Consider the following 135,536-nt stretch of genomic DNA (forward strand, 5'->3'; position numbering starts at 1 on the left):
TGTTTTTAACAAGCGTAGTGAGAAGACCCCTACTGGGAACTCGGTGGAAGAAGAAAATGTAATGGGTAACACATACAAAAATACTAACCATTATGTGGTATCCACACATGTCTAACTCGTAATACTGTAAGTTTTGTGTAAGAGTGCGTGTATTTTGGAAATTCATTCACCCTCTTTTTCACAGTACAGTCATTCCGAGAATTGTGCCTTCATCTGCTTCTCGTCTTGACGTTTTTTTGTAAAATGAACCAAAAGGTTTTATTTAAGGAAATTAAAAATAATCAAATTTGCAGGGACAGGAGCTGCGGGGGAGTAGAGAATATTAAGGGCCAAATGAAAATTACTGAAACCAATAAAGGATTCAAAATAATTATTTATTACATGCTTAGCTTAAAAGGCCTTTCTAAAAACTCTAAAGGTAGAGGTAAACTACACTGAGGAGTGCCCAGGGGTGCTACCGGTAACTCACCTCAGGTGCAACACAGCAATCCTGAACAGAAATGGTGCAGTCGACACTCATATCCCAGAGTTTGTTTATGCATGCATAAGATGTAGGGACCTCACCACGGGTGCTTAGCCTCCCAACAATGGCACTCTACTTCAGCTAAAGAAAAAGGGAACTAATACCAAAAAGAATCAAGGCAAATAAACAAACCCAGTTGGTTTAACAATGTAAATTAAACAAAGAGTCAAAGCAAAACAAAGGGAAAACAGCAGCAGGTGAACCACCTCATAAATGGGGTATTAACATATGCAGTCACTCATCGAAGGCAGGATAACAATGGAGTTGAGACAGAGGACAGGGACTAAAAAACAATAAACTATGCCAACAGGTGCGTTTTATAAGATGGCCCTGATTAGGGACTTGGTTGTGGGAGGATCCAGCCTCAGGGCTGCATTCACTACTTGGGGATCATTCCCCCCCACCACACTAATAAGGCCTGGGACCAACCTCGTGCTGCTGTGTGCTCTGCTCAATATCGAACACACTCAGATTCAACTCAGGCAATGAGCTCAGCAGGAATGAGTGGACTGATCTCTGTTTAATAACATTATCTTTTTACCAGGAAGAACGAAGTGATAACAATATTAAAGTGCTTTCAGCTGCGTCTTGAATATTCATTGTGTTATTCTTTCCTAATTACACCCGGTGCAATTCTTACATAAGGCTGTAAATCGAATGAAATGCCCTCTGAGGAATTCTAAAGCCTGAGCACTAGATGCTGGGGAAAAAGTCAATTTTGGCCATGTTTTTGTTTTGTGTTCAGTCAAGTAAATCATGGGTGGTCTTGATTGATCAATACGGAACAGGCTGCAACTGCCATGTCTTGTTATACACTGATGAAGACACACACAAGCAACACGCAAATGATTAATGACAAAGTGCAGAGCACATTTCTGGTAATAGTTATTGGACATTTTATTAAAACCTGATTGTAATGGTGGGCTTCATTACCCATATGAGGGCATTCTTGACACAGAAGTTGTCCTTCCATTATACTGTAAGTGTGTGTACATGTGTGAGGGTCATCTAAAATGTATTAATTTAATATAACTGCTCACACATCCACACACATACCGGGGCTAGTGTAACAGGGTTAGTGGTTGTAAAGTGCAGCAATGGCAAACATGTGGACACACTTCGTCCGTGTTATTACCATTAGTGTAACAGTTAGAACATCAGGGGTTGCCACATCAACCCCTGATGTTCTTCTGCTCGATCTTGGTGAGGAATTGCCGAGATGAAACCTTTTAGACTGGAGCTCTGCTAAAAAGGGGATGGGTGAGAACAAAAAGATGAGATGAAAGCCAAATAGAGGCAGCCAAAGATGCATCAAAAAAAAGAAAGGGAGAAAGCAGAGAAAGACAAATAGGCCTTTAAAGGACATGATCCCGCTGTCTGGTTGAAAGCAAAAACAAGATATGATTGTAGAATCACACACCTGTGTCCATGCTGCCGTGATAGGCAGAGTGACATGTCAAACACTAATGAGGGACATATAAGCTTTTCTGTCCCGTAAGGACAGGCGTGTAGTGATGTGCACCGAGCTGTACAATGTGCGTGCTTACATGTGGATGTACATGTATGTGGAGGTTGCACAGTTGTTTCCAAGTGTGTGGTTCGTGCTCACATGGAGTCTGACATGCGAGGCCTGTCATACCACATACCCTCTGCTGCTCTGACTCTTCTCTCGAGGCAAACATTGACATGCTTGTTATATATTTTTTGAACACACACTCACACACATCTATAGTTGTTTATCTTATCACCTGTCAAAGTCGATTCATCATCACTTGATCGCTTTGAGCAGATATCAGGATTTGTATCGGGGTGATGCTGATAAAGACAATGTTGTTGATTTACAACTGTCGCTGTGCTGCATCTGTACGACAGGGACAAGGACACACCGACACACCTAACCACTTGACTGACAACAGAAAAAGCACTCTGCAAAAGCAGTCTGTGAAATATTTACATAACATACATTTACAATTAGTCTTGGCTTTCTGTAATGGAGGCGCATCAAAAGCCAAACTAGTCATGGCAGCTTGTCACACAGAACATAACCTTGCTATAGACGGCTTTTCTTTACCCTTTTCTTTTTTCCCTGTATTTGGACTGAGCACAGGCTTAATATGATAGGATGGCTAAAGAGACGAGTGTCAGTAAAAAAAAAGATTTTCTTAGAATAACCTTGACGCCGAGAACCTCTGAAACGCTTCCCCTCTGAGCTGATAAAAAGAGACTCTATTCCATTTGATTCATTTTTGAGTCTAAACACAACACTTGTGGAGAAGCACACAGACACACTCACACACAGACTGGCACAAGCTCTTTGATTTAAGGTGCTGAAGATAAAGTGTGATGTTTGTGCGTACCTGTATGTGTTAATGGGTGTGCATTCAAATGTACAACAAATCGTGCAATTGTCAACAATTCTTTAGTTTTTTGTTGCATAATAGCATTCCTACACCATTCTTCAGAGGGAGTTTTTAGATCAAACTACAAGATTCTAATTCATTAAATATTCATCATTTCAGTTTTGATTCGTCATGTCCGAGCGGCCAGTCGTCTGGACCACTTGTGACACTCAATAGCACTATGAGAAGCCTTTAAGAAGTTTAAGCAACAAAACCACTTGGGCTTAGGAAAAGAGTCAGCGATTCACATAAACCACATAAAAGAATAATGACAAAATGTCAACAATTGCTTTTATTTTGGAAGGGGACACAAACAGCAGCCTCCTGGATGAAAGTCCTGTGTTTGTTACTAATATAATATAATTAATATAATCACAGTTACATCGACTGATCGGCTAGTGACAGTTTCACTACAAACAATGAGGATGAATGATACAACTCAACAAACATGACACCGGATGTTCCATCATCTTTGCAGGACATGAAAGTACGGATAGTTTTGGATTGCAGCTTTAAACAGATGAAAAATATGGAGGGGTGAAATGTGTGACTGCAGAAATTATGGAATAGTATTTGAAAATATTAATAATTACTGCCACTGAAATGTCAAAGTAACCAGAACACAGTGCCAAGTTTCAGTGATTCAAAGTAGCACCTTGTGCTGAGAGATCAGTGGGGGTGTCGCTGAGTCTGGCTGAAATGTTGCATTGTACTTCAATGCTTTCCTTTTATCTCTGATATTTTGTTACCTCCACCTACCGAGCAGATATTCAGAATGCGTGCTATGAATTTGTTTTGCAGAGAGGTTGCCCTGTCAGCATGCCTTCAAATGCTATCTGACTTCTGGGACAGCCCTTAAAAATGAGTCACACAACACATTATCACACAGCCTGTTGGCACATACCAACATGCACCCACATGCACACACACACACACACACACACACACACACACACACACACACACACACAGGCATATAGTTGTGAAGCTGTGAGGTTGAGAGGTACTCTCAATCTGCCTCTGCACACCTGTTTTCCACGTAGTTCTCAGGTACACTATTTTTTCTCTATTCTTTTTTTCCTTTCTGTTCCCATCGTTTCTCACCTCTTTCCTCATCATCTTTTCCTCTCTCCCTTTATCCTCTCCTTTTTTCTCATATCCTCCCTTATCCCCTTCTACTCTCTGTTAGCTTCAAGATTTGTACTTACTCAGTATTCTGCAGGCATGGTTGTTTTAAGTCGTCTGAGTTTTAAGGGCGAGAAACAATCACCAGTGATGAATTCATATCTTCACATCTAAAATACATACAGTTTGCAGAAATTCTTTATGAAGACAGCGAGCCTTCAAGCCTTCAGGGAATTAATATCAAAAAGGGAAGAGCATCATTTTAAATGTTTACGATTTGGCCAGACTTTTAGTTAAAACATTCAAAAATATTAACTAACATTATCAACAGAATGTGAAGAGCTTACATGTTGACATTATATCAAAGATGTCTATGTATTATGTTGCAGAGATATCTCCTGAAATGAGCATGTATTTTTTTTTTTACTGTAAATTTAGATCGTATGGACCCTCTGGCAGATTTTACACATTGCACCTTTAGGTTTCAGGTGAAGTTAAACCCATCCTGACTAGAGGAAAAGTTTGCAAAAAAGTTGATCCATGTGTACAGACTTAGAGATACACTCACACATTTTGTAACAGTGCACAGTGGGACCGATTTTTAGAGACGGCAAAAGACTAAAAACTGTGAATAACCACAGTGTTCAAATAAAGTAAGCATCTCAAAAGGTTTTGGCAAGTTTATCTGCTGATATTTATTACTTGGCCGTTGTTATAATATTTCAATGGGGACTCTCTGCTCCCACAGGGATGGTGCGCTCCATTCACATCAAGCCAGCATCACCTTCGCCGTCCTGGACCTTGTCATTGGAATGTTGTTATGCTGCTTACATAATCTTCTGGCGCAACTAGGCCTTTTCAATCCACTGCTAAATTCCCCTCGGTCTCACTGGGGCATTACGCTCATGCACACAAGGGGCGCACATATGGACACACATGTACACACATGCACACTTCTGCTCAAACTCATATCTGCACGTGACATATCAGCATCAACCTTTGCACTTTGCTCAGACACATACCCTCATGCATGCACTCAAATACGCACAAATAGTGTATCACAGCGCTCTGGATTAGGGGTACAGATTAGAGATTAGGGCCAGCACTGGGATTATGCAGTATACTCTCCAGCCCCGCCTCTACCATAGATCAGAAGAACCTCTGCCCCTATCATCTACGATGGTGATGCTACAGAGAGAGAGAGAGAGAGAGAGAGAGAGAGAGAGAGAGAGAGAGAGAGAGAGAGAGATTCAAAGAGAGTGAGGATTTTACAGCACTGATTCTAATTCCTTAATCCTAAATTAGCACCTGCAAAATTACATTACCTCTGAGGATTTCTTTTGTCGCTCTGTTCTTCGTCATCGCTTCATATTTTCTATTTTTCTCAAATCCTTTCTTTCTCCGTCTCTCTCTCTCTCCGTTACACACATGGCATAATCCTGAAGTCCTCTTCTTTATAGCTGCTCTCACACTAACCACAGATACTATTACCGCTTATCACATATTGCCTGACTTGGTCAATTCCATGGATTTGCCTTGATATAAATTAGACAGATATCAGATAGACTGGAGGAAGAGATCCCCACTGAGGGAAAGTCAAGAGAACCAATATAAATGAATTATCCTACATGTGGGGTTTGTCAGCTGTTTAGAAGGACATTGAGGATAGATGGCTGAAGCTTCCAGGGAATCTGTGTCCTACAGTAGATGAAGTGTTAAAGGATGTGGGTGAGGATAGCCTGAGGACTGTGGTGAGATGGTATATCGATTGCTGATTCACTATCTAGATCCTTGATTTTCTACCTGGGCGTTTGGGCCCTCCTGTGGGGTCACAAGCTAAGGGTGGACATGATACAAATAAAGTGACTATATATATATATATATACTGTATAAATATATATATATATATATATATATATATATATATAGAGAGAGAGAGAGAGAGAGAGAGAGAGAGAGAGAGAGAGAGAGAGATTTTCTTTCCTCCAGACAGATTTTTTAAGTGCATTTATGGATGAATTAAAATTCATTCACATTCACAGCAAGTTTAGCACGTTTAAAAGGTCATGAATTCTGATCTACATCAAAAAACAAATCCAAACATACACAGACACACACACACACAAACAAACAAACTACAAACAAAAAAATAATTTTCCCTGTCATTGATACCCAGTGTCAGTGTTACTCAGGCCTCCAGTGATTGCTGAGGAAGCCAGCTGCTTTAGGGACGCAGGGACACTGCCCTTTATAAATAAAGTTTAACTTGAGATTGACAGACGTTGCACAGAATCTGTAGACTTTAGCAGAGTAGAGAGAAGCTCAGTGGGTAGCTTAGTATCTGTTGACAGGGCTGGCACGCAACCAGGCTGCCAGAAGCGTTAGTATCCAGATTTGTTCAGAAATGGACTTGGCTGTATCTGTGGTTCTCCAATATACTGTATATTTTCAAGGCTAATAGCATCTCCCTTGGTGTCTCTGACTTCAACCACTGGAGACTTTCATAATGTTTCATCAGTACTTCTTTTCCTCTTTAACATGCTTGTCCATGCTGCTCTGTATTCCCTTTATCTGTCTGTTAGCTTAAGGTGTCATCAAAATAATTCATGCTTTACTTTCCCCCTTTGATGATGTGATTGAAATGTATTTGTCTTTATTTCTTAGGTGAATGCCGTCATGCCATTTGGGTGCCTTGCCCTGCGAGATGGGCGGAATTACAATAGCATGTCTGATGTCACGGACAAATACGAGATTGGACAGGTCCTCCGAGCGTAAGTACCATAACGCTTAAAGCATTGCTCTCTGTTGCCTTTTTTCGCCCTCCTCTCTCATGTAGAATTCATGGACACATTCCAGTATTCCCAAATTGTCTTTATTCCTTTCAAGAATTATTTCAAATTGGATCATTTTCCCTGCAGATTTGGTTTGGCATATCAAACGCTTTCACTGAAGAAATGACAGAAGGTAATAGCATGAGGCTAGTGTCCAACAGACTTAGGAGACACATTTTTCAAATTTTAGCTGACCAATTGTCTGTACATTTTTGATCATGACAGTTCATGAAACACACTGTTGGAAGTCTATCATTTATCCAGTTTAAATATTCTGTGTCATGCCTAAAATAATCTTTTGGACATATTCTCAGAGAGTTTGTAGAATCACTGCTGCTTGAATGGCCAAATACTGAAAGTTGTCTTCTCATAAACACCTCTCTTTGACACATTGAAGGCACACACACACACACACACTTTCACTCATACCAATCAGCGTAAGAGGCCATATGGCATCAGCATCCAGATCAGCATCTGGCCTCAGAGATTTCTGTTCATCTTTTATATAACACACACACACACACACACACACACACACACACACACACACACACACACACACACACACATAAACAAACACACACAAACATTAACTCAGTATTAAGTGCACACATTTGCTGTACATATGCTCTTAATTTGAGGAAAACATGGAAGATGAAGGTGATAAGGCTGTGGTTAAGATTAGAATGTCAGCTCTATCCACATGAATGTGTTAGAATGACTTTAAGGTAAGAAAGAAATTGTGCATTTTTACATATTTGAAAGATTATGACATATGTCATTAATAGTCAACATTATAAAGAAAGAGAGCCATTGAATTACTCTGATGGTATCTATTGGGGCATGTAACATTTAATATGAAGTATATAGTTTAATTTTGCATCACACAGCTTCTCACAATCCATTTGGCTGAAGCACATGCCCCAAAGGCTCAAAACCAAATGATGCCCGGCTCATGGCAGCGACGGACCAATTTCGGATTTGTTATTCATGACTATTTAACCTACTCAATGACTACTCACCCAATTAAAGTCTTTCACTGTATTTCACTAAAATATCCAGTGTACTTTGTCTCCGTATGCTGTGTCTCTCTTGGGCCTTGTTTTTTGAGATGTGATCAAAAACATCTACACTTATTTTGTGCTGTAACATTATATTTACCTTCTCTGCCTTTCTCTGTCTGTCTGTCTTTCTATTTTTCGTCTTCTTGCGTAGGAAGGAGTTCTGCGAGCTGTGCCTGGCTAAGGACAGACAGACAGACAAGGTGTTTGTCTGCAAGAAATTCCTCAAGAAAGACGGCAGGAAAGTCCGCAAGGCTGCCAAGAACGAAATCATGATCCTGAAATTGTACGCAGTTGGTCTGTGGACAGATGGATGTATGATTTAGGGATGGAGAGAGGCGGAGAGAGGGAGGATGAGAGAATGATTTGTTATTTGAACATATATGATATGAACATTTACAATCTCACAATCCATGCAATAACCTTTAATAATGTAAGCTCAGATGTTTGAACCTTCTACTTTGCAATGTTTTTGACAAAAGAGATTTACGCCCACACAGTCTTTTTTGTATATAAGGCTATTAAAAGGCCAGAGAATGGTTATCACCCTTCAGTTGCATGTGTGACTCTTCACTGTTGTAAGGTTACAGTCTGTGACTCTCTTTTGCTGCTCCAGGGTCAACCATCCAAACATCCTGCAGCTGATAGACACATTCGAGACCCGGAAAGAATACTTAATCATCCAGGAACTGTAAGGGTTTCCTTTACTGTTTCTCTTTCTTGAACAATATGTACTTAAGTGTGCATGTCTTAATTGTGTATGTGCCCTCATGTGCCTTAACACACACAAATCAATCAGCTAGAGGGTCGGGGTTGAGTCTACCCTCTTATTACTGTGTGCTCTGTTTCTCCCCTCAGGAACAGAGGAAGTTGTTAGATTTTATGAGGTATTTGCTCGAGTAACACTCAACATTACTCAGTGCTCCTGAAGCACTGCTTCGCCATAATATGGTCTCTACAGAGACCTCGGGATCAATACGTCAGAGTGGGCCCAATCCGCGTCACTTGTGACGAGTGCATTTTTCACATTTGCATTGGAAAGCAATAACATTGATTGGAGCTGAGTGGCAAAATTATTTCCCTTCTGTTACTGAGATAAGTGATGCAGTCCTCTTTGTGTGGATCAGTTTGTTTATGAGTTGGTGTCTGTTCATCGCTCACACGTTTGCCCAGCCAATAGTCCTCCTGCTGAGGGCAATACGTGATGATCACACTCATCTTATGCACTCCCTAGAGTTAACCAAGTCTTTTAGAGTAATGACCAACACACTGATTTGTAATTGCTCAGCAGTGCAAGCTTTAGGCTAGTAGAAGCAGATTGTCTTACTAATGGAAAACAAAACAAGAGCACAAGGCTTTTGATAACTGTGTTACGGAAAGATTAAAGTGAAATTATTTACTTGCAACATGTGGTTAACAGTCCCACCAGCTTTTGATTTGTATATATATTGCAATGTGTGTGCTGATGTTTTCGTGTGTTTGACTGCATGCAGTGCCACCGGAGGAGATGTATTTGACTGGATTCTAGACCAAGGGAATTACACAGAAAGAGACGCTTCCAATGTCATCAGGCAGGTCCTCGAGGCTGTGGCATACTTACACTCCCTCAACATAGTTCACAGGAACCTGAAGGTACATGCTCACTCCCTTTCCCCACATTATGGCATGTGCAGGTGTAGTGACTTTCATTACCAAACCTGTAAAAAGACTGGTGACTTGCCTCTAGAAACACAGGAAGAAATGTACTAAATGATTAAACTTTTCATCACATCCCCGAAAGTTATTTCAGTGTATAGTCTGATGAATCTCTTTGGAGACACATAAAAGCATTGCACTGCCATCTCAGTTAATGACTCAACATTTGATAACCTTTTTAGCAAGGGAGTAAACACGGTTTTCATTGCTTTCATCTCACGTGATACAGGCACACAGACACAGATTCATATCTTTAGCCCCCATTATTAACCCATTAGGATGGGATTACTTCATGTCTTAGGCTCCAGACTCCCCCTACTGGTAGAAGCTGGATTTTGTTCCGTCTATATTGTATATACATTATATGGTCTGGACTCAAATATCCTGTGAACTCATAAAATTGAATGAAGATTACATTTTCAGATCAGAAATAGAAAGCCAAGATCCCTCCCTTAATCAAGGAGATATGTTTCTGGTTATTCTTTTGCCTTATCTGCCTTGTCAAGATCCATTTCTTCTTGCTAGCAGTTTGTACTTGTGTCATCTTAATTTTAATAAGCTTGACATGTAAAACCAAATATATATATACTGTTGGAACCATGTCTACTCAGTGATTAGATTGAATAGGTTCAAACTGTGATTTGTCAGTCTGTATTATATTCAGCTGATATTCTGTGATTCAATTCCAATATGGTTTAAGAATAGCTTTAAGCAACACACCTGTTAGAATGCCAGCTTATTATAGGCACTGAAACATGAACTTGTTCCTATTTAGATCTGCACAAATTTTGATGCTCAGCTTCCAGTTTCTATTACCAATGACATGGTGATTTCTTCTATTCTTATTCAACTGTTGGTCAGAGGGATCTTTGTCTCTTTTTGCCATTTGTCTTGTGAGTCTGGTTGAACCATTGTACGGGTTTAAATGTACAAAACGTAACTTTTTTCAATCCCTTTATACAAAATAACATCTATTTGTAAAGACAACTTTCCAAAACCTAAAAGTCTGAAATAAAGCATTAACAGTTTTGTGGTAATGATTGATCTGTTCTTGTCACCTGTTGTGAAATTGCAACGTAATAATAGAAAAGGTAATTGTTGACTCATCACACCTTGAGCTTAAGAAGGGTGTGCCATTGTTGATTTTCTACAGGTTGCAATGATATTATCATTTGCTGTCTGCTGATTATCAATTCCCATATATGTGCAGCACTGAACCTCTTCAGTAGTGTGTAGGGTTTCAGTCTGCATGTATTTTGATGAGAATACTGAATTAAGTTAATTCTGTCCCTCGTTTATTTAGCTGGAAAACCTGATGTACTACACAGAAAACAACCACAACAAAGTAGTTCTGCGAGATTTCTACCTGTCCCGGTTTGAGAACGGAGCCATGACAGAGCCTTGTGGAACACCAGAATACCTGGGTATGATACTCTCCACTATTTGTAGATCTGTTTTTATGTACAGTATAACTTTACTTCTTTGGGTTTCTCCATCTCTCCATCTCTCATCCACTCACACGTCCTTCTATTAGCTTTGCCTCCTGCCTGCAGGGCTGTTTGTGAATAAAGCCCTGCGGGCATACTTTACCTATTTGATGTCTTTACTTCCATGTGCTTTTGAAGATCAAAATCTGTCAGAGATAAACAGTTATAGTGAAAAACAGTCACGGAACCCAGTGAAACAGAATTGAAGGCATCTAACTCTCGCCCTCCTCCAACTCCTCTCTTTTCATGTCTTCTGATCTCACTCCCCTCTCGTCTTTCAGCTCCTGAAGTGGTGGCTCGTCATCGTTATGGTCGTCCTGTGGACTGCTGGGCTGTGGGTGTCATTATGTTCATACTGTGAGTCTTCATCATTAAAGTTACCAAAGCAAGCCAGCCAATACAAACTGAGCTGCAATTTCAACTGAATAATTGCTTTGTTGTTTATGAAGGATATATCCAGTAGTTATTTGCATGGTTTCAATATAACTTATTTTGCTCTGTCTTTTTATGTATGTTTCCCTTTTTGCAGGTTGTCAGGTAACCCTCCTTTTTATGATGAAACAGAGGAGGAGAACACAGATCTACATAATCGCATCATCTTCTGTCGCATTGTTGGCGGTGAATTTGAGTTTGATTCTCCATACTGGGATGACATTTCCCCTGCAGGTACATAGCTCTACCACAAGATGGCAATACATACAAAGTTACATTTTCAATTACATGAGGCATTGGCATTGGCAGTGAGAAAATTAGATGTCACATAGCTCAAAATGACTATCTTATATCTCACTCTTCACAACCAAACCAAATCATACTTCATGATTTATGAAAATGTACATATTTTTCGTCTTAAATTGACCTTTTGTCTTCATTGTTTCTTTCTCAGCTAAGGAGCTTGTCTGTCGACTCATGGAAGTGGACCAGATGCTGAGAATCACCGCGCAGGATGCACTTTGGCATGAATGGTAAATGTGTGCACATAATTACAAGAGCAAGCATATTTTGGCTCATATCCACAGGGTTTGTACTCACTTGTATGCTGTCTGTCACCTGTGCCAGGATTGCAGGGAATGGCGCATCAGAGAAGAACCTCAAGGATGGTGTGTGTGCCCAGTTTGAGAAGAACTTTGCAAAGGCCAAATGGCGGGTATGAATTCACTCTCACTCTCTTCCTGTAGCAGTAAATAGAGTTGGTGATACTATAGCCTAGTAAGCAGCATAGAATGGCACTATATGTAATGATGATTGCACATGAGGTGCTTTTACTGTAGCTCAGCATACAAGCATGGAGAGGTATGTTTTAAATTTGAGAAATGATTTGGTGGTGGTCAAAGGGATGTCCTAGGGGAATGAATGCTGAAGACCAAGAAGTAGTAAGTCGAGATGGCACTGCTGACCTGACAGCATAAGTAATAGTTATAACCCTCTTCTCTCTTTCCCCATATGGTTCGCAGGAGTTGAAGGTATTGTAGTTCATTAAGAGGGAGAGTGGAAGGACAGAGCATGGGCAGAAACTTACCTTCAGTCCGGCATGAATCAATAACAAAACATCTTTCTAATGGCTGATCAACCCCTTGAATTAAGGTTTCTATTGGAAAAATTGTCTAAAGTAATCGACCAATCGGCAAACACTTCAGTTAAACCTCAGTCAGCCTTAAGATGTGTTGACCATGTTTGGACCGGTGAAACTCTCCTCAGAGGCTCTGTTCCTGCCCACTGTCACTCCTGTCCTGTCCCAGAAGATATCCATCCACTCTGCCCCACTTTTCTTCATTGGATTAAGGCCCAGATGTTCAAAGTGGCCCGCTCTGCTCCTTTCTTACTCCTCATCTGCACTAGTCTATGAAACCAGATTGGTAAAAACAACATTGTGAACAGCAACGGGGAAAAGGGTTTGCTCATTGCTTGTGTAGTTTTTGTATCTGTGTAGATAAGGAGAGGGAGAAATGGAAAGGATATAACGGATATAGGCCACTGTGGACTGTTGAACAGCAGTGATTTGAACTATAAGGCCCTCTGTCATTCCTCTTCCGTGAATCCTGGCTCATTGCCCCATACTGTACCTCAGTGTTACATTCAAGTCATACTTGAAGCTGTACAGAAGCTTCTCAGTTAAGCCATGTTGTATTCAGTGACATGTCTGTGTCCCAATGGCTTTTCACTTCCAGAGAATCAATTTCCTGGTTTAGAAACAACTTCTAAGGTCACACATTTTCCCTAACTCCTTAAGTGTTTGTAGATCGAAAGGAGTCAGATGTGTTCATTTACCTTTTCTAGACAACAAGCACTCAAGGAGTGGCTTGGAAAGAGTGAGTCTTGAGATTGATTTAAACCAAGGTACAAAGTGTCACAGCATCCTGGAAGTAAACAACTGGCACCAATCTTACTGCTCTGTCACTTCACACTAATCACATCTCAGCGCTTAGTATGATGATGCTAAATCATGGTGCTGTGGTTGTCTTCAAAGCTTATTTTCTATGCTTTGCCATAACCAACTATAGTATCAAAGTTTTTTAGGGAAACAAGTCAATATGGGTGTTTATGAAAAAAGCGACATGATGTAAATCTAATTCTCTTTACATCGCTATCCTTCTCTCCTTTTTTCTTTGCCTTTGTCTGTTTTGCAGAAAGCGATCCGTGTCACCACCTTCATGCAACGATTAAAGAATTCAGAAGCACTGAATGACAGTTCAGCCGAGGCTCAGGGCAGTGAGGAGGCCGGAGATGGTGAAGGCGGTGTGTCCCAGGGGACAAGTGATGAGGGAGACAAAGGGACAAGTGATGGAGGGGTTACTTCAAGTTGTGTGTCTTTAGAAGTTACTGTTGAAAATACACCGGTGGGTATGGACCAGGATGAGGGAAGGAGTAAGGTCAGAGAAAAACAGGATGAGGTAAAGATGAGTATAGGCCCATCGGTAGGAACTTCCCCATCAGATATTCCTGAGCCTTCCAGTCAACAAAGCCAAACAAATGCCACCCCCAAACTCGCACAGGATGAGCCTGATCAGGCCAGTGCAAAGAAAGCAGTAGGTGATGGAACTAGGAAAATGGCTGCCAATTTGGGTCAAAATAAAGTTGTTCCAGAATCCAAACCGACTCCCGTTATGATACCTGACCCCTCCAAGCTGTCGGACGGTTCTTCAGGCATTATACTTGACAAAAAACACACATCCGCCTCCCCTGATCCCAGCAGCAAACGTAAGATGGCTGCAACGCTCCATGGCCTTCCACCCACAGCCCCTGCAGCTGGAACCGGCTCAACAGAGAAGAGGCCAGCCACACAGAGGGAGCAGAGGTATGAGCCTGACGGAAGCTGGTGTCAGACACAAGTACCTGAGGCAGTGGCAGAGCGGTCAGTGGCAGTCACTTCAGCAATGGGGCTTGGAACTGGGGTGGATGTAGGACCAGGAGTTAGGTTAAGGGGTGATGCTAGCCCAGTGGGTAGGAGGGACAGGGATGCCAGGACAACAGACAGATACAGCTCTGAGTTTAGCATACCGAGGCCAGATCCTGCGACAGGACCGGGTTGTTATACCGTAGGCAGCTCTGCTAGTTTGGGCCGTCATGCCACACCATACAATCCAGAAATTGCTAATGTAGGGATGGGGATGGCAGGGAGCTATGGGAGTCCATACAGTTCCTTGTATACGAGCGCAGGAGGAGTAGGGATGTATGGGACTGGGCTACCACATGGAGGAGGCGGGAGCAGCGCTACAAGCGACTGGCAAATGGACAGTGTGATCGAGCAGATAGAAAAGCAAATGGCTGCAGTGCTGGAGAAGATTGAGGGAGACATGCCCTCGCTGCTTGAGCAAATCAGTGACTGCTCCGCTGAACCATCACGTGCCAGGAGCACACACGCCTCGCCTGCCACCTCCCGCGCACGCTCCTCACAGCACTCCACGACTGCAACCTCAGCCACTCCTCCACCTCTTCCAACCTCTCCCAGGCCTGTGCTGCCATCTATCCCTCACCTTACTATCCCTCCGCCCTCCTATCCCCCGCCCTCCCCACCCACACAATCCTCACCCCAGGCTGCAGGAGAGCAGGAAGATACAGATGGACAGAGGGATGCTGCTCGTTCCAGCCAGTCCCCCAGAGCTGGGATGGGTAGGGGGCTATGAAGCAGGTGTCCATGAAGCAATACACGACACCATTGAGGTTTTAAAAATGTTCTCCCAGAGGTATCATCCACTTACTCCCCAGAAGAAAAGTAATCATGCAATGTTGTTTGGTTTGGCTGTGTGTTCATATTGAGAATACATAGCGAGAAAACTCCCTAAGGCATTCAAATACTCTCATGACTGGAGTGTAGGGGGAGTATCATAGGGCACTGAATCTCTCTGTAGGACAGCTGCAAAGAGAAAGAGAGTTTGCATCTCAAATCCAGATTGTGCGCATGAATGCTTACCACACAACCTCCTCATGCTGGAATCCAAGCACTCAGCGCAGGTAACAAATTATGGAACTACACAAGTAGGAATAGCTTGGTAAAATGATCAACTGATTGTGAGAGTTACAGCAAGGAAGTGATTTGCATTATTCCCTACAAACTGTAAATACCTACAAAGAAGGGGGTTCCTAACTCTTGCTCTCCCGTGTTGTAAGCTTCCTCATATCCAAATTGACATTTACTTTTTTCAAATCGGCTCATCCCATTTCGTTATTTTACTCTTCCTTTTTTTATATAGCTATTCATTCTATAGTGAGGCTGCTAAATCGTACGCTTACAGTCACAGAGTTGTACAGACATTAGTGAAACTGCACTCATTAAGCCCTCCCATTGGCTGCTGGATATAGGGATTTGTTTAACGGTATACTGTATTTAAACTTGAACTGTCGCTCAAAGTCTTGTGAGTTGCTCCACACCTGTTGAAGAGTTGACGAAGATTTTAAGACACAAGATATTGTGTAAAGGCTTTGCAATAACACAAACACACACACATGAAAATTTCAAAGTTCTCCAAAAGTTTTGCCCAGAAAGTTTGTTTTCATTTGTTTCCAGTTGTGTCCACAACTTATGGTAGGCCTACTGTCAATTGGACTGGTACTGTCTATCTTTGCTCCTTTTTATCATGTAAAAAAATATTTTCGACGTTCATTCTGCTTTTGGATCTATGTAATACCGAGTTATGTGCTTTTCTCCTGAACAAGTCTAGACTTCCACTATTCTGTCCCTATGTAAACTGTGCTCTGTTTGCAAGTCTTTCAATAAAAGTAAAAAAAAAAAAAAAAAACGCTGAAAGAACCGTTATCTAATGATTTCACACAGAGGCATTACATTATCAAGCCACGACTACAAGTCCCATCTGGCTCTGCGTGCATTTCGGATTAGTCTATACTCGCAGAAGCACGGGGGTGAAAAAAATATTGGTTTCACAGTTAACATGCGATCACACAATTTAGTAGTGTATAATTCAATACACTTTACATTTTCTGTGTTGTGGTTAAATATTCAAGAAGAATACTAACAAATACTTCCAATAAATCAATTATAATCACTTTTCGGTGAACCCTCTGTGCGGGGACGGTGGTTGTGACTGTAACGTGCACATGTTGCTGCTTTTATTCAACTGAAATAGAGTCAGGGGAAACGGTTCTGGAACAGCCGGTCAGGCAACCGTCCAGCGGAAAAACTCACACAGAGCCCGCCACCCTGACACTTTTCAGTTTGCAATCAGCAGCAGTGTTGAATTGTCACATTGTTTTTTTAGGTTTCTTCCTTAAATACAAGCCGATTTTAATACTACAGATCAGGCCGAGTAATATCGGATGTGGTAAGTTCTGCACACTTGTATAAGCTCTCGTCTTGGTAGTGTTAGCCTCAGCTAGTTGGCTAACATTAGCTAGTTAGCTAACATAGCGGCACAAGTAGGAAAAAGTCGTTGGGTGGCTAGATAGCTCGAAAGCTAACTGCACACAAGCTAACAACTACGCAGTCGTTTGATCTGCGTTATTGGTAGTCATTAACGTTAGTTGCTGTCGGCTAGCTGAACCTTTTCGGCTAACTGAAGCTAAGAAGCCACTGGCACGTAACTGTTAACTCTAAATTGGAATTTGCACATTTCACGTGTACGAGAGTGCTGTTTTAAGTAGTGCTCTGTGATGAATACCGTTAACGGTAACGGTGGCTGGGAAGCTAGTTGGCTACAAACATTAACTTGGATGGACGCGATGGCCAAAGGAAGACACTAGCTAACTTGCATCACGCAACGTTTGCTTGAACCTACTGACGGCATTTCATCCCGATAGATGTGTTTTGGTCAACGTTTCAATGGGACGACTATTGATGATAACGACGTTACCACAGTAACGTCATATTGGCTAGTATCTCCTATTGGCTTGCCAAGTTGAGAAGTCTGTTAACGTGTCATTAATAATATCAATACGTGTCGGCTCCGACAGAATAATGGTAATTAGTGGGGTTTTTTTTTCATTTCGCAGCAAAGCGATGAGAATGGGGATCCCCTCGACATGTGTACCCGAGAATATGCGGCCCACTCTTTCCCTGGGCCTTTGTCATTTGCCAGGCACCCCCTCCCCCAATACTCCTCCTTTGCAAGGAATGCTCACCCCTAACCTCAGTGTAACTGAGGGCCTAGACGCTCAGCATCACTCTAACTAGCAAGTAGCCTAGTGTTGTACCTGTCTGTTATCATTGGGGCACCATCAGACTTATGATGTGTTTTTGCTGGACCAGGGAAAGTAAAATATCTTGAATACACGAATTGGCATTGCAGTGAGAATACGTTCAACTTGGATACCCCCTAAGATGTTAGTCTAGGGGTGATGCATTGTGTCACGTATGTAAGTTTTGTGTTGCTGGCTGGTTCTACAACGAGATTTCATTCAGCACCGATAAGATGGATCTTTACGTTGAAAATGTGTTTGGATCTCTGCGCTCGTGCACTTGCATCAGACATGCTTTGTGCATTTTTTAGAATAATTCTAACAAAAATAATAGCACGATGTTTGTTACACGGTAATTCTTGTGGTCATGCAGTTCATTGTACAGTAATATACATGGCATGCATCTTCTGGTTGCGAGGGCGGGTATAAAGCGCGTTGGCTTATGTTTAGCAGCCAATGAGAGGAGCTTCTGGCAGAGCAGCGTGCTCGCATCACCCCTTTCCTGCTGAATATTTCAGCCCATGCGTCACAGATTCTCCGCCCCTTTCTCCCCATCTGCCATTTTGGTTTTGTTCCCGTCTGCAGTCGCAAAGCCAGCAACGCAATTACATAGAAGAGACTCTCAGCACAACGACATAGTGACTCGACATTATAGCGCAGACCAGCCTAATACCGCATCGCGTTTCTTTTCTTTGTACCAATCGTCGAATTTACATTCATCGATACTATTGACATCTAGATACTGCGGGAGAGGAGCGGGTTCGCATCGGGTAGGAACCGAGAAGGATTATTGGTAAGAAAAGAGAAATCAGTGGAGCACGAGTGTAATGGCTAACGTTAGTCTTTCATTCGCAAATTTTTTTTTTTTTTACATTGAGTGATAAAGTTTGATGGTTTATTTTGTTTAGGCATTGAAACATTAAACTATTTAAAAAAGGAGCTTTGCTAGCTAGCTGTCAAAATAACCCCGCTGCTGTCTTTTTCGAGCAGGTTGAACACAGCTAACGTTAGGTTTGCTAGCTTGTAAAGTTGTGTTCCGCACTGGGGGAGATGCAGGCCTAAGCCGAGCTGGTAACGTTAATGGAAAGACTAGCAGGGTGGTGGTTTTTTGCTTCTTAAGTTATTAATGTCCCGACTCTTTCCACTTAGCCAATCACTTAACATTAACCGATTAGTGGCACGCAACCTAACGTACTTAATCAGTTTCCGCTTGGTCTCGTTCACTAATATTTGACGCAACCTTATCCTAAACGTTAAAATATGGAAATGGTTCGTAACGGCTATGTAATCTTTTTTTTTTTTAATTTTGTGTAAATGACTAGAGCAACCGCACCAACGTCAACGCGTTGCTGTATCATTGTCGGTACCTTCATTGTCGTTTTTGACAAACTGCGAACAGTTCCCGTTTCAGTAAAATGTGACTTTACATAATTCTAGCCGGTTGCAACGTTATTGTGTAAGACTTATTCCAACTTCGTCTATCAGTTGTAGGAAGGTTTATAAATGGTTAAGTTTGACTTTTTGGGGCGCAAGTTGAGCTGCATTGGATGCGGAAATTGTAGGCGATCGTGTTCACCGTGCAGTGTGAATGTACGAGACACTGCGGCCTGTTTCACTTCCCGAAGTGACTGGATTTGACCGGATTATTTCGTTAATCACAATGTTACTTTACCATGATCTTATTTTTATAAAATACCATATTTGCTAACGTCCAGTTATATCTGCCAACCGAGGATAGTTCCAACGGCTTTCTACGGTCCTTGTGTCCACACCTGCAGGCCACCATGTTGTTCACTTTACCGCAGTGAAGTTTCAATGATTCAGCTGTTTTTGTTTGAAACGATGTTTGCGGCCCTTAAATACCGGTACAATGAACAATGGCACTGAACAGCCAAGCCTGTCTCTGAGCATGACACGTGATAATGCTGCTATTCATCGCTCTTCCCAGGCTCTGTTCGTTTTCTAGCAGATTTGTGTTTGGCCTGCAGCCAGCCCAGCTGCTCCCTGGACTAGAAATCCTCTCTTCAACATTAAGGGGATTGGGTAGCATTTAGCTAGGCTAGGATACTCTTAATAATGGAAACGTAGCATTTAGCTAGGATACTCTTAATAATGGATATGTGGCATTAAGTCAAATGTTTTTCACTTATTTGCAAATTAATTTGAAATTATTTTCTTTTGAAAACGTCCATGATATGGACACTGGTTGCCCCTGTCTGCTTAAATTATTTAATCATCGTCATCGGGGTAGCCATATTATCCGTTATCCATGAATTAGTATAAACTTGTAAAGGTTGAGAGTTTAGTGAAGATATGGGGCAGCTTGTTGTGCCTGATGGGCCAGTCGTAACAGGGTGTGTTGATGCACAGATGTCCAGCTCGCCGCTGTCCAAGAAGCGTCGCTTGTCAGGAACAGAGACGAAGACGGGATCCCACTGCTCCTCCTCTAACTCTGTCAGAACTGATCTGTCCCACACACCTGCCAACGTAAGCACAAAAGCATACGCTGTACAAGTTTGGTAAAAATCTGTTACATGAACTAATTGCAACCCCTCTTTGTGGTTTCCCCAGGGCATGGCTAAGAATGGCAATGATGCTGAGATCGATGAAGGCCTGTACTCCAGACAACTGTAAGTCTTGTGAATTTTTGTCCTGATGAAGGAAAACTGACAAATTTTGATTATTTATTTTTCGGCTGAATGTTAAACAATGCATAGTTGTTCTAATGGTACGTTCTCTCTTTCTGTAGTTATGTGTTGGGCCATGATGCTATGAAGCGAATGCAGAACTCCAATGTCCTTATCTCTGGTATGAGAGGTCTTGGAGTGGAGATTGCAAAGAACGTCATCCTGGGAGGAGTTAAAAGTGTCGCTGTGCACGACCAAGGAGTGGCAGAATGGAGAGACCTCTCCTCTCAGGTGTGTGGAGGCATGCACACGTATTCCAATTTTTTTTTTCATTGTACAATGTTTTTTTCTTCCTTTTATTCAGTCCGGCAGACAATGGTTCACTCAGCCATTTCCTCTTTATTGTAGCTGCATCTGGTGTGCTATTGTGTTTGAGCCTGATTCCAAAGTGCAGTGTGACTCGTATCTGTTATGAGTCAGTTGTTGCCATCCAAAAAGGCAGCCACCCCCACCCTTGCTAACCATGGGCTGACCCAGATTTATCAGTGGGTGGCCTCCCTCTCTGGGTCATAATCATAGAAGAGCTAAAGCCTGTTTTAGGGAATCATTACAGCGGACAGATTGTTTATGTCTGCCAGCCTGTGACTCTGAATTCTGATGTGTCTATTTAGGGCCAGACAGACATGTGTGAATAGACTGCTCAGGCGAGATCTCTGTGACCTTACAGAAGTGTATGAGTGCATCCGTGATCACCCAGTCTTAGTCTAACCTTGTGCTCTTAAATATTTTTATTTCAGCCACTTGCATTTGCCCTAGTTTCCTTTGTTATTTAAGCTAAATTGAGTAATCTATGTATATTTCTATATGTCACTTATTTGATGTGCCATTTATATTTAATAGGAAAGCTGTGGAAATTTGCTGGGGAATTTTTTTTTGTAGCTGGATCACATTTTTCTAAATATTTATAAATTCCTGCACAGACTATATTAACACACTAAATAAATCATTGTGTAGATTAAGACGTGACAAACGCTGTTTAAACTGCTGAGACCAAGTGGAGTGACTACATTGAGTTTGTCCCTTACCTGACTAAATGATATCTGTGATTTTTATTATTTTTTTTCCTATTTGTCATCCAAGAGAGAGCAGATAGAAAAGATTTAGCATATTTTTTTTGTATTTTGATATTTCGGTGTGAATCGAGAACCTTTCTTTGTGTAAACATGATGGCTATTTTCCTTTATTACCATATCTGGCACATAAGCTTGATTGACGCAGTATCGGTTGTTCCCTGACATTTTATATATTTTGTGGTCAGTTTTACCTTCGGGAGGAGGACCTGGGAAAGAACAGAGCCGAGGTGAGTCAGCACCGTCTGGCTGAGCTCAACAACTACGTGTCTGTGACCGCCTACACCGAAACACTCACTGAAGACTTCATGACCAAGTTCCAGGTATAATTTAGGTAGAAACTAGTGCCCCACTCAGTTCAGCAGTCGGAAAGAAAAGTTGGTGTTTAAATGTGTCTTCTTGTGACCTAGGTGGTAGTGCTGACTAACTCCACTCTGGAAGAGCAGCACCAACTGGGAGAAATCTGCCACAACACAGGAGTCAAGCTGATTGTCGCAGACACGCGTGGGCTGTTTGGGTAAGAGTCTGACACCTCTTGTTGTTTTTTACCTTTCACATAGAATGTATACCCGTCTGTCAGTGTCTAATGTGCATGTTCACTTGTTGTGTTTTGTAGCCAGATATTCTGTGACTTTGGTGTGGACATGGTAGTGTATGACCCCAATGGAGAACAGCCATTGACTGCCATGATTTCCATGATAACCAAGGTTAGTCCTTACGTCTGACTAAGAAACATTCTTCTTCTTCCAACCACTTGCTGCTGTTAGGAATGACAAGCTTCAAGGCAGATTTTATTTTGATACCAAGCGTTGTTCATTTTTGTTTTCTCCAGGACAATTCAGGGGTTGTGACATGTCTTGATGAGACTCGTCATGGCTTTGAGAGCGGAGACTATGTCACCTTCACAGAGGTTCAGGGTATGATCGAGCTCAATGGCTGCCAGCCAGTGGAAATTAAAGTTTTGGGTAAGACCTGTTTCTATTTAAGAAAAAGACAAGTTTTGGCTAGTGTGTTTTGTAACGGTTTAAAATTGACATGATTTCTTCTCTGTCCAGGTCCCTACACCTTCAGCATCTGTGAAACAGCTGGTTTTACAGATTATATCAGAGGAGGAATTGTCTCCCAGGTCAAGATGCCCAAGAAGATCTCTTTTGTAAGTGGCTGCCATTTCCACACATTATGTCACTTTCCCATGTAAAATGTTTGAGACAGTAACATTATAGACCTTTGAAGCGTGACATGGTCCCCCATTATTGCCACTGGTCAGCAAAACTGCATCTAATCTCATCACAATACTGGTGACACAACATTATGTGATTATGCTGTCACCAGTGTAATATTTGAACGAGTCCAACCTCACTATCTTGCTTGTCTTTCACGTGCAGAAATCCATCTCTTCCTCCATCGCTGAGCCAGAGTTCTTGCTGACAGACTTTGCCAAGTTCGAGCGTCCAGGACAGCTGCATGTGGGCTTCCAGGCTATCCATGCCTTCCAGAAGAAACACAACCACCTTCCTGCACCTTGGAGCCAGGTAAATCTTAATCATTTTAATATTCTAAATACCACCAGTGCTATTTGATCAATGTTTTGATAGAATAATGGTCATACTCAATAGAGAAACTAAAATCATTGTAGGATTACTTATGAATAATTGTGCAGAACATTTACACTCATCAGTATTTATTAGTGAGTTTTCTTAAGTATGTTGTAACATGCTGAGCTGTGTGTATTCCAGGCTGACGGTGATGAGTTTTTGGCGCTAGCCAAAGAGGTGAACTCTGCCCAGACGGGGTCAGCTAAAGTGGAGCAGTTGGATGATGCTCTTATCAAAAAGCTGTCGTTTGTTGCTGCTGGTGACCTGGCCCCTATCAATGCCTTCATTGGAGGTCTGGCTGCACAGGAAGTGTTGAAGGTGAGTGGTGCACTGTGTGCAAATTGAGGTAGTTGCGGTCCTACAGTATCTGCTGTAGTCATGTTTTCAGTCCTTTTTTGGTATACTGCCATGTGAGGTAAGTAAATGGGTTATCAGTGTCATTGTAGATTGCTGTTTCTAATGACATGCAATTAGACATGTTTAGACATGTACGGCACTAACTTGTTTAAAGCGATTCAATGTTCTTAAGACCAGGATGTACACGCACGCACATGACATGTTGGTGCAGAATATACTTTGTTTGTTGCATTTTTTTTTTTCAATTCTATAGTTGTACAATATAGCCTTCAAATTACAATCATTTTGTATCATTTATAATAATTTTAGATATTTATTTTTACTACATGTATTTTACAAAGCATGAATAAACACTACCCTAATAGGGTCTGATGCTCTACCCTCTTTACACTTTCATTCATCCCCTCTTAATGGGTTTGGCAAGACCTCTGCTAATTAGGATGAACAGGTCAAACTTTTCTTATAGAGATTATTAAGAACAGATTTGTTTTAATCCATAAAAATACAATCTTATTAAACCTTATTGAAAAAAATGTGACCCGGGATCTCGTAAAGTTATATTTGCTCCTTTCTCTTTTGTGCTTATCTGATCTGTGATAGCATCTGAACCGTGACTTCTATGATCCGTTGCACCACTAGTCAATGGAATGTAGGAGTAAGAAGAAGGTCTCTTTCCTTAAAAATGTATCTCTTAGTTACTGGTTAATGGGTGCCGTGCTATCGTAAGCTAAATGAACCGAAGCTGATAATTCGACATCTTTTTTTTGTCATAAATGCTTCTTTACATTTTTCTCATGTGCTAATTGTTCTTTTAGGCCTGCACTGGAAAATTTATGCCGATAAGGCAGTGGCTGTACTTTGATGCCCTGGAGTGCCTGGCTGAAGAGGAAGGAGTCGAGCTCACAGAGGAAGAGTGCGCCCCAGTAGGTGTTCACGGCACATCACACACCTTTACTGAGGACAGAGGCACATGATGGTGGAACGTGGTGTTAAACCCATTTTTCTGTCTATCTTTTTCTCCCAGAGGAACTGTCGATACGATGGGCAGGTTGCCGTGTTTGGCACCAAGCTGCAGGAATTGCTGGCCAAACAGCGCTACTTCCTGGTGAGTCAGCCAATGGAAAACTTTCCAACACAACTCCTCTGTTGTCTTGTTGCTAAGGGAGCTTTAAAATGATAAGTCTGGTGATAATCTAATATCTCGGGCATCTAGATCTGCAGCGCTCGCTGGACCACGGTGGCTTTAACCTCTCGGTAACAGCACAGACTCATCATTCAACTCACTTAGACAAAATGTGTCATGATGAGTCCACGAGTGCTGTTTTTACACTCTGTGTGGACGGTTCACACCCGTGTCTGCGCTGAGCGTCTCCTTTCCTCGTCCTTCTGTATTTGCGAGTGTAGACGTACCTCAAAGACACATTTTCAAGTAGTCCTGTAACGAACCATTGTTGATCCGTGATCTGTACGGATCCCCCCTCGCGGTTTGCCACACATTTGAACCGCAGATTAATTACACAATTTAACGGTAACATCACAATGTGAAATAAAGTTTTACTGGTGATCGCTAACCACCAATGTTAAGTAAAATATGCAATGACATCAGCATTCATACTTTTCTAGTCGCCAATCTCTGATGATGATTTGTAAACAACCAATCTGTGTTTGTAATGATGGCAGCACCGCTAATGGCCAATGTAAGTAGGTTCTGCTCAGTAATATTATGATGCGTTCAGGCTCTGGTCAGTGAAAATGAGTGTTTGGCGTTATCATGATGTGTTCACGTGTGATCTCGTAAAATGTAGTTCTGGGTAAAAAAAAATCTGTAGTTTGAATTAGATATTTTCACAACAGTTAGTTGTTTAGTGGCAAAAATATTGCCTGGAGCTTTGTAGACCAGCTGCTATAATCAAACAGCAAATTGATTTTTATCTGCCAATATGGATCATCAATGACCGGCAATTAGTATCAGCAGCAAAATAACATGAACAGGGATCTCTAAAAGTTATAATTTCTCCCCTTTTTGTTTTGTGCTGATACGATCCGAACCGTGAGTTTAATGATCCGTTGCACCATTATCTTCCCCCTTAACGGCAGAGTTTTGAGGCTGCCGTCTCCAGACATTACGCCTCTTTGGCAGTTTCCCGGCTGCTAGCCCGCAGTCTTCGGCCCGAGCCGTCCTGGGCTACGTTCCGACACAAGCAACAATCCTACAATATTTAGAGATGTAATACACTGTTGATTTTGTAATTTTGGGGGTTTCGACAAAAACTTTTGTAATGGCAAACCATATTGTTTAACGGGCGCACTTCTCTTACTTTGCCACATTTGAATATTTTAAATATTTTTGACATGGTGTTCCGCAAGCATGCTCTGTCTTTATGGTTTAAGACTAAATCTCTACTTAGCAATTTAAATGGATGTCGTTTGATAAATAGTGTTTTCCAATGCCGCATACAGTGCAACCTAGCTTTACTCACTGAGAGGGGTTTCTTCATTCCAGGTTGGAGCTGGGGCCATCGGCTGCGAGCTGTTGAAAAACTTTGCCATGATTGGACTGGCAGGCGGGAAGGGCGAGGTCATTGTGACCGACATGGACACCATAGAGAAGTCCAACCTCAACAGACAGTTCCTCTTCAGACCCTCCGACGTTACGGTCAGTATCATATTTGCTCGACCCTGTCTGATGGTAGATGTAGAGTATATAGCTCATATTAGTTGGCCATTTATCGATTTGAATTTCATATTTCCGAGCAGTGCTGAGTTCACTTGCTTCAACTGCTGTTGCTGGATGATGTCGTGATAGAACATTAAATCCAGGAAACTGAAAGCCTGCGGTCATAATGGCTCATTATCGTTGTATTAGCGTCTTGGTTATTGCAAGTGGTGCTAAATGAAATGCAGTGACCTTATGTTACAAGGAAATTGTGATTTGAGGAACCCATAACCGCTACACACGTGCCGTAGGCCGCAGTTCTTGTTTTAATGTCCTTATTGATGGTAGGACTTAAACTCATGCACAGAAACTACAGTTACGAGTATTTTTGTGTGCCACAAATCAGTAAACCAAGAGTGACCACTGTACTGGTTTTACGCTGGTCAGTGGCGATACAGATGTTTGTATGTGATCAGAAAGTGTAATTGTTCACTATTTATATAATTTGTATGTATGTGGTAACAGAAAATGAAGAGTGACACAGCAGCTGCTGCAGTGAAGCAGATGAACCCCTCCATCAGGATCACAGGTCATCAGAACAGGGTGGGCCCTGACACAGAGAGGGTCTATGACGACGACTTCTTTGAAAGCCTTGATGGCGTGACTAATGCACTGGACAACGTCGACGCACGTAAGAGACACGGAAGTTAAAATTATGTCAAATCTTTTAAACATTTTTTTAGAAAATCAAATTTTTGATCTTGACTCTTTAAAGCATACATCCCACTCTTTTATTGTCTGTGCCCGTTGAACAGGTATGTACATGGATCGGAGGTGTGTGTACTACCGTAAGCCCTTACTGGAGTCTGGTACTCTGGGTACCAAAGGCAACGTCCAGGTTGTGATCCCCTTCCTCACAGAGTCGTACAGCTCCAGCCAAGACCCACCTGAGAAGTCCATCCCCATCTGTACCCTCAAGAACTTCCCGAATGCCATTGAACACACACTGCAGGTCAGTAGTTGTACAGACAATATGTGGAGCATAAAATAATGTATTGTGTATAGATTTATTAAATATGTCATGTAACAGATTTTGGTAAGAATGTATTTAAAGCCAATTTAAAGCTTTTGTCAATGGAGTCTTGTGTATTTAGCGAGAGATATTGCAGCTGTTTCTGGTTAAACAAAAAATACTTTACTCTTAAAGGTCCGTCTGTTGGGACGCTTTACCTTATTCACTGTTAAAGTTAAAAAGCAAAAGCAGGATGTTTTAACGTCTGTCACTAGCGTGGCATAGAAGTGATGCTATGATTGGCCAGTCTGCGTTCGAGGGGCAGAGACCGAGCAAACTGTCAGTAGTGACACAATATGATTAAATGGAGTAATTCATTTTATTGCCCAGCCCTAGATAATGTCGACTCAATCTGAAACTGTTTTTAGTGTAACACGTACTGTACTTCTGATGTAGTGCATTGAGTGTGTCATTGATCTTTTGTTCAGTGGGCCCGCGATGAGTTTGAGGGACTATTCAAACAGCCACCAGAGAACGCCATACAGTACTTGTCGTGAGTTGCCTCCTTGTCATACCAAAGTGATGATGTGATATCATTGTAGTTACTTATATGATATGCTTTTTTTCATCATGAAAGTTGTTCAGATTGGCAAAATGACTTCTCTTTGCATTACTAGTTGAAGCTGGTAAAAGCTTGCTTCATGTCTGTCCTCAATCTGTAAGAGGGCTAATCTAGGTCCGCCTAAGGTTTGATATTAAGAAGCTGTTGCTTTTGCAGTACTACAGACTATATTTAAACCTCGATTAAAAACCTAAATCCTATGCCTAAACTGGCATAGGATTTAGGTGAACGGCAAACAAAAAGCGACGGCTCTTCCCGTGTTTGTAACCAGCTGATGTTTACGATCACTATCCTTACAGAGATCCTAAATTCATGGAGCGTACTCTGAAGCTCCCCGGAGCTCAGCCTGTGGAGGTGCTGGAGGCTGTTTACAAGAGTCTTGTCACAGACTGCCCCCACAGCTGGGCTGACTGTGTAGCCTGGGCACGCAACCACTGGCAGTGCCAATACAGCAACAACATCCGCCAGCTACTGCACAACTTCCCCCCAGAGCAGGTACATATGAGCTCACTACATGATGAAAATCAGTTGACTTGGGATGCTTGCCTCTATTTATGGCAATCTAATAAAGGTGTACAATTTCATCAATGACATTCTTCTAAGTACTGAGTATTTCTATGGAGCGATCATTATGAAATATTCATTCCCAACCCCAGCTTTATTTTAAGGTTTTGCATTTTAATGATTCAGTTGATGATGAATTTATTATGCGTGTCTTTTTAAGCTAACCAGCTCTGGTGCCCCCTTCTGGTCTGGCCCAAAAAGATGTCCTCACGGTTTAGATTTCAGCACTAGCAATGTAAGTATGGGTCAATTGTGTTTCTTGCGTACTCTTACTCGACCATTATCTGCTCGGAGCTTTGTCTATCCAATCACTAAATGCTAACAGAGGTGCTCTCTTTTGTAGGAGCTGCACATGGACTATGTAGTGGCCGGAGCAAACCTGTTTGCCCAGACATACGGCCTGAAAGGCAGCACTGACCGTGCAGGTGTGGTGAAGATCTTGCAGGAGGTGAAAGTGCCCCCCTTCAGCCCTCGTTCAGGGGTTAAAATCCATGTCTCTGACCAGGAGCTGCAGAATAGCAATTCCTCTGTTGGTAAGATGTGTAAATCTGTGTATGCACAACAAAGCATTTACAGTCATAGATATTCTGCTAAAACGTTTTTTATCTTAATGATTTTTTTGTTGGTAATGGCTTACAAATTGAAGTCGGGGTTCACTACAGATGCTGTGAGACACGTGTACTGAACTGAACTCTTTTTATATAGATGACTGCAGACTGGACGAGCTGAAGGTCCAGATACCTTCCCCCGAGTCTTCCAACTTCAAACTGTGCGCCATTGACTTTGAGAAGGTACACAGTCTTTCTTCCTATATCTACATTTCTCTGTAATCACCTCAACTGTGTCGTTAGTCCTCAGTGCAACCTCAACCTGCGCTAAATGTAGTCCTGTTTTTGTTAACAGGATGATGACGCCAACTTCCACATGGACTTCATTGTAGCATCATCCAACCTGAGAGCAGAGAACTACGACATTCCCCCCACAGACAGACACAAGGTGGGTGCACACATTTTTATGGCATTAACATTTTACTGATGTTGTCTTTAATAACATTTTTATGTAGATGTGTGATTATGTAGTTTTTTTTAAAACAATACCTCCACAGAACTTTTAGAAAGGTGCTGAATAAATGTTTTGCTGCACAGTGACCAAAATCTGTATCAGTGACAAATGTATAGTTACTTGTTGCAAAGTGACTTATTACTCTTATCATTAAAGATGCAACACTCGACTTGTCTGTCGAGTTTGTATGTCTGTATAAAATATACAGGTTGTGTAACAAACTTGTCAAGTAATGAGCTGCATTCTGTTTACCTCATTTATTAAGTAATTCAGCAGAACATGGGCTGACATTTTTACTGGTTCCCCGAATCACCGCCAATCCTGTCAAACCCCAGACGCACAACATAGCTGTACTATAAGTAAAGACTCATGCATGCATCCTTGACAGAACTGGCAAACGGTTGTTGTGAAGTGAATGCAACAGATCGGGGGAGGGAAAGTGCGACATCTAGTGGCTGAATGTTATCAATGGCACCTCTATCGTTCCCTTGTTGAGGCAACCCTCAGCTGCTCATCTAATGACTAAATATTGTCATGAGATGTCTTGAGCTCCGATGATGATCCAGCCATGCTAATACCGATACACCAGGCAGATGAAGTTTGTCTGCCTGGGTGTAAGTGAGTGTAACTCAGCTTCTCATGCTGATGTTATCAGTGTGTGCTGAGGAGAAATCTAAATATTCTTATACCCTGCTCCTAATGTGTTTTAGCAAAGAGCAGCAATAACTGGCAACCCTCAGTTGCCTCAACAAGGCTGCGGCTGAGCTGGTAGCTAGCAGTTAATGGGAAGAGGCAAGGGGGCTAACTGTTAACCTGGGGGGACCAGAGGGCGGACGCTGTTATCAGTGGTAACCGCCGTCTGAGTGCGGTGCAGTGTGACAATTAGCTAGCCAGGGAATTTGGAATTAAGCACCTTTTTTAACTCTTTAAACAATAATGAACTCTGTTGTCTTTTTTTAATTTTTTTATTATTATGCTTGTTCTCATCACCATCCAATACAGAGCAAGCTGATCGCTGGCAAGATCATTCCTGCCATCGCCACTACCACGTCCGCAGTGGTGGGTCTGGTGTGCCTGGAGCTCATCAAGATTATCCAAGGACACAAGAAGCTGGAATCCTTCAAGAATGGCTTCATGAACCTGGCCCTGCCTTTCTTTGCCTTCTCTGAGCCCATCGCTGCTCCCAAACACAAGGTGGGCAGCTGCATGTGTCAGTCTGAGCTGCTTAGATGTCTATGTGATGATGATGCATCATGTGTCCACACTGTAGGAAAATATTTCCCCTTTTATACTCAAGATGTTCGGCTCTGAAACGCTACCTAAATATTGTCATTAGATGTCTTGAGCTCCGATGATGATCCAGCCATGCTAATACCGATACACCAGGCTGATGAAGTTTGTCTGCCTGGGTGTAAGTGAGTGTAACTCAGCTTCTCATGCTGATGTTATCAGTGTGTGCTGAGGAGAAATCTAAATATTCTTATACCCTGCTCCTAATGTGTTTTAGCAAAGAGCAGCAATAACTGGGTGCTGTTTGTGAGGTGGCATCAATCCTAATACTTTTTATTGTTTTTGCAGTACTATGAAATTGATTGGACGTTGTGGGAGCGCTTCGAGGTCACCGGGTTGCAGCCCAATGGGGAGGAGATGACACTCCGACAGTTCCTGGATTACTTTAAAGTACGTTCTCATCAACTCTTCTACACTTAACCGCTGCGTGGGTTCTGGCGCACAATTAACCAAACTCTATTGTTTTTCTGCTCTTCCTCAGAATGAGCATAAGTTGGAGATCACCATGCTTTCTCAGGGAGTGTCCATGCTCTATTCCTTCTTCATGCCTGGTGCCAAACTCAAAGAGAGACTGGACTTGCCGTGAGTACATTTTCTTGATGCACCTCTTCAAAAATCTAATTTGAGTGTGTCATTCATTGTCCTAAGTGTATTCTTCTGTGTCCTGTAGGATGACTGAGATTGTCACCAAGGTGTCCAAAAAGAAGCTGGGCAAGCATGTGAAAGCCTTGGTGTTTGAGCTGTGCTGTAACGACCAGACAGAGGAAGACGTGGAGGTGCCCTATGTCAGATACACCATCCGCTGAGCTCCACGCTGAACCCGCCCACAGGAGGGTGGGACTTGCAGGAGGGAGACTGGGGGAAGTGGGGGTGGGCATTCTAAGTGAGGAGTTGAGGTGGGGATCGGGGTGGGTGGGTTTATCCAGGTCAGGTCTGTTGGATCAATCAGTTTTGTTTTTTTAGGCCTGTGGTTTGATTAAGCCTGTGCCTGAGTGTACATAGCCCCAGGAAACGGATTTAAGGATACTTGTATGTGTGTTAGGGAACCAGTTGTTGCTTGGCTGTGGGAACAGGGGTGTCATTGGAGGACGGGGGCATGTATACAGGACCTCCTGATGTTCCGCAGAAGCTCTCTGCTCAGTTTAATGCTAAGCCTTAGTGTTCTCTTGGTACTCCTAAACCCAGCTAGTGTCCCTCTGAAACATCCTCGAACTCTATACTAGCCTTCAGCTCTAAAGGAGGGATCTTTTAATCCAGCCAACTATCTCCCCTCCACTCTATTTGCTCTCTTCCCTCCCCATACCTGTCTAGTAGACCTGGTCCCACATTACTGTTTTGTTTTTCAAAGATGCACCTCCCTTAAATAAAAGACGTTCAGCTATGAATCCCAAAAATAGTGACATGTATTGAGATTCCATTTTGACCCCAGGCCACTGCCCCTAATTATACCCGAGACCCTAAATTTGAAACTACAAGCACCTGAAGACCCGGCCAAACCTGAGTCAACAGCCTCTCCTGACTGGAAAATAGCCCGAGTATCTCACGTCGGCAGAATAGGAACCCCTTTTGGTTTGAGGCGCCCCTACACCCACCTCATCTAGCACTCTGGCTTTGGAGGGGCTCTTGCACATGACATCAGTTTTCTCATTATTCTCTTTATATTTCATGTATTTTGTTTATTATTATTATTATTATTTTTTAGTGGGGGGGGGGGGGGGGAGGCTGACAAAGTTTTGGCACACACGCCTTGTAGATCATAAACGGTCTTCTTTCTACTTTGTTAACTCCAAATGATGTAAAAGTGTAAGAGCAAGGCCAAGAGATGAATCTTGAAATGGGAGCACTTAGTGTGATAGTGAATAAACATGTAAAAACACAGCTGGACTTGTGTGGTTATTTTACTGTTTTGGTCAACATGCATTAATGTCTCTTGGTGTGTATCACTTGTGGTGTTTTTCCTGTGTGACTCGCTTCTGGCTCTTTCATAAGAAGTTTCATTATCAAATGTATCCGGGAAGCACAGCCTGAATCTGAAACGCCTACTCGTGAACCTGCAGTGAAAAGGCCTCGTCAGATTGTAAGAAATGATCTGTCAAATTATTTTGCAAATGTATCTATAGTTGATTATGCTGATTCAAAAGACAACTTTATGACTAGTTAACTGTTAATATATTTATATTTTATTTAGAGCATATCAGTTATTCCAGTAGGGTCCTTTTGGGTTGCAAAGTGGTGTTAAAATTCGATCCATTTGAACAAGTTCATTTTTTAAACGTCCTCTGAGAGAGGAGCGGATACTCGAATATGTGCAACACTAAAGGATGTGGTCGGGTGTGAGATGAGGAAGAAAGTGAGGAGGAAGGAGTGCACTGAACTCTGACGAGCTCCCTGCAAACACTCTGTATGTTACAGAAACGGAGGAGACCGGCGTAAATGTGGATTATTTATACCCGTCTCAGTTCGAGAACCTGTAATGTTTCTGTGACGATGCATTGAAGACAAAAGGACGATGGAAGTAGAAGAGACTGGTAAAACAAGGACTTCCTGGTATGATACCTTTTACATTCACCGTTATGTTTCTACCTTGTTGTGCCACAAACTATATTCCTACTGTGATCAGACGGGCAGGGATTAACATGCATACTACAGGGTCATGTGAGTGGTACTTTAAGTTGGTATATATCTGGTGTCATGGTAGCAAAGCTTAACACTTTATTACCGTTTAGTACTCGGTCTTAACCTTTCTATCAATAATGTACTTTTGTATACCTTTAGGACAAATCTGCTGAATTAGACCAGTAGGAACATGCTACTGGGATCCATCCAGCTGCTTTGGATGTTTGTGATTTATAACTAGTCGTATAACATAACTGTTCATGGCTGCTTTTTTTTATTTTTATTTTTTAAGCACTGCAGTGTTAGGAGAGACGCACTCCATTCCCTGTGACCATGCCGGGGTAAGTCTCTTCATTGACCTTATTTATTTTATTGTGTGGAGGGCGCTTGTTAAAAAGAAGAAAAAAAAGAAACTCAATCTCATTTACATTTCTGCTTCTTTAGAAGAAGAGAAAACAAGACCCTGAACCTGTGGTGAGAATCATAGAGGTGAGTGATATCTGACGTGCACCATCTTGTTCCACTGCCTCTTCACGTCTCTCCGTTTTCTCTCCAACTAGCGGAAGTTAGTCAACCTTACCTTTGTGACCACAATGCTGAGTGCAGCGTTAACAAGAGATGTGAACGTTGTGTTCAGCTGTGCAGCCACAGAAGCTCCCTGAATGCTCAAATCTCTAAATGTTTATATGACATCTTGTCACATTTAATTCAATTTTCTACTTTTCAAGCTTCCCTGCTTTGCGTTCATCTTTATCATGTGTATCATAAACATATAAACGGATACATTTTTAATACAGCTCACTCTGATTCTGCGCTGAATATACAGCTGATGTGGTTAGTGTGGCAAAAAACAGGCAGACATCTTGTGTTTTTACTACAGCAGCAAAGTTTAAACCTCCTTCCTCTTTGAAAGAGTCACACAGGAAATGAGAGATCTGCACCATGCAACATCTCTCGACATCGCTCTTTCCTGTACACTCTTGTGTCTTTCTCACCTAATGCTTGTTCTGTTGTGTGACCTGTTATGTTTTATCAGGATGAAGAGGAAGATGATGAGGGTGAGATGATGTCCGACCACATGAGGGATTCGGAGGTGAGTTGTTCCTCTTTTGCAGGTGCCAGATGTGTGTTCAGTTGTTTTAAATCTTTCAATGTACAGCCCGTAATAGTTTGATGAATGACCCACCCTGATGAGCTTGGGAACCATTTTGTTCAAAGTTTGTCATTTCATTTCAGGAGCCCAGTAACAAAAGGGTCAAACCTGTGGTAAAGTCCAATAGCGTAACAGGTGTCATAACCCCGGTGAAGACCCCTGCTCTGAAACGCATTGGACAGTCTATTTCGGTAACAATGCACGCAAACACTCACATACCTGTTGTTTTTACAAAATGAATAGCCAGTGACTTTCAACTACTCTGCTCTTCACACAGCGGTCTATTAGTTTCCGCACGGAGGCTCGACCTTTGCCCCCGGCTCCCCTGCGCTCTCGCGCAAAGGCCTCGTCGTATCCACGCCGGCGCAACAGCCAGTGCTGGAGTGACACTGTGGAGAGTCATGACCTCACTGCGAAGGAGATCAAGCGACAAGAGGTGCGAGGGGCCGCCTGCTGAAGTGTAGTTCAGCTGCAGAGACTTAACTTTCACATTTTTGTAATATAATGCAATAGTTTTTAGGGGGTTTGTGGGTCAAGCTGTGGGTCTGTGGTTGCAGTGTGGGCGGGGTGACTAATGCCTTCTCATTATATCTGAGAAGCCGCTCTACGCTACACGGGCATTATGAAAGAGGATGTGAGCTGGCACTCAAGCCTCAACTTCCTTTATTGAACAATCAGCTGTGAGAGTGCATGCTGTCCTTCTGTGTTTTCCACATCGTATGCAAGCGTGCGTTTTGCATGTGTGCATCGCATGTTCTTGCATCCAAGTGTTGGTGTTCGTTCCGCAGGTGATCTATGAGCTGACTCAGGGTGAGAGACAACTCATTGAAGACCTCAGTCTGGTCAAGAAGGTACGTGTCCACTAAAAAACCAATTCTGCTGATTTAAGTTTCCCACACTTTCATACGCCTCTTTTGGTACTGCTGTTATTCTTTCCTCACCTTTGCCTCCTGGTCTCTGTGTGCTACCAGGTGTACTATGAGCCCATGCTGACGTTGGACATCATGACAGAGAGTGAGCTCGGACAGATCTTTGGTACACTGGACTCGCTCATTCCTCTCCATAAAGGTAAACGACCTCTCTGCTTCGCACACTCCCATTATCAACCTTCTCATGTCGTAATCATGTGTAAGGCAAGTAGGGCTGAGTGAAAAACAAATGCATGTATTATCATTGGATGACTTTCAACGTTTCACACCGTTATGTCCAAACTAATGAGTTCAATAAATCCAAATGTAATACCGTCGTATCACAGGTTTTGCTCGACATATATGATGGGTTTTCTTTGATAAAAAGTGGACCACTTCTACACTGAACATTAATTATAACAGATTGTGCATACGTTTGCCATGTGGTGATATACAGTACATGTCAAGATGTGTGAGTGAGTTGCTTTTTATCTCAAAATAAAGGAGGTTGAATCAGTTAAATGTGATGTTGTTCTGTCTCTGATCTGTAGTAACGCTGGTGTTCATGAGGCAAACATCAATAAGAATTCAACAGTTTAAGTGTTCTATCTTTATTTCATACCAGATCTTCTGAGTCGTCTTGAGCGGCTGAAGGGATCAGAGAAGACGATCGGACAGGTCGGGCCTACTCTGATGAACTGGGTGAGTATTTCCATGGAAACCAAGGCTCGAGAGAGAAGAGGAGAAAAGAGCACAAACCACATTCACTCTCTATAGTTCCTGTATTTACTCTATTATCTTCCTCTCTCAACCAGAGTCATAGAGTTCAGTCTGTGTGCATCTCTGCTTTTAACTGACTTTTTTCACATCATTGCCTCATTGCTCCTCCCGTCCTTCTCGCTGCAGTTCCCGTGCCTGGAGGCCTATGTTACGTACTGCTGTAACCAGGTGGGGGCTAAAGCCCTGCTTGACCTGAAAAAGCATGAGAAAAAAGTGGAGCACTTCCTGCGTCTGTGTCAGGAGTCCTCGTTCAGCAGGAAACTGGACCTGTGGAACTTCCTGGATCTCCCTCGAAGCCGTTTGGTCAAATACCCCCTGCTGTTGAAAGAGATACAGAAGTGCACGCCTCCAGACCACCCGGATGAGGACACACTGCCTGATGCTGTGAGTTGGTGTCTTACACGTTCGTGTTATTCTAAAAGGCTCTGAATGAGCTCCACATTGGCAGTTTATACAAGATGTGTGCCGCTTTAGATAGACCCCAGTTACCTTTTAAATGTGCTCATCTAATGTTTCAAATACACTGTGTACACACACAGTGCACAGTAAAACCTCTACTTGTTTCTTGATACTCATTTCATTATTTTAACAATCTTAAAGGTGGTCAGATTGTTTTCTTAGTTGCATGAAAATCAACATTTGTCTGGCCAATTTCCAAATTATTAAGGCTTATGACTGTTCGAATACCCATGAATACCAAATAAATGTTGGACATTTCGTCCTTATAGGTTTTATAAGTTTATTCCCATCATTCTTAAATTCATCAGACTGCAAGTGTTTAAAGTCCAAACACTTGTTTCCTTTTTAAATCTAAAAAACTTTGCACGTTGGTTGGCGCCTCCAAATGGCAGCAAGAGAAAATAGTTTTATGAAACGTGAACCTCAGTAGCCAGTGATCCTGTGGCTGGTATGTATTATACCAATAAAGACTTGAGGAATAATAAATGAAAGTTATGTTCAGGAGGCAGTTTTGCATTTCATATGAAACGGCATGCTATCATAGTAAACATACTACATATTTTTAATTGTTTTACTTAAATATGTGAGTTGTATCCTATTCATAACCCAACCAAGTTGTCAGTTCTGAGGAGGTGGCACACTTTCTTCATCACAAAAATCCCACATGAAATACATTCATTTTGTGTGAGACTACTTTGTTCTGTTCAGTTGGAGCTGGTCCAGAGCATCGTGGCGGAGGTGAACAAGAAGACTGGCGAGGCGGAGTGTCAGTTCTACAGGCGGGGCCTTGCATACCTCGAAGAGAGTCAGAGACTACAAGAGATCCAGCTGTCCCGCTTCCTGTACTGCCACGGAGAGCTCAAGAACAACAAAGGCCAGGTAGCGGCTCTCTGTTGTTAGGTTTAACTACTCTAAAGATCCTTAGATTGATCTTTGGTTGTCGATTTGTTTGTATCTTAACTGAAAAGGTTAAAGACGGGATGGATCCATACTTACAGACCTTTGTTCCTTTCTGCCCTCTCCTCTGATTTTGATTTTTAGGCCTTTTTAAATGAGCCCTGTATTATCCTCTACTTTGAAAGGGCACTTTGTATCATCTTCTTGTATTGTAACCCTGCCAAAGATTGTACCGTAATATTTGAACAACTTTCTTAATGCCTGTGTGCGTGTGTTTCTCTCTCTCTTTCTCTTTCTCTCTCTTTTTTTTTTTTTTTTTTTCCTTCCCCCCCCTCTGTCAGCGGCTGCATGTATTCCTGTTTGAGCTGGCCTTGGTGCTGACTAGGCCGGGGGAGGACAGAGAGGGAGGTCAGGTGTTCCATGTGTACAGACAGCCTCTTCCCAACGCCTTGATAAATCTGGAGGAGATCCCAGATGGGGAGGCTGCTGGAGGGGGCACCTTCAGGGGAGCCTTCACTGGAGGAAATGATAAAGGTAACATATACATACGACAAATATAATGTATTTTCATTCACGGATCATTCTATTGATGGCATCAAATGGTCTAAATTGGAAGCTTTAACCAGCAAATAGTTGGTATCTTTGATGAATGACTTGAACAATTACCTAATTTGCAAAATTGTTGACAATTAATATTCTGTCCATCAATTGTTTCAGCACCACAGTGATGTATTCATACTTCATCTATGCATGCTTTAATTCAGGTTTATTGATACCTTGTGTTTCATGCAGGTGAAGGGAGGGTTAAAGGAGGTTACATTTAGGCTACAACTAAGTCCTCAGATTGAGAGAAGGCAACACCCCTCCACCCCATTAGTTGAAGTGAAACCTACTACCTTGCTTCCACTCAATTTCCTTCCTTCCTCTTTGTCATTCCATCCCAGTGAAAAACTGTTTCCGTGTGAGCAGCAGAGGGCGCTCCAAAGCTCACCCTTACAGCCTGCAGGCCAACGACTCCTTCAGCAAGCAGCAGTGGATCACCTGTCTGCGCCAAGCGATTGTCCGGTCGCGAGATAGCACCGCTCAGTCGCAGCTCTCCCTTCACCCTGATCCCGCCCTGTACCACATAGCTGATCTCAGCCTCAGCTCGGACACAGAAATGGCAGATCATACCTGTCGCTGACTGTGTCAGACTGATGATCGGGAGGCATGGGAAGTGAACTGCACATTGACATCGGAGAGAATAAAATATAGACTGTGAAAGATGATTGTGCCTTTGACACAGAATTTCCTACATGGGTTTTGTCTGTTCATGCATTTGCTAATATATTCTGTGCTTGTGGTGATGTTTGATGTACAGCTTGAGGACAGTATTACTGAATGTGAATTTACACTGTAAAATGTTTTCATTCTTTTTTTTGTTTTTTTTTAAATAAACTGACATATAGAAGTTCTTTAGGTACTCATTGCCAATCCACAAAAGTCTAAGTACAGCCAACAAGAGCTACAAAGAAAAGATTAGTCATGATTATCCTCCCTCCCTCTTCCCCCTTGCTCTCTCCCTCTGACACTGGTGATAGGGCAGGGGAGAGAGGTAGACTTTCAGTTCTAGCCTACAGACACACAGTGAAACAGTAGACGTCCCCTTATGCATTTTTAACAGCTCAGCAGGGGATGGGAACAGTTTGGTTGGGACAGTTTGTTCACAGATACAGTGACCCAAGTGATCAGGTGAGTCCAAAACGCTCTGTTTGTTTTGCTAATGCTGGAATATTTATCAGGAATTACTTGCAAACTAACTTTGTTTGCAAGATTTAACTCTTCACCTGCGGAAAGCAGCAGTGAGAGTGTAGATTTGGCTTTAATAACAACTCAAAACGGTTGTGAGAGTTTTCATGCATGTTACAAGTTATTTACTTGACTGTTTAATCAGTGAACACTTTAGGTGAGGCCTCCAGTAATGGTCTCTTTTTTTGGTAAAGATGTACCCTGAAGCTGATATGTTTACAATCTAGATTCATTGAGCTCTCTGACAGACCTTGACTTTGCGAGCTGTCCCGCGTGCTGTAATTATGAGAGGAAATTGTCAACTCGACCTATTTAATATAGGGATTTAGCTTAAGGGGAGGCTCATTCACAAATGAATACTGTTATCCCCCTCAGCTGTGAATGACACACCTCACTCTTTCTCTCTTGTGAACTACCATCTCGTTTGTGCATGTGCAAAAAGCAGAGGTGGTGCAACCTTCACCTCCCAGTTTGAGGTGCAAACTGCCTGGCTTTCATTTCTTCGGGAAGCCCTTCTAACTGTCCCAGTGTAAGTGGAAGACACTGCTGAGGTGAACCAGTAATATAGGATGCCAGGAGCCAGTGGCGTCAACGTTGAGGGCTCTTGTGATGCCCTCTGTCGGACCCTGGTCTCCCAGAACGGCCTCCAGAGAGAGACGGCCGACATCTCCCAGTCTGTTCTCTACACCTCACTGATGGGCTTGCTTCTGGTCGCCGACAACGAGGTGTGCAAAACGTGTATAATCCTTCAATTTATGGTCAAACCTCAGTCTGGTGGTCTGAAAAGTTTGTTCTTGACGTGGAATTTATGGGACACATATGAGACGAACCTAAACACAGACCGAGAGATTGTGTAAAGTAATTGAGTACACACCAGCACACACGTGTTTAAGCACCTGTCAGCACTCCTTGGTCTCTAATAGGATGAATGCTTCAGGCTGACCTCCTTTTAGCCCTCTCTTGTTATGCGAAGGGGATAAGAAGGCTAAATCTATTCTCCCAATGCTGTACACGCAGGTAGACAGTAACATGCCGTACAGACTTTGCCAGGGGTCAAATTTTAGGTCACAAAAAGGCTGTATTGTTGCAGATGTAATTTGGGTCAATAGCTTCATGAGTTGTCTTTATTTTCCAGAAAGAGCATCTCTCCATAGGAAGTGGAAGGGTTGGCCTGAGAAACATAGGAAACACAGTAAGTGTTAAGTGATGTGCTTTAAACAAAGTCCTAATGAATACCAGAATGCATTTTTATTTCATAAACATGCACACTTTCTCCTTTACTTTGTCTCCAAAATAGTGTTTCCTGAACGCAGTAGTCCAATGTTTGTCTCACACACGTAGCCTACGGGACTACAGCCTCCTCATGTCCTACAGGGATGAGAAGTTCTCCAAAGAGGAGGCTAAGCTCATGGAAGGTATGTTCCTCTCTCCTGCTGTTCCCTCCGCCTCCTATTGTGTTTTCATCTTTCTCATTGCTCCCGGTCTCCCTGTGCCAGCTTTCTCTCAGGTGCTGTCAGGCCTTTGGGATGTAAATGACGGGGACACAGTTGTCAACCCACGACAGTTTTACAGTATGTTTAAAGAAGCGGTGCCTTACTTCAGTGGATACAGGTGAGAATATAGATGGTGTTTCTCTTTCATTCAAGGTTAACTGCATCTTTCCATGAGTCTTGAATGCAGTGCAATATAATATCCACTTCTGTATCAGCACAACTGTTTCAAGGACAAGAGAGGAACTGTAACTGCTTCAATCCATTTCCTACCTTGCCACGAGTATAGATTGGTTTTGAAGTTGAGACTCTTATAGAAATAGCTGCCTGTAACAGTGACGCAGAGATGTCTTTGTCTCTGTGTTTAACCCAGTCAACAGGATGCGCAGGAGTTCCTCAGGTTCTTATTGGACAAGCTGCACACAGAAATCAACCGCAGACCCTATGTTCGACGAACAGGGAAGGAGCCTGAACAGAAATTTGCCCGATTTAGGTGTGTTTTTATGTGGAAAAGATTCTGTGCTTGAAACGTTCATGTCCTACATGTGACCACATCTCTCTTTACCTCGTCTCTTGTCCTTCCTTAGGATTTCGGAGGAGGCAGCCGCCATGTGGAAGAAGCACATGGAGAGAGATGACAGCAGAATAGTCGGTGAGAAGAGCAGTCCAGTCGCGGGTGATCCATCAGACTCATCTGCATTATAAATCCAATGAAGGCAACCCACTGATAATTCCTTCCACCATTCTCACAGACCTGTTCTCAGGCCAGCTGAGGAGCTCGCTGCATTGCTCAGTGTGCTCCCACTACTCCAACACGTTCGACGTGTTCTGTGATCTGTCGCTGCCCATCCCCAAGAGGGGCTCTGCTGGGGGGGTCACGCTGAGGGAGTGCCTGGACCTCTTCTCTCAGGAGGAGAAGCTGGACAAGGACAACTCACCAGTAAGTTAACACAGAGTGTGCAACACCAATGGATTACAACACATCAACCACGTGTCTCTAAATTTGGGGTAAAATGTCAATGACGCAGACACTATAAACTAGGAATGGTTTAGTCCAAAAACTGTTACCTATGCACAATTTAAACATGGTGAGAAAGAACTACAGCAATAGAGCATCAGTAAATATGTGCAAAGGGAGTAAGGAAGCCAAAGAGCTTATACAGTGTCGATACAAAACAAGTAATCAACAATGAAATATAATTATAAATATCAGACAATGCAAGACGAAGCAAATGAAAACCACAGGAGACGTCAATTGACTCTTGTAGACATGTATTGAAGTAAATGTTTTCGTATTGCATTTCAAACTGTTGCAGGGAGAGGGACATCCATATTTTATGATATATTGATATTGAGAAGTACAACAGTAAGGTAAATAAATCCTGGCAGGATGTGAATGAAATTATACATAAACACGTGTACAAGTATTGACGTTATCAATTGATCCTACAAATAATTTGCTAAACAAATTGATTACCATTCTTAAATACGTCATCTGAATTTAAATGGTTGGGAAGTAGGATGAGTAAGTAGCACATCAAACAATATTACAATAGTTAATATATGGATCAATAAAGCTGTAACACAAAGTCAATTAACAAGGGTGGCGGATAACACTTTCCTCAATGTTCCAGCCTTTTTCATGAATTGCTTTGTGCTGGCAAGTTACCTACAACAGACCATGTGTATTTGCAAATGTTTTGAAAATGTACATGTGTGCGTTTGTTTCTGTGTTTAAGATGTGCGAGAGGTGTAACAGGCATACAGAGTGCACCAAGCGGCTTTCCATCCAGAGGTTTCCCCAGGTTATTGTGATCCGTATCCTTAACAACTAAGAATATTAACCTAAGAGTAGCTTTTGTGGAGGAAGTTATGATGCTTAACAGTCTTGTTCAGATCTGAACCGCTTTACGACGTCACGGTGGTCTATCAGTAAAAGCACAGTGTACGTGTCCTTCCCACTCACTGACCTGGACCTTGGACGCTACGGGCCCGTCGACTGTGGTAAAGAAAACAATTCACCATTCATGCACTATCTCCTTTTACTTGCTCGAGTCGACCCTTGTGGGTTGTTGAATAATCAACCAATTAAAATACAATATAAAGGAAAAGCTGTGGCATATAACAGCTCATCCACAGCTCATGTGCTACACTTTAGTTTGATATATTCTTGTAATTTTTTAAATGTGAAGACGATTTCTTACAACTGATTATTCCATGAGTTGTATAAGTAAATAAAACTGATACAACATAAGTCATGAAGAATGGAACAAGTAAGTCATTATATCTATGTATGTCCCCACAGGCCCAGTTCTGTATGATTTATGTGCAATTTGTAACCACGCTGGGACGGTGAACATGGGCCACTACACAGCCTGCTGTTCAGATGAAAATGGTTGGTGCTTCTACAATGACTCGAGGTGAGGCTCGGACCTGCACCCAAATCATTGTGTTTTAATCAGCAACGCCCTGCAAACTGCTTCTTACAAAGCCCACTGCGTCTGTATTGAGACACATGTACAAACCTCAAGCTGTTTCTCATTATTACTCTCCATCTACCCAACTACAGTGTGACTCCAGTCTCGGAGAACCAGCTTCAGACCAATCAAGCATATGTGCTGTTCTACCAGCGCAGCAACAGCACCACCACAGTCAGGAAATAGACCGGAGACTGGCTGAGTCGAGCAGCCAATCGGAGCATCTTTACCTCCAGTGTCCATAGAAACAAATAGAAGCAGCAGTGCTTTAACTCTTGCAGCTATGAACAGCTCAATCTCAGTGAGCATGCCTTTAAATAAACTCTAAAGAGGAGGAGAGCGAAGCCATGCTCACTTTAACGGGGGCTTGAAGAGGCAATCTTCCCTCCTGAATCATGGAGATGCTTTTGAAGAGTCTCAGTGAGAGAGCTGAGACAGCTCAGACAGACTGCAGTGCAGCCTTAAAAGTCTCTGTGCCATACTTCTCAGGCAGGAGTGAGCGGTGTACTTGCACATGATGCTGAGCTCTTTATGTAAGATGATTGTGATTCATGCTTGCAATGCAACATAAACCCAAATATACAAAGATAAATGGGTGGAAAAGAAATTAGGCAACATATGATGACTCAATTGTGACATAGGATATCACTTTAAGCTCCAGTTTTGTGAAATGTACAGTACTTCAACTCAATGTGTAAACATCTGTAGCCAATACTATGTGCTGTCATTTTATGTTAATCTCCCTCCACATGGAGTTAGCCATGAAACATGAAAACGTTAAAATGGGCTATATTTTCCCTCTACCTGAATTATAATTCCTATGTATGTATAAATGTATGTTTTTTTTTTACATTTGTGTCCACGACTTGCATTGAAAGTAGCCTATTGCATTATTATTTGAAACCTTGAATAAAAGACCAATCAAAAAGTCTGATGATTAGACTTAAACTTTTCATGTAGTTGATATTATTATTTTACTGTTTTTGATACATCACTCGTGTTGACATTTATTAAATAATACAATTGTAAACTATCATATTTTATTTAGATTTGTAATTGATTGCCGCAGCCGATTGACGAAAGACGTAGTCGCGCACATGCGTACTAGAAGTAGTGGGCGGAGTTTTCCAGTCGGTCAGGAAGAGGAGAAAGGCGGACACAGAACATCAAGCGGTAATCTTACTCAGCAATAGCCTTTAAACTTTATGCCGATTCTCGTTCCAGTCACAGAAGTACCACAGCAGCGCGATGAGTGCTGCAGTTGTAATTTCAGACAGAATACATTGAATGACAGCGTTACAAACCACGGGAAACACCGTTAGCTTTCTTGCTAGCTTAATGTTAGCTGGTTTGACAGGCCCGGTCTAACGTTACACTGCACAGCCTTTCAGCAGGAGCGGGGGGGGGGGGGGGGACACAGCACGGAAATGTTCTCTGTTTACACCCTCTACCTCCGGGGAAGCCATCCTGTTTGCCAGCAGGATGTTTTTAATAAATCTTTAAGATCTTGCGTTTCTAACATTGTATAAGCTGTTAACTAACTTCTAACAATATGTGCTAACCAGGGGGAACTGTTGAGAAAAGCTTTGTAATCACACCGTGGAGTTTAAAAGTCTGATTCATCCCGTTACTTACGTGAATTGCTAATGATGTGTGGGTGTGAGACTAGTGGAGAGCAACTTAAGAGACTTGCGAGAACCTTGTGTATTAGTTCATCCTTTGCATTGGACTCTTTTCCACAGATGGCTGCTATCAGGAAGAAGTTGGTGATCGTTGGGGATGGTGCGTGTGGGAAGACCTGTCTGCTCATCGTCTTCAGTAAGGACCAGTTCCCAGAGGTCTACGTCCCCACGGTGTTTGAGAACTATGTGGCAGACATCGAGGTGGATGGGAAACAGGTGAGACATGTTAAGTAGCTACAAACTAGGCTCTGTGGAGCGCAACGGTTACCTTAAATGCTTGATTAGCCCTCTTTTCATATCCATTATTCATGCATGTATCTCTCTCTCTTTTCTCAGGTAGAGCTTGCACTTTGGGATACAGCAGGTCAGGAAGACTACGACAGACTGAGGCCTCTCTCCTACCCCGACACTGATGTTATCCTCATGTGCTTCTCTGTAGACAGCCCTGACAGTTTAGGTATTGTCTTAGCAACAGTCACACCACTATGTATCAAACACCTTGTGATTGTGATACATGTTTTCTAATTACTGCATTCTTTCCCTCTACTCGCTGTAGAGAATATTCCAGAAAAGTGGACCCCCGAAGTGAAACACTTCTGTCCAAATGTTCCCATTATCCTGGTGGGCAATAAAAAGGATCTGCGCAATGATGAGCACACCAGACGAGAGCTTGCCAAAATGAAACAGGTCAGTTTTTTTTTTTTTTTGTTTCAAAATATGCTGGATCGTGCATCTTGTCGTTCTTTATTTGAACAAGGACAAAGCACGATAGTATAATGGTGTAAAAGTGAAAATGTAAACCTTCTCTCTGACGTCTGTCTCCAGGAGCCGGTTAAATACGAAGACGGCAAAGAGATGGCGAACCGCATCAGTGCCTACGGCTACCAGGAGTGTTCTGCCAAATCCAAAGATGGTGTGAGGGAAGTCTTTGAGATGGCAACTAGGGCAGCACTGCAGGCCAAGAAACGTGGCAAGAAGTCCACCTGCCTTCTGTTATAGGCTCTGGGAGAAAAGGGAGCTGCCTTCAAGCACAGATAGAAAGGGCAGCTTCCAATGAGATTTGACAGGGAGAAAATTGGGGGAGGGGCCAAAAAAAACAACGTTTCGCTGATGCTCAATTTCTTATCAACCATTTATCCTCAACAAATTAAAAAGCAGGTCTTAAATTATTTGATAGGCTCCTACACCTTGGTCCTCGATCTATGTATTGGATTATGTGCCATTTTGCTCTCTCCTATCAAAAACTTTCAGATCTAAAAGCAGGGGGGGTGATTTGAAGTTGAGTAGATGTAAACAGGGTTGAAATGTGCCATGATGGGAATGAAGAGAGAAAGGGTCCTTACCGGGCCAAAGACGATGGGGACATGAGACAGACAGAAAAAAAGACATGAATATAGAATTGGTTTAAATTGAAGACCATGTCGAAGTGGGTTTTACACAGTTAGCCTACATGTAGTGCCTTGAGAGCAGCGGTCAAGAAGAGTATGTTGTGGGTTAGGGATTCATAACTAAGATAGGGTATTCTTTTGTCATTTGTAGTGTCCACACATCACACTTGTGAATGCTTTCCCCCTGTCATTGGCTTTGCTCCTTCAGGCCCATATTCTGACTCAGGCGCTATGCAGGGGTATGCTTAAACTAGATTGTATGAGATACTTTCCCATACTGAAATACTTACCTATACTTTAGAGAGAGAGTGAGTGTGTGTGCGTGTGTGCAACTGTATGGTGGTTTGCTTTCGCCAGTGCAGGTCTGCATGCGGTGAATGTGTGTATATTTTGTGTGGGTGTGTATTAACATACGTGTCTATGTACTGTATGCATGGAAAGGTCTTCTGCGTTACTGACCTAACCCCCTTGTTTCCATGCCAAAGTTACCCCTGATGGCCACATTTTACGGCTCAGACGGGTAATGGAATTAATAGCGACTCGGAGTGACATAGAAACTTTCACTTTACTGGAAAGCATTGTATGATATCTAGAGGCACAATCAGGTTAAACATATGAGTTTTTAGGACCTTTTTTGTGTGTACCAGAGATTCATTTGATTGTGTTAATCAGTGGGTCAAATCATGAGTGGTGTAGTTGACTAGTTGAATATTCTTTCAGATAGATCGGCTTATCTTATTACTATAATGTCTGCCATGTACTGTATGTCTTACACGGCTTTGTAAGGACATGTTAATGTGTATTTCAAATTTGCCTTTTACTCTACTTTTACCATCATTCTTTAATGATATTGTCATTATTGTACTATAACTTTTTATCGTTGATGTCTCTAATTTTCTTACTATATTTTAATCAGTTTACTTAATCCTGCTGTTATGATCAGCTTATGTCAGTTAAATGATAAATTGTAACCGTTGTTTAGTTAATTGAAGTTAAAGCTTGGGGTGCAAGGCTGAAATGGTTTGGAGATGGGCCTTTTTTCCTTCTTTTTTTGTATTGTGACATATTAAGGTTTTTGTTTATGGATTTTCTTCTCCCAAATAAAGCTGATATTAGGGTTTTCTGTTGTAATGTATTTGAGTTCTTTCTATTTCTTTATATACGTATAACAATTACAATAATCTCTTATATTTCTGGCATTAAATTACTTTTTTCCCAAATTGCAAAACAACTCATAACCCCTCGAAATATCTGATTATATGACTTTATATCGGTTACGAAGATATCTACACACACGCATCAGTTACTGCCATGCAGTACATCAGTCGTGGGGGGGGCACTGGTTTAAGGTTGGCTCAGCCGTTTAATGAGTCACGTGTAATGAAAGTCACGTTCACTGCAATGGACCAATTATTTTTTATTTTTTATAGCAATGGAGGCTCATTGCTTTTGAAAGGTAAAAGAGATTGTATATTATCAACACAACTGATTGAAATGAACATGTGCATTTAAGTGTGTTAGTTGATTTTTCACCACCAAATTAGTAAATTAAAATGGCCCTATTATGCTTTATCCCCTTCTGTAACGTAGTGAGTCACAATGTAATACATTTGCATAATACCTCCTACCTGCTACTTTGGTACGACCTCAAAGAAAGCTGGAGAGACGGGAGCTGGAGCTTGGTCCCAAGAGTTTGGTTTGAGGCCGTCCTGCCGAGAAGACGCTGTGTTCTTTGTATGGACCACCAAAGGAAGATGACCTGAAGAACAAGTGGCTAAACTTCACTTTCAAAACTGGACACACTTCATGGCTGGATTTCCAACCTGTAAGTATGATTTATTATTTGTGGATGTGTAATGTTCAAAACAACCAAGGTAGCCAACGTTACTAGCCAGGTTCAAGTGCTCAGCTGTAGGCCTCGGCTAAGTTGGTAACTAACGTTATTGTGTTCGAATGGCTCTGCTACTCAGCTTTTGCCCCACTGTCTTCACGTTACACTTAATCGCAGGACCATTTGTGGTTATTCACTTCATTCAGCCAGGAGAATGAGTGGCTTATCTCCATGGAAGCCTTTATCAACTAAGCCATTTACTTCGTCGCTGCTCTAGAAACAATATTTAGTTATATCTCAATTATAAATAACTTCTGATTCTCTTCTGACTGTTACTATAATTCTATGTCTTTAAAAGCATTTATTTAGTCATGAAAAAAATAGTATTATAAGAGTAGCTAAAGATAAAATCCTAAAGATGCCTATCCCTACCAGAGGGCCACTGTGGTTCTACTAAAGTTTATGTACTAAAGTACTAAAATATGTACGTCAAGAAGGCAGGTAAAAGATTTAACTATCTAAACACGTATGTCGTTCTGTATGATTATTGTAAAATTATTCATTTATTAACTACTAATTAGCAATAATCGCAATCTACGGTTCAAAGTGTCCGCCAAATACTACCTGGAATTATATGAAGTATACGTGAATCACGTGACAATCAAGCATTTTCATCTTCCGTTGACGCGACTCACTCTTTCTACGGCTCTGGGCGGCCTGTCTGTTTTGTCCAATCACCGTCGACATTGATACTTTCGCTCTCCAACCACTAATCACATGCCAGAGTCAGGTATTTGTACCCTCCCTCTCCGAATTGTTGTCTTGCTGTGGCCATTTTACACGGGGTTCCGTGAAAAATACATCACCCGTCTCACCTGGGCTTCGACGTGACATTAGGAGAGCTATTGTTAGTTACATGTGGCACTGGTAAGGCTTCGTTCTATTACAAATACTGCTGTTGGTGAGTTTACAACGGGTGACAAACGGTTTTAGAGACAGCTTCTCTGCTTTGGACTAGCTAGCCAACCACAGGCTAAAATTGTTAGCTTGTCCGCTAACCGAGATGACCGCCACACGTCATTGTTGAATACTCTTTTTTTGAGTAGTTGGGTTGAGCATGTGCATTGCGCACGTATGTTCATTAGTGATGCAGGGTTATGCATTGACTCGTTTTATTTACGGGTTTTGGTGTGTAAAGCTTTCATATCAGTCAAAGTTGAAGAAGTCTGCAGTTTTTCACAGGTGCAGCTAACTTGGCCTCCTCCTAAATTAATGCCTCTTGACTCTATTGAACGCGCATCACTGCTGTGCACCCCAGGAGGCCTCTACTTTTGAGATTTTTCTTTAAAGCAGTTGCTTATAAGGGTTGACTCTGTTTCTAAAAGGCAGCAAAGTTTACTGCGATTCTCGTGAATATTGCTTGTCGTTCTAAAGAGTACATTGCTGATGTCATGTTACTTCCATCATATATCCATGCTGTAATCAAATAGAAAATAGGACAGAGACCAGGAGCAGAGTTGGTGGATCAGTCAACCAGCAAAGCTCCCCCATGATTATCCAGATTATTTCATCATAAATCATTTCATACATTGCTGATGTACTTCTAGGGTATCCAATGCTGTAACCAAATAGAAGAAGGGCAGACCAGGAGAGACGAGTCAGGGAATCAGCATGGACTATGAGCGGAGGTGAGCTAAACCTTCTTGTAGTGCCTTTCCATCTTAAGATGTGTCTGACTAGTCCCTCACATTGTCTCTCGTGGTCAGCAGGGGTGGGCGAGGTGACCGCACAGGTCGATACGGCAACACCCACAACGATCATAACTTTCGTGACATGGACTACCGAGGCTACGGCCAGGAGGATGAGGACGCGGGAGCAGGATATGATGTCAGAGCAGAGGAGGACCGACTATACGGCCACGAAGAGCAATCCCTGGGCGTCCGTGACTTCTCGCCAGGTCGTCTACAGGACCGTCCGGGGTTTCACCAGAGAGGAGATGGGCGTGGGGGGAAAGGGCTCCTGTGGCCCCCGTGCTCTCAGTCACAGCCTGATTTAGCCCCTCCGTTGCTTCAGAGAGAGGAGGAGGGATCCAGGCGGGAATTTGAGCAGTTATTGACTGGTCGGCAGGAAAGAGGTCGGGGGAAAGGTGGAAGAGGCTTTCCCGAGAACAGTACCCCTCATTCTGGGGGTAGGGATGGCAACTGGGGTCGTGGTGGTGCTCATTCAGAACAGATGGAATACAACGCTGCACGACAGAGAGAGGAGGACAGGTTCTCCCGTGCGGCGGTGAAGAGGAGGGTAAGCCATGACAAGTCCGTCCTCTTTAAAGAAAACTGCTACAATTTTATTCAGTTGTTCAAATTTGTGACTGCTCTATCCAGGCCTTTCCAGTGGGGGCAGAGGAAAGAAGTGACGCTCCAGACCTGTCCCTTGAGGAGTTGGACCAGGACTACCGTGCAGATCTAGACCATAACCAAAGGCCAAGCAACATCATAATGCTTCGCATGCTGCCACCCAATGTCACCACCAATGAGGTAAGCGTATATGTCTCCTGCTCATGTTTGTGAGTAGTCTGATGGTTCATGGGTCTTTTATAGTCGGTTGGCCTAGAATGTAATAATGCCTCTATGTTCATAGATCCGAGCACAACTTCAGGAGCAGGGGATCCAGCCAAGAGAGGTTCGCCTCATGAGAAACAAATCCTCAGGTAAAAACTTGTTCATTGCCTCGAATCGTTTTTTATTTCTGTTTTCATTCTCCCTTTGTGTTGCACTCATTACCAGCTTTTTCCACCCCACTGCTCTGTCAGGTGACTTTCCCGTATCTGCTCAGTCTTCTCTCTGCTATTAATAAGCGCTCTTCCTTTTCCTTCTCTCATACTATCACTGTCTTCCTCTGGATAGATAGCTGATGCAAAGAATGCCTTTTTATATTTTTATACTCTTACAGGCTTTTTGCTGCGATTCCTGCTTTGATTTTTTTTGATCTGTGCTCACAGGGCAACAAAACATCCATGCACGCTTCAAAGGATGAGCTCTATGCATATTTGCCTTTAGGACCAGAATGCATGCGTACAGTGATAGGTTTTTAGATCTTCACTCCATGACATTCATTTTCTTATCGTCTTTACCCTTTTCATGATTCTGCCTCATCCATCTCAAAGTGACGTAGTAGTTAAACAATGCTCACAAACTAACACTGTCAACTGAGAAATGAGCAGCGGAAAGCAGAATGCATTTTGATGGTGTTTGTCATTGTAGCTATTTTTGAGTGCAAGTGTGGAGGATATGAATGTTGCAGCTACCTCTAAGCTATGTGAGCGTCATCCATACCACTCAGAAAACGGCTCTTCTTTTGCCAAAGGTTTTCCATTACGGTCATCGTCTCACTGGCCTCCCTTCTTTGCTACCGCACTGGTTGTCTGTAAGGTGTGCCTATTTAACTCGGGCACACTTACAGTCCTCTGCACTGCTCTTGTCTTTCTCACCCCCCCCCCCCCTCCCGCATCACTGTTTAGAATAAGTCCCTCTAAGTTTTACATGTTTTAAATGATGATCTGATACCATGTACAGTGTTGTTAAACATGATATAAATCTAAGTATGTTGCATAATGTGTTCTCAGTCCGTTATAGTAATGCATGGACAGAATATGGAGCATTCCACCTTTTGAAATAGGTGCTGCATAGTTCAGACTGCACTCTGACTCTCAAAATCGCAGAGATTTGTGTGTGTGTGTGTGTGTGCGTGTGTCTGTTATGTTGGTGCCTGGGTGCTTCATCATTCAAAGCCAAAAAGCTCAAACTGATGAGTGGATAGGATTCTCCCTCTCTCCCCCTCTTTCCTTGACCCTGTTGAGATGCTTGACATTGCGTCCTCCCACCCTTGCGGAGATTTCGACAGTGGCTTTCCAACTGGCTGTCAGGTGTGTTTGTTATTTCCAAGGGAGAGAGGAAGCAATGCTTTTACTTTATTAGTGCTGACACAGGGTCTCTCTCTCTCTCTCTCTCTCTCTCTCTCTCTCTCTCTCTCTCTCTCTCTCTCTCTCTCCTCTGGACATGAAGCACTAACCCCTCACTGCGTTGTTATGTTGTTGTTGTTGTTGTTCGGTTACCATGGCGCTGGGCGGTGTCCAGGTCAGAGCCGAGGATTCGCCTTCGTCGAGTTTAATGTCATACAGGAGGCCACCCGCTGGATGGAGACCAACCAGGTCACTCTCCCTTACACAGACACACATACACATATATATATATATATATATACATGCACACAATGGGACATGTAGGTTAACATCAGGACACATGTACAGTCACATCATACCCTGTCATGTGCACGCGATGCATTCCAGTATGGTATAGACACAGAGTGGAAACATGATTTTGTCCCTGAGGTAGGTAGGTCTTTGTACTTATACAAAATTCCACAAACAGGCAAATGCGTGTTACATCATGCTGACGTTTGTTTGTCTGGGGCCTAACTGCATAGTTTTCATAACTGAACTCTCCCAGTCACATTTGCTCATCATTGCCCAATTCAAGCTCCTCTATTATAGGGGTCTCCTCTTTCTTCAGTGACATGTTATCACTCGCTCTCTCCAAAGTCTTCAGTGTCTGATATAGCGTGACATTGTGAATATATCTTCTCACATGGTCTATTGTATGTCGAATCAGAACCAATACAGTACTTCATTTTTCTTGTTTTTGAATCTTCCATATCTGGGTCATCCACCATTATTACATCTTTAGGATGGATCTATTGTCTATTTGGGGGATGAAGGTGGTGACAGTGGGATGGGATGTGTGGAAAAGGTTTCCCCTTAAGGGGGGAGGGATGACACGATAGAATAAAACACATTGTGTCCTTTTTAAAAATGGACACCCACACACACTACACATACACCATCTCAGTCCGTCCCAATTTTCTAAAGCTGAAGGTTGCATTTCTCTGGTGTCCTCTTTCTTTCAGCCTCAGTTCTACTCTCTTTTTCTCTGTCCCCCCTCTCCCTCTCGTCCCTCTCATTCTCTCTCATCTCTTGTGAGATGAGGCCTTTCTCTGGCATGTGTGGCCTAATTATCTCTGATAATCATTCTTTGTTCCCCCTCCCTCTCTTTCTTTTTCTTTCAGGCAGTACTGTTGATTCTGGGACAAAGAGTGTCTATGCACTACAGTGACCCAAAACCCCGTGCCAATGAGGACTGGCTCTGCAACAAGGTTGTGTGTGTTGGCAATGTGTGTCATGCATATATAGAAGTCTAAATTCTATTTGTGAATTGTATGCATGTGTAGCAATCAATGGAGTTGCTCATTCTTTCAAAAACATTTCAACAGTGCGGTGTGCAAAACTTTAAAAGGAGGGAGAAGTGCTTCAAATGCAGTGTGCCTAAATCAGGTAAAAAAATGAACACAGCTGCTGTGAATATCTCAACTATTCTCCTCTTAAAAGAACACAAGCTCTCCTACATATAATAATACATAAATGGCATGTGTCTTTCCCCAGAGGCTGAGCTCAAGTTGCCCCAGTTGCAGAGGGATTTGCCCGTTGGTCTTCAGAAGGAGGGAGCCCAGGGCTTGTTGCCATTGCCAGCACCCTACCACCCCTCTGGTCCATCTGTCAGTCCAGGACAGTCTACGCAGCAGGCAGATGTTGCCAATGACAGTAAGTCTATCTGTTGACCTTTTCCCACCATGTTAATCTCTTCTTCTATTTAGAAAGACCTGCTTTTGTTCAATGAAGACTATAACGAGACACTACAGACGTCATTAAACACAAACTGTGACTATGTCAACATTTTTAAAAAAAGAATACACTATAATGTAGTTTAAAAAATAAACCTTTTTTCTGTTGTACGGTTTTCTTTGACTAAGATAAGACTAAAATGCATTGACTTTTAATAATTTAAACAAATTTAACTCATTAACATTTATTTTTTATTTTTTAATAATTAAGTATATTTTATTAATGGATTAACCCAAACTATTAAATAATGTGTCAAAGAATGTAACATTCTCTCATCCTCTCCTGCACCAGCTCTTATACTAAGAAACCTCGGCCCTCATACCGCAGTGGAAACCATCTTGTCTGCTTTGGCTCCATTCGCCACTCTCGCCCCCTCCAATGTTCGCCTAATCAAGGACAAGCACACGCATCTCAACAGGGGCTTCGCCTTTCTACAGCTCTCTACCATCGTGGTGCGAAACATAACGAGGCAGAAGCACGCACGCATAAGTGCTAGACGGATTCATTTTTTAATAATTGTTGTAATGTGTTCTGATGATTTTGAAATAAGCTTCATCCTCAACACTAACTCACAGGTCTGTTTGTTTGGTCAACAGGAAGCTTCTCAGCTGCTCCAGATCTTGCAGGCTCTCCATCCATCTCTCTCTATTGATGGGAAAGCAATTGTGGTGGAGTTTGCCAAAGGCTCCAAACGGTAAACACTTGCACACCCAAACTCTGCTTTAAAGAAACCACAAGACGATTACACATTGCTGCTATTGTGCAAACAATAATATACTGCCAAATGTGTAACTGACAAGCTTTTAAATGTTGGTCACTAGAAACCCACTGAAACCCTCTTTGTGCCTCTTTTCTATGCCAGTGATGTGTTCTTGACGGATGGCAGCAGAGTGAGTGCTGCTACGGTGGCCAGCACAGCAATAGCTGCTGCACAGTGGGCGGTCACGCAGGTAACTTAAATGACTTGTCATTACAGCAAAGAAAACACGAGTGCGTAACATCTCTTTAATTAAATGTTGTATATTTATGATTGTGTGTTTTTCCTTTTATTTAAAAATATTCTTTTTCACACTCAGACCGCTCAGAATGGATCCGGTGTAAGCCAGAGTATCGATACATCCGTGTATCAGCAGGGGGCAGCAGTAACATACAGCCAGGAAGGCAACGAATACTCTGGGCTAGATGGCACAACTTATAAGGCCCAGGTAGATGGTGCAGGAGCAGCCCAGATGGGGGCATACACAGGAGGAGCAGCCCAAGGTAAATGTATAGAGCATATTACCCATATGATCTCTACAGCTGTTTACATTTGAATTGAGCTTGAGTCAACTTAAGCCACCTGTTTGTGTGTTGCAGCTGAGAGAGCGACGTCTGGATCAGCAGTCGTGCAGCAGCCTCGTACTCGTACGAGTCTCATCGGCACAGCCGTTACACAGGTACAATATTAGTTTTTGTGTTCTCGCATTATTTGATGCCATTACACGAGCTGAGCACTGAGCGCTGTCTCTTCACAGGTTGAGATTGTGGGAAAACCACAACCAGCTGCTGCCAGCCAACCTGCGACCCCAGGCACTGAACACGAGCTCCAGCAATACCGTAAGGCTCTGTGTTCCCATTGTGTTTGTCTGAATGTATGTGAACTACAATGCTGTCAAGCTCACCTTTTTATGATCAATTAAAGGTTTTTAAATTTGTGACTGTTCTGTGTCTCTTTACTGTAGCTGTGCCAGATGTGTCCACATACCAGTATGACGAAAGCTCTGGCTACTATTACGAGCCTCTCACAGGCCTCTACTATGACCCTAACTCCCAGGTAAAGAGTGGCGAATGCACAGCAGTCAAAATGTCAAGCCAGCACTCTTTGAAATATCTTTCTGTACGTGTCCGCTTCCTCAGCGTTTTAAGTCTGGTTTTGTGTGCCCTTCCTCTTTGCAGTACTACTTCAACCCTCACACGCAGCAGTACATGTACTGGGATGGAGAGAAGCACACCTACATTCCTGCTGCTGCTGCTGGCCAGTCTAACTCTGAAGGTGCTCCCACAGGCGCAGCCCCTTCAGACTCCCCGTTCGCTAACCTCAGCTGCAAGGAGAAGAAAGACAAACCCAAGAATAAAACTGCTCAACAGGTATTCTACAGGCTGAATACACGCTCATGTACTGACAGATGTGCTTTTTTGTTCTTTGTTCATTTTCTGGAAATGTTAGACTTCACCAAGGTGGTATTTGTTGAAGGACTACTGAGTTGGATTGCATTTTGTTTCCGGTGACCTTTCAATTGTAATTTTTCCTCTGTTTGGTCCATATAAATGGCTGACTTGCATTTCTTGGGTTTTATACTAATAGATTGCAAAAGATATGGAGCGCTGGGCTAAGAGTCTCAACAGACACAAGGAGAACATGCGTTCTGTCTCCTCCTCCCCGGCCGTCGGCTCCACGGCGCTTCCACATGGTTACACTCGGGCGCCTGGCCACAGTCGCCTAGATGACCGCCGAGAATCTGCCAGTGCTGACGCAGGCTATGCTGTTCTGGAGAAAAAGGTGCATGACCCTTACACACAGACGTATGCTTAGCTGTAAACACAGGTGTATCTTCGGGGGCAGCAGGGAATCATAGTGAAGGAGGACTCTGGCTTAGGCTCCTATGACCTCTCACCCCGCTTTAGTGATGAGATAATGTCTGAGTAAGATAAGGCCTTAGTGGCTTGGTAATCCCTCTGATTTGGCTTTTCTGTCATGCAGGGTGCACTGTCTGAACGTCCTCAGATATTCCTGGACCAGATCCGACAAAGTGCAGAGGTAAGGACATGGTCAAAGTGATTACCTACTATCAAAATTCCTCTACTGTTCCTCAGTCTTTGATCTTGCATCCTCTTTCTGTAGCGTTCCCCTCCTCCTCCGCAGGGTCTGGTCCCAGCCTACAGTGGAGAAACTGACAGCGAAGAAGAAGGAGGCGACAAAGAAGAGAAGGAAGGAAGGATGACAGACTGGGTTAAACTGGCCTGTCTGCTGTGTAGGAGGCAGTTCCCCAGCAAGGAGGCCCTCATCAGGCACCAGCAGCTCTCTGAGCTACATAAGGTGGTTACAAAGACAGCTTGAATCTAACTTCACACCGTTGCAAATACAGCATAAATTAGAAGTGTCTGTTCACTCCTGGCAGGAAAGCCAACTTGTTTCCAGTGTATTTTGTTAAATTGTTGTCTTTACTATCTGTTAAGTGTAGCCTAAAGACGTTCCTCTGGGTACATATGTCTAAACTTGTAACTGTCTGTCCTCAGCAAAACTTGGAGCAGAGAAGAGTACAGCAGGAATCTTCAGGGAAAGAGGTTAGTCCAGCCTCAGGATCTGACTGTGCATAGACTGATTCTGTGTGTAGTATTCATTTCATTGTCCTTTTTAATTTTTTTTAAATTATTATTTTTTTTGCTTGCAGAAACTTCCGGATGGACCTGAGCCTCCTGATCCTAAGAGGAGGAAGTTTAACCCCATGTAAGCAGCATTGATGGGGAAAAAACAGACTCCTGTTTATGTCTTATAGTTTGAGGTTAGGTGTGCAGAAGTGGTCATTTACAAAATACTATTACCATGCCTTGTTCCTCTTGTACTGTTTAGACATTTCTTTATGGTGATAGTCCTGTTTTATAATTGTAAGACCTGTTGCTTCCTCCATACAGTGTGTGCTTACTTAGATTTGTGTGTGTAATCCACGTTATTTTATTTTATTTCTCTCTCCAGTGACGGGATCACAGGCAGTAGTCTTGGTGCCAGGATGCTGCAGGGAGGAGTGAAGAAAGGGCTTCTGTTGCGCAATATGCAAGTGGAATGAGCCCTCCCCCTGAAATCTCAACTTCCTGACCCGGGACAATGACAAAGCTTAGCACGCAACACTTCACCATTAACGTCGTATAGATAAACCTCTTAATTTTGGTTTGTAATTACAATTACCTCAACAGTGGTAATACACTCATGAACTGGTCCTGTAGCAGTGGATGGCGGGATATTGCACAGAATGCACTTTTTTTGCTTTCTTCCTGAATGATGCAGTTTTGTGTTCTCACGTGCTTCAGAGCTTGTGTGTGATAAACGAGCTTAATGTGGTTGGGGAAACATTTGGGATTTTCTAATATTACTGTCTATGCACCATCGATTTTTTTTTTTTTTTTTTTTTTTTTAATTTAATGCTATAATGCCTTGTCATTCAGTGAATGACTGATCTGAGCATGGACTGTATACATTTTAGAAGAGGTCTCATGAACTGGACAGCCTCACACTAAAACTAGTGTGTACATGAAGTTTGTCATGTTGCAGATACGAATTCACAATGTAATACATCGTTATCTCTGGAGAAAGTAATTTTTTATTTCTGTATTTTGTTTAAATGTGACTGCGTTTCATCAAGCTCCTGTTAATTATTCAGAGTAACATTTTCATGATTATCTATGATGAATATCTTTTATGGGCGAGCCAGTGAAACAGTTGCTAATATTTCGACATTTTAAATTTCTAAAGCCGTGTTTTTACAAATCGGCGGTTAAAGAAAGAGGAATATAGTGCAACATCTTGACCTGCATACATCTTGTACAGTTGTTGCACAGCACGTTGGTCGACTCCTGAATGCGTTTTCACATCAAATGCGTTTATAACACCTGTGCTCCTGTTGCGGCTGTTAAGTTTCCCTGGAAACGACAAACAAAGCGATTCGTTGTCAGACATGAACTACATTTTGTTTTAGCGTTTACTGGTCCTTCTCCAGGTCACTTTCAGTAAACATTGGTTGTTATATTTCGGTATCTTCATGATGGTAAAGTTACAAAGAAGAACGCAACAGTCGCATAAAGTAGACTAGTTTACCAGACGTTAACTAGACGTTAGCGACAGTAAACTTGGTGCAGTTCGACTTACGTTAGTTAACAGCTTGTCAATTAACAGCAGGTCTGCTGCTCTGCACCCGCTACTTTTTATTTTTTATTTTTTATGAAAACAAACTAAATTGAGCAGGATGTCTGAGGTGGATGAGGATGCAGTCTTGTCGGATGTAGAGGGAGAGGAAGAAGCGCACCAACAAGGAGCCGAAGAGGACGAGAAGGTACAACTAGTTAACCCGAGAGATCACTTGTAACGTAGACAACGAGTTAGCATTAACGCTTTATGATAAGGGTACAAATCATATAATCTACTGATGCTTAGCTTTGGCCATTACACCACGATTAAAGTGATCAAGTCACTATGACTAGGCAATTATTCACACTTCATCAATTAAGTATTTCAAAGTTGCACAATAATTGACAAAAACATTGAAAAAAAATAACTCATGCTCCACCCTCTCCAGGTTATAAAAGAAACCCATTTTGCCCCCTGAGCAAATGCATGAGTCTGAACTTTTGTGTCTGGAATCCAGCTAATTTTGTAGCATATCTAGTAATTAGCATCCCTTAATTGGTGATCTAAGTGTGAACAAATCATATAAAGTCATAGTGACGTAATCATATGTCGATGAGAGCAACAGGAATTTATTATACAGCCTGCATTAAATCATCATTGGTCATTTATTAGTTAAGCATTGCTGAAGTATATTATTTGTACCTCTAATACAAAAGTGTTACTGCAGTATTTGTAAGTATACTTCACAGAAACTTCTACAAGGGAGACCCAATTAATGGCTAAAGCGTTACATAGGTGGTTTTGAAGCTCCATCGTGTAGAGGGGCTTGTGTCTGAGCTGATGGGGTCCTGTTGTACATCTACTCCTCTGTGAATTAGCACCACCACCAATTTTGACGGCATAATCCTGTGACGTCTTCCCTTCTAATAGGTACAGGTTTGCCATTTGACCCAAGAAACCATAGTTCGGGGGCTCTCGTTGCTGTGCCGAACAGGAAATGGACTTGGACATGCATTTGTCAAAGTGGACCTAAAAGACAAGTAAGATGGCAAAAATACATTCAAAGCCAAAGTGGCTGCCATCGGCCATTAATTGTAACAATCTCTTTGTACCGACTTTCCCTTCGACATCATTGTACCACTCAGCGGACTGAATGACATTGCTGCAATCAGCAGTTACACTCACCTACGTTTTGTGGACGTATCCAACAACCACCTTCTTGATCTTTCTCCCCTGGCATCGCTCACCCAGCTGCTCTGGCTGAAGGCAAGGACCTCTCTTCTTTCTTTATTTAGAAAAAAGGACGTCTCTGGGGCTGTGTATCAGACACTCCAATCTTGATTTCTTCCTCTGTAGGTTGACAATAATGCAGTGGAGTGCTTCGAAGGGCAACCTTTCGCTCAGTTGACCTACTTGCAATGGCTGAGTATTGCAAGGAACCGGCTAGCAGACCTGGACGGCCTGGTCGGGCCTGCCTTGGAGAGCCTCAATCTTACAGGTTGAGCTGTTGGTTTTATGTCAGGATAAGTGGTGTTCGAGTTCACTACGTGAATGACTGATGATGCATTAAGCTAATTCTGAATTTCCTAAAGTGAAGTCTGTCAAATGAAGAGTTAACTATCACTATGAATTGAAATTAGAGAAATGATAACATCACAGGAGTTATCTATTTGATCAGATTTGATATAATGCCATGTGTTGTCATTCAGTCTATATATAGGATATAACAAATTCTTATCAGCAATTAATCACATATGTTGTGCCTAACATATGTTTGGAAAGCCCTTGACATGACATTTAGCAACGTCTCTGGCAGGTAACGGTATTCAGAGAGTGAATGGTCTTCAGAGTGGCTGTTTTGCCAACCTGGTAACTCTGGAGCTGAGGGGAAACCAATTGGATACCACTGATGGCATCAACCTTCCCAACCTGCGGGAATTATATCTGGTAATAAAAGCACTATTATTTGATTAATAGCACTAGCACACGGGATGAGGTTGATCACTGACCACCAGCCTTAATACCCATGTAATGACCCAGGGAACAGATTGCCTGTAAGTGTCCTTGCTCTTCGTTCAGGCCCAAAATGTTATCCAGCATTTGGAGGGTTTAGAGAAGTTAGAGCGCCTCACCACCCTTCACCTTCGAGACAACAAGCTAGATACTCTGGACGGCCTCAGCCCCAACATGAAGTGTCTCCAATACCTCAATGTCAGGTACACAGTTGACCGATCAGAGCCTTTCATCAATTCAGTAACACCCCAAATAAAATGATATATCCCAGATTATATATCCCACTTGCTTCTGTCTCTGTCTTTTAGAGGCAATGCAATCTTAGATGAGAACGCTGTGCAAGGCCTTGCGCTTGTGTCAAAAACTCTGCGAGCTTTGGTCCTTTCTGAAAATCCTCTGGTGGAAATGACAGACTACAGGCTGAGTCTACTGATTCTCCTGCCACAGCTGGAGCGACTTGACAAAGATCTTGTCGACCCCGAGGAGAGGACTGAGGCCCGGGTTAAAAGCATGGTAAAGCTGATAAACATCTTATTTCTCTTTATGGCATGCTCGGACATAAACTGCTCTTTTGCTGGTTGTTTTAATGGCATGCATGTCCTTTCAGGTACTTAACGAAGAGGAATTTGAGCAATAAGATGTGCAATGATGGCCAAACTGAGGAAGTGTTTGACTTCCTTGAAAACACAGGCTTGGTGTGGTGACTGATTGTGAAAAGTAGATTAGGCTACATCTTGATAGGGCATCTGTCTGATGCACTTTGTATCTATAGAATGTGTATATACACGGTTTGATTGTGTCATGTTCTTACACTACTACAGCCTATCTATTTTTCGAACAATAAAAAAAATTAAATAATATTTTTTTCTGTCGCCTCCATTGACGTCTACAAATGCAGATAATGTGTCAGTAACCAAGGAATAAGAAATGAGGGAGTATTTGATCTTGAGTTGCTGTCCTGTGTTTCCCTGAGTAAGGATGAGAGGGCAAAATCCACCATTTCCGTGTTGGGCAGCCGGCCAGCTTTAGCTTTAAAGGAACAGCGACATGCATGTATTTGAAAAATCCCCATATGTATTCTGAACTATACTGATCTCCAAGCACATGCACACTGTCTCAAATAAAACAATTATTTCTGATGATTAGTTTTATTCTTAAGTTATCATTTATATTTCCATTTCTCACATCATACAAACGACCAGGAAGCCATCTCAATACAAATATTGCCCCCTTTTTTAAGTCTTCAAAGCAGTGGCTGCAAATTAAATGATACAAACGAAGTCACCACAGATCTATATCGTTAACGTGTGGAAATGATTTGTGAAAGTTGCACAGGGAACAAGGTCCTGCGCAACTGGTACCACGACGGTTCCTCCAATGATTGGCTGAGGTGGGCGTGGCCGTGGAGGAGACATAAGTCCCCCCTCCTCTCGACGCTTCTTCCTCCTCGGTTGTGCTTTGCGTCGGACAGTTTACCAGCGGCGGTGTGCAGCTTTGAACCTACGACCCCGGGACGCAGCGGTGTAATTGAAGTAACTGAACTACTCAAGCGGACGCGGTTTTCAAAAAAAAAAAAAAAAAAAAGAATCCAGGAACCATGACTAGCTACCACAAACCCGATGAGAAAACTCTGCAAGGGCTGAAAGACATCGCCAATAAGCTCCGGATCAACTCCATCAAGGCGACATGCGCCTCTAACTCCGGGTAAGCTATGCAAAGTAACGCTGGAGGGAGTTTAAAAAAGCACACCGCTACGTACGAAGAAAATATACAATACTTTATAATAGTAATGTGATAGTGACGTTATCTGAAGCACGTTTTTACCTGCGGGGCCCGTTGGCACGTGCTTCACGCGGTGGAAACTCAGCCACAGTAGACGGCTAGCAAGTGATTAGCTAAGTGAACTGTTCCATAAACGTTTTAACAAGCTACTTTGTCAGGTATATTTGTCCATAGTGCATAGTCTATGCTAAGATTAGCATAAGCTAACAATTTGTGCGCCTTTGTCGACGTTACAGTCGGTGCAATGTGTCCGAGAAACCATGCATTCTAGTAAAGCAGTTGCTAGATTTAAACTTTGTCATTAGCACCGCGCTGCTTCTTCTAGCTAACAAGAAACCACATGACCATGCGGAACGGGGAATCTCGTGGTCAGTTTGAAGCTCTAATTTAAAGTTGCAGATCCATGCTAAATTGCGAAATGCAGGAATGCACACCAGTTGCAATTGTTTGCAGGAAATTGGTGTCAAGTATGATTTAAAAAAAAAAGTGGCTATCAAAAGGGCACCTGTAGTATTGCTTCATCCTAAATGTCGGACTTCCTGAAGTCTTCCTCTTCACATTCACTCTAGGTTGAACCAGAGTCCAAGCGGGAATAGTTTAAATGGCTTCCTTGTTGACGGCGTGTGGTTTTTATAGTTTGTGTCATCTCGAGATTATTCTTGCAGCCCTGTGTTGTCCTACTACTCTCTCCATAGATCCGTCTACACACCCACAATTAAAAAGATTTGTGCGTTTAATCTTAATTAAATGCAATTGATGTGTAATCATGGTTTCCAGTCCACGGTTTCATTGTATTCACATTGCAAGATATCCAGCATTGTGATTTTTACTTGCGCAACTGCAACCTTTTGAAAAGGAAATGTTTGTTGGTAAACCTGTTTGTTACTTCCTTATGCCTACTGACAAGGAAATGAATGGATTAGATCCTCGATGTCCTTACTGTGTTGTCTCCCTTTTAACAAAGGATGTTTTTGAGTTTTGACACCCAAAACTCAACACGCATTGTTTCTCATTATTTGACCTACATGGGACATTACACTCGAGCATCTGATTTCATTCAGTTTATTTCCCAACAGGTTATCGCTCATCAAAAGGACAAGGGGTAAACGGAGCACTGGGTTCTTTTCTTATGAAATGTAACAGTGACCGTGGTGTTTGTTTGAATAAGATAACTGTGTTCCAGCATGGTTGAAATGATGCCATTTATAAATTAACCCACATAGGGAAGCAGAGATACTGTTGAGTAACCTGTTTTTTTTTTTTTTTCCAAACATGAATACTGCAATACTTTGACCACTATGCCGCAACTAACTGTTTCACAAGTTAACTTGTGTTTTATTTATTTTTATAAGTGCGTTGAAGTGTGGAAACATGACATGCACATGCATGTATGTGCACGGTGTGTGTGGATTTTGTTTTCTTGTTGAGATACTGGAGTTTTTCTTGTGCCATGTGCTCACAGATGTGTCTCCATTTTTCCCTCCAGTCACCCCACATCATGCTGCAGTGCAGCGGAGCTCATGTCTGTGCTCTTCTTCAATACCATGCGCTACAAAGCAGAGGACCCTCGCAACCAGTGCAACGACCGCTTTGTGCTCTCAAAGGTTTGCTTGCATTTCTTTCGAGGGAGAATGTCCTTCAGTCGGCCAGCTCACCTGTGATGTGGCATCAACACTGTCATTAAAGAATTTTCCCCCGCTGTCTCTAGGGTCATGCTGCACCTGTCCTGTATGCTGCATGGGCAGAGGCGGGTTTCGTGAAGGAGTCCGACCTGCTCAACCTGCGCAAGGTTGACTCTGACCTGGAGGGGCACCCCACACCAGTAAGTTCAAAATCCTGCGGTCCCTTTTCTGGTGTTCATGTCTCCTTGGAGAACACACTGTCGTGTTCAAGTCAGGCTGTCTATATATTGTATAACATTTAGTTTTCCCTCTCTTCTATTCATCAGAAACTGGCCTTTGTTGATGTGGCTACTGGATCTCTGGGACAGGGTCTCGGGGCTGCCTGTGGGATGGCATACACTGGCAAACATTTTGACAAATCAGGGTGAGCATGTATACAAAAATATGTATATTCATTAAGAGGTTCCAAGGCTTATATTAAGCCTGCTTTTTGTTTTCTTCAGCATTAGTCTGAATCCTGTTTATAGGACAACACGTTAGAATTAGATTACTTAAGGACATGGGCTCTCCATACTCCAATGAGACTGTTTCTATCATTCTTGAAATGTCATACATGTTGAGGGTAGTTCCTGTTAAATCATTTGAGTCAACAAGGGATTTGGTTAACAAAGAGCCGTTCTTAACAACAGTGCAATACCGTGACTTGCAGTCGGGTAACTGCTTTCTTTTAAACTGATGCCTGAAACACTGTAATCCATTTAATGGATGAACCTGTAGTAGTGAAGATGTAATTGTGTTAAATCACGCCCTGAATGGTGCCTGCAGTGAGGTCAAAAGGTCTTGCACTGCTGCAACTGAGTAATATTAAAAGTAGCAACGATTTATTTAGCTCTTTGGGAGAGTAGCTGTTGGTGATTCTAAGAACAATAATAACTCGATAATCTAAAAGTAGAAAGATATTATGAATTGCTGCTTCCACTGAAGTTCTGTTTGTTTATATTCGTGACAGACTTTAATCATGTAGTATTATGTGCTTCATTGTTTGGAGATCATCATTTCCTGTTTCTCCTTTCCTCATTGTGTTGTAGATACCGTGTGTACTGCATAATGGGAGATGGAGAGTGTTCAGAGGGCTCAGTGTGGGAGGCCATGGCCTTTGCCTCCTACTACAAGCTGGACAACTTGGTGGCCATCATGGATGTCAATCGGCTCGGTCAAAGTGAAGCTGCGCCCCTGAAGCACAACATGGAGACTTACCGCAAGCGCTGTGAAGCCTTTGGGTCAGTGCCAAATACTCATTAACATAAACATAACCTTTAATGTCATATATTTGTATATAATCGGGACCTTCTGATATTCTTCAAAAGCTTCCGTGGGTTGAAATTTTACTTGTCCAACTCTCACACATTGGTGTTCCACATGTCTCCCCTCCTGTGGCCTCTTGTCTTTCTCTCTCTGCTCCCTTCTTCCAGGCGATGAGCGTAATGCTTAACGTGTTGGTTCAGAAGTCAGTACAGACTGTGTTTTGGGTTAATATTTGCTGTAATGTGTCTGCATGCAACTGATGTTTTTGCAGGTGGAACACTTACGTTGTGGATGGACACGACGTGGAGGAGCTGTGCAAAGCTTTCTGGCAGGCTCAGCAGGTGAAGGACAAACCCACTTGCATTGTAGCCAAGACGTTAAAGGGCAAAGGACTCAAAAGTAAGTGTGGAGTTCATGTGGTGACTGTTTTATTTACTGAGATATTTGATTCTCTGAATTTGATTCCGACTCGTTTATCTCTTTGCTGTAGATATTGAAGATCTTGATAACTGGCATGGAAAGCCCATCCCCAAGGACAGGGTGGAGAACGTCCTGAAAGACCTGCAGGCTCTGATCCAGGTCCCCAACAAGACCCTGTGCCCTGAGCTGCCCAAAGACGACACGCCACCCGCAGACCTCAGCACCATCTCCCTGCCTTCACCCCCAGCATACAAAAAGGGAGACAAGGTACCTTTTTACTTGTGCTCCTATTGAACGCCGCCTAATGTAATTGATTACATTTTTAGGGACGCTTGAATCCTGTGTAGTAATGTATGCAAAGCTCATTTTAACAGTCATTGAAAGTGTAGATTGTTTTGTTGTGTTAATTACCTTGTTAATCCGTAGTCACCCATTCCTTCCTGTCCTGTCAGATGGCAACACGGCGTGCATACGGCACTGCACTGGTCAAGCTGGGCCAAGCAAGCCAGAGAGTGGTGGCCCTCGATGGAGACACCAAAAACTCCACCTTCTCAGATACGTTCAGGAAGGCCTTCCCTGACCGCTACATTGAGTGCTTCATCGCTGAGCAGAACATGGTACACAATATTTCACTCTTTACCTCCAACTTATGAAAGGGGGATACATTTAGCTCCCATTTAACTCTTCACGGCCATAATCTGCTCCGACTAGGTCTAATCTGTTACTATTTATATTCTCTAACATTAAAATCCAAGGCTCCTACTACTCTCTCCATGCCTTATCTCATACGCTGTCATTAAGACTAACCCTTAATACCAATCTCTACTTACTGCTGCAGGTAAGCGTGGCCATTGGCTGTGCCACCCGAGACCGCACGGTTGCATTCGCCAGCACGTTTGCCGCCTTTTTCTCTAGAGCCTATGACCAGATCCGTATGGGAGCCATCTCCCAGTCCAATGTCAACCTGGTGGGGTCCCACTGCGGAGTCTCCATCGGTAAGCCTTCTGCTAAAGCGTCACTAGCTTTATTTATTTTATTTTTTATGGGGGTGAGTGTACCCGGCCCCCCGACTGATCTTATTCTGCTTTCAGGTGAGGATGGTCCTTCCCAGATGGCCCTCGAGGACTTGGCCATGTTCCGTGCCATTCCAACATGTACTGTGTTTTACCCCAGTGATGCAGTGTCCACAGAGAGAGCCGTTGAGCTGTCAGCCAACACCAAGGTTGTTAGGCCACCTTGTGGTAGAGTTTGTCCAGTAATCCAGTCTTCACAGTGACGGGAGTTCTCATGTGGTAACTCATCGCTCTATATCCTCAGGGTATCTGTTTCATCCGTACCAGTAGACCAGAAACTGCAGTCCTCTACTCTCCAGATGAGAAGTTTGAAGTGGGCACAGCTAAGGTAATGATCAATACAATGATTTTTACTCACTTGTGCACCAAGTAGCAACAAAAGATCTGAAGAAACACCAGAAAAATGAATGTATATGAATAAATGTCTACTTTACCAGGTTGTGCGCCAGTCTGCCAGTGATTGTGTGACTGTGATTGGAGCTGGTATTACTCTGCACGAGGCCCTCGCTGCTGCTGATGTGCTGGCCAGTGAAGGTAAGCTTGCATTGCCCTCTAGTGGATATATGTAGGTATTGAAGCTGACTATTCATAACATTCATCCACGTCTCATGTTTGGTAATTCAGGGGATACAAGTTATCAGTCTCTAGGTTAGCTAGTATGGTCTAATAAACATTTCCCAAAGTAACAATCTAATGAATACCTATAGGGAAGAACATCCGCGTAATTGACCCATTCACCATCAAGCCCTTGGACGCCGCTACCATTCTGGCCAGTGCCAGAGCCACAAAGGGACAGATCATCACTGTGGAGGACCACTACAAGGAGGGTAGGTTGTGTTCTGTTTTTGTGCTGTTGCAGGCTTCTCTAGTCATTTACCAATGAGCAGAGTTACTTAGGGGCGGTGGTTTTTATGTAGAGATTTTTCTCGATCTACCAGGGTCTATTAAGAGGGCATTATCATGTCATCACTTGGTGGTTTGAGCTGATGGTCTGTCTCCTCTGTCCAGGTGGTCTTGGTGAAGCAGTGCTGTCAGCAGTGGGCCAAGAGCCTGGCATCGTTGTGACCCGGCTGGCAGTGACCGGCGTTCCCCACAGCGGAAAGCCCCAAGAGATGCTCGACCTCTTTGGCATCAGCGCCAAGCACATTGCCAACGCCGTGCGTCAGACCTTTGCAAACTAAGGACGGCACAGTACCTCTCGCTTGCCGCTCTGCTCCATTACAACAAACTTTCTACCCAACTCGCAGCTAACTGGCCTGTTCTCGTGAAGACCTGTTAACGTCTGTGCAGTGTGCTCACCCGGTATTGTTATCGCTACCACAGATTGTGAGGGATGGGAATAGGATTGTCAAAGCCTAGCATCGAGTACCCTCTTCTCCCGACGGGTTCCTCTGCAACATTCCTTTCTTGTATCATCTTATGTGTTCAAGTAGCTCAGACAAAACATCACTGAATACTATAAATGTGGTATGTTGACAGATTTTAAAAACCATACAAGCAGCAGACCCGGTTCTGATCCATTGTAAACGGTCAGGCCACTACTTCTGTTTTGCGTTCCAATCCTTTCTTTACAACCATACCTCATGTCCGCTCACTTGTCTGGCATTCTTGCCTCCCTTTTTCTTCAACAAAACACTGTTACCGTTTGTCATAAATCTTAGTGACTAGATCCGTTTTGTAGTCTTTTGATGCTTAAACCAGTTGGCTATGATCAGTTTGACCACATGGGCATCACACAAAGTTCCTGGTGTTCCAGGGCACTTGTGTCATCCCGTTGTATCTGTGTTGTGCTGAATTAAAAAGATTTAACTCAAAGTCTTTTGTTTTTAGTTTTTTTTCCCCTGCTTTTGCTAGCAGTGCGTTTCTATTAGTGGCAATGTCAGTGCCTCTTTGGTAAAGACTAAAATACCATAGCTAGTGGATGGATCACAATGCAGTTTTGCACAGATATTCATGGTGCCCAAAGAATGACACCTAATGATGTAAGCGATCCTCTGACTTCTGATCTAGCGCTACTAGCATGTTGTAGTTTTCACCCATCTGTGTCAACATCTCCTCGATGAATTGGCATCAAATTTTGTACAGCTATTCATGGTTCCCACACAAGGTTTCTAATAACTTTGATCCCCAGACTTTTCTGCTAGCTCCACCGTGTGATTGACATTTTTGGTCTGTCTCTGTGGTTTTAAGAGAAATGTTCCCATCATGCTGTTCAATATGACCAAAATACTAGTTTCAAAACACACCCATTCCCTTCAGCCTCATCTTTTACTGATGTCTAACAAGTGTTTGCATGCCAACACTGCAAACTACTATGGCGAGCATGGTAAACATACCTGCAAAACTTTAGCATGCTGACTTAGGCGTTTAGCTGTAAGCACCATTGTACCAAAGTGCAATCTCACAAAGCTGCTAGCGTGGGTTCAGACTCCTGGTCTGGTTTTACGGTTGAGTGTTTGCGACATGTGGCTTTTACAGATACCCGTCATACATGTTGTAGAGCTGGCAGTGTTCAGACTGTCGGACACCTTTTATTCTGAGTAAGAAAACAAGGTAGTAAAGTTGGCGAAGAATGGACAGCCGGTCACAGTAGAGATAGTAAAACTCTCTAGTGTCTCAAACCAGTCACTGGACCCGAAGTACAAGCTTAAGTGTTTACGTTTCATGAATCATAGGCCTCTGCACCATTCTCTGCAGTGGAAATTGTTAACCCAGGGTGTTGTCAGACTGAGGTTAAGGAAGGGGTTGAATGTGTGGTCAGTGGATTACTGCATGTTCCTGTCAAGGTTTAAATTAATAGTTTTTGGACACGTAACTATTTACCTTGGAAGAGCACGTCAGGACCTCAGTGTTTCACGGTTTACCGTTAGTTGTCCAATGTGCCATTTGGAATAAAGTCTGGATTCTTCCGTCGTCTCTGCCTCATCAGCTGAGCTTCAAGTGCAGAAAAACTAAACCGACCAGAATTAATACATAAAATTGAGTTAACCGATATGATCAGAGATGTTCATATTTCAGGCCGTGTTAATCACAGAGGCTGTTGTCGAGGACATGATAACATGCACACACATGTTGACAGATTTAGTCTGAGTATGTGTGGTTAGTTACTGAGCAAATAAAGTGGGTTTGTCAGCAGGTTTCACCCCACAGCGAAAATCCCAGTTTGGCTCAACACTCAGCCAGTGGCACCTGCTTGGCTCAGCTGTGAGTGTGTGGGGATGTACAAACTCCAGACTACATGTGTGAGCATCCCAGCGTGTGTGCGTACAGACAGTATTGTGTGTAGGTAAAGATGGACGTGTTTATTTTCATACATAGATGCTAGCGTTTGACTCCGACCTGAACTTTCTACCAACCCTGTTTCTTGTTTGGGAAAGGCCGAAGGTCAGTCTGATTCAGTCAGGAGAAAAACACAGACGTGACAGGATCACAAATTCATGTGTCATAATGTCTGACTAGAATCTATCACAGTCGTATGAAACTTATTGTGTTGAAGTTTCTATTTTATGCCTTCCACCAAATGTTAGCAGACAAGGAGGAGCAGGGCGGGTCTGTGTATTTTATGGTGCGATGAACAAGCCTTTATTAACAACGTGAGTTTATTTTTTGACCTCTCCGCCTCCTAGATATTCCTTCCCTTCTTCCTCTCATTTCAGCATTCACTCGTTGGGCGCATGTGCACTATGGTTTAGTATTGCTTTTGGCTGACTCACAACAGAGAAGGTGCTCCACAGCTTTTGCTACAAGTCTTTACAGTGATGTATCCTCTCGTGTAAACTCTCAGGTCAACCGTTACTCACTGAGTTTCTTCCCTTTGGCATTACCATCTGAACTCTCTGTGGATTTGCTTCATCCTCGCTTCAGCCCTGAAGACCTAAACGTTTTGGACTTCTCTCTCCAAGTGAAACAGCTTTAACTGATACAACTTTTAACAATGCAGATGCCAAGGACATGGATCACGTTCATTTGCCTCTGTGGCACAGCTTTATCAGGACAAGGCCGTAACTCTGTGCATGACATGGATGCATACTTGGAAACCTCTTTTGAGACACCTGACTTAGAAACAGCAGCAGTTCATCCACCAGGAATTGATACAGGAGTGACCTTGTTGGATACATATGCTTCAAGTGTAGCCCTCCCTTCTGGTAAGATGAGAGTTCTAACCTTTCAAATGCTGCCTGTTTCTGTCTGCATGATCTTGGCTAATAAATGCTTTCATAACTGAAATACTTTTACATAACTAAGCATACAATGCTGAGTGAAAAGCTCAGTTATTATTTTGATTTCTTTATGTCTATTAATTGTCTTTTTCTGCTCGGCTTTGTGAATGGTGAAGAAGAGACTGAGGATGAGCGTCTCCAAATGGAGGCAGAGAAGGAGCGGGAGCATCAAGGAGTTGAGTTCAGAAAGCTGGAGGCTGGTAGAAGAAGAAGAGGTGCTTGGGGGAAAAGGAAACACGCAGCTACTGTGGAGGCCACTGCGTATAGAATAGTATGGCACTTATTCTACCATGTGGACACAGAAATACATATTTATGAATAAATAAAAATGGGGCATCCACATGCGTTGATTTGTTCCTTTGTTGAAACGCGTCAGTGACTTCCGGCTGCTTATTGCAGGCAGGACTTGGGCAACCCCTGACGGGCTGGAGAAAGCGTGTAAAAGGAGAGGAGGAAACCAGCGCTCTTATTGCTGCACTTAAGGAGCTTCATGCTGATAAGCAACGGCTTATGGATGAAGGGAAAGCACAAGAGGAGGAGGGGGAAGAAGAAGATGACGATGACGACGACGACGACGATGACGATGATGACGATGATGATGACGAGGAGGAGGAGGAAGAGGTTTGATTTTTGTTGTTTTTACTTCAGTTAATTGAATCATTCATGAAGCAATTGTTTGTCATATCATTTAATCTTTTGTGTCAGGAAGAGGAAGAGGAGGAGGAGGAGGAAGAAGAAGAAGAAGTAGAAGTAGTGGAAGAGGAAGAGGAAGAAGAAGAGGCAACTGAGGCTCCCAGCAATCAAACAGAAACTCACTCCAGCACTACAGAGTCTCCTCTCAGCGAGTGTCAGACTGCTGACAGAGAAATCAGCTGCAGGGGCGTCGGCATGACTCTCCTGCCAATCATCCACAACCCGCTAGCCACAAATCTGGACATGGCAGGTGTGTGTGTGTGTGTGTGTGTGTGTGTGTGTGCGTGTGCGTGTGTGTGCGTGTGTTGTGGTGGTGGCGGATGCATCACATGAAATAAGCCATGTTGGGGGGATGGTACAAATTTGAGTGAACTCTATAAAAAGTAATATAGCAGTGATATTGATTACAATTGAACTTATTATTAAATCAGCTTATTCATTAAGTTTTCCAGTAGTTCTAATTCCAACTTTGATGCCACTAGCCATGAATTCTTCTTCTTTTAACAATTATAACCACTTAGTACATAGTATTTGGCAAGAACAGTATAGGTTAAGATGGTGAACCATTAAACTGAAAACTAAAATAACAAAGTACATTGACTGATTATATTGTTTGTATCAAAACAAAAGTTCCAGCACAGATACGTCAACATTACGTGACCTGTGAGTCAAGTGATTTTGACGCTCATGTGAAATGGCTGTACAAGCCATATTATATGCTTCTTCTACATATATGTGTACGTATATATACAGTATATAACATACCATGTGATTTATTTTCAAAGAGAACAACATCAGAATCGTCAGTCCACACGTTTTCTCTGGTGTGCCGAACCTGGACATACTGGACCTGAGCAAAAACAAACTGGATGATGAGTCGTTCAGCCAACACCCCCTGTCGGTGAGTAACACCTCTCTCCTTCACTGTCGGTCTCAACAGTCCAGTCTGATAGCCTCTTCTGCAAGTACATCACACCCATACAGTTGTACTCTGCATGTTTAATTGTGCTTGAATGGACATCTCACTACTATGTTCGGGTTCAATTGAAGGTACGTGTTACATAGTGTACGTATGATACAAATGCAAAAGGGCACACAGTGTCACATTGATGTGATGCAACCCAAAACCAGACTCATCCAATGAAATCAAACTGCAGAGCTTCTGCAGTGCCAGCAGTCGCAAACCAACTCCAGACCAGAAGTACAAGTCCAGCCAGCTCTACCAACGGGCAAGGGAGTGTTACAACTGTTGTCTTTTCTGTTTGGAATAAATGTATTTGTCCAAAAGAGAAAAACCAAAGAAGGAGAGGCAAAGCCCAGAGGAAGCTTTAAACTTAAGTGTTAATAAAATCAGTTAACACTTGCTCTCTTGTCTGATGGTCAAGTGTCTGAAAAAGCTTTGTTATGCCAAGATAGATAAAAAAAATTATACATTTGTTCAAAACCTCTTGTAGCTAATATATTATGATTAAGAGCTATGAGCTGATTTGCAATTCTATTTTTAGGAACAGATAATATAAAACACGGTCTTCAGACCAGTAATATAGCAGCAGACAACTATTTACTATGTAAAGATCCGGTGTAGTAACGTCTACCTGAGCAGAGAATGAAGTCACTCTCCCTCTGCTCGTGTTCTTATCTGACCTTCTCCTTGCTTTGTTGACAGCCATGCCAGGCCGCACATGCTTTTACTGCATGTTTGTGCATGTGGGCCTGCCCCACCGGTTAGTTCAGGGCCGCCACTCTGCACTGCTCTCATATGGCGGTTACAGTTGATAACACTGTCTCCAACACATCGTAGAATCCAAGCACCCATCCTCCGATTCCCCCTCAAGTAAACACTATTAACTCTGTGAGCACTTTTGACATAGTTTGCTCGCGGTTTGCACCATTAGCTACGAGCCGTCACTGTGTTGAGAGGCAATCAAAAATACTCCCAATCTGGTACTATGCACCTTTAAGTGTTAAATATCAATCCTCAACAAAGATATATAGCAAAAAGCAGGCAACACTGACATGTCTTCACCTGCAGGTTTAAACTGCAGATACTATTATTCTCCTTTCCTATGGGTGGCGTAGGTAAGCCTGTGTAGATTTGGTCTGACTCAAAAAAGCTCCTTCTTGTGAAGAATATGCAGCCTGCTGAATGTGAATGGCTTTTATAACACACTTTGCATCTAATTAAAATAAAAAGCAGGCTGTATCCTGTATCATTACAGTAATAAAAGAGCATTCAAAATTGCATTAACTAATCCTTTCTAAGAATAACCTCTGGTCTAACCTCTAAATGACCACAGGCCAAACTCAGATCCTGACCACACCGAGGCAGCCCGCCACACTCTGACCAATCATTACGCTCCACCACCAGTATAGTCTCCCACGATTGGCTGGACAGGCCTGTTGGAAAACAGCTGCAGCAAAATGACGTGGAAAATAAAAGTAAAAGTTTTTTTTTCATTTTTTGCTCACATCCACAGTAATGACAGAGGACTGATGAACTGGCTTGAAGAATCCTGCGAAAGATTCAGTCCACTGCTTTTAGTTGACACAGATCAACCACAATGGCTCTAACTGAAGAGCCACTGCAGCGTGGCTTTGGTAAAAATACAACATGATAGATGACATGGAAGAGATGCATAGATTTGGTGTATTTCTGTGATTGTGACCTTCCCGGCAAGTTGGGATGGAAAATGATGGATTATGAAGTTTCACCCCTCTCTTTGCTTCGTGTCATGCAGAACTTGACCTTTCTGAAGAAGCTGAACCTAGACGGCAACCAGTTTACCAGCATCCCAGCACTGCCGCCATCTCTGGAGGAGCTCAAGATTAGCAACAACAAGCTCAGTGCACTCAGCCCTCACAGCTTCAAAGGTAGGAGTTGTGTCTGTGTACACGGAAGAGAAACGTCTGGTATGGAAAATAATGTAATTTAGTATTCCCCTCTAGGTTTGATGAACCTGTTGAATCTGGAGCTTAAGGAGAACACTCTCCATGAGGGCAGTGTGTCACCTCTATCCTTCAGACCGCTAGAGAGACTTCTGGGCCTCCAGTTGGACAACAACCGCTTCCGTTCCCTCCCCCTGGGCCTCCCCCCCTCTCTTCAGGTGCACTGATATCACTTTACTGAATCTTGTGGGCAAAATCCTTCTCCTTAAAGTGTTAGGTTCAGCCAAAGGAGGCAGCTGGGATTCAGAATAGTACTCAGGGTCTATCAGAGAGCCAGACACTGACATGAAGACAATCATTTTTGTCCCTGTCTTTCTGTCTTTCTTTTTGCGTAGGAGCTGGAGATGAATGGAAATCTGATTGAAGAGGTGACAGAGGAGGCAGTGAGGGGCTATGTCCATTTGAGAGTGCTGGAACTGAGTCACAACCTGCTGCATGAGCAAGGCATCACTACCCACGCCTGGAATCATCTCAAGTACGTCCATCTATCCATCCATCCATCCGTCCATCCATCCATCCATCCATCCATCCGTCCATCCATCCATCCATCCATCCATCCATCCGTCCATCCATCCGTCCATCCATCCATCCATCCATCCGTCCATCCATCTGTCCATCCATCCATCCATCCATCCATCCATCCATCCATCCGTCCGTCCATCCATCCATCCATCCGTCCATCCATCTGTCCATCCATCCATCCGTCCATCCATCCGTCCATCCATCCATCCATCCATCCGTCCATCCATCTGTCCATCCATCCATCCATCCATCCATCCATCCATCCATCCATCCATCCATCCGTCCATCCATCCATCCATCCGTCCATCCATCTGTCCATCCATCCATCCATCCATCCATCCGTCCATCCATCCATCCATCCATCCGTCCGTCCATCCATCCGTCCATCCATCCATCCATCCATCCGTCCATCCATCTGTCCATCCATCCATCCATCCATCCATCCATCCATCCATCCATCCGTCCGTCCATCCATCTGTCCATCCATCCATCCATCCATCCATCCATCCATCCATCCATCCATCCATCCATCCATCCATCTATCTATCTATCTATCTATCTATCATCCGTCCATCCATCCATCCATAGCTACTGATTTAAAAAACAATGATCTGAAGTTCCTCCATCAGCCACAAGAGGGTAGACTGGTATTGTTTGAAATTCTGAACACTTTTATTATCATTTCACACACAAATGTGTGAAAAATCTGTACTTTGTGATTAACAATGTGTTTAAAATCTGTACTTTTTTCAGTCTTTGGCTGACGTTTAGAATGATCAGCTTTTTATCTTTCTTTCTTTCTTTCTTTCTGTCTCCCCCCCCCCCACACACACACACATACCACACATATCACAGAAGTTATGACAGCTGACCTTGTGTACTTAGATGAGCAGGCTTGTGAGGGACAGCTTGAGGGCAACTGCGTGCCTGTATGTGTCTGTTTGTGTACGTATGTCTGAATGTGTGTCTATGGTGGTGGTGTGTGTGTGTGTGCGCGTGCCTGTTGTTTAAATATAGTGAATTCCAGTGGCGTTGTTTTCTTTGCTCCCTTGGATCCTTGTGAACCACAGTGGGAGTTTCAGGGAAAACTGATGGAAAAAAATTCTTGAAGAAAGACGGGAAAGGGCAATTCAACTTGGGGTTTCACTGTATGAATGGATGATTATGTGAAAGTCTACGTAGAAATCTGAAATTGGGAAAATAAATTCAGGGGAAATTTTGACTGAAGAAATTACGAGACGTTTTAATCAAAAATGGAAACTGTAAAACACAAAATCTTGTCCAAAGAGGGACAGAGAGATAATGTGAAGAGAGAAGGAGTTTTGAGTGAAGTTAAAATGGAGCTAGGCAGCACTCTGAGTCCTCGCTTGACTTCTGACTAGAATCTATTTGACACCTGACACTTGACCTCATTAGTGGCGACAGCAGTGGTCTTCCCATTGGCACTGCGGGCTTATTAGCTGGTCCTCCATCTTAAAAGCTTTCTTCAGCATGGCATAGACAAGAGAGTGGAAACAAATTCAGCTTGAGACTGAACTCCGCTACCACAGCAGGAGCTGAGACCTTAAAGGGCAGAGGTTATTAACCATGAAACAAGACTCCTCCCTGTGGTTGGAATCTATTTTATTCTGCAGACCTTTAATAATTAAATCCACACTGAGGTACTTGTGGAGAAATGTATTCACCATGTACCTCTGCAGAGGTGTGTGGAAAAATATACAGAGAGGGACTGATGCAGAGTGAAAAGTCAATTGCTTAATGATAAAGTAAACTGCAGTGTGCTGGTTCTGGTTAGTGGAGCGCCTCTGTTCCATGTCATGGAGTCCGTGTTATTGCTGCCTCCTGCTGGGCTTCAGTGATTAGAGGCACCAGTGAGGGTTACAGGGAGCTGGGGAGGGCAGTTTGTACTTTCTGGGTTTGTGTCCCAGATCCCATTTATTTGTACTCTGTAAACTTATCCCAGATTAGTTTGTGTTCCTCTGGGTGTGTTTACATTTGCTGCCAACGTGTGACCATCCTGTAAACATACGCACATGCTTAAGTGGTGTAATTAATTGTACTTCAGTAATGTTCCTCAATACAGCTTTTAGGTTCTTGAACTTAACTTAAGTGTTACCATTATGGTACTTTATACTTTTTAATTTATTAAATTATTGTACTTTTTATTCCACTTTAGCGTTACTAGTTATTTTGTTTTGACTATTGAATGATGTTTATACATACTATACTTTAACCACAGCCCTAGGATTAGGGTTTAAAGTGTAGTATGTTAAAAGAAATGTTCCTTTTTTAAAATTAGATAATAAAAAATATAATATCATGGCTGACATTTTCTGCATATTAAGTACTTCCACTTTTAAAACTTGAAGTATATTTTGCTGGCAATACTTTAAAATGCCTCTCCTCAGGGGCCCAATCAGCTTTCATCCTTAGACACACAGATAAAAAAGCACACACACACACACACACACACACACACACACACACACACACACACACACACACACACACACACACACACACACACACACACGCGCGCTTAAATGCCTCCATATCCGCTCTTCCTCCACTCGATAAAAACTTACCAGCCATCACCGCTGCAAGCTACCAGGCCTGAATCCAACACAACCAGAGCATGTTCACATTACTTCCACTGATTAAAGCTGCATAATCACATTCAAAAATATATATATTTCATGAGTTATATGTTTTCAATTGCAGTTTTGAATTCATGCCATCAAATAAAGCTGAAACTACGTAATACTACACGTGTTCTACATCGAAAACATAACAGACTTGTAAATGTGTCATCAGCTTAGAAATGATCTAGTGAAATGACATTGTCATGTTTTATTAATAAGTGACACAGAACAGAATTGTTGTTGAAACGTTGCAGCTTTGACTGATGGAATCTTTGTCCATTTGATTTTTTTCTCGTTGTGTCACTTTGACAGAGAGGCTGTCGTTGGAGACGACATCTGCGTAAATGTATCATCGCTGCGGGCTCAGACCGACTGCATGTACGCACAGGTTCACTGATCGCCACACCAAAAGATGTGTGTGTCGTGTTATGTTATGAGCCTGAGGACTGGAAATGAAAGCTCTTTTATCTTCGGACCAGCACAAATTGGTTTTGTAATAAGCTTATATAAATGGGAAAGCAAGCAGCAGACATGCACATACCACCACACAAAAACACCCACCTACCAAAGCATCACACCGAAGTGAAAACTTCGGAGTTTGATTTAAGTGATCTTTGGTTTTCATTAAGTCTGTACCCAACAGATGTGACAAATGCCTTAAAATACTAATGACTTGATGTAGCTGAAGACATCTTCGTTATCATCCATCCATCATCTCAGTCTCGTTCTATCTAGCCTGCCCGGCACAGCCGCTCTGCCGGGCTACCTTACCTATCCTGGCTAGGTTGCCAAAGTGCATAAGCCAACTTGTGCAATGCTGGCAAGGTATAGGCTCAGCCTCGATGGCACTGTGTGTATATGTATGAAATGTACTTGTGCTTCTGTATCTACAGAGAAACCCCTCTGTGTGCTGATTCCCATTAGAACCCAGCACCCTGAGGATGAGCAGACCATCAGCTTGATTACTCCTGGCCATGCTTTGCACAAAAAGATGGACACACACATTACCTCTCTTTAAATCTTTTAGTAATTAATTAATCTCGGAAAAGGAGTGCATGTGTTGTGCCTATTTGATTGAATGCACTGTATGTACAGTGTTTTCAAATGCATATGTTTGTGTTTGTTTATACATGTTCTTGGCACATCTCTGTGTCTGTGAGCATGTGTGTGTGTGCGCATTAGTGTTTCTTCTTCACATCATGTTTAATATGTGTGTGTGTGTTGATGTGTGCGTGTGCCAGTTATTGGGAGTGTCGAGGGGGGGAGGACTCTGAGAGGAGAGGACTGTGTGTTCCTCTGCTCATTAATACCAGGTGGAGCTCTAAGCAGCGGTGGACTGCTGCTGAGCTTCCTGGCAAGAATACAAATCAGCACACAACTGGTCTGAACTGCAACTGAGATCTGATTAAAAAAATTTCAAGTAGAAACCGAATTTTCACAGAAATCTATAACTGCATGTAACCTATATCTCAGATTTCCTGAAGCCTACAGTGGCCTTTGTTTGACTCAACTGAGCCAGGAAGGCCTCATGCTAACCGTGAACTGTACTGGGATACTGACAAATGTTCAGAAGTTGCTTTTGATTGATTTAGGGATTTTAACCCCTTCTCATTGACACACACCATCTATCTCATGGAAATAGAAACCCCACAAAAACACCAGTGATTAATGTAACCTGGGAGTTGTAGAGTTCAAGGGGGGCCGAGTTAATGCAGAGGTCTTACTGTAAGTCACCTTTACGAGGAGCAGAAATGCTGAGGCACCGAATATCAGTCAGACAGATGCCAGCCCAAGCGTCTCCTCCATCCATAACCCTTCACTCTCTTTCTCCTCATTGGTCCCGATTTTACTTTACTGTGCGGTGATTGGCTTCCCACCTTGGGGTGTTCTGCGCCCATTGGCTGTTTAGTGTGGTCTATGGATGGAAATGAATGGACAGGAAATGAGGTTCCTCTGCTGCGGTGAGCTGTGCTGTAAACTCACAACAGCTGTGTTGGATCTTAAAACAAAAACACCGAACCCCCGTAAGGCACCTTCACCTCAGACCCCTGAAACTTGGTCCTCCGTCTATGGCCGTCCATTCTCTTTCCCGCAAACCAAACATTTTCATAGCCCTTATCTGCCGCTCAGCCACAAATTCCCCCGCAGACTGCCAGACTCTCTTACATTGCACCACCTCAGGACCTATTATTTCCCCCCCCAGCTGCTCCCATGATTTCCCCACTGCCTTGCCTCCCACTCTGCACTCCTAACTCCCTGCCTCCCCAACAACACTATGCGGGAGCCCAGTAACTTTAAAACATCAGGTCTGCAGTTAAACGCCTTGGAAATAGAGTGGAAGTGGGCATCCATTATTATATTGAATCTAGAGCTCTGTAAAACATGCCAACATGCTGATGTCAAGCAGGTGTAATGTTCAACATGATCACCAGCTTACTTTAGCGTGTCAACATTGTTTCCTAGCTCTGAACACAAAGCACAGCTGAGGCTGGTTAAAATGTTACAAGTTTTGCAAATATTTTGTCATAAACAATACATAAAGTATTCCTGAGGGGCACATGCATGTGTGTATCAAACGTCATAGCAATCCATCCAACAGTTGTTGAGACATCTCACACAAAACCACAAATGTCAACCTCATGTTGGCACTAGAGGAAAAGCTGGGGGATCACCACATTTACAATCCATCTTGTAAATGTTGAGGTATTTCACAGGATGAGTGCAAACTTTGACCTGCCGTTGGTGCTCGAGGAAAAAGTTGTAGTACGATGTATCCTCTGGGGACCATGAATTTCATCAATGCAATCTTATAATTGTTGAGAGACCTCTGTCTGGACCAAAGTGATGGACGGGCCAACAGTCCGACAGCCTGACATGGCTGTTTAAAATCAATGTATAAGAGAATTTTTTTATTTTGGAGGTCTTCTTGTAGATATGTCACCGAGAGTCATGATTCTTCTGTGTCTTCTCAGGTCCCTGGAGGCCTTGGACCTGTCCCACAACAAATTCACCTCTATCCCAATGAATCTGCCCCGTCGTCTCCATAAACTGAGCCTCCAACACAACAACATCAGTCACATCGCCGCCTTCACGTTCCGCCACATGCGGTCCAGCCTACAGTCCCTCCTTCTATCCCACAACACCTTGAGCAATGAGGGATTGGAACGAGTCTCTTTCGTTGGAGCGTACCGCTCACTGGGTGAGCTCCTATTGGACAACAACCGTCTGGGTGAGGTCCCTCGCTGCGTTCGACAGTTCAAGAACCTGCAGGTGTTGAGACTGGACAACAACCAGATCAGGTAGAAGCATACTTTAATGTGATTTTCAAAATGCAGGGATAAGCTAAATGCTTACTTGCTTGTTACCCAATCCTGTCCTACTACCATTAGCTCTGCTACTACTATTTCCCTTTTGAAATTACTCTAAGTAGCTTGGCAAAGCAGCAAGGAAGGATATCGTCGCACATTCAGTGTTTTATGAAAAAACATTTATTAAAGCCAGCATTTCAACAAACGTCCTCATCATCGAACTAAAATGAAAGGAGTCTCTGTCCGTCTGTCTGTCTGTTTATATGTATACATGTATGTCTGTTCTTTGATTTTATCAACGTCCGCTTGACTTCACACTCTTGGCAGATGCATTACAGAGGACCAAAGGCAGAGCAGTGTTGACTGCAAGGTCGTGAAATCTACGGGACACATTTATTTGTAATGCGTTATGTACTGTAGTGTATTCAGAGTATAAACTGTTAGACCACCAAAATACATGCTGGTTACAGCTCGCTCTCCATCACTCGCAACTATATCAACTGTTACGCCCTCAAACGGCATGCTCCAACACTGGTTGCCAAAGCATTTTTACAGCTTGCACTTTTTTGTGCATTTGGGGAAACTAACAAATCAGCACTTGTGGAAGGAAAACCTTAGATGTAGTATTTCTAAATTTAAGTGTACGTATCTTGTGGTTATAGGCTGGTGAGGCAGTGGGGAGTGTGTCACCCTCGTAATTCTGGCTCCACCTTGGCTTCGATCCACTTGGAAAATAATCTGCTGGACGTGGAGAGGATTCCCCCAAATGCCTTCTCCTGTCTCACAGATGCTCAGGGACTGGTCCTCTATCCACAACGGAGGCTCTCACATGACCAATAGACCACACCGTGGGAAGGATTTACATGGACAAATACATACCCACAATCTACGCATGTGCATCATTGTGACACACAGCTAACCAATACTTTCAGGGGGGTTTTCTGTAGGCAGGCTTTACAGAAAAGTAGCATCATCATGTAGTTTGCTTAGTCAGTCAGTGTTATGTTATCATCCCCAAACCCATCTTTTTCTTTCACATCTCACCTTTCAGTAGGAAAATGACAGTCATATTTTTGTATGTACAAAAGCAAATGTGTAATTTACACAGTTATGGAAATAATCATTTAAAAAAAAAATGCTCTTTGAAGTGTAAATGATGAGTACACTGTGGTGGAATCAAGAGCTGCTCAAAGCACAGGTATATTCATTCAAGTATAAAGTATTTAATTGATGTTTTTGAGAGAATAAAGACTGAAATGGATTAACCTATGTCTCTAGACTAAGTCTGGGGCTTGTTTGTGGAGCCTTTAGTCAGTGTAAGTGGAAATAAAGCAGCGGTGTTTGGATGTGACAGTGATACTGGCTGGTCATCAAGCAGTCAAATCTTGGGACTGCAGCATGGGGTCCTTGAGAGATGGTGAAAATGTCTGGTGACACAGTGTGAACCTAAGGGCCCCATTAGGAAGGAAAATATAAACATCACGCAGGTTTCCTCATCACCAGATGACTTCCAACATAAACTTCCACCACCAACCGCTCAGCAAATAGAGACACTTTGACTGTGAGGGGGGCCTCAGTCCGGGCCTGCAAACATGTATGGATGACGTAAGTCGCTGTCGGACTGTGTACAGTAATTGGGGTGCAAGTATATGTGCGTGAGAGGACTGGGGCTGCCCATTAGCAGGAGGGAAGACGGGGGGAAAAAGGTGAGGTTACTGGAGCTAAGGGGAGAACAACAAGCTGACTTTCAAGACACAATACAGCTATTGTTCTCAGAAAGTCTCTGAGCTCAGTGAAAGATGAGAAAAGCAGCAGTTCAAGCCTCGCTGATTCCAATAAGATGTGGCTAGAAGACCGAAAGGAAAGGAGACGGAGAGCAGGAGCACGCTCAGAGCTCTTTTACTGTTTGGGAACTAAAGCCACAGAAGCTCTGTTCTGCCAACCTTGTTGACTTCCCAAGATGCAATGTTCTCTCTTTCTGTGTATCTTTTGGCAGAACTGTATCTCACTTTCCATATTTCTGCTGCTTGTCCGTCGCCCTCCTGCACCGTTACGTACATGACAATGCACCATTCTTCGGCTCCTTGATCTCTTTGATGTGAGTGTGGAGTGTGCCCGCAACTTTTCTGCATCAGATACCCTTAACACAGTCCTGGTGGGAACATAACAGAGCCAACAAACAAAGCACAAACCCTGTTGCATTGTTTTCACTGGAACAACCTTGTATCCCTCTCATCCTGTATTATTAGCAAAAACTCTGAAGACACCTCAACTCACAATGTCGTCAGTTGTTTTACACCAAATACGGCTGCAACAAACATGATATCTGTACGTATTTGTAGTCTCACTCACACAAAAACAAACTAAATATGTCATGAGGGCTGATGGAAGTGCAGCAGTCTCTCTAATTTGATAATTCACCCGTGCAAAGACTCAATACACTTTGCAGTATGTCACTTAAAGTAATGCATATAATTAAAATGATAAAATGTTGAGTCGTGCTCAGTGTCGTGATTTACAGGCGGTGCACTTGCCGTGTTACTCCAGTGATGAGTTTTCAGCAGAGAGCGGGGTTTCTGCTGCTCTAAATGAAGACCAGAAGGTCCCCTGCAGACTCTACAGTTTCAGACACACTCAGAGGGAGGCAGAGAGAGAAAGACAGTTAATACGAGAGAGAATGAAGCGGGGGTATTGAGAGGCGAACAACTGACAAAGTTAACAAGGTTATGAGAGCACAGAGCATGCATGGTTTGAAGGTGTAATATGAATACACACACAAATACACACACACACACACACATACACACACACGCATATTTACTTTTCACTCTCTCAGCCTGGGCGCCTAATCACATGTTAGATTTCTGCTTTCGGTCTTGTGCATGTGGTGCAGTCTCCATTCTCCATAATTGTACAGTCATTTTGCAAACAGCACATTACTGTCTCAGAAACTGCACATTCACATTTATACTGCAGTTACTGCATGTACAGGCAGAGAAGATCAAAACTGCATCAGATCTCTTTTTGCAGATTCCCTTCTTTGTAGTTTTACACAGATGGATGCTCCAGCTTTGGTCTTAAATCCTTAAACCTCCCCTCCACGGCTTGTCACAAATTTGACGGGCTTGCCACTTCTTTGCTATCCATCATCCCGTGTGTGAAATAACTAAACTGTTAAACCGACGTCCCATCACACCCAACAGATGTTTTGCATCCCGTCGAGCTGAGGCCAGAGCCTGTTTGATGAAGAAGTTGACCGTAGAGCAGCATAGTGCTTTTTTTTTTTTTTTTTCTCCCCTGCTCTCTCTGTTTTACCCAGCGACAGCCAGCAGCTTCCTGTGTTTGTTATTGGAGGAGCGGGGTAGGGGGCTGCTTGCTGATAAAACAAAAAAGCACCAGTACACACACAGAGAAGCCAGCAAAAAAATTTATTTTCCTGACTCAGATGGGCATCAGGCATAAGCAGATAAAGCAAGGAATGGTGGAGAAAGCTGGAGGGTAGAGTCAGAACATAAGATTGGGTTCCAGTGTTAAGGGTCAACTACTTTAGGTCAACAAGAATGTGCTAACTGCAGTGCAGGAGAGCTAACCGCTCGGCCATCACCCCTGTTCTGCTTCTCCTTGATAGCCAGCAACATTAATGACTATGAAGTCAACTTTTATAGCTCTGCAATCCAAATCAAGGAACACACTCGACACTTTGGTCAATTCTATTCACTTCTCTCTCTTGCACTCAAAATCGTTACATATACGTTCTCATACTCTTATGGTAGCACCTACCCAAGAGCTAACAAGTGGGTGTGCTAGAGACACGTTAGCTGAGCAATAGTATAGGACAAAATGAGTTTAATTTGGATGCCAAGCCCTCTAGCTACAGACCAACACCATAATCAAGTGAACCACAGCGAGAGAGGGAGAGAGGGGCAGACAGAGAAATAAAGAGGGAGAAACGGAGTGAAAGACTAAACCTACAAAATGAGGGAGAGAGGAAGCAGAGAGAGGAGGAATGTTATCTGCAAAGGCCTTTATCAAAACTCTGTCTCCTGCCAACACCCCTTGATCTGGTCTGCATGCCTTTTCCGCCTCTGTGGTTACTGCACTCTTTGAGAGAGAGGCAGGATATAAGTGAACAGAAATATGAGCAGGATTGTGTGTCCGCTCTTGTATTGATATGGAGGATGAGGAAAATGATTATGAATTGCTGGTCAAAGTCCTGAAGCAGCAGAGCTCACGGATAACTCGTAACTAACGCCTGTGTGGCCGACTTTGTGCAGGGGCGGAAAAGTTCCCAGATGGTGTGGCTTGCCAAACTCGCTGCCTCTCTCTGGGTGCTGGCAATACGAAGAGGAAATCAGAGGGTCAGTGAGAAAGAAAACTTCATCCTGCCAAAAAAAAAAAAATTTAATAGAAAACCGTGAGAAGATGCAAAATCATAGGTTTTATAATCACAGTCCCAGAAATAAAAATGTTTTTTTCTGCATGATTTTGGTGGAGCTCGGTGGTGTCTGTTCTCTCCCAGTAATCAAAGAACTGTGTTGCTCAGTGTATGGATGATGGATGGATGGATGATGGATGGATGGATGGATGAATGGATAGATAGATAGATAGAATCTGTTTTAATACAGCTGCATAAAAACACATTTTTGTCGCTCTTTACTGTAAGATGTTATTATGGGAGCAACAATAACAGCTTACTGAGGGTTCCCGTGATGCCACTGCAGGGAAGCCTGTCTGATATGTTTCAGACAAAGCTTTAGCTTGTGTTTTAATCGGCGTTCCAAACTTACAATGTCTTTGATCTACATTTTCTTCAAAGAAAGTTAAACTTGTCAATTGCACCCTAAGAAACAAAGTTAATATACAGTGCACCGTCTCCTTCTCTTTCTTTTTCTTTAGTAGACATTGCCACAACGTTACTTTAGGGAAATGTTATATATATACTATTGTATAACATTGTTATATATATATATATATAACAATGTTACTTTAGGGAAAATAATATATATATATATATATAATGGATGTACAAATAAATAAAGGAACACCCAAGGAACCTCAAATTGTGTAATATGTCATTGGTGTTATGATGTTTAGTATATTCCCATGTCATTCCCATAATATTGTAAAGTTTTTGATGCTATTTGCATGATGTCGCTTACTTACTGTAGGAGGCTCTCCCCTCCTCCTTCTTCTCTTCTTTCATCCAAAAAGGGGAGAAAGGAGGCTGGCTTGTTAACTTTATGGGCTTGACCCCCCCCCCCCCCCAGCTCTGAGTCATTTGCTCGGTTTGGACTGGAACTAGCACACACGGTGCCCTGACTCAGTTCACAGTGGCACACAGTGTGGAAGGAGCTGCGGCTGGATGTCACAGGGAAATACTGCAATAATCCGTAAATGTGATCAAAAAATATTGGACTTCAAAAAAATCTCCAGGATAATCTGACACACGCAGGGAGAACCTTCAAACTTCTTTGGAATAATATCTTAATTTGATCCATAAGGTAGGGGTGATGGGTTATTTTAATTTTACTTTCCAGTCTTGTAAATGGCCAGGGGGCAACTTTCCTCTTCCAGCTGATTTTTTATTATTTAAAATTATTACAAGTTATTAATTATATGCAAATGCCATGCCGATAAGAAATTTTATTATATCAATAGAATTTGAATTCTAGTAGCTTTGAACTCTTCTGCTACATCTAACATGTTCACATTTTTCGTACTTTGCTGAGATTTATGTCACTAACTTTTATATTTTCAGTTGTCACACTGTTTACATAGTTTGCACCTCGTAACCAATTGAATGTTTTTGTTATTTATTTGTTTCCTCCCTCACAATTATTATATTTAAATAAGTATCCCTAACATCCAGCTGGCAGCTACCTGTTGCACGGCGCATGTGATGCTGTCATACTCCGGAGTAACACCAGATGGCGCAACGAGTCCCCAGAGACTGCTTGCTGGGAGCGATCATTAATGATGATAATTGGGCGAAACCTTTCTTTTCACTCACTTTATCCTGAAATCAACGCTCCCATTGGACTTTAAATGCAACACATGGCATTTACGTCCCTGCATCATGATCAAGGGGGAGAATAATTATGGTGGAACGTGCCAATCAAGTCAACTCCTTCTGGTAGACATCTGCCCTGCCCTAATTCACCCTCTGCACACAGCGCTCAGAATGTCATGTGTTGAGAGAACTGTGGTCTGAGAAACTTGCGTGGAGATTATAGCTTGCTGTGTTTTTATTTTGTCAGGTAATAATGAAGCAAACAAACATTGAGGACTCCCCGCGGCCTCATTCTGTCTTGTGCTGATGACTTCATGTCCAGCAATGGTTCCGTAAAGAGACAGAGCAAACAGTGTCTGTCTGTGGGGTCGATGGCCAGACGGTCTTCATCTGTCTGTTTCCTGACCTTCCAGCCCGCCCACCTATTAGCCAGCCTGTGGGTTGACCACCCTGCACCTGCTGGTCTGTCTGTTTGCTGATTCTCCTTGCCAGTCTGTCCTTCCACCTGTCTGTCGCATCATCATTTGGTCTAAATGCAAACTCACAGTTCCCCTGCAGCTTCATCATCTTCACCCTGCAGAGGGCTGTGTCATTTTATAAATTCAAGTCAAAGTTAAATTGAGCTCTGTCTTTGCCATGTATTGACAATAGAATTAGCTGTTTCTTCCATTTTCTTTCTTTTTTTTCTCATGTGCCCACAGGCATGGATCCTCAGGTCAGTTGTCTTATTTGGCCCTTTTTTGTTCGTCTGCATTTCTTTGCTCTCTGCTCTGCTCAGGCCTGGTCTCTGCAGCATTCAGCAGCTTGCCACCACATCCAAGCTTGGCGGCATCAGAGAAGTTGCCAAGCAGTTCCTTTTTTTAGGAATTACAGTCACCAAATTACAGCCACTGGGGCAGTTAACTCCACCCAAACGCTCCTACCGGACACGCCTAGCACTAACTCTGTGTTAGTGAATTTAGGGTGTTTGTGTGTGTGGCTGCCTGTCTGTGTGTGTGTGTGTGTGTGTGTGTGTGTGTGTGTGTGTGTGTGTGTGTGTGGCGTGAAGGAGACATGGCATAAGGAAGTGAGGGAGTTCAGCAAAATGACCAGATCATTTTGGAGGCATTTCTGAGACCAAAATACGTGGATGGTTTACACGTGATTGAGTTTGTGTGTGTGTGTGTGTGTGTGTGTGTGTGTGTATTTCTGTTTAGGACAGCTTGCATTCCAACAAGCAAACATGTGTTTTTTTTTCTGGGACGTCAGAGTTTATTGCAGCTTGGATCCCGTTCAGAATAACATCATGGTTTGAAAAACAAACTGTTACTGAAACAAATAAATACACCATGACTCCAGCCAAAATAAGATTCTATTCTCTGCAACACAATACGAGGCCGTGTCAAATATATTGTGCTCAGTCAGCACGTTCATCACTTTGAACCACCCTGTGATGTTAAACGGCACTGAGTGTTGACGTGGCGGCTGCCAATACACCAGCGTTTTTGTGCCAGCTGGCACTTTTGGAGAGAACTTTGCCCCACCTTAACTCTTCTCTGCCAACGCAGTCTAAGGAGCAGAGCTTATGTGCTCCTGAATATGAATACTCTGATGATAAAATGAGCCAGCGTTTTATGTCTTGATCGATATTGTAAAGCTTAATGCATTTTGGCAGCTGCGGCTCATGGCGGTGCCAAAGGGTTCGACATTTACATTAAACACAGATGAGAACAGCAGTTGTGAATAAACCGTGCTGTGATAAAACAGATTGTGATGACTTTACATTTTTTTCCGTGAATAAAGGGTGGCAGCCATTCCTATGAGTCAAAAGAAAGTGGGGGTTGTGCGTAGGACTGGGTGGGAGGTAAGGTGCCTTTCTCTGGACCGCGGTCCTGGGAGACCAAACTCTGTGAGTTGTATCTCGGGGATGATTGTTCTTGGCGACACAAAGAGCATACATCTTAAATATATGTTTGTTTAGGTTGACAAGAGCAAATGCTGCCTTGTGGGAACTCGAGTCACATCAAAGTAATTGCGGTGGATGTGAGAGCAGACAAGTACCCAGCACTTGATGGATAGTGCATATAGGAAATGTAAAGCTAATCTCAAACGCTGGGTGTGGGAAACTCAAACAACTGATGCACTTGTAGGAAGGATTGTTCACCAGATGGTGCTTTCAATGACACCACTGCGTTTTTTTTTGTCTGTCAGCCTCCATTCACTCATGCATCCACCCCTGAATCCTGTCTCATACCTTCTATCCCTGTTGCTCTTTCTCCTCCCTTAATCCTGTTTCACCTTTTCAAATCCAAGAGTAAACCACTGGAATTAAAATCTTCATAAAAGTGTCTGTCTTCTGTTACCTGTTATGAAAGCCTCTTTTGATATTATAGGTGTGTGTGTGTGTGTGTGTGAGCACATTTTTGGCACAGATGGGGAAATTCCTCTTGTTTCTTCACTTCTTTGCTTTACTGAGGGAAAATAATCATTGCCACAGAGGAGACAGAGAAGCCGTCATCTTGTTAAGTGTTAGGGTTGTCAACATGTAGTTGTTGAACATCTTAATTCAAAAGCGTGGGCATTAATTCCACTGCATCCACTCTTCTGAGGAGGAGTTTTACAAGATCTTTGACGCTGGCTGCAGGGATTTTCTCCCATTCAAGAGCATCAGTAGGACACTGATGATGAGTGATGAAGCCTGGCTCACAGTTGGTGTTCCAAATCATGCCAAAGGTGTTATAGTACTACAACTTCTGTCTATTTGAACTGAAAGGCCTAGCTCAAACCCTGAAAAACCAGACACAAAAAATAATGTATTTGCACCAGTGTGTCCACATACATTTGGCCAAATAGTGTACATTACTGATTCAAAGCAAGTGTTGATTAGACACTTTCCTTTCCTTAAACTTCCCTCTCGCCACAGCCAACACACAACTCCCACTCTTCTGTCTGCCTCATAATGTAATTTTACTCTTATTTTTTGTCTTTCCATTTACTCTTGTCTGCCCCCCCCCCCCCCCCCCCCCCCATTCCACAGCACCACGAAGACAAACACAGTGAGCGAGACAAGAATAGCCGTCGATCCATTCCTCCATTAAACCACTCTTGGCCTTTGGATAGGAGCAGGACAATTAAGATTGAAGCCTTTGGTTTGTTTTCGTCTAGGACCGGATGTTTGGCGGCTCATAACTTTACTGAAGGCAAAGGAGAGGAATTTGTAAATTCACATACACACACACACACACACACACACACATACCAGGGCCAGATAAAAGTGGTCATTACAGTCACAGAGGCTGCTTGGTTGTGGGATGTAGTTTATTAAGTCTTGTTGTTATGTTATGTTTATAGTCTTAGACGTCATGCCTGGATGATGATAGACTATTTATGTTCCTGTCTACCTTTCCATCGCCCCCAACACCTCTATCTGCAAATCTCTATCTATTGCCACATCTCTACAAATGGCTGACAAATCATTGCGCCCTCCACAGATTAGAGCAAGGGTGCCACGTTTTTAGTTCCAATCCTCCCACAATGCTGCAAAGCATAAGCTGCAGAAATCGTAGGTGGAAAGCTTAGTCCGTTGTTTTCTATATTACAGCTCTTTTGTGTATTGCGTGTCATTGTGTGATGCTGACTATATATACATGTATGTCCCCGCTATGTCCTTTTTTTCTGCATTCTTCTGGCCAAGCCAAGGCCAGTGGTGTTTTTTATTTTCTGCAAAATGGTATAATTTAGCTGCTATTTTTATTGCAGGGAGCAGACTGCAGGGGCCAGTTATTCATGCTTTCAGGCCAGGTCCACCTCATGCACAGACTCTTAGTTTAGTTTTAATGTCCCTCAGTGATACTTTTATTCCTTAGAATGGAGCTAAATCGCTCTACAGTTGCAGCGGATTGCATAAGCAACTTTATTGATAATTTTCTCATGCACCGTCCTTTATGATTTAGGACTGAAGTTTATCAATATTCAGTCAGTGTGTTCTCTGACCACATTCTTCTTTGTGGAGTGTTTTTGTTAAGGCTCTACTTTTGTAATTTAAAGGATCAGTTTCTCATTCCACAGTTTCAAGTGTGGAATGAGAAGCATTTCTCCAACATTAAAAAAAATCCCCTGAAACCCGTTCACAAGCTTTATTATTACAATCCCTCCCTTTTAGGCCTTTCAAGTCTTGTGAACAGTCTGTGCTACCAGAAAAATCCTGGGACATTTGGTGAAACAGGCGGGGCAAAGATCAAGCAAGTGTTTGAATGGTGTTGCATTTAGTAGGCTAGCTTAAGACAAGTCATTAACACACAAAAAGACATGTCGCATTGAGTTTCCATTTGAAGTGCAGTGCAAACTTCTAATCATATTATCCAAAATTTCACCCCAAGACATCCGAACCCTTCACTCCTTTTTTTTGTCCCTCCCTCTTCTCTCCTGTTTCTGATAATGTTGAAAGACAGAATTTGCTCTCCTCTTGGTTCCAAAGAAATTGCAGTCATGTTGCTACAGGATCCTTAAACGTCCCTGGAAAGTCCATTTGCGCGCTAACCATTGGCATCAAGACTCCCCCGCCGTCTGTAGGATTACGGAGCTGGGGATCAGAGAAGGGAATTAACACGACAAGGTTATAGATTATATGGTTTTAAGTCACCCCAGAGTCCAGTGTAGGACTGGGATTTACTTCATAGGATTAGCCTCAGGTTAAGAGTCACGATATCCCCTCGTAAGGATCAATTGGCCTGGTGGTAATTTGTTTTTATAGGAATTCGATTTTAGGCTGCGCCGAGGTGTTAGTTAGGTCGGAGCAGGCAGGATGAAGCCAGCAAAAAAACACATACACACACATGATCACAAGTCTAGTGACCTCAATCAGCAGCATGTGTGTGTGTGTGTGTGTGTGCACACAGCTATGACATCATGGAGTCTGTGTTTCATGACATGCGTACAAACTCCAACACATGCACCCAGACGCTCTCACACTTGCACACCCAGTTTCAACTCTAAATGAATGGTGGCTTTGTTTAACTGCTCGGTTGCAGGAATAAAGTTTTCCACCGCTGAGGTGATGTCCTTTCCACTATCCGATTGGTCAGTGAGAAGAAGTAACTTACTCTCTTGGGAAATGGACAGGAAGCAGACAGTGACATTTTGTTGGTGTGGTTTAAATGACTTTCATTCCCAGAGTTGACTCCTGGCAGGTTTCCCCGGGGGAATGAGTCCATTTCACCTCACCAGACTCCAGCCCCCTTTGGCCTGTCATGTGGTATAAACAGTAGGGCTTTATAATTAAGGATAGGCAGACCATTTCATAACATTTCAATGTCCATTTATTGCTGACCATTATCCTTATTTATGAATTTGAAGCCCTTGTCCACATGGCTGGATTAACCTGCTAGGGAGCCCAGGTGTGCACAGACACACACCACATCCTAATCTCTGCAGGGTGGGATGAACTGTTGCCCACATGTTCCCAAGTACAATACACGTTTGGGGCCCCTGGAGGTCTGGGGCCCCAGGGCAGTCGCCTGCGTTGTCTGGGGGATATCCAGCCTTGCTCACACACTTTTCCTTGCTTTTTTTTTTTTGTCATTTTGACATCCCAGACATTTCAATGTCATGTGCATATTCCTTTTCATACTCCCATTGATTTAAATAGAGTGGACAAAATACATTTGAAGTAATGATAAGTAATGCAATACAGTTCAAGCCTCCAGAATGACAACAGAGTTAAATCAACAGCTCTCTAAAGCAGTTTCAATAAACATTTCAACCCTTATGAATGTAGGATTTATTGTAGGGCTGTTGTATTATACTGCATTAGTTTTACTTGCTTTACCATTAAACTGGTAACTTAAAGTGTTTACATTCATGTGTAATAAAACTGATGCTGCTCTTCGTTCTTCTTGTGTTTTCTCAGGTGTATAAGTTAACGATGTTGCCATATTGCTCCCTCCTGCTGTTGCTATGCGTGGCTCGGCTGCTCTCCACCTCCTCGGCCCTGCCCTTCGAGCAGAGAGGCTTCTGGGATTTTGCCATGGACAGCATGGACAGCGGCAGGATGATGATGAGGGATGAGGAAGAAGGCTCGGCTGTTGAGGAGATCCCCGGCCCTGACATACCCATGTGCCCCTTCGGCTGCCACTGTCAGCTCAGGGTCATCCAGTGTTCTGACCTCGGTCAGTGAGAGTGTCTGTGTGTGTGTGTGTGTGTTTATGTGTGTGACAGAGAGAGAGAGAGAGAGAGAGAGAGAGAGAGAGAGAGAGAGAGAGAGAGAGAGAGAGAGAGAGAGAGAGAGAGAGAGAGGGATACATGTCTGTTATGCTTTGTCATTGTTTCTATGTGTGTGTGTGTGTGTGTGTGTGTGTGTGTGTGTGTGTGTGTGTGTGTGTCAAGAGGTTCAGACAGGAAAGCAAATGAGTTGAATGAACCGAGCCTTGCATGATCTTCACATTCTCCAGAGAGTAAAATCCCTCTTTGGTGTATTATCTCAGAGAGAAATTTCATCCTCTGGATGTCTATGAGGGATTTAGTGTTCCAGACATTGTGTGTAGATACGAGGTGGGAGAGGAGGAGAGACACAGCAGTAAAGGGGAAAGGACTGAGGCAAGAGAAGGAAGGAGGGAAGAAAAAAGAAAGAAAGAAAGTAAACAAGAGACGGAGAGAGGAAGGTAAACACAAAGAAAAAATAAAGGACACTTTGATCGGAGGAGATGAAAAGTCTACAATCTCCTCTCCGTCTTTAAGGAGCTGTTTCATGTTGTTTCTGGGATGTAGACAGGATGTTTAATGTAATCCCCAACCAGGAGGGGAGGGTGGAGGGAAGAACGAGTTGGTTTAAAGGGGTTTAAAGATGGAAGAGGAATGTCAGGGTAAGGACGTGAGGGTTACGAATATTCACAGGTATGAGTTCCACTAGAAAAACATCAAACTAATTTGCTGGTGACAAGGACACAAAAAACATTACACTCAATGTTCTACCTCCCAATACCTCAAAATATGTCTTCTTTCCATACAAGCATATGCTATAATTTCCTGCCTGTGGATATTGTAAGTGCATGCTCCGTCTATTCTTACAGGACCAAATAAACTGCGCTCAGTCTTATTTACGGATATAAAGATTCCTCACATCATACTGGCTATATAACTCTAATAAGCTGTCTGTGTTTAGACATAATGGTTTTGTCGAATCACCATTTTACAAGCTCTATATACTGTCCGTGGTCTCTCTGCTGCGGGTAAATGTGGAAGCGTATAATTTCCGAGATGTCAAGTGCTTATTTGGAACAGATGTATTCTGGCGGTGGCGTCTGTCTCCCCTCAGTGTGCATCCCAGCATGATGTTGGGTATTCGTGTTGAGGGACGCTGGGGTTTAAGAGGGTGCTAGTTTTGTCAGTTTGTGGTAAAGGCTTTGAGACTTGTGGCAGATACGGGTGACGCGCTGTGGTTTGAGGTTTAGAGGGTTAAAGGGATTCAGTTTATCAGGGGGTGGGCGAGAGTTTTTTTTCAGGTTTGTTTATCATTTATGTTGTGTTTGATGCAAGCAAACACATTTGGAGGATTTCAGATGGCAGGATAGGATGCTTGTCGAAAGCTGCAGGTGTTGGCTGGAAGGTAAATATTTCCTAACACATAAATCCCGCTGGTACAGTCATATTGCTCTCACAGCAGCTGTAACAACTTTATTGCACTTGAGAAAATGGAAGAGACTGAGTTAATAATTGGATTTAAACTTGATATTTCATTTAATTCAACTTATACTAATTTATCTCTGAGGGCAACATCTCGCTTCATTTCTACAATACACTATAAAGTTCCAAGCCTCCTCAGCCACTCCACCAGATCTCTCAGCACTGTGTGGACGTGGTTTGTACAGAATGTCAAAGGGTTTGATCCTGTGTGGTGACACGGAGGGTGGGGCACAGTGCAGCCAAAGCCATATAGCTAAACTTAACTCTAGATGGACAGCTCTGGGTAGAGTCCTGTGGGACAGATGTGGTTGGTGGCAAACTGGATCCCAGTGGGACAGCTGGCGTCCTCTCTCACCAGCGGGTCTGGTTGCATCATGGGCCTGATCCAGATGAGTTCGGCCCTGGTCGGGATTCGCTTACAGTGGCCTGTCTGCGCCACTGACCACATCTGATACACTCATCCACGTGTCCTCTTGTGATGTGGTCTAGTTAATGATCACTGGTTGCTGTGTTTGTGCGTGCGCTGAGTCATTTTTCCAGATCCCTGAATAGAATAATGCAGGTGTGTTTCTTAACGCCGTCCGCTTTTTGTAACCCATTCTTAGCCTTTATGAATTTATTGCTTGGTAAAGAATATACACAAGCGCAACCCTAGCCGTAACAGCTCTTGGTGTTTATGCTTGTCATGATGTTGTTAACTGCACACTCTACTTCTACATGACTTCTTAGCAGGTGTTTCTAACACTTGGCACGGTAGCTTCACCACTTACCCATTAACACACACAGCTTGTACTTATGTGTGTGTGTGTGTGTGTGTGTCAGGGTTGTGCCTGTCTCCCTTTTATTTGATGTGTGATTTTGCTGGTGGTATTTAAGTCACATCCTTTGTGACTTCTGTCGAATGGAGACCAGATGGAAAACATCTGGTGTCCCCATCTGCCATGTCTTTGTAAGTGACAAACCAGTAATGTTAGTTATGTGCTGCTTTGACGTCTCTGTTTGACCTCCATGGTTGTGTCTATGTCCACCTCTCATTAAAATAATAGACGAGGAGCCCCAAAGTGCCCATTTGAGATCGTGTGGGAGTGTGATTGGTTCATGTTTAGGCCTGATGGAGGTTTTTAAAACACACAGTGACTATTTATTTTCCATGGTCTATGTCTGACTAAGATATCTTAAGAGCTTGCCTCCTTGAAAACAATCTGTTTTTTAGGGCGTTGGTTCCCCCATGGAAGCATCCAATGGAGCATGATTCCCTTCTGTGTTTTTATTGGTCTCGTCTGCAGGTCTGACTGAGGTGCCAAAGAATATTCCTCCAGACACCAAGTTCCTGGACCTGCAGAACAACCGCATCACTGAGCTGAAAGAGAATGACTTCAAAGGCCTGACTAACTTATATGTAAGAGACACACACACACACACACACACACTGGTCACATTCATAATGCATTAGATCAGCACCTCTCAAGGATGTATGAACGACTCAGCTCAACCTGTGTTGGCTTCAGTAGTGTGAAATATCATAATGATCCTCCGTTTCCTTGAGGATTTAAAAGGTTCATTTCTTTTCTTTTTCGCCCTCCTCCACCCTTCGCTCTGAAAGCTTTAATTGTAATAAGTTCGAGCCTGAAGCCAAATAGGAGTATTCAAGCTCACAACTTTGTCTCTCTTAGCAGAAAGGCTTTGCTCACTCCTGACCCGCATTTAAGAGCGCTGACCAAGAGCAATATCGAATCTGGCAGAGTAGAAAACTCGCAACATGACATTATACAATAACATCTCTATTAAGGTCTGTTTGCCTCATCTCCATCTTTTAGCCAGCGCAGGTGGAGAGACATTCGGCAATGACGAGATCGACTGCAGGATCAGTTTTAATTCACTCAAACACATTCAGTAAAGACAGAGGCTGCAAACACAGGCTCCTGTGTATTCTGTGTGTTGTTTTAGCTTACTTTCTTTTTATTTTCTGACTGTCTGAGTGCAAAAGTGTTTCGTTTGGCTCACTATGGTTACTGGTTTTTTCCAGGCTCTGTCTCTGAGGAATAACCTTATTTCCAAAGTCCACCCCAGAACATTTGTGCCTCTGAAGCACATGCAGAAGCTCTACTTCTCCAAGAATCTGCTGACCACTATTCCTAAGAACTTGCCGGCCTCTCTGGTTGAGATGAGGATCCACGAGAACCGCATCAAGAAGGTGGCAGCTGGAGCCTTCGCAGGACTGGGCAACATGAACTGCATAGGTCAGAAATGCTGATGACTCCAACAAATCTAGGCTATACCCTGTGGTGCTCACCACTGCCTTTGCCACATGTATAGAAAATGAAAGAGACAGTTTTTTTATTTCATGCCACAAATATTCCCTTCATCTTGCAGAAATGGGAGCAAACCCCATCTATAACAGCGGGTTTGAGCCTGGAGCCTTCAAGGGACTGAAACTGAATTATCTGCGTATATCAGAGTCCAAATTAACTGGGGTGCCAAAAGGTAACAACTCATCTGTGTGGCTAAAATGCTAACATATTTACAATGGATTTATCTTCACAAGGAATACAGGCAATGGACAGCTACTGGACAAAATCAAATCTCAGTGGAGCCTTACGTGTTATGTTGTCTCTCTTTCAGATCTCCCAGACAGTCTCCATGAGCTTCATCTGGACAACAACCAGATCCAGGCTGTGGAACTGGAGGACCTGAGCCGCTACAAAAACCTGTACAGGTACCTGTACACACACACACACACACACACACACACCTCAACATCGTGCTCGTTTCGTAACTGATTTCTTGCACCTTGAGGGATTTTCTTGTGGATTAAAAAAAAACATCCCCAGTCAGCAGTGCCCCTCAGGGGTAATAATATGAACTACATTGACATGCCACTGAAGAGTCGCAGGATAAAAGTTCAGGTGTTCCTCTCTACATTGTTGCTCTGCTCCTTCATACACACTCCTAATCTCTAATGGGACTATTTATAGTCACAGGAGTATTGCCAGGCTGCTGTGGCCCTAATTCTCAGCTGCAATGATACTCATCAGGGAATGTGCCTTTACTCCAGCTCACATTGGTAAAACAATTCAGCTAAATCTACCGTACAGTGGCCCGTTTTCTGCATTTTTCACGTTTCCCCCTTTATCTCATTTTTTCCAGGTTGGGCCTTGGATTTAACCATATCCGTAACATAGAGAACGGCAGTCTGTCCTTCGTCCCCAGGCTGAGAGAGCTGCATCTGAACAACAACCGCCTCACTCGTGTTCCCAAAGGCTTCCCAGATATGAAATACCTACAGGTGAGTCTACCATCCACACATTTAGTTTGCCATCTGAGATTGGATGTTTCACGCGACGCTCCACTCACCCTCGACTTTGCCGCTCCTGCTTTCAAGGTGGTGTACCTCCATTCCAACAACATCGACCAGGTGAGCGTGGATGACTTCTGCCCTCGAGGATTTGGGATGAAGAGGACGTTCTACAACGGCATCAGCTTGTTTGCTAACCCTGTCAACTACTGGGAGGTGCAGCCCGCAACGTTCCGCTGTGTCAGCGATCGTCGGGCTATTCAGTTTGGCAACTACAAAAAGTAAAGACAGGGGGATACAGAGAGATGGAGAAAGTGAGAGGAAGGTGATGGCGGAGGAGCAGATAATTTAAATAAGGAAAAAAAATTGAGAGATGGAGGGAAGGGAGTTCATATTTGAGATCATTATCTTTATTATTATTGTTTTTGGAGAGAGGATGAGTGACGGGGAGGAGGGGCAATAAACTGATGAAATAGAAAGAGAAGTGAAAAATGCAATCACATAACTTGAAGGGAGTGGAAAACAAAGCGCTGGCAGTACTTCACCTGAGTTTTTCTCATTTTTGAATTTTAAGGTTTTGAAAGTTTTGCCATTTGAAATGGATAAAACAGAGAAGAATGTCTGAGAAGATTGTTTTCGATGAAAAATGGGAACTTGTGTTTTAATTCCATACTTTTTACACAATAGTGCTTGTTGAGATAGATGTCTCTTTTATATTAACAATTTGGTTTAGAAGTAAAACAAATAAATAAATAGAAAAGCAATGCATTATAGTTTTTTTTATACTTTTGTGTGTGTGTGTGCTGATTTGGGAGGTACATCACGTTGCCCCTGTTTAACTGATCTGAAGCCATTTGGCCCTCAACTCTGTGATCAAATGATACTGTATTAATCAGTCGTCACAGATTTGGGGGCAATTTCCACCATTTACAGAAACAAAAATAACTGCACATAGTTTGGAAACTATTATTCAAGTTTACCAGTTCAAATACATTTTTGTACATATGAAAGTTGACTGATAAAAAGGGCAATAAGTACATTTTAAAATCATCCTCATCAGTGCGAAACATCGTTTCTAACTGAACCACCAGCCTGCCTGTGTAAGGAGTCTATTCTGTGCCTTTACTAAATATTATGCTGTCTGTATGGTACTTTAATACATTGGTAGTGGGGTTTTTGCCCCAGTTAGAGACAACACACATGCGCTTTGCTTTGAGACAATGAAGGCAGTGTGTTCACATAGTGCTACAAACAATAGTATAGTGTTGATGCATTGTTTTGCACAGTTCTTTCTGTTATGCTTTATCTGCTTCAGGGTTATTGGAGGGTTAGCCTGTTTACATTGGTAGACCTATGTGCAACTATACTTTAGCCATTAGTATTCTGTCCTGTCTCGGTTCTGTAATCTGATAAACTGCTGCATGTGAATAAAGACATTTTTAGCCTGCTGCATGAAGCCAGAGAACAACTGATGCCCATGGGTTGGATGCTGTGTGAGAAATAAAGAAGAAATAGCAAAAGTGGCAAACATTTGATGAATACATCCAAAAGTCGAAGCAGAGGCATTATGTGACAACAACTGATTCTTTGGACATTCGTGGGATTCAATCCTAAAGCGAGAGTTTGTGATATTGTAATCAATATTGGCTTGATGTTATGAATTTGTCTTCAATTTGAATCCATGATAAGCATTTCATCTGACATCTTTAAATGGAAAATAAAGTCAAAATAGTAACTTTGTCAATCGATTCAATATGACCACAGAACACATAACTTAAGAACACTTAAGCTGTCTTTAACTGCGAGCTGTCTTTTGTTAACTGATGAAAAGAATGAAAATTGTTTAATTCGATTTTTTGTGTGCATCAGAATTGTTTTTAACTGTCTTGACTGGTGGTACCACAATTTCTTGTCACATTCCTCCTGTATTGTGAGAATCATTTCCACAATTTTATAATCTTTCCCAGAAGTCTCTTGTGTGGTGCGTTCACATCTTCAGTACTAACACGCAGAAACAAGCAGAGCACGGTGAAGGACGAATTTGCAGAAAAAGTGAAAAGTCCTGCATACTAATAGACATTTTAATAATGTCTTCTACATTTTCACACAGAAAAAAATGATATAAACTTACACATGACAACATGCAGACTCAAATGTAGGGTGACATTGTTGTTTTATCATAATTATGATCAACTTCAGCTGCTCCACTGGATCTACAATTCAACCTTTAAAAGCAATAATGAAGTTTTGATTATATACAAATATATATATATATATACAGTTAACATTTTAGAATTTATTTTACATCCCAATGCCAATCAATAAATCAAATAGTCTGACAAATAAGGGTATATGTTTGGGGGGGGGGGGGGGGGGGAGTCGCTTTGGAGGGAGGACTGAATGGACTTTCAATATCATAATTTCATTTTCAAATATGCCGCTCCGTGCGTCGTCACCGCGGCCGTGCGCCCATCAGCCCGTCTGATCCAACGATACAATGATCCAGCCGTGTGTCGATGAGGCAGAGCGCACTTGCCTGTGTTGACGCGGCGATGCTCTTGCGCGTCAAAGCGTTTGCAGCGCTCTCTAAGCAGCTACGGAGAGATTTCGCCTCGGATGAGAGATTAGGAGGAGGAGGAGGAGGAGGAAGAGCGACCAGCATCAGAAAGAAAAAACCTCGCTTTATTTTGGTCCATCGCGTCTACTCGGTGGCAGCGGCCCCGTCGATTCTCCGAGGAAGCCGGGGGCTGGATTTGAAATGTCGCAGGGATGTGCTGGTGAGTCGGCTGGTGCTGCAGAGCTTGTGTGCAGCCTAAATTAAATATCAGGGGTTTCAGGAACAGCCTTTACAGCCGGTGATCCTATCGAATGCACGTTATTGGCACATTTTAATCTCCCGTCACGTTAATACTGTACATAATATCCTGCATAGGCCCGACGATGTTAATAGGCTAATCACCTAGTTTGAAGGCTATCTGTACTGATTGCCATGGCGCTGCTTCTGCTCCACACTGGTCTATTTCACATAGCAATGGATTTGCGTTTGCTCCAGTGCTTCTTGTCAGCTCCAGTGTAGAAGCCACAAGGCTTGCTGTAGCATGTGATTGCTTGGACGAACAGGGAACTGTGATGTTGGATTAATTTGATCTGCAGCAGGCATCAGCGTTTCTTCTATATCAGCTCCATGGAAATGTCACTGCTGAAAATAAGCCATTCTAAATAAAGAAGCCAACATGACATTTGTTTGTAGCTGCTTGCCATTCCCCAGCTTATTTTAGCTTACAGTATGACTACTAAGTAGTACTGAGACAGATCTGCTCCTGCATTGTTACTCACTCTTTGTTTTTTTTATTACAGAAAGCTTGATGATGAAAGGAGGAAGAGGAGGAGAGAGGTGGAGTGAGCCCATCCTGGCCCAGGACAGGTTTTAATTAGACCCTCGCAATAGCAGGTATACCCTCCATCTACATTGATGTAATGAGATGATTATGATGATAATGATAACAAGCAATGAATGCAATTAACTAAAATTGTTTTTATTCTTACTTCCCAGTGACGTCTGTGGTCAGGAGGTGATGGCAGTGCTGACTGAGCTTCACCACCACTACTACCCATTCCTACAGATGGACACGCCCCTCCTGAACGCCTGAGCCTGCACTGAGCGCTGCCTCCTTCCCCTCCTCTCCTTCTGCCTCCCCTTGCTCATTTCCCACCTCTCCCTCCGTCATCCTCATCCAGCTGCCACTTGCTCCCCCCCGAATCTCTCCTCCCACTCCTCCATCCATTTTCCCCAAAGTTTGAATTCCACTGTACCTCTACAATCTTACTTTATTATGGCGTGTTACGGACGCTCTCTGGACTCCCCTTGTACACTGGCCTTGCTGGTGGGCTTCCAGTTTGCCTTTGTTCTCTATTTCTCCCTTGGGGGCTTCAGAGGCCTGGTGTCTGTCCTGGTGCACACCACAGGGCCAGAGTTTGATTATTCTCGACCTCACGACGTCTACACCAACCTCAGTCATTTGGGAGTACCGCCTCCCCCGCCTCGCAACTCTGGCACCGGACCCCCTCCCACAGGACCGCCGCTGAGAGACTGCCAGATCCCTTCCCCACTGCTGGGTGAGAGAGCGAGAGGGGTTAAATGTGTGATGCATGTACAAAAGAAATGCAGAGTGAACGATCGTGTGGCATTCTAAGCTGACGGTCAATATCACTTCTAACACTTTTTTTCTTTCCTCCAGTCGGACCTGTGTCTGTCCGTCTTTCCTCTCCTCTGTCCCTGGAGGAGATCAGACTGAGGAACCCGTTAGTGTTGCCAGGCGGTCACTACCGGCCTCCTGACTGTGAGCCCCGCCACCACACAGCGATAGTGGTGCCATACCGGAACCGGCAGACCCACCTCCGTGCCCTCCTCTATCACCTCCACCCCTTCCTGCAACGACAGCAGATCCACTACAGCATCTATATAGTGCAGCAGGTATGGTTATCTATGAGTGTGTGTTTGTGTGTGCATTGCTGGTTTAAAAATGTATTATCTAGATGTTTTTTCAGAGTGTTATTCAATAGCTTGCATTGTCTTTGTTATGAGAAATGCGAGTCTAAGCGACAGGTGTCTTAAATGGCTACAGTAGACGCTATTACAGCCTAAATGAGAACATGTGTTGTTGTTTTTTTACGTAATTTGGATTAACTGGATATTTATAATAATATTGTTTAGGACATTGATAAGTCATGATGTCTGTACCTTCTCAGGCTACAATGTACACAACACAGCATGAGAATATTTACTCACACATCGTGCTCTCTCGTGCTTGTATTTGTTTTAGACTTAATACAGTCATGTGTAGCTGTGTGTTACCCTCTGTCTCTGTTTCTGACTTCAGTGGGGGAACGGTACTTTTAACCGAGCCAAGCTGCTGAATGTTGGGGTGCGGGAGGCCCTCAGAGATGAAGACTGGAGCTGCATCTTCCTGCACGATGTCGACCTGCTGCCCGAGAACGACCACAACACCTACACTTGCCACAAACAGTTCCCCACGCACCAGTCTGTGGCCATGGACAAGTTCCGATACAGGTAGAAGCAAAGTGTGTGTGTGTGAGAGTAGATGGATTTCTACAGTGTATTGTGCTGAGACATTATTTTCAAGATTGTACATTGGTGATATGACCCTCCCAGGCTGCCGTACCCACAGTATTTTGGTGGGGTGTCTGCAGTGACCCCAGACCAATACATGAAGATGAACGGCTTTCCTAACCAGTACTGGGGCTGGGGTGGAGAGGATGATGACATTGCTGCTAGGTGAGGAGGGATAATGACGCAGAGGTCCTGCATGACAGAGTGAACTGTAAACTGTGCATGTGAACATGTGAGATGTGCATGGGTGTTGAGCATCAGAACTGCATGCACAGCCACTCAGCTTCTTGTACTTTTTTAATGTCTTTTGCGCTACGCATTCCTTTCTTTTCTCACGTTTACAGTTTCTGTACCACATGTTTTCCTTTTCTTTGACTTTTATTTCAACTGTTCTAACATCATCCATCATCGTCACGTCTCATCCCACTGCTGTGGCTTTGCTGTGTGTCTCTTGGAGTGGGCTCAGTGAGTATGTTCGCATGGACTAGCTTGCGGATCTGGGCTGCGTGCTTAAGAGTTTTCAGGCAGTTTTCATCTCATTTCTATACTGCGGTCCCCTCTGTCCAATTTCTGGCTCTTCTACCGTTTGCTAATCTGACAGTGAAAGGAACGCGAAAATGAAAATAAAACTACGAGAACATTTCTCCCCTATTTTTTGTAACACTTTGCCTTTTATGCATGATGTTTGCAACTTAAAATGTATCATGTACTGGACATTCACAACATTAGTTACACCGTGTTTTGATTGACTTAGATAACTGGGGTGCTACACAAGCACCAGAGATGGAAAAAGGGAACCACAGTGTTTTCCACCGCCTATAGGCTATAAAAGTATGTTATTCTCATATGTCACCCACAATTCTGTTTGTTTTCTTTACTTTTCTGCTTTTAGATGTATCCCTTAGAGGCTAGATGTACTCGGACTGAGTGTTGCTTTGTGTTTATAAAAAAATAGCATGACTACTTAAGTGCCAGGTTTTGTTGATTTAATATTGTTCTGACTGTGAATGACAATCTGCTGTTCCTGTTGACTCTTGTGTGCTTCCTATCCAGAGTACGTCTATCTGGCATGAAGATCATGCGCCCTCCAGTGGCCATTGGTCATTACAAGATGATCAAGCATAAAGGAGACAGAGGCAATGAACAAAACCCACGCAGGTACAAGATAGACACACAGAAATTAAGTAGGGATATTTACCCCTTTGATCTAATTTTGTAGGGCAATTTGGATGTTTCTGACAGAGTACATGGGATTACAATTATGTTGTCTTTTAATTTTTCTATTACATTCTATTTTTCACTCAATTTTTGTTGCCCATAATGCTTTGGAAATATTTTTTTGGTTATGAAAACAAGCTCCCGTAATCAGCCATAGCACCACAGGACACATTCACATGGGAATATATCTAAACCTAATTGATTTGCGTTTTGACTTTCCTGCAGAGAATTAGATGAGAAGATTGATGCTACTCTCATGTCTGTCCGTTAAATATGAAGCTACATCCAGGATGCTGTTAGCTTAGCATAAAGACTTGAAACAAGGGGAGACAGCTAGCTGGCTCTGTCCAAAGATATCAAAACCATCTCTTTAGATTAATTCAAAAACAGGTTGTGTAAACTTTGGACCCGCCTCCAGTCTTTGCTTGCTAAGCTAAGCAAACTGTTTCCTGGCTGTAGCACCATATTTAGCACACAGACATGAGAGCGGCTGATTATATGCAAGAAAGCAAATTAACAAATGTCCCATGATGTCACACCTTTAAAGTTTGCCCCTGAAATGCACACACACACATGCAAACAAACCTGTGATATTATGTACGTCTCTCTAGGTTTGACCTTCTGAAAAGGACCAGACTCAACTGGCGCTCTGACGGCCTCAACTCTCTGACCTACGAGCTCCTTTCCAGAGAGCTGGAGCCACTCTACACAAACCTCACCGTTGACATTGGAGAAGAGCCCCGTGTGCCCCCCCATGGTAAAGCACCCAGCCTCGTGAAAGCAGCAACCCCTGTCCACCAACGTAGCACCAGCAAGACCGGGGATGCAACCAAACCGGAGAAGAGGCAAGAAAGCAAAGGGGCAAACATGACTGTGGCTAAGCCGGCAGCTGAAAAGACAGAACCTGCCCGGTTAAAGGCAGTGAATCAGACAACACAGGAGAAGACGGGTGTGGTGAAATAGGATGAGCTGTATAATAAAAGGACTGCGTCTCATCTGTTGCATAAGTGGCTGCCCCCTTCAGGAAAGCAGTGTAAATCTGTTCTGTTGTGGGACACAAGGTACACCAGCTTTCTGTGCTCGGTGCAGGTTAGGGATAGTTATGCAATGGATCGAATGAACAAACGCCCTTTTTGTCTACAGGGGGGGGGGTTCATTCAGGAACACGACAGAGTCACCTTACTGACAGACGTCTGAGGCTCATGACTTATTTGGGGCCAGGAGAAGAATGGTAAACGACTCAGTTGTGTCCACGTAGAGGTCCAAAACAAACTGAATGAAAATGAGACAGCAACTATAGAAGTCTCTGCTCTTATCCAGAAAGCGCAACTCGTAAGCAACCCATCTGCTGCCAGCAGACCTGCAGCTTCATCCAGTTTGTTCCCAAAAAACTGCTGCTGTCAGTCCACCCCACTCCACGGTGGGTTTGTGTTTCTGTGCCTTCTCTCTTTTAATGCGCGTTTTATAGACTGGTATAGCTGCTTTTAGACGCTGACCTGGGGTTAGTTTTACCTCTCCGGCCTCGCAGGCAAATGTTAGAAAGCAGGGAGGCTAAAGCTGATCCTAGATTAGGACAAACGATTTGTTCCAGGACTGCCGTTTTATATTTGTGTGCATTGATCAAGCGCTGACCAACTCCATAGTTATCAGACAACTTGAGAGTTTATATTTATATAGAGAGACTTCTTCATTTGTTTTCCAATTTCTTTTACTCGTCCTTCCTCTCTCTCTCTCTCTCTCTCTCTGACATTTAGTTCCTAGACAATCAAATCATATGGGAAGATGACTCGGTATCCAACCACATAACAATGTGAGGAAATATTATCATGAAGAGTATCTTTACACCTGTCAGATAAACATAGACTTGGCATGATAGTTGTTGTCTAGTTTGACTATACTCTTGATACATGGGTAGACCTATGCTTCTGATATTATCTGTGATTTTATTATTTTTCTTTTAGTCTAGTCAGGTATGGGTAAAAGACAAACTTGCAGACAATATTGTAGGCACGTGACTACACATTCTGCCAGTTTTTAGATTGTATTTTAATTATAAAAAAGGTCATAGTAACGAAAAAGCACTGTGTATAGATCTAGGTCAGCTTTGTACTAGAAGTCCTGACGTCTTCACAGAGGGTCTCAGTATATTAGACCCGGGTGTATCTAAAAGCTATAAATGAATGTCTGCCTCTACTTGTCTGTCACTTTTGTATCTTAAAGGAAAGGAGACAAGGAAGAAGGACACATGTTTATTAGAGAGAAAATGTCATGATTTTATTCTGAGGGCTAACAAATTAGGACATGCATGTAGGTAACTTATGCTGACCGATCAATTATCATCTACTCTACGTCTCACAGACATTCAGTTTCTGTTTCCATATCATCCATTTGGAATGTATTATTTTGAGTTTACCTTTTGTGAAGGGAGAGTTTATCAGTTGAGCTTAGTTCTAGGACTTTATTCTGATCACACGTAGGATTTCTTGCTGCTATAGGGAAACGGTGAACTGTGCAATTAACCAGCTTGAAAGATTTCGTATCGTTACGCACATTTTCAGGTGTGGAGTTGAGTTTTTTCACACTAACAATGTATTACTTTTGCTAACTTGAATGTATTTAATTTATTCATTTATTTATTAAGTGACTGATAAAGCTCAATGCTGTGTTTTAGGGGTTGCAATGACTTTCTCCAGTGACTGCAGATTCTTTTCCCTTTATACCATATTATACACTCCACGTTTCTTATGTTAATAACATTGTGCCTCATGAAATAAGACCGTTACTGAAGGACTGAATTCATACTGCTGGGCTATATGTGACCGCCCTCTAGTGGTACAGGGTGGCATTGTGCCAGCCAAGAGGAACCGAGTACTGAATGAAACTGCAGTGTTGTGACGTGAATGCTAATCATTAATGTTGGCCATTCACAGGTTTCAGCCAATCAAATCTTTGCATTGCTCTGTGTGGAGGGTTTCTCTTTTGCGTAGTATCACATGATTGATCCTGCCAGCTTAAAGGTGTAGAGACTGTAACTCTGTATTTTACTGGTTTACAGAACCAAAAACTACACGGGGAGTGTTTATGAATGGATATAGTTTTATAGAAGGAATCTGTGTTTATTTATGATGAAATATTGCCGGTTATAAACAAAGAGTGCGGTCTTGACAGAGTACATTGGGAGATAATAATGCTCGATTTCTTAGCTTTGTACTACATGGTAGTTTAATTGCATATCAATAGATAATATATCCACCGTATATCATATTGCCTGGGACAATGCCTGTATGACATGAAGCAGTGACACACTAAAAGCTTTTAAGGAGGTTATGTAATCTCAACAGATTAATCAGCATACTGTGTGCTTACCTGGAGATTGTTCTATATTTAATAAATAGGCTAGTTTTTATAAAGGATGTTTTCGCATTAAGTGTTGGAAATATATACTGTGTTGAATGCAAATTCAGTAAACAGGATTGGGACTTCATGGCAACAATTTTTTTTATTTTTAAGAGTTAATTTGCTGTCATTAAACACACGTGTGAGAAGTGTAAACGTGATTGCTGAGAACCACCTGACTAGAAGGATGGGATGCTTATGTATTCATGACAAATAAGACGTAATTAATCCACCACTTATAATTGAGGACCATAATATTTGCATCATGCAATGATACCTGTCGTCTTAGGTTGCCTTATTTATTGACCATGTCTTTACTATGAAAGATTGTAAGTCTGTGTGTGTGTGTGTGTGTGTGCTTGTGTAGAGAGCAAGGTCGTCAAAAAAGGCAACACAGGCAGTGAACTATATGATGGACAGTGTTGCAGAAAGCAAATATATATACCAATAAAAAACACATAATCAAAATGTGACTCCTCCCACATCTTTTATTAAAACACATTCATGCAATGTCATAAATGTAGAGCTACACACACTTATACACTGTACTATACATATCCATAAATACTCGCAGTGATGCAATTACCCTCCCACAACACTCGAGGCCTTTTAATGATCAGGCTTTAGCATTTTGACTACAGCTTTAAAAGCAGAGATCAGATGCTCATGTTAGCTGGTAGATTAGCAATATATCATCGTCAGCACATGCTGTAGATCAATCGAAAACGGCACTAACCTGTTACATCACCCTGTGTAGTGCGGGCCTCTGTGCTCCATGTGGGCACAAAGAGCAGGATTAAAAAGTTGCATATGAGATCATAGCTATAAATACACAGTAACCCCAAGCTCTGTGTGTTCGATCTGTTTCATAATCTGAAATGCTGTGTGAGTCACCGAGACAGAAACTGGGTGAACAAAAAGAGCACCTTACAACCAATCCCAAAGCAAAGCCAACACAGAATACAGCCTCACTCAGAGTTGAAATAACATGTGATAGTAGTATAGAGTACTGTTTTTGACAAAAATGGATTATTGCAGAAAAGCAGCTCTGTGGCAAACAAAAGTAAATTATACTTCACAAATGAACGCTACTTTTATGATTTTTGATGCGTAAATGTAATCGGCAGAAGTAAAAAGCTAACGTTAGGCTGGAAAAGTCACAAAGACAGCAAATGTTTTATAAGTACATGGTGATAGTGAGATAAACTGTCTGTGTATCCAGTATGTTATGTTGGACATAATGTTATGAGACATCATGGCGTAATATCTTCTTTTAAAGTCCTCACACCTGGACATCTTTCTGCAGGACGTTCTGTGATGCAGTCACTGTGGGATGGCAGCGGTGACAGTGTAGTTTGCACTTTCCCTCCAGTACTGACACACTGGCCTGTTGAAGTGACTGTGGCGGGCAGATGCAGAGGGCTGAGACAGCCTTTAGTCACCTCCTGTTACTGTATGGCCTACGAGACACAGCTGACCTCTCTCACACACACACACACACACACACTCAGCAATACCCTCTTAGCACACACACACAAACATGCAAACAAAATGATATATACAATATAGTCCTACAAACCGTGACACATGGATGCTCATAAAGGTGCGGCACAATAATTTCCACAACAAAAGACACACAGATGAGGCAAAAAAAGAGTATGTAAGTGTATTTCTACAATACATTATCCACTTAAACATACCAGTCCCACAAGCTGCTGTATGACAAATTATAGGGCAACTCATAATTTACTAATAGTAACATGGCGTCTCAGGTTTCAATATTTAACTCAATATTACTCAAATATTACTTCCAATAATCCTTGGAATAATCAGGTAAAGGTTATATTCAATAGTCATATATATTTTATTGTGTATAAAAGCTAAAGCTAATCGTTCTACAGTGACTCTTTGAGTGTGAATCATTGCCACGCATCAATGTGAAAATCTAATATGATAATAGGTCACAACATTTGGTTATATAACCTCTCTTAATGTTCTGCTCTAAAAATCAGATCATCGGATATGGAAATAAAAGATGTGAGCGGATGTATCAAGATCCTGAGGCATCGCATGCATTGGGGGCTAAATAATGAGAAAACTGGATCGGCCATCAGGATCGTCAGGGTTGGACCCTCAGTCCCGTCTCATCTCACGGCTGCTCAGCTGCTCCTGTCATCCATATTTGCAGCCTCAGTGGACAATTTTCTCAGCCGCGGGCCCTCTCAGCGCTCACAACAACACATAGATCAAGTGAATTAATTCTGCTTTTGTGGAAGCGTTCTGGAGATCTAGGTCATGCAGTCATGGCTCTGTTTTTTTTTTTGTGGCCACCTAAAGTCACGTCAACATCCTCCTATCCTCCTGCACAATCTGACCTTGACATTCCCAGGTGATTTTCCACAGAGGTGTGTGTGTGTGTGTGTGTGTGTGAGTCAGCTGCTGTGACTGAGTGTGTTTGTGTGTGTGCTGGCTCATGTGCAAACATGGATGTGTGAGTGTGTCTACATGTGTATGGATGTTTTAATTTGTAGGTATCACAGGTATGATGAGATGTGCTATGAAAAAGAATGAGCCGCTGTCTATACATGCGGCTATGTGTGCATGAAACAGAGGAAGAGAAGATAGAGAGCACAGGAATGGATGTGGGGGGGGGGGGGGGGGGGGGGTTGGAGCAGAGTGTGAGAGGCAGAGGGAGGATGACGGAGAAGGGAGTAGGGTGGGAGGGAGAGGAGAGGAGGAGGGAGGGTGTGCAGTGAGGGGAATGTGACGCAAGCTAATCGTCTCTGCTTGCCGTTGATTGGCCGTGGTGGCTGCCAGTCAGAAGAGCTGGGAGTCAGGCACTGCTAGGAGAGCAGATTATGAAGCGGAGCTCAACCAGCGGCAGTCTCCTTTCATTGTCTCAATGGCTGCACACGCATTCCTCCTCTGCTCCCTCGCCTTGCTGTCCGCTCTCAGCCGGCCTGGGCTCTCCTTCTCTGAGGAAGAGTTTCAGCCTGGACTCATCTATGAGGAAGTGCCTAAAATCATTGACAGAAGGTAAATCCATCCTCTCTATGTCTGTGTACGGAGGAGGGGTGTAGGGGAGGGGGGGTGTAGGGGTATATAGGGAGATGGATGCGGGGATACTGGGATGCTGATGTGTTCTCTTGGGGTCTTTCTTTCTCTCCTTTGCCTCCCGTCCCTTCTCCCCAATGCCACCTTGGTTGTATCACACAGTGCATGCAGGCAGTATTGGTGTATCAAAGAGAGCTGAGCTGCGAGTCTTTGTTTGTCTCAGTTTTGGACACTGCATTAGACGCTGCTTATCGATTACGGATGGGGCTGTTGTCTCTCTATAGTAGCGTTGGTCTGGCAGAAGGGAAGCTAAATAAGGCTGGGGCCCTGGGCCTGCGGGGGAAAGAGAAGGACAGGAGGAGAGAAGAGTGGGAGCAGCACGGAGGGAAGGTAAACAACGATGGGACAGGGAGGAGAGGAGAGGATGCATCAGGGATGGTCTGTTGGGGTCTGTTTACTGATGCAGTCATTGAGAGAGAGAGGGAGAGAGAGAGAGGAAGAGAGAGAGAGAGAGAGGAAGGGAATTCTAGCCGACCATGTCTGCATAATGCACATGCAGTCCTGCAGGTCAAATCTGGATAAAATATTCAGAGCTCCAACCTGAGGGCACTCACAACAGTGTCACAGGGACGAGACTGAATCGGCATCAGACAGGGCCTTTGCTAGCACCAGTTCCTGCCTGCTTATAGAAACATCAACGCAATGATACTGTGCCAAAACCACGTAAGGCTCTTGAAACTATGCCATGCATCATTGCTCACACAATCCATAGCGAAAATGCTTCAAAGCCAGAATATGCTGCAGTTTCTGACACAGTGCTCTTCAATCATTGTTCATGACTTGCCTCGTTGTTGCACTTTCAGGATAGTAATACACTTCGGAGAGTGAAAGATTGTTACTGCCATGCTTTCATTATCTGTACATATGTTTGCAAGTGTAGGGCACAGATAACTTGGATTTAGAATTCGATATACAAAGTCCCTAGGGATTGCTCTCATTCCAGCTCAATCTGGTGTTTGTGAAACCCTGACAGATCCCTATCTTAACTTTTCACCGCAGTCTCTCCGACGGAGAACGGCTACATTGATTTCTCCTGGGGTTTCAAGCCTTTCCCCCGGATCAAACTTTGTACGTAACTCTCCAACATAACAGTTGCAGTCCCATGGTCACAGCTCTGACACACTCCAAGATACTGTTATACAAGAGCAGCCTTTCATTCCAGAGGCCTTGCAGGGTGCAATCCATAGGTTGGAAATGCAGAAGAAAATGTATAGTGAGTTAGAAGCCTCTAGTGCTGATAGACATGGGGCTGCAGACAGATGGGAAAAGAAAATGTTCAGTAAGCTTTATTTTTTTGGTAACTGACATGTGCTGTACTATGACAAATATCCAACGGGACTATGATTGATAGCCAGAAACATTACAAATTTATTAAAAATACTTGATGACCCACTGTATGTTTGTATCTGCCTGAAAAAAACCCATTTATCATAATACAAATACTTTCTCGGAAAAGTATGTTCAAAGAACATTTTAGAAATAATGACGTCTTTCACTTTCCCTGTTTGAAACAAAATAATTGGAGTTCAAGAGGTCATAAATGATTTGACAAATGTTAACACATTTTTTTATATAACGGTGATAATCTCTATGTGGTAGCAACACTTGTAAAATAATCCAAGCATTATACATTTCTGATGAAAATGGGTACAGATTGGGGGTCCAAAGACTAAGTTGTAATTTTTTTTAATTACTTCTTCACTCATCCGGACTGAGTCTATCAACAGCGCAGGCAACGATAGAGAATGAGAGGTAAACTACTGCAAGATGAGATTTTGCAGCTGTAGTTTAAAGTTGTTTGCAAACGTAAAAAGAAATGCTGTTGTAAGCTTTTTTTTATTGCTATGAGGAGAGCAGGAAAAAAAATAGATGTCACACAAAGCCGATCACAAATGTATACAAGTCACACATTTAAATTACAGTAAAATCGTTGTTCAGTTACCAGTGAAACTGGTCCAGTAAATTTCTCAAACAATTACACAAGTCAATTAGATATGACCCAATTGCTGGAGCCTGCTACAACAGACTCAAATTACATTATGTCATTCTCACTATGTAATGAAAATAGCCCCTGACGCATTTACAAAGACTGAATGGGGTCAGCACAATTAGAACAGATCTGTCCGTATTAACTTAAAGTAAAAGATGCTTAAAAGACACAAACTGCACTGCAAGACTTACTCATGCATATTTGCCCGTTTGTTGATCTACAGTGTAAATTAATACAGTCTCAAGTGTAACTAATATGCTGTTTGTTTATTTAAAGGTTTATCCGTTGCAGTGTATAGTTAACATGTGCTTAAGTTTATCTTAAAACTGTTAAACACTGACAGACCGACCCAAATATAGACACAGATTAGAGGTCAAAGTATGGGATTTCCAGAAGATGGATCAGTGATGAACCCTTAAGGAAAGAAAGGGTTCAAACACCACCAGCTAATTTTACACTATTCACATACTGTATTAGTTAGTGAGAAAAGATCACGTTAAAGGCGAGTGTTCATGAGTAGAAATATGTTTGTGACTCTCCATTTGAATGCAGTCATGATGTTCATGTGTGTTCACACCAGCACTGAGGTATTCGATCTCAGTGGCCTGGGAAGATTTACATAACTCTAGCACTTGACCCGAGGTCAAATTTGAAGCTGCAATCAACGCTAGACTAAAATGGCAGCGCGGCTGTGGGCGGCGTTTTGGTAAACTCCTAAAGCTTAATCTGCACTAATAAATCTATTAATAGGCCAGTACCTGCCCTGTGTGGGATTAAGACACGATTCCCTGCTGTATCGGGGACACAATAGTTAACCCCAAACATGGAGTACTTTTTAATGAATGGAATTAGAATATATTTGAAAGATACCACCAAAATATTACTGTCTCTGAGATTAACATAACTTTGCAAAAGTAGTTCACCCTGTAGGCGACATTGTGAAATACTATCATAGCTGGGTATGGAATTTCATGTAGGCATAATATAAGGAAATATGAGCACAAAAACACGTCACTGTACTCTGATACACTATTGATATACACAATGGTTTTAGGCCTTAGAAGCCCAAATCTAACGGCTAAAGGTCTACCTTTTATTGATAAATACTACCTTTTGTGAAGTTTATAACGAGCTAAATCAGCCACACAGAAAATAGATGACTACTGTACGAAACGAAACTATTACTCCCCAGCAGTGTATCCCTGCTGTAAAGTGTAGAGGCTTTGTTGGGCTGATCCTGGTTTACAGAGAGTCTCAGTGGCTCAGCACCCCATGGTAGCAGAGGAGAAGAGGATTTGTTTACAAGTTTGTGGAGCAGGCACCACACCTTCTTACTGCTCAGCAGCACACAGCAGAGGCACAGATGAGGCTTGAATAAGGACGTCCAGTGAACATAATGTATTGACCGAGGTACCGTCAGTGGCGTCAATGATTCTCATTGCTATTAATATTTAAAAGCAAGACACTTACTTATCTAAAATTAACTGTAATCGTAACAGACTAATGATCATCATAGTGTGGTCAATCTTCTATTGGTAATTTGGACATATGTTAAGTGTATGTGCATGTTTGTGCACACATATTTAGGGATATATGCAGAGGGAGCGAGGTGAGCCAAGGAGTGGCTCTGGCATGGCTTTGATTATATAAAGGGCCTGTTCAGCACCCAGGCACCGTGTGACAGGCTGAGCCAATAACGGGGCCGCAGCAGTCCTGGGTTGCTGACCTCGCGAAAACTGGCACAGGAACAAACGGCTGGGCTTTAGTTAGCACTCATGCTCACACAGACTCCTCTGGCTCCTTCCAGCCAGCTGGGGCCTAGGTGCAGAGGAAGGAGTGCGTATTCACTTGGGTTTGGGATGGGCTGGGGTGAGGGAGGGGTGGGGGGGGGGGGGGTACATATGCAGCGTGTTTACAATGACACAAACAGTTGTTAATCCCCAACTGTAGCTGCGCAGTGTTTACACAAATTCATAAATATGTAAATCAGATATGGAATTTAGAAGTCTGGGGGGATTTTTAAATCTTTAGGTTGTCATAACATTTTTTAAGATTTTTGCATATAAGTGCAGGTGATGAGTGAGCAGCGTCCAAGTACCTCCCATGCCGCTGAGGTTTCAGTCACAACTGCCAGCTGCCAAAGGCATAGTGCTTTGGGCAGCGCTTTCATATACAAACATGCTTACCCAGCATTCACCTGGGCAAACGTAAATATTTGGATTTACCATATCAGTAAACTGTCATATTGTTACCCATGAAATAGTAGATGAAGAGTGTGCCAGCATGTGCCTACATACACAAACACACAGACACAAGCACACACATATCCCAGGGAGTCTCTAGGTTGAAGAGCTGGTACACAGGAAATGACAGCATAGTACCTCCCTGCTGATCACTTATTCACTCTATAAGTCCATATTTTCTAAAGACCCACAGCCCCCATTATCGGTCCCGGACTGAAGCTTAATTCAATTCAGTTAGATTTATTGAGAGAGACCCACAGTATTACTCTACAGCTGTGTGATAAGTGACCTGAAACAAAGTCAAAATCAATGCCGAACATGAAAGAGCAATTTGCATCTACACTTTGCATACCATGAGCTTGTCCTGCTGCCAAATTTGATCCTTTGTATCAAGTCTGTTTTTCTTCTACACGCTCTACGTTAAAAGTACGTTTGGCGAAGGGAAACCAGTTACTCAACTTTAAGTAAAGGACCTGACACTGCTCCATTTCAAATTAGCCCGATTACAATGGTCACGGTCAAAGTTCAAATTTACTGGACGGGTGTACAGTAAGTCACGATTTTGGAAGCCAGTGCAGCTGTTTTAATTAGCAATTGAACTGTCCCAAATACCACAGGCTGTGAACTCATGCCTTAATCTCTTCATCTTGTTCAGGACCTGTGTCTCTCCAAATTTGTGCTCCAGTGGACCTGGCCTGTGCTTACCACTAATCCAAATCCATCTGGCATTAAACTACGCAATATTGTCCAGGTGGAAACTGCACCACGGGGGTAGATAACTGCTCCAGGCTGCTGGAACTGTCTGACAACCTATACCCAAAATCTGTAACTTCCTGTGCTATCAGACACACTAATGCCTTTTCATCTGTTAGATTCTGCCAAAGCCTGCTCACCTTGTTTTGATCTTTAATTACATTTCCCTGTCATAGACCAATAAATTTAGGTTTTTTTTTAAATCTGAGAATGAACTAGACAGATGCATAATCTCTTTAATCAGAAAAAAAGTAGACAACTACCTCTAAGATATTGTGTATTGCATCCATGGATGACTGAGTCTACAATTCGGCCCCTGAGCCAATCAGGGAAAATGTCGTAGAAAAAGATCCATCATTTCCTTGAATCTGGCAAAAATCCAGTCCAACAGTTTGGGATTTTGAGCATGAAAGGCAAGAGAAAGAAAATAAACGTTGTCAGATACATAGCCCCATACCCCCTTCACATTAGGGAAAGAAGAATATGAGAAAAGCCTGATGATGTTGCAAATTGAGATTAAATGCGACTACCTTCACATGTCACACGGCTGTACTCTCTGTCTTGTGGAAGTAAGAAAGAATGTAGTACAAATAGAGATTTTTGTCCATTTCCCAACCTTTTTTATCAGAAAATGTAGGTTGGAGTTCATGGATCACTGAACTAGAGTACAGTATATGGGGCAGCTCCGCCGCTGTCTGGTTCAGAGAAACAAAGTGTGAACAGCACTCCACAGCAGTAGTCACAGCTATTGACTAGTTTTTGTGTGTTTGATAAATATTCAGGTCATCCTCAGTCTTATGTATCCACTATAAAAGCCCTCCCTACAGGATCACAGCGTTACTATTCAACTAAAGATAACAAAGAGGAAGATGAAGGCCTTTACACACATTGCCTTTGTTGTGCTGCAATTCATAAAATGATCTGAAATACCAATGACCAGAGCTGATGAACAAACAGACTGAAGCAATGCCTGGTGACATGACAAAAGACACACGCTAGTTGTCATGCCCACTCCCACCAGGTTTTAGGGTTTATCTTTTATAAGTCCTGTATGATTGGCTGTTGTGAGGAGATTAGCCCGCGGATGTTAACTAGGGACAGACAGAACACTGAGAGAGCATTGGGTGGACCATCACAACAAACAAAACCAGCCATGTCAGCGCCGGCCAGTAAGCCCATTGCGGGCGTATGACGTCTTTGATTAGACAGTTAAAAGGATCAGGATTAACTTCAAGAGGTCCATGGCTATACAGGGTTTAGTTATACTGAGAGGTGCACAGCTAGGGCAAACATGTGAAGGAAAAGGAAACTATCCCTCCTCTTTCACTTGTGCACTATGTAGGTCAGGTCCACATCAAAGATCGGTCATTTAGTAAAAGCAACACACCACACAAAGACACCAAGCAAACCTGTGGAATGATTCTGCAGGCAAAGTCTTGTGAGTTTATACTGAGTGCTCTTATGCTGTGCATTGTGCAGTCCCACGTAATCCTTTATGTATCATACTGAATATATTGCAAAATGTGTAATTTAATAAGTTAGTTAATCAAGTCAAAAGTTTGTGTATTTATTTTGTCATTAGGGTCCCTTTCATACATATTCAATACAACAGTAACCTTACACTGTTTATATACGGCATGTTTAGTGGAAAACTATATTTTGTATATGGCATACCATACACAAAACATGTAATATATATAAGTTTACAACATCATTTTTACAACATATAATATTCATAGAGGTGTTTTCTGTATATACAGGCCAGCCTGTAAAGCTGTTTTTGTCCCTGTGTTTGCTGCAGCTGCATCAGTAGACAATAAACTTTCCTGTTCAAGAAAAATGCTAAATAAGCATCTTGTACATTATGGAGCATTATCAAAAAGAAGAAAAACCTTAAACATTTCCCTGCATCTTGTGATCCCCAGACCTCATTGTATCTTCTGTCTTTTCCACAGCAAAGAGAACCCCAAACAAGCAACAAGAATCACATCGAGTAAGTAACAAATCTGGTGTGACACAAGGCCTGATTCAATCAAGCCTGCCATGTTCATTTTGACGCTGATGTGTTGGATAGATAGTACTGACAAACGCATTTCATTCTTAATGCTGAGACATCTTTGCTCCAACGGATTGTGAAGTGCGGCTTGTGCGTGATCCATACACCTTAGTGGCAAATCAGATGTGTTATAATTAGGCTCTTTGATAAAATGCAGAAAGAAAAAAAGATGGAGACATTCCTTTATATTATGTGATTGCAAATCATATGTTTCTGGAACAGTATTTGTAAACACTGAACAATACTACCGTAACTGAGATGAACTGCTGATGAGTCACTGCGATGACGCAAAGCTGCTGGAAATAGATAGGAGTCTGAGCAGTACGCAGGATCTCTCTGTGCTTATGTGTGTGAGTCTGTGGCGTGTGTGAAATCGGCTGAACTTTTATGATTATGTTGCAATCTGCATTGCAGCATTGCAATCAGCTTAATGTGTGTACTGATATAATCTTTCATGGTGCAGTAATGTGTGTACGTGTTTTCAGGTCAAGATGGTGAGTACGGCTTAGAAAGTGAAGAGGTTATTTTGACGCCTGAAGATGAAAACCCACTCAGGAGAATACTGCAGGTACACACACTCTCTCTTCTCCCCTCACTATCTCCACCATCAGCCCTCTATCTTTATCTGCACATGCACACACAGACACACACAGACACACACTGGGATGCACACAAACAAAACAGAGCATACTCACCCAGCCACACTGTTTGACCTTGGATGTGGGCATGGTGTTGGTCTCACATTCACCAGAGGTTAATCATCCGTGCCACCCACACACATACGACCACTCTAACTGAAAATGCATTGAAACTATTTGCTGTTTCAGCTGATGCATTCAGGCACTATATGGATTTACTGATTCCTTTGCAGTAACCTCTCCTGAACTACCAGATTCAGTATTGTAGCTTTTCAAATGTGTTGTTCCATCCCTCACGTTTCCAATTTGTATCCAAATACTTGACAATAAACAAACAAACAAACATAAATATAATCACTTCATAGCCACTGTGACTGCCACTTTACATATCTTGTAAAACAGTGCTGGATTAGTCCAAATGCCCTCCAATGAGATGAGGCCTTTGAGCAAAGAGATTAAAAAGCTAGAGGGGGCTGTTTCTGTCTTCTAACAGCTACCACACTATTATATGCAAATTCAGAAAACTCCTGTTTTCTACAGAGAAGGCAACACGGCTCCATCCTCATTTGAGATTCAGTGGTGGTTAGAACACCACAGAATAACAAGCGTAAATTGCCCTTTTTAAAAATTGGGCCTCCATAAAAGGGAGGTACAGATACCAAGCAAGCTTGGTTTGGATCAATTATATGGAACACATCAAGAGCTTCTAGGTGGTGATACATACAGGTTGCGTAGTTGTAGAAGAAGAAGGATTTGACTGAAATGGCTACATATATTGAGGAATCGGATATCTTGAATGTATGGACTCTATTGCTGTGTCCCTGTTCAGTGGCTGGATCCTCCAACATCTGCTTTTCTAGGCTGAATTCCTATTGCCACTTTCACAAATGTGAGGTCAACTTCCTGGTGATAAGCTTAGAAATGATTTTCTCAACAGTTAGTTTTTTTTGGTTTTCTTGATGCTTGGGCAAACAGGATCAGCAACAACTTTAGGGCACGCACATTTTGTGCGCCACATCCAGCCCCTGAACTGGGGCATAGTTTACGAGTATGTGTCTGAATACAAATCTGATCGTCCAAAACTGCTGTTGCCCGTGCTGCCGGTTGCCAGTTTACTGCAGTTTCTTTATTTCTTCTGTGCTCAATTCCACTCTTCTTATGTTTGCAGCCTTTTAACTGGCATCAGCCAGGGATGTCTCACAGTAAGAGGAAGCTGCTCCAGTCTCTGATGGGGCCTTATGGCCCACTGAGCGTGTCTTACAATGGGAAGACCTGCATTCTGTTCAAGGCAAAGCGCCTGGCAATCCGCTACAGGAACCATACCTTTATTGACCTGACTGAGAGGGTCTTCAACACCAACTTGCCCGTGGACACTAAAAGCTCCATCTGCACCAAGGAGAAAGCTACGTAAGTCTGTGGACAGACGGGGTCAGAAGTAAAACATGTGTTTGAGGAATTAGTCTTGTTTTTTAGTGAATTGTTGCACTATATACTAGACATAATGGACACATATGGTCAAATATAGCAAAAGCTCACGTATCTACAGTAAGGTATCAGCAAAGCTTTGATACCACTTTAATTCAATATACTTTATTTGCATAAATGTGACAAGGACAATTACTTACTATTACTATTACATGGAAATAGAAATTGAATTATCTAAGGAAATGTGTGAATGTACTGTATTGAGAAGACAGTAATACGCTCAATATTCATTGTGTGTTGTTACTGTGCAAAATGAGATGTTTTAAAATGTTTGGCTTTGTTTTACCGCAGGCTTTCCTTAAGGTTTGGGGATGTGGAGGACTTGCGAGGTCTAGTAATCAGGTATAATGCACATGCTTATTTCAAATATTTTCACTGACCAACATGTTATCTAAAACGAAGGAATCACACTGGCCCATTATTGTAAGTGCATACTGTGGACTGTGCATGCGACTAACTACATTGTTTCTTCCGCCAGGCTTCAAATGTCAAACACTTTTTATGAAGCAGCTGGTCAAAACTGGTTCACACTCGACAGTGTTCACATCCACTACAACTGGACCCAGGAGGCCACGTTTAACGCCAGCGAGGTCTACGCTCCGGCCACTTCATCCTACCATTGCCAGCATGTCAGCAGCCTGCACAAATACGACACCCTGCTAGTGCCCAGCTCCCACACTGACACATCTGCTAACTGGCACATCACTTTCACTGATTTCCAGGTACACTCTCGCACAAGGGGCACAACCTTTGCTGTGCTAGTTTTGTCTACATGTTTACTGTTGTATCATAGTCTTTCCCCTGTTTCCTACTTGCGAGCATGTGTCTGTATGTTTGTGTTCCGCCTGTTTGGCTGTCAGTCCGTGGTCAGTCTGTTTACCGTCTGTTTGGCAGTTTGTCAATCTGTCTGTTTAGCCATCTGCTAGGCAGTCTCAACCTGTCCATCTGCCCAGTGTCTCTGTGCCTGGTCAGCCAAGTAAGAACCAGTTATCCTCTTTAGTTTAGCCTAATCTCATCTTTCCGCCTTCTCGCTGCGCTTTTCCAGATCCAGGCCTTCAATGTGCAGTCAGACAAGTTTGCGTCGGCCAGTGACTGTGCCACTTTCCTGACACCCGCCATCCTGATGGGCTTGGTGACGTCTCTGATCCTGCTCCTCGTCTTAGCCTATGCCTTGCATATGGTGGTACACCTCAAGCACATCGACCGCTACGAGGAGCACAAAGCCACCGTCTACTTTCCCCGTAGTCCAGAAGCCGAGTTGCCAGACAAGAACAGCCTGTGAAGGAAAAAGGAGAGCTGGAGAACGACAGGAGAGAGGGAGAGGGAAAGCTGAGAAGAGAGGCAGAGGGGAGTCCAAGTGAATACAAGAGTGAAAAAGTATCCTCCACAGAATATTTGTTCAACAAAATGACAACTTTGCCTGTTCATATGAAAACCTTGTACATCTTAACTACTTTAAGTAAATGCAGACCGTGGTTGGATACTTTTTCTTCTTTTCTCTTTGACCTGCATCTTGGCATCCAGATTTTGAATAAGGCCTTTGGATGTTCCAGCCTCTCCCTTAGAGATGGTTCATGATCCTGATGTCAAAGGTCAAGGACAGTCCCTGGGCCCTGAGGGGCAAGAGCATATACAGGACTTTACCCCAGTCAGCCATTAAAACCACAAAAGGCTAGCAACTGTAGCTAATACAGCTAATATCAGATGCTCATTGTAAGTATGTATTACATGGCTCACAAGTGTCATATTACAAGCTTCCATCACACACATTGTCTTTCCAGCTTTCATTACAGTGTACTTTGTCTGATACCGCTGCAAGAATTATATACTTCAAACAGTCAGTTTTATAGCTGAAATAGCCGTATTAGCTGCATGCCATAAAAGGCTGGTCTATCTGGGCTAGCACAGTGTTTCCTAATAATAAGGATTACAGAGAGTCTTGCATGGGTTGCGGCTTAAAATAATCAAATATGGCACAAAGTAGAAGGAGCTTGAAAAGCTTTTGAGTGAAAGCGAAGAGAAATATCGGGAACCACTGGTCTAGCATCTGGCTGGAGGGAATGGACCAGCAACACTGGTCCTTCAGAGCCTCTGGACTCTCTCACCCCACCCCTGAACAAAGACTGCTGCTTGGGACTTAACTGTGAAATTGCGTTTTACAGACCACAGGCCAGATTGGGGGGGGGGGGGGGGGGGGGGGGGTCCTACAAACTAGCACAACATTGGTTAGCTGCGAAAGCACTAACACAAAACTATCAAAGACTATACAAGGAACTATGCTGCACAAGACTGCCCTTCTGAGGGCATGGCAGGAAAGCGGGTCTTGCGATGACTTGACTCTCTGAGAGTCAAGCGTTTGGACAAGGGAGGCCATGGGTCCTCCATCCACACCACTGGGTTTGACTGCCAAAGTGAAGCTGCAAAGGAGTTGCCATGAAATATGGTGAGAGACGGAGGGAGACAATGTGAAAATAAAAGCTAACCGTTACAGCTATGTACAAAACAAAAACACATACATGTACAGAAGTGTCACTCTGCGGAGGTCTTTTTTTTATATACAATGTAATCATGAAATACTATTAGGTACAGGATGACTATGCTAATCCTCATAACCAAAAGGATATAAAAAGCTGTAGATACATTAAGATCTCTATACGATCATAGCTGTTTACTATCTTCAAATATTGCACAACTAATAAAAAATAGGTACAAGTAAGACATTGTGCTATGAAGATTGGTAAAAGTATCAATGCATATGATTGTTTCTACAAAGTATAAACACATTACACTGTCTATTTGTTTTAAGCTGGGCCAGACAATGCAAGATCCAGTTTCATCCAACTGTAAATTACAGTACAAATTCCTACCATAGAAGGACGATACTATGGAATGCCGTCCACCCACCAGAACTTATAGATGCCATTATTATGCCAGAAGTCACACTACAGCAGTAACAGCATCAGTAAGTCATTACTACAGATTCAAAAAAACACTCCGCATGACAGTAAATAGATATCTTAACATTCGATATGGCAATTCTGTCAATCTGTAGCAGTGTGAAATGTGTTCTTTGGTCATAAATGTATCCTACAAACTATGGAATGAGCGGAGGCGGTTTGTCCAAGGACCAACTGATGTAGATTGAACAATAAATGGTATTCAGAGGAAAGGTGTGCCGTGTGTAAATGTTAAATTGTGTTTTACTGCATACAGGATCACACAAATCACATATTCTGCTGAGGTTTTTCTTTTGGTGATGAAACTGATCTAAATTGCATGATGTAGGCCTATTTCAAAATGTTAATAATGTTGTTAATTGTTACTTAATTAACCCACAGCTCTCCAACCCAGTGTCCAGGTCTTATGCTAGTTCTGTCTCCCCTCCTGAGTGCCATCTGCTCGCTCCTCTCACATTCTCTCTGACCTAGAATGTCAGATACAGCTTACCTGCGGCACCAGTCCAATCAAACACTTTCATGCATACTTCATAGGCAAAAGCCATAATGTAATCTCATATTCAGAGCCACAATGTCATCTTCTGCTGGTCATAATGCTGTCATAGAATCTATATCCATGGCCCATACACGGTTTTAACGGTGTTTTATTTGCACATTGATATTTCAAAGAGTTAAATTACTCACATTACCCAAATAAAGTGTCATACAGGACGTGCCATATAGTCAAAGAGTTGGCGATAACTAGCCTACTGATGTTTTTGATTCTGCAGTTATGTTACCTTGAACAATCAGCCATTGAAATGTGAAAAATACTATTTTCAGATACAATTTAGTAGTCGGACTGAATACCAAATTCACAAGTTGAATCTGAACACCCATGTTTGTCCCAGTGAATTGTCATTTTGTGAAGACATGCGTGTTGTGCAGCGACATCTAGTGGCTACAACTGGTCCTAGCAATAGCGCGATACCTGGTAGTGTTAGGAACCACAGGGGGTGCAGGAAGTGTGTGAGGATGGCAAAAAAGAATACGCTTACAGGGAAGTTAACCTGTTGTGTCCTCTCAGCTGCTGGTGTCAAAAGGGAAATGATGTGTGTGAACACTGCGGCATAACTGTGAGAACAAGGCACTGCTTTCTCAACACCCGTCATTCAACCCCATATAAGCGTCCTCTATGCGAACCAAAGGGACATGTTTTTTGGTCGTATCTTGAGTTATTTCCGTGAACTCGCAGCTAAGGCCTACAATTAACGATAGAATAACAGGCCTAACCCCAACAACCACCTATGCAATGCCTGGTCATAAATAAAATCCCCTCACAGAATCGTACAGCTCACACAAGCTGTTAAGAGCTTTGATAGTTCTCTGGGCCTAGATTTCCCTACATCCACAACACTGCCTGTAGTGTATGGTGTGTCCAGGTGGTCAGCTGTGTTGTTGTTGTTGTCTATGCATTGTAATAAGGAGCAACATAATTGTTTGGTGTCTTTGCCTAAGTGGTGTTTTTCAGTATCCTGCAAATTAATGGAGATGAGGTAATTAGTGTTTGATGGATTGTGTACAGGTGGCTCAATGTAGGGCCGGAGGGACGCTTGTGGAGCGCACAATATGAAAAGTGCTCTGCTAAATACTTTTGTACCTGTGGTATTTTGGTCAGGGGATTAACTAAATTTGTTTGATCCTTTTAGAGACCTTGCGAATCAGTACTGCATTTAAGTTGGTCCGTGCAGTAGTTATTGGGATGCTGTGAACCAAAGTACTGCACAGCCAGACAACAAATAGTCCTGAGGCCCATTGGTTAATGGGGCAAACAATGAGACTATAAGGAGCACAAGTCAATTGCAGAGCTTTAGCTGCATCAAACATGTGAACAGTACTTCTAAAACATAGAACCCCAGAATTGAAATTTAGAAAACAAATCTTTGTGAGTAAAGCAGATTCCTATTGTATTACATATTAAAATAATGTTTTTGTTTTGTTGCCAGATTGTATGCTTAACTTCATAGAAAACAAACGCAAATAGGCCTATAGTCATTATCCGAGGGTAACTTATTTTATGATGTCCAGTGATCCTTTAGGCTGTTAAGGTTACACAGATGTGCTGTAGCAGACTGTTATATCAAGTAGCTAACTGATTCAGTGGCCAGGCCAACTATTAGGAATTATGGACAGGGGGGGACAACATTTTTCTAAATTGGGCCCCTCAGTCACACCGACTCCAGGTCGTCTAGTTTCATATGACACCAGTATCTTCACTCTAGCTTTAGAACTGAGCCCGCTACAGTGGACATTTCTTTGCTAGACTGTCTTGCTCCTCACATTTGCCACATTCAGCTTCACCTGTCAAACCTGGTGCTTCTTCACACGTTTTTTTGGACAGAAAACTGGCCATTGCCGCTCTGCTTTGATCATTTTCTTGTTCTTTTGGGACCCTGGCTTTAATTATTTGAGACCCTGATTTTTGGTGAGGTATTTTGACTTAGCTGGTCAGGCTGCAGTTCGCTTTACATGTGTGTTCCACACATCTGGGCTTGGGTTTCAGATGACAAGTAGAAATGTGGTTTGATGATAACAATACATCATGTCAATACATATGAATTTGTATTGTCAGTGATAAAGGTCAGTAATTAAATTGCTGGACTTGATCCCATTTAAGGGTCAACCCTGACAGCGGGCCTGACAGACTGACGAGGATTGTGATCGATCGTGAGACTCATGTCATTTTTAGATGCACCCACTAGAGGTCAGGGTAGCTATTAATGTGTGCTGCAATGAACAACATCCTGTAATACACGGAATGTGCATTGCTCACATGTAGTCAAATATGGGGCCCGGTGCGTTTATAGTGTTTTTTCGTGTGTTGTAATTTACCAGAATTTTCAACTGATCAAGATTTTCCGATAAACAACACATTTCATTAAAAGTTGCAATAAAAGTTTTTGTCAGTTGTCTAATCAATAATTTCTGGGTCCATAAGATATAGTCATAGAGTAAAAGAGGGGCCTGCTGTGTATTTTTCTAAATATTGTGTGGAAGCTTATTGTCAAAGGTTTGTGAACCTAAAGCCAAGTCCTTAACTTTTTGTCCAGATAGATTTGGGCTAAATTCTCAGACACAACTGAAGAGTCTAATTTAATGATGACGAATCAACATTTGGTTTGTTTCTCAACCAGTCATGTAGCCTTATCTGTTTTGCTCTAAATGTGCCTCAAATAGATATATTTGCCTCACATCTTAGAACGTGTAACTTCACACAACACGCTATAGATGGCAGTGTTTGCATGTGTCACACTCACTCTTTGCCACCTCTGGATACATCGTATGCCACATAAATGAACTATGGTGCATTACTTGATGATTTGCTCTTACTGCGACCAATTATGAGCACGAGAGTAAAGACAGAATTCAAATGTTTCTTATGTGCTGCAGAGCTGGTCAGCACCAATAACTTGACTAAAACTCCATATCTAGTTGAAGCACTTTGCTGCAACATATCACGCTACCATGACGACATCATAAAATGTTATGTACTATCGTGGGTATTTATTTTATACTTTTTACTCCCTGATTTGAATGTTTTCCAGGTGTTTGCCTCACGAGATGAGAGGCAATTGTTAATCTAGGTAATTGTCAAATAATCTATTTCCTCGTGTTTGTCAGAACAGCTTCAATGACAAAATGATGAATAAATCTGTGAGATATAATCTCTGCTTTCATGTGTTTTTATGTTGCATCTTTAATCCTTAATGTTTTTGTGTAAATTGAATTTGCCAGGCTGAACACACACGTGCCGTCCTCTTTGTTTACCCTTTTTTTACGTCTCTACGGCTTCCACGCTTCAACTGATCACCCCGTGTTTAACGTGACATTGCTATGAATTGTGGGTAATTCCCTCAGGCAAAGTCTTCGTAAAGTGTTCATAAAGGGCTCAAAATGTCTGCGAGAGAGCCCTCAAACACTCGACGATGTGACAGTGGGACGGCCCCTAAACCCTCACGGACTTTGCGGGAACGCGTATCAGAGTCCGTGAGTGTGGAGATTGGGATTGGGCCTGGGACATGAGCAAAAAGAAGAGTCATGTTTAGTGTTTGTTGCTAATCTCTCCCTGTGCAGAACTCCAGAGCGAGGATCCTCAGAGTACTCCAAGCTGGGGATTCGGACTTTGTGGCCGCAGCCTGTGCACAGACAGATAGGCCTGCCTGTTTTATATGTAAAGCTGCCAGCCAGAAAGCACAAGGCCCACAGGGTACCCCGCACAACTCCTTTGTTGCAGCCAAACTGTGGCGGGGTCCCACTGTCTAAGCTGCCTTGCATTCTGGGAGCACAAGAGATGGGAAGGATACTAAGGATGGCATGTGGGTAAAGTTGGACCCTTTTTTAGGAATCTGCGTTCATATGCCTTTTACAGGATGGGGCCTGGATGGCAGCGTCCTGGTAAAAATGACGCTGACAGAGACTAGACTACGCTCTCCCCCTTCCTCAGTTATTCTTCAACCTTTTTAGTTCTCATTTTTTTTACATTTCTTGTTTGGTGTGTCCACTGTGGTAAATAGTTCGAGATAATATTGCTCAGCCCTTCAGTGCCAGGGATTATTCTGCACTGTCAATCATTGATTGGCCCAATGGGGCACTTTGAAGTGCGTTAGGACTCGGTGAGTTGACTATTAATTGAACATCACAGTTAAGCCAATCACAGAGCTCCTCTTCCTCTATCAGCACAGCCGCAGTGAGTGGCCTCATTTTAGCCTCTTGGGCATGTTATCATTGCAAATGAGTTGGTTATCAACAAGACAGCCTAGGCTATGGGGCTTAAACAAATAAACAGCCCAAGGGTGGATCAGAGGACTTTCCCTCTATGCTGCTCTACAGAAGTTCAGTCATTTTGTTTAGAGATGTGCTGGCTTGTTTTATGAATATGTGTATTTTGTTTTGGTTCTTGGATACATAGTGAGTGCTGTAGAGATAAGTATTTGCTGAAAATAGCTTGTTTTGACAGTTGTGCCAAGTGCTTGGGCGGCATTTCGAAAATCTGAAGCAACAATAATCAGCTAATAAAACGACCGAAAGTAGGCTATGTTGTCACTTGAATTGCAGCTGTGTGGCACATTTGTTGGCAAACCAATACAGAGAAAGCAGACGGTAAGAAGGAGGTGGGCTATCTGCTCAGTCTCACTGTAATTTCCTGTAACATGCGGCATGACCCCGTGCAAACAGTTCAGCCTTTGAAGAATGATTTGGAAATATACATTTTAATAAAGTGCACCGAGGCACGGCCGACAAGACACAAAAAAACAAGATAAAAAGGAGATTGCCTATCTGAAATGAGCTGATGATGGGAGGGAGGGGGAAATACAGGAGAGACAGAAAATAATGGGGGTAAGGAGAGGACTTGTAACAGCAAGGTGTTTTTTCTTTAATTGAAGTGGCTGGGGAATGTGAAATGGAATGGCATGCTTTGGGCAAATCAACCGTGAACATGTTGTGAATGCAGAGCACTTTAACACCATTTATAATCTGCTACACAAAATAATGCAAATATCACAGACGACTTCGCCGGCTGCCTGTTATTTCTCCACATAATGAAGCCACCTCTCCCATCAAGTCTTTTCTTTCAGGCAATCAGACAGCTGCTTGAGTCATTTCACATGGTTTGTTTGATGATGGAAAAGAAAATTGGCAAGTTTTACTCCCAAATACAAAAGTCAGACTATCAACACAGTTTGTGCACTGGATTTTTCTTTTCATACTTTGTTGTAGAGAGGCGAAGTCCTGCCCCTTTTGGTTTACCTTATTATGGAAAAGATATGTACAGAAGACAAGTATTTTTTTAATCCGTTTGATTTGTGCCATGAATTACACATATGATGTTTGTCAATTTAAAAGATAATCAAGAAAGTTGTAATTTGTCATAGATTTTATAACAATATTTAGTTTTGTGTGAAACCGATCTGTGACCAACATCTCTTGTCTCGCTCAATGTACGTCACCAACGCCAACATGGCCAGATACCGTGGCTTGCTAGCTAGCTAGTTAACTAAGCCGTCCATGTTCCGCACGCAAATGCAGCGTTATCTTACCGTGTTTAGCCAGAGACTCTTTCTATCAGCAGGGATTAAAAAGAACGAGCAAGAGCCATTGTTTGTGTGAGTACAACCCCGGTACGAAGCACACAGCAGTCGTAGCTTCGGCGAGAGACCATCACTTCAGCGACTTTGATTTCTAATTACATATTTTAAGTCTTATACTAATATTCTACGACAAATTGGGACTTTCCTGACTTGTAAAATGATCGTTTAAATTGACAAACATCATATGAGTAATTCATGGCAATTCAAAAGGGATCAAACTATAATTTGTCTTTGCCGTTGACTACCTTATATACATTTTTTTTCTGAAAATAAGATCGTGTGGTGGTCAACTGGAAGGGGCGGGACTTTTCCTCTCTATTGCTGTGCCCATCCACCAGCTCTCCTTTGCCCCTCGCTGTCCTCTCTCTCTCTCATTTCTCACTCATCTCTTGTTTCCATCGTCTCTCGTTTCCACCCTTCTATTTTTAGGTGAAGTGGCTTTAATTATGCATGTTGTCGTAGTGCTTTCAGTATTACTGTCGTTTAAGATGTGTGTGTGTGTGTGTGTGTGTGTGTGTGCGTGTGTTTCTCGCATAATCCGTGCTTTCTGTTTGTTTACCCACTGCATCTGAACACAACCCGAGTGTTGGGACCATGTAAAGGGTGGGCTATGAGATGCTTTGGCCTTCAGGAGACTGGCAGTGCAGACATGACATGTTTAGAAAAAGGGAAGAGGAGACAGACTGGATGGATGATCATGCATGTGTACAGGCATACATACACATATCCTGTTGTTATAAAAGTTGTCAAAAAATACTGTTATACTGTCAAATTGACTGAATGGGCATCAGCTTCTATAAATTATTTAGTCATTGATTCCTAACTGCACCTTTTAATGACAAGAAAAACCGAGGAGAGGTGAGACATAAACAAAAAAATAATTCAACGTGGTTATCAGATTGCACCGTGAGATAGAAGCACCCCTGGCTCTTGCATTTCCTCACAAATCAGAAGTGTGACGAGCCATGCTGTTTTGTCACCAGGATGACACTCACTGATTTCCAACAAGACACACTCTAAACACCAGATTATATGTCCCGACAAATCTTCCTCTTTCTCTACCTCTGTCATACCATGCTCCAGTTGCTTTCAATTTAATGGCCTGTCTTCCTGTAGCACCTTCTTGTTTCTCTCATTTATGATTCAGCCTTTTGAAAGACCTCCTGTCTCTTTCGGTGTCTTCCTTTCACCGGTGTTTTGCGACTCCATCCTTTACATCCACCCTCTTTCTCTTCTGCTTCTTACATCTCCTCTACGACCATCTCTGTCCCTCCTCACCCCGACGCTTCATTGTTTTGATATATGACCTAATTACTTGACTGATTGAGGTTCTTGTATAGTCTGGTGGTGGGGAACTGTCTCTGCGTCGCCTATATGATGTACGTGAAGGTCATGGTCAGTGTGCTTGTTTTGCCAAACATCCTCTTCCTCTGCTCAGCATGGTTCACAGGTACAATTACCCTCTCACACAGATTATACCAATTCTTAACAAAAGAATATGCCAGTATTTGGCTCATGGTGTTCTTTGTCAACTACTGTACGGTGCAGTAATTTGTCCCTCATAAATGACCCAATGTTCTGATTCTTATCTCTGAGAAAAGGAAATGACTGGTGTATAATTGCTTTTAAACACAATTATGTTCACTAATATGCGTCCCGTTCTGTCGATTTTTTTCAATGACAAGTTCATCTTTGGTGTCCTTTTAAGAAAGCCTGAAGCATTCATTTCACTCTCTTCTCCTCCTGCTTTTCACAGGATGTCTCCCTCTCTTCATTGTCTTTTGCTGAACAAGCGGTTTCTTTCTTTCACTACTGACTACTTGTCCGAGGACACCTGACGCAGTAGTGTGCAGGTCTGTGTCCCCTCTCGATCATTTATCAAATATGTAATCATGCAATAACATACAAACATATAAGAAAGAGATATGTATTAATTTCACCTTTTAAAAAGAATATATGTTTCTTTAGATGTCCATAGAAGAAGATCTCAGAGACCGAAGCCCCTTGTTGTTATTAGGAACTTTAAAGTATTAAGATATACATACGTACTTTTTGAGAACAAGCTTCTTTTACATCTACAAGGCTTGAAGACGTTAAGTTGGATATTAGTTGTGTCATGAAAAGCCATTTGATTCCTAAGCAGAGGGTGATTTGACTGAACTGTATCTGTTCAGTGAAGTTCACTAAAGTGCACACACAAAACAGTAACAAAAAAATGAATGGAGGACTTCGGGTTTATATTCTGCTCCTGGATGATTTGGAGCCTTAAGCAGCTGCTGTACTCTGCTTTAGCCTGAGGCCAGCTTTGCACATATTCTCAGGTAAAAGTTGGAGAGAAAATGGGAACATTAGCCATGATAGGGAGTCTCTTGCAGCATTTATCCCAGGAGGAATTTCTCAACTTTTACCACTCACCACTGCTTCTCATCTTACAAACAAAAATATAATTATCAAAGGCATTTATATAGAAGTTTAGTCTGGATTAGGTTATTAAACATTTTAAAGATTCGATTTTACATTATAAATAACGAGAAGCTCCCAAGATGTAACTGAATGGTGACATGCAGGGAAAAACCTTTCGCATTCTTTCTAAATGTCTTCAAATGGCATCTAAACAGCCACAGCAATTTTCGAAAGAAAATCTGCCGGTCTGGAAATTAGGCTACCTTTCATCAGCACCGAAGGGAACCCAAGTTAATCTCTGTGCATAAGCTTTTTAATCGTCTATTCAACCTAGTGTACATCCACTATTGAGAATGATTTTTCCCAAAAGCGTGCATTCACTTTCCATCTTCTTGAACATTCCTTTTTAAAGAACTTACTTATCGAAGCGCAGTCAGCCTTTGCCAACTTTAGAGATCAAATGATTAATTCAAGGACACCGTGTCAAGGAAAAAGCCCAGAATCATTCATGCTCCCTGTCCTGCTTTCACAGATGACACACCAGGCATAAACTCGCCTCTCTCACGTGGTTGTGTCCACTGCCCCCTGCTGTTCGTCGGGGCAAAGCTCGGTGTATTTTGTCCTTGTTTTCCGAGCCCATGAATCTTGTATGCGGTGGCTATTTTTGATCCACGACGGTGCATGTTCCACAGGCAGCTGTGTTCCATCTCATCAAATACAGTCGTCTGATTCTCTGCCTGTGCTGATGGAGGAAAGGACTGTGGGATCTCATTATTAATTGAATTAAGGGAGGTATTTCTGGAGCAAGGTGAGTTTGGAGCCTGGAAACAAAGAATTATTTATGGTGTGCTTTGAAATTCCCGGGCACTAATGGGACTGAGCCCATCACTGTCTATACAGATAAGAACATCAATGCTCACACTTACACACACCCTCCCGCCTTCTAGTGTGGATACAAACCAGCCTGGATAGAGATGCTTTGGCTCAGCTATGAAATATAACAACGTCATCCCATGATATAACGGATAGAATAGATGTGTCTAATAGGTCTAATAGGTACTGTTTATAGACCTGAAGGATGGAACTGTGGCATCTCTCTGTTTAGGGGGACCACAGTTGGGAAAAACTCAGTTTGACCAGTACCATTCCCTAAAAAGCCCCATGTTGTATCATCAAGGCCTGTGCCTCTGGTGCTGAAATCCCACTTAAATGTAGGTATTATGTTAAACTTTAGGGTAAAAGATTGTCAAGTTAAAAACCTGCATATTTAGGGATTTTTTAGGGATTAAAAAATCATATATGCTCATTGAAGTATCAGTGTATCCAGTTAAATCATGCCAGCACGCCCACCCTTTGCCACGGATCCTTTATTCTGTAGGGGTATGCAAAATTGACCTTGGTGCTAATGAGCTGCCAGAGATACGGGATAGCTGGTCGGCCTTAGGTCAAACTAAGCACATCAGAAAAGGAAACATGGCCATAGTGATGAAGCTCTCGCGCTATAGCCTCATGTAGTTTGTATAATATTCTGTCCAAGACTTTTTTCATGGGGGAAGGGCCATAGGGGGGGATTAAAAGCCATCCCTATTGGATGGTAAAGGAAGAAAAAATGTCAGAAAGTTTCTGTCTCCACTGAAATGCCAGGTACAGCCCTGTTACCATCAGCTTGGGTACACTCTGCTCTCCAAAATTAGGTGTGATTACAGCATTCAAGAAGTGAGGAAATGGAGGGTTAGAGGAGAAACAAGAGGGGTTGTGGGCGTGTGAAGATGGAAGGGAGTACTGGGTCATTAGTCTTTGATGTTTTTTCCTCTGATGTGACCCGTGACTAATTCTTCTCCACATTTTTTCATAAAGTGTGTACGTGCAGGACTGTATTATCTATGAATACATTAATAAATCAATCTATCAATGCATTATTTTCCTCATGTATTCCAATAACGTCAGGTTATGCTCACCGCCTTAAAACCCTCATCCCCATGGCGACTGCATGCTACGCCTTGGTTTCAAGGTTGACTGTAGTGTGTTAAAGAATCCCTCGCTAATCCAGACTTTAGCCTCCTACCTCAACGCCCCATCCATCCAGAAAATCTCCTGCGACATGCATGCCTCTATAGCTCACATGCATGAATCTATCGTTGGGAAGTATGTGGAAAAGTCGGCTCCTAGCTGAACCTGGAACTTATCTTTACATTAATGAATAATATCACAAGCACGATGCCTGTTAATCTCTCTATAAACTAGTGGTGTCTTTTGGCTAGAAGCTATCATAACAATGTATTTAGAACCAAGAGGGACTAATGGGATGGTGTATGCATGGGGTCCAATGGGACATGAGTGGTATTACATTGTGTTTTCTCAAAGGAGGTGAGACAGAAAGAGACGAGCCAGGGGAATTGATGAGACAAGGAATTTATGTTCAATAACCTTATTATCGTCTGACTTTTTGTTTGCTTAAGAGCTGTTTAATTTGCTCAACTTAAATAAACAAATCCACTATATATAAAGGTTTATTCTAGTCCGTTTAAAATGATTACTTATATTTAGACCGACCTTTTGTGTTAACTCTACATGGTGAATAATTACCCGTCATTGAAAGAAGATGAGGAGGAAAGAGATCTGGAGGGGACAACAGCCAAAGGACCAGGATGGGATTGAAATAACATAAAAACCTGAAGACATACATATCTTATCCTGTCCACCCTGCAGTCCTGATACTGAAGACATCCTTGAACTGAACTGCACGGATGTTTTTCTTACTTTATGTTTCCCATACTGTACCTTGTTTTTTATTTGGCCATTCAATCCACTTACTGTAGCTGCTATTATTCTGACCACATAGTACTGTCAAGTGAAATGGCCCTGCCTTGCTCAGTGATATTCCTGTACACAATAACACTTCCCTCCCAGGAACTCTCAGGGTAGACTTTAGCCTTGAGGATAAAAACTCCCATTCACTGAAGAAAAATCAGTCCAACTACAACAGCTGATATTTGTGTTTTTATTTTTGCAGCTTTGCAGGGATAAGGAAAGCTGTCTTTAATGCTGTATGCCATATGTCACATGCTCCATCTCTGTCCACCAGGCAACACCAGATACAGTACGAACTAACATGCGGAAACAAAAAGGAAGAGGTGATGCTCCGAATCAAGACGGTAAACATCATATAAATGGTCATTTCACTTCAAAGTTTCTCGCGTGTGTGCATGAAAAAAAACAACAACTTAAAACCGCTAAACAAGACAGAACATGAGTTGAGCATTATACCCATAATATAAGTACGTATATGTATGGAAAAAAATAATTTGAAATACATTAATTTAGTGCTTTGTATATACACACACACAGTCAAACATAAAGTTGGCTAAATGTTTCATGGGTAAACTGAATAATGCCAACATCAGTTTAAATCAATTTAAAAGTGCTCAGTTGTCGAGTTGAAAGAATATAACTAATGTATGGTATATTGCCTACTATTGGTGTTTTTTTGATGGATTGAGTAGGAGTTTTGCTTTCATCTATTTAAGAATGATCACACAGCAACTGTTAACAATCATCATATTGTTTTACTACAATGGAATACATAATATCTCATGTATTGCTGTATGCGTATTTCACACATAATCCCCCAAAATAATAATTTTCTACCTTATTTTGCAGAATGTATGCACAGTTTTGTTTTAAATTAGAAAAGCCTAGATGTGATGTTGACTCTACTTCTGTATGTGTTTAGACTCATGTCAGAGGTCTGAACCAACAATGTTTT

At 42.6% G+C, this 135,536-nt stretch overlaps 12 protein-coding genes and 2 non-coding genes across 17 annotated transcripts; all 14 read left to right on the forward strand.

Annotated features, from left to right (window-relative positions):
- Positions 1-6,723: 6,723 nt before the first annotated feature.
- Positions 6,724-15,245, forward strand: camkvl (CaM kinase-like vesicle-associated, like). Its single transcript, XM_076091355.1, has 11 exons — positions 6,724-6,818; positions 8,094-8,225; positions 8,556-8,630; positions 9,433-9,571; positions 10,938-11,058; positions 11,403-11,478; positions 11,651-11,787; positions 12,008-12,086; positions 12,181-12,268; positions 12,576-12,584; positions 13,749-15,245. The coding sequence occupies exons 1-11, from the start codon at positions 6,724-6,726 to the stop codon at positions 15,243-15,245; spliced, it is 2,448 nt and encodes an 815-aa protein (XP_075947470.1).
- Positions 15,246-16,708: 1,463 nt separating this feature from the next.
- On the forward strand, positions 16,709-32,544 carry uba1 (ubiquitin-like modifier activating enzyme 1). 2 transcript variants are annotated; one of them, XM_076096724.1, is made up of 26 exons: positions 16,709-16,898; positions 20,122-20,238; positions 20,323-20,381; positions 20,501-20,669; positions 21,697-21,831; positions 21,919-22,025; positions 22,125-22,215; positions 22,341-22,473; positions 22,564-22,661; positions 22,894-23,040; positions 23,245-23,421; positions 24,276-24,383; positions 24,485-24,565; positions 25,964-26,116; positions 26,642-26,807; positions 26,932-27,128; positions 27,617-27,681; positions 28,050-28,245; positions 28,475-28,549; positions 28,658-28,847; positions 29,020-29,105; positions 29,218-29,310; positions 30,379-30,570; positions 30,955-31,056; positions 31,148-31,248; positions 31,337-32,544. In XM_076096724.1, the coding sequence occupies exons 2-26, from the start codon at positions 20,122-20,124 to the stop codon at positions 31,470-31,472; spliced, it is 3,174 nt and encodes a 1,057-aa protein (XP_075952839.1). In that variant the 5' UTR covers positions 16,709-16,898; the 3' UTR covers positions 31,473-32,544. The 2 variants fall into 2 exon arrangements, with proteins under 2 accessions (XP_075952839.1, XP_075952831.1); XM_076096716.1 differs by lacking the exon at positions 16,709-16,898 and adding an exon at positions 18,335-18,544.
- LOC142960824 (small nucleolar RNA U6-53/MBII-28) lies at positions 29,926-30,046 on the forward strand. The gene has a single exon (XR_012956418.1). It is a non-coding gene; the product is annotated as a small nucleolar RNA U6-53/MBII-28 (small nucleolar RNA).
- Positions 30,723-30,843, forward strand: LOC142960835 (small nucleolar RNA U6-53/MBII-28). Its single transcript, XR_012956429.1, has one exon. It is a non-coding gene; the product is annotated as a small nucleolar RNA U6-53/MBII-28 (small nucleolar RNA).
- A 452-nt stretch (positions 32,545-32,996) lies between the features above and the next one.
- Positions 32,997-38,932, forward strand: arhgef3l (Rho guanine nucleotide exchange factor (GEF) 3, like). The gene is made up of 13 exons (XM_076096731.1): positions 32,997-33,213; positions 33,575-33,623; positions 33,727-33,771; positions 34,319-34,375; positions 34,519-34,626; positions 34,713-34,871; positions 35,224-35,286; positions 35,407-35,503; positions 35,969-36,045; positions 36,250-36,507; positions 37,291-37,461; positions 37,821-38,013; positions 38,424-38,932. Exons 1-13 carry the CDS (start codon positions 33,176-33,178, stop codon positions 38,660-38,662), a joined length of 1,554 nt encoding a protein of 517 aa, XP_075952846.1. The 5' UTR covers positions 32,997-33,175; the 3' UTR covers positions 38,663-38,932.
- A 904-nt stretch (positions 38,933-39,836) lies between these two features.
- Positions 39,837-44,176, forward strand: usp21 (ubiquitin specific peptidase 21). Its single transcript, XM_076096739.1, has 11 exons — positions 39,837-39,992; positions 40,403-40,459; positions 40,565-40,682; positions 40,764-40,878; positions 41,131-41,250; positions 41,345-41,409; positions 41,510-41,697; positions 42,497-42,575; positions 42,654-42,761; positions 43,063-43,177; positions 43,327-44,176. Exons 1-11 carry the CDS (start codon positions 39,837-39,839, stop codon positions 43,418-43,420), a joined length of 1,215 nt encoding a protein of 404 aa, XP_075952854.1. The 3' UTR covers positions 43,421-44,176.
- A 180-nt stretch (positions 44,177-44,356) lies between these two features.
- On the forward strand, positions 44,357-47,424 carry LOC142955284 (rho-related GTP-binding protein RhoA-C-like). The gene is made up of 5 exons (XM_076096750.1): positions 44,357-44,407; positions 44,977-45,132; positions 45,253-45,373; positions 45,473-45,603; positions 45,742-47,424. The coding sequence occupies exons 2-5, from the start codon at positions 44,977-44,979 to the stop codon at positions 45,913-45,915; spliced, it is 582 nt and encodes a 193-aa protein (XP_075952865.1). The 5' UTR covers positions 44,357-44,407; the 3' UTR covers positions 45,916-47,424.
- Positions 47,425-48,922: 1,498 nt separating this feature from the next.
- Positions 48,923-58,261, forward strand: rbm10 (RNA binding motif protein 10). 2 transcript variants are annotated; one of them, XM_076096759.1, is made up of 23 exons: positions 48,923-49,062; positions 49,743-49,823; positions 49,905-50,433; positions 50,517-50,669; positions 50,773-50,842; positions 52,269-52,342; positions 53,257-53,343; positions 53,461-53,521; positions 53,630-53,788; positions 54,161-54,321; positions 54,466-54,563; positions 54,732-54,819; positions 54,946-55,129; positions 55,226-55,305; positions 55,384-55,465; positions 55,591-55,682; positions 55,805-55,996; positions 56,214-56,408; positions 56,610-56,666; positions 56,751-56,945; positions 57,146-57,193; positions 57,301-57,356; positions 57,603-58,261. In XM_076096759.1, the coding sequence occupies exons 2-23, from the start codon at positions 49,807-49,809 to the stop codon at positions 57,691-57,693; spliced, it is 2,769 nt and encodes a 922-aa protein (XP_075952874.1). In that variant the 5' UTR covers positions 48,923-49,062; positions 49,743-49,806; the 3' UTR covers positions 57,694-58,261. The 2 variants fall into 2 exon arrangements, with proteins under 2 accessions (XP_075952874.1, XP_075952882.1); XM_076096767.1 differs by having other exon boundaries at positions 56,772-56,945.
- A 153-nt stretch (positions 58,262-58,414) lies between these two features.
- Positions 58,415-61,621, forward strand: lrrc23 (leucine rich repeat containing 23). Of its 2 annotated transcripts, XM_076096801.1 has the most exons (8): positions 58,415-58,953; positions 59,679-59,788; positions 59,894-60,014; positions 60,105-60,246; positions 60,565-60,695; positions 60,828-60,964; positions 61,070-61,274; positions 61,369-61,621. In XM_076096801.1, exons 1-8 carry the CDS (start codon positions 58,867-58,869, stop codon positions 61,396-61,398), a joined length of 963 nt encoding a protein of 320 aa, XP_075952916.1. In that variant the 5' UTR covers positions 58,415-58,866; the 3' UTR covers positions 61,399-61,621. The 2 variants fall into 2 exon arrangements, with proteins under 2 accessions (XP_075952916.1, XP_075952909.1); XM_076096794.1 differs by having other exon boundaries at positions 61,070-61,621.
- Positions 61,622-62,211: 590 nt separating this feature from the next.
- On the forward strand, positions 62,212-68,778 carry tktb (transketolase b). The gene is made up of 14 exons (XM_076096781.1): positions 62,212-62,465; positions 64,030-64,147; positions 64,252-64,365; positions 64,492-64,589; positions 65,254-65,445; positions 65,742-65,869; positions 65,961-66,157; positions 66,343-66,507; positions 66,729-66,885; positions 66,982-67,112; positions 67,208-67,291; positions 67,401-67,497; positions 67,671-67,790; positions 67,972-68,778. The coding sequence occupies exons 1-14, from the start codon at positions 62,359-62,361 to the stop codon at positions 68,142-68,144; spliced, it is 1,881 nt and encodes a 626-aa protein (XP_075952896.1). The 5' UTR covers positions 62,212-62,358; the 3' UTR covers positions 68,145-68,778.
- Positions 68,779-71,290: 2,512 nt separating this feature from the next.
- LOC142960539 (extracellular matrix protein 2) lies at positions 71,291-82,137 on the forward strand. Its single transcript, XM_076102418.1, has 9 exons — positions 71,291-71,398; positions 71,583-71,804; positions 71,889-72,126; positions 72,662-72,777; positions 74,615-74,747; positions 74,823-74,980; positions 75,158-75,297; positions 80,959-81,285; positions 81,957-82,137. The coding sequence occupies exons 1-9, from the start codon at positions 71,291-71,293 to the stop codon at positions 82,132-82,134; spliced, it is 1,620 nt and encodes a 539-aa protein (XP_075958533.1). The 3' UTR covers positions 82,135-82,137.
- Positions 82,138-93,206: 11,069 nt separating this feature from the next.
- Positions 93,207-98,557, forward strand: bgnb (biglycan b). The gene is made up of 7 exons (XM_076091368.1): positions 93,207-93,450; positions 96,250-96,362; positions 96,990-97,203; positions 97,337-97,447; positions 97,586-97,679; positions 98,111-98,249; positions 98,346-98,557. The coding sequence occupies exons 1-7, from the start codon at positions 93,207-93,209 to the stop codon at positions 98,541-98,543; spliced, it is 1,113 nt and encodes a 370-aa protein (XP_075947483.1). The 3' UTR covers positions 98,544-98,557.
- Positions 98,558-102,091: 3,534 nt separating this feature from the next.
- b4galt3 (UDP-Gal:betaGlcNAc beta 1,4- galactosyltransferase, polypeptide 3) lies at positions 102,092-106,061 on the forward strand. Its single transcript, XM_076091381.1, has 7 exons — positions 102,092-102,374; positions 102,497-102,732; positions 103,139-103,329; positions 103,432-103,554; positions 104,443-104,547; positions 105,219-105,556; positions 105,928-106,061. Exons 1-7 carry the CDS (start codon positions 102,092-102,094, stop codon positions 106,059-106,061), a joined length of 1,410 nt encoding a protein of 469 aa, XP_075947496.1.
- Positions 106,062-110,905: 4,844 nt separating this feature from the next.
- LOC142960548 (V-type proton ATPase subunit S1-like) lies at positions 110,906-121,564 on the forward strand. Its single transcript, XM_076102428.1, has 6 exons — positions 110,906-111,039; positions 111,342-111,447; positions 119,966-120,204; positions 120,574-120,624; positions 120,761-121,004; positions 121,328-121,564. Exons 1-6 carry the CDS (start codon positions 110,906-110,908, stop codon positions 121,562-121,564), a joined length of 1,011 nt encoding a protein of 336 aa, XP_075958543.1.
- The last annotated feature ends 13,972 nt before the right edge of the window (positions 121,565-135,536 follow it).

The sequence above is a fragment of the Anarhichas minor genome, unplaced genomic scaffold (assembly GCF_050575085.1).
Source record: "Anarhichas minor isolate MPS153535 unplaced genomic scaffold, ASM5057508v1 ptg000003l, whole genome shotgun sequence".
NCBI classification, from domain to species: Eukaryota; Metazoa; Chordata; class Actinopteri; order Perciformes; family Anarhichadidae; genus Anarhichas; species Anarhichas minor.

Excerpts from the sequence above, each read along its gene's own strand:
- camkvl (XM_076091355.1), top strand. The coding sequence starts at position 6,724 with ATGCCATTTGGGTGCCTTGCCCTGCGAGATGGGCGGAATTACAATAGC. Across the intron at positions 9,572-10,937 it reads TAGTTCACAGGAACCTGAAG|CTGGAAAACCTGATGTACTA; the intron begins GTACATGCTCAC and ends TCGTTTATTTAG. Across the intron at positions 11,788-12,007 it reads GGATGACATTTCCCCTGCAG|CTAAGGAGCTTGTCTGTCGA; the intron begins GTACATAGCTCT and ends TTTCTTTCTCAG.
- uba1 (XM_076096724.1), top strand. The coding sequence starts at position 20,122 with ATGTCCAGCTCGCCGCTGTCCAAGAAGCGTCGCTTGTCAGGAACAGAG. Across the intron at positions 20,670-21,696 it reads GGAGAGACCTCTCCTCTCAG|TTTTACCTTCGGGAGGAGGA; the intron begins GTGTGTGGAGGC and ends TTTTGTGGTCAG. Across the intron at positions 31,249-31,336 it reads AAAGAGAGACTGGACTTGCC|GATGACTGAGATTGTCACCA; the intron begins GTGAGTACATTT and ends TGTGTCCTGTAG.
- arhgef3l (XM_076096731.1), top strand. The coding sequence starts at position 33,176 with ATGGAAGTAGAAGAGACTGGTAAAACAAGGACTTCCTG. Across the intron at positions 33,214-33,574 it reads GGTAAAACAAGGACTTCCTG|CACTGCAGTGTTAGGAGAGA; the intron begins GTATGATACCTT and ends TTATTTTTTAAG. Across the intron at positions 36,508-37,290 it reads AGGACACACTGCCTGATGCT|TTGGAGCTGGTCCAGAGCAT; the intron begins GTGAGTTGGTGT and ends TGTTCTGTTCAG.
- usp21 (XM_076096739.1), top strand. The coding sequence starts at position 39,837 with ATGCCAGGAGCCAGTGGCGTCAACGTTGAGGGCTCTTGTGATGCCCTC. Across the intron at positions 40,460-40,564 it reads TGAGAAACATAGGAAACACA|TGTTTCCTGAACGCAGTAGT; the intron begins GTAAGTGTTAAG and ends TCTCCAAAATAG. Across the intron at positions 40,683-40,763 it reads GGAGGCTAAGCTCATGGAAG|CTTTCTCTCAGGTGCTGTCA; the intron begins GTATGTTCCTCT and ends TCCCTGTGCCAG.
- LOC142955284 (XM_076096750.1), top strand. The coding sequence starts at position 44,977 with ATGGCTGCTATCAGGAAGAAGTTGGTGATCGTTGGGGATGGTGCGTGT. Across the intron at positions 45,133-45,252 it reads TCGAGGTGGATGGGAAACAG|GTAGAGCTTGCACTTTGGGA; the intron begins GTGAGACATGTT and ends CTCTTTTCTCAG. Across the intron at positions 45,374-45,472 it reads AGACAGCCCTGACAGTTTAG|AGAATATTCCAGAAAAGTGG; the intron begins GTATTGTCTTAG and ends TACTCGCTGTAG.
- rbm10 (XM_076096759.1), top strand. Across the intron at positions 55,466-55,590 it reads ACACGAGCTCCAGCAATACC|CTGTGCCAGATGTGTCCACA; the intron begins GTAAGGCTCTGT and ends TCTTTACTGTAG. Across the intron at positions 57,194-57,300 it reads AGGAATCTTCAGGGAAAGAG|AAACTTCCGGATGGACCTGA; the intron begins GTTAGTCCAGCC and ends TTTTGCTTGCAG.
- lrrc23 (XM_076096794.1), top strand. The coding sequence starts at position 58,867 with ATGTCTGAGGTGGATGAGGATGCAGTCTTGTCGGATGTAGAGGGAGAG. Across the intron at positions 60,696-60,827 it reads ACCTGCGGGAATTATATCTG|GCCCAAAATGTTATCCAGCA; the intron begins GTAATAAAAGCA and ends CTCTTCGTTCAG. Across the intron at positions 60,965-61,069 it reads CTCCAATACCTCAATGTCAG|AGGCAATGCAATCTTAGATG; the intron begins GTACACAGTTGA and ends TCTGTCTTTTAG.
- tktb (XM_076096781.1), top strand. The coding sequence starts at position 62,359 with ATGACTAGCTACCACAAACCCGATGAGAAAACTCTGCAAGGGCTGAAA. Across the intron at positions 64,148-64,251 it reads ACCGCTTTGTGCTCTCAAAG|GGTCATGCTGCACCTGTCCT; the intron begins GTTTGCTTGCAT and ends CGCTGTCTCTAG. Across the intron at positions 64,366-64,491 it reads TGGAGGGGCACCCCACACCA|AAACTGGCCTTTGTTGATGT; the intron begins GTAAGTTCAAAA and ends TCTATTCATCAG.
- LOC142960539 (XM_076102418.1), top strand. The coding sequence starts at position 71,291 with ATGGTGAAGAAGAGACTGAGGATGAGCGTCTCCAAATGGAGGCAGAGA. Across the intron at positions 72,127-72,661 it reads CACAAATCTGGACATGGCAG|AGAACAACATCAGAATCGTC; the intron begins GTGTGTGTGTGT and ends TTATTTTCAAAG. Across the intron at positions 74,748-74,822 it reads CAGCCCTCACAGCTTCAAAG|GTTTGATGAACCTGTTGAAT; the intron begins GTAGGAGTTGTG and ends ATTCCCCTCTAG.
- bgnb (XM_076091368.1), top strand. The coding sequence starts at position 93,207 with ATGTTGCCATATTGCTCCCTCCTGCTGTTGCTATGCGTGGCTCGGCTG. Across the intron at positions 97,204-97,336 it reads GGGCAACATGAACTGCATAG|AAATGGGAGCAAACCCCATC; the intron begins GTCAGAAATGCT and ends TTCATCTTGCAG. Across the intron at positions 98,250-98,345 it reads CAGATATGAAATACCTACAG|GTGGTGTACCTCCATTCCAA; the intron begins GTGAGTCTACCA and ends CCTGCTTTCAAG.
- b4galt3 (XM_076091381.1), top strand. The coding sequence starts at position 102,092 with ATGGCGTGTTACGGACGCTCTCTGGACTCCCCTTGTACACTGGCCTTG. Across the intron at positions 103,330-103,431 it reads ATGGACAAGTTCCGATACAG|GCTGCCGTACCCACAGTATT; the intron begins GTAGAAGCAAAG and ends TGACCCTCCCAG. Across the intron at positions 104,548-105,218 it reads AATGAACAAAACCCACGCAG|GTTTGACCTTCTGAAAAGGA; the intron begins GTACAAGATAGA and ends ACGTCTCTCTAG.
- LOC142960548 (XM_076102428.1), top strand. The coding sequence starts at position 110,906 with ATGGCTGCACACGCATTCCTCCTCTGCTCCCTCGCCTTGCTGTCCGCT. Across the intron at positions 111,448-119,965 it reads GGGAGCAGCACGGAGGGAAG|CCTTTTAACTGGCATCAGCC; the intron begins GTAAACAACGAT and ends TTATGTTTGCAG. Across the intron at positions 120,625-120,760 it reads TTGCGAGGTCTAGTAATCAG|GCTTCAAATGTCAAACACTT; the intron begins GTATAATGCACA and ends TTCTTCCGCCAG.